Genomic DNA, 135045 nt, shown 5'->3' on the forward strand with positions numbered 1-135045 from the left:
GTCCAAGAAGACACAGAGTTGAGGATCATAAGAGTTTTGTGGTTTCTGGTCTGTTGAGGTGAAGCAAAACCAAGCAGAGCCCCATGAGCAAAGCTACTTCCTACCTGGCTGGAAGAAGGAAGTACCGGGCATCTCGTGGGAAGGACGGGTTTCCTGACGTTTCCAGCCCATTTCCAGACCAAAGAGGCTCTGAGAAGCAGCTGAATGTTTGATTTCTGCTTTGACTTGAATCTCAGAGCTTTGGGGTGATGTTTACACGTTATCAGTTGCCTGTTACCAAAGTCCTGCAGATACAAAGCCTGTGAACCTGCTGTCCCTTGGTTATCGGGCTAGGAGAGGTGGTGTTCATGGAAGATGCAGAGAGTGTTTCCCGAGCAGATTTCCTTGCTGTTGCTACCCAGAAAAGGTAGGACGATTGCTGCTATTCCTCACAGCATCCTTATATTTTCAGTCTAGTTTACACCAACCTGAGAACTTGGACATGCAACAGTTCAGCAAACGGGGATCCGACTCCTCCATTTGCTCTGCTGCAAAGAGATGAGTTGTGTAGCTGCTTTGATGACTAGCAAAAGCATACAGCCAGACCGAGGGAGGGAGCACAGTCCTGTGCCTGCCTCGAGACAGCCGGATCCAGTTCGCTCTTCAGGAAATCAGATTTTTCATGTACTGCCAAGAGTTAAGCTAATTCCAGGCGCCTCTCTCAGAGATAGGCTGCATCCAATCTTTGAACGACTCATCTAGAGAGAGAAGAATAGCCCAGTGTGGTGCGTCAGCAAGTGGCCCTGAGTCACTGGCCCTATTCATTGCCTGCTGGTGTGACACTGAGCAGCGCCCGAGCCCGCACGCTCGCGGACGGCCCGGTGGTACGGGCTCGCTCCTGCACCGCCTGCGTGTGAATCCAGTGCAAAGATCCAGTGCAAAGACGGTTCTCGAGGGGTGGCGTGCCCCTTCTGCCCGCCTCGAAGCTCTTCTGCACCGCCGGCGAGCAGAGCGATGGACCAGCGCGTTAGTGCCAGTCCAGGCTCGGGCGGTTTCTGGTGGCACCGAGCGCGGAGGTTTTTGTGATGGGTGATTTCCACAGAGCTGCGGGCGTGAGGTCAAATAGCCCAAGTTATCTTCGGGGACTAGGGGAGGCTGGCAGGGTTTTGCTGGAATAACCTGGGAGCTGTGACGAATGTCTTCACCTTCCGTAACATCAGCTGATGGGCTTCATCGCGGGAGGCAGGGAGCCTGTGCTACATCGCCGTGAATCTGAAAGCTGAGCCATTTCAAAAATGGGGTCTTTAGTGCGATTACGGAGGAGGTGTAGTTGCGTCAGCCTCACCAGCCGGGGAGCGAGGAGGCTCTGCAGGGCAGTTGTGCTGTAGCCGGAGGAGATCCGCACGTTTTCCAAGCTGCGGCTTCCCGGGAGGTGTTCACGTGAGGATAACGTGCCGGGGCGGCAGGCAGGCTGCCGGGGCGGCGGGCAGGGGGAGCGCGCGGGGTGCGGAGCCGCGCTGGCAGGCGCAGGGCTGGGATTTTACCTAGTGTGACTGGGAGGAAAGTGCTGAGTCTTCACAGACCAAGGCTTTTGGAAGGAGTTCTTTTATTTAGCGAGTCTGGGCTGCTGTCAATAAGTTCTGTGGTTTTAGGGCACCATATGCTGTATTCAACACTTTGCCAATCTCGTTAAATGAATCCAGACGAGGCTGTTCACAGAACAGGACGGAGCAGCTGGAAGCGGTGTATGTCGCAGTCCATCATTATAAGGCCATCGGATAAAAATCTTCTCTTTGGTCTGACATTACAACCTTAATAATCCTCCATCCATATTAGCTTTCTCTTCGCTATACGAGAGAAAAGTCCAGAAAGGAGACGTTAACGTTGTCTCAGTTAATACCACTGACATTATTTTTATTAAAACATGGAGTGAATGTGCCTGGGGTAAGGAGAGAAAGGGTTTCTTTGCCCTGTACGTGCAGGTACGCCTCAGCCCGAGCCCCTCCTGTGCCCAACGCAGCCCTGGGACCAGGAGCCCTTTGCAGAGCCACGCTCCTGCAGCCACCTGGGGCCTTGGAAAATGCCAGGATTTATCCTACCGGGAATTTAAAACCAAGGTGCTTTCTCCTTTTCAGTTCAATCACCTTATTTCTTCTCCCCAAAGAAGGCGCCGTGCATTGGGATTAATATGTCAAACTCAGCCTTTTCTTCAGTGGATAAACTTCTCTCTGCTCGGAGAAAAATGCCCATCGGAAAGCAGTGATTCCTCCCTGCCCTCCCTGGCAAGAGGCTTTCTCTGCCCCGAGGCGCCCGGGGAGCCGAGGCGTGATGCTTGTCCCGGGGGGGTCCGGACGCAGGAGTGGGTGCGGGCAGGGGAGCGGGCAGAGCAGACAGGGCTGCAGGAGGAAAGGTAGCCGGGTCCTGCCCGGCTGGAGCGTTAGTCCTGGGTTTTGCACTTTAATGTAACTGCCAGTTGTACAAATTAATTAAAAATAACTGAAGAAAAATCCCAAAGAAAGGCCCTGCTTCCTCTGGTGAAGATTAATCATTAGTTGAGCCTTTTTCTTATGAAAATACAGATCCATGGTAGCCCCAGGCAAAAGATTCCCAGGGAGAGCCCTCACCATTCGTGCTCTGAGTTAGGGAAATCGCTTTGAAAGCATCTGACAACTAAAGCAGAACATGTTGAGTAACTTGGCAACACTCGGAAAACATCTTGAAATGGTTTTTGTTCAACACATTTTGCTTTGCTTCAATAGGAGATGTCAGGGCAGTTCATTCACTGCCACTCAGGACTGCAGGCGATGCTGGGAGACGGTTCCTCTGCCCGCATTTAAAAAAAGAAAAAAAGAAAAAAAAAAAAAAGAAAATTCCTGATATCTGCTGCTGCCGGGGCAGGATCCTCCTCGGCGACGCGATGGAGCTTCCCATTGCCGAGCTCTGTAGGTCTCTTCTGGCCGGCGAGGTCTCCCCGCGCCGCGTTTGCCGGGGAGGTGGGTGATTTACAGCAGGGAGCGGGGCCGTTGGCGCTGCCGGTGGGACAGGGTCCCCCCCTCCCCGTCCTGCAGGGAGGGGGCACTGCCTTGTCCTCAGCCTTGGGCTTGAAGGCTCTGCCCTCAAAAAGTCATGCAGCGGCTTGTGATAAATTATGATACCTCGCTACCACCCTGGAAAGGAATGCCTATAGAAATCGGCAGAGACAAACATACTCGGATTCTGCGAAAATCCCTATTAAAATCTATGCGATGTGGCAGACAATTTTGTTTATGGACTTTTTGAGCTGCCCTGTGGCTTCCCGTCCATGGGGGTATAAATCTCTCTTAAATTCTGCTTGAAAGGTTAGGAAGGGCAGCGTCTAGGCAGGACGTTAATAACAATCTGCTTTAGCCCATCAAACAAAGTCAGTTCTTGGGCATCGCAGTGGGGTGACAGAGGTACCTCGTTACGAAACCCGGTGAGCACCCCTTCTCCCCCCAGAAGGAGCCTGTTCAGAGCTCCTGGATCACGGCAGCTCTGGGGAGGGTTGCGCAGGTCCAAGGATCATTTAATTTTATTTCAGGAGTGAAGGTTTTCAGCAGCTCTTTTTGGGTGTTCTGGGTCCATATGGCTCTTTGGGTGACTGCTTCCAGTCCTGTGCATCGCTGCAGGGAGGGGGGACAGGGAAAGCCTGCTCTGCTTGTCCTCTGAGTGCCAGCCAAGAGTCAGGACCTGACTCCTGAAAATCCCGGCCGTTTACACCATTCCCGCAGCCCCAGGCTCCATCTCAAACAACGAAGCCAGCGCCCACCATGCTCCCCACGGCTGAGCGGAGAAGAGCATCCTCCCAAAAGCGGGGCTCCCAAAAAAAGGGGCTCGCTCGCTCCACCACCCGCGGGCTGGTCCTCGGGGGGTCCCCGCACGTGGCCGCCTGCGGCGTGGCCTGTGCAGGACGTGCAGCTGCCTCCTCCCTGGACGTAGGCTGAGGGATGCTCGTCCCGCTGGGTGGGGAGCGCCGGGCGGAGGGGAAGGAGAGGTTTTACCTCTGCCCCGGGTCGTGCAGAGCTGGGCTGAGGCCCTGCAAGGCAGGTCACCGGCATCGGCCGCTCCAGGGCAGTTTCCAAAGGGACCTTCAGTTCTGCCCTTCTGGGATGAAGGGAGCGAAGGAAATGCTGTGGCCATACGCCAAGGAAAAATCATTTTCAAATAAGGATCGTAAAAAAATAAAAAAATTAAAAAATAAAAATTCCTTTTAGAAGTTGTTGGGATTTTAACAAAGCTCTCAGCCCCTGCTCGCAGGACTGGGTGTTCGCGGGCAGATGGGCTGAGTTACTAAACACCATTCCGCCAGCTTCCTTTCGTACGCTGCCTATCTAGTACTTTTGTTCGAAACAAGGTCAGGAGTGGTTTCCAGTCTCGTTAGCGTTTTCTGATGATCCTTTTTCAGCCCAGGAAGTGGACAACTTCGCTTGTCGTAAACTGAAACTCAAAGAAAAATTGCGTTTGGCTTATGAAATTTGGGGTTGGTTTTACCATTTTTAAACGTATTTGGGAACTGTACGTGCTTGAGCTGCAAAACAAAAAGACATTTCAAGCCAGACAGTTATTTTTTTATTTTGAAACTTGTCAAAACAAGCCATATTGATAATTATGACCAATTTTTTTCCAATTGAGAAATGTATCAAGAACAGCCCTTTCCCACAAAACCTCTCATTTTCAAAAAATAAAACGAAGAAAAAAATCAATCACACTTTTTCTGCTCGCACAGTTGGAACTGGTGGCAGTGGATTCGGAGAGAATAGCAATTTGTAAAGAATTCCAACCAGCTCTACTTAAAATAGCATCCAGCCAGTTTCTTGGGGGCAGTAGGCTGAGCGGCTCCGTGGTGAAAGCAAACTGGAGAGCTGCCTTTCTTACCAGGACGGTTTCAGTCCAGGATAACACACCTTGGGAACCGCCTGGGCACGTTCCCCTTGGGAATTCCCTGCTGAGGTGCTACTGCCTGGGAGGAAGCATCTCTTCTTCTCCAGGTCCTCAGCTGGTGGTGGGTGCCCCCGGCCATCCCTCTAACCAAGCTCTGTTTTCTTTTCCAAACCAAAATGAACCCAGCTTCTTCTAGCCTTCCGTACGTTCAGACATCACAGTTGCGGGATGCCTTCAAAACCAGAGATGCTCCCGTATGTTCATGGGAGTTTAAATTTGGAAGGAATTCAATGCACCGGTCCGGCAGGGATGCCACAAAGCGAGAAAAGCAAACGGCGCGGTTCAACATGAACCGTTTCAAGGGAGAGCGCTGAAGAGAGCCCCGAAGAAAGCGTCCTTGCCCTCTTGCCCTTCTCCGTTCAGAGCGCGGGAGATGCTGTTTCTGGCAGCCGAGGCGAGGTCTCTCTGCCCCTCCGCTGCCGGCGAGGGCCGGGCCGGGGGGGGTCCCGGCAGGCGCGAGGGGCGCGGGGGGACCTCGGCAGGGACCGGGATGGCTTTGCCTGGGTGTGTGACCAGGCTGCTTGTGACCGAACCCTTCTCAAGTGCTTGTGAAATGTCGGTGGTTACAGAGCTCAGACCTACAAAAAAAGGTCCTTTTACAGTACATGGTGGCGAGGTGAAAAAAAAAAAAAAAAACAAACCATACTGCTGAAGTCAAAATATTCTTTCTAATCCCCCTGCCCGGTTTCTCTTTCTTTCCAGCTTTCTTCCTCTGCCTCCCGGACCCTCCCTCTCTGTTCCCACCCCCCTTCTGTTTCTCTTTCTCCCCTCTGTCATAAGAAAGTGACTGTGTCCTCGAGGGGACAGTTTTCTTATGCCATTTTATACACTGTGCTTCATGTTTAGAACTTTTTTGCACTAGTTCCTATTACATTTATTTTCCAAAATGGTTTGACAGAAAACAAACAAAAAAAACCAACAAAAACACAAAACCATGCTATAATTCAGTTGTATTAAAAATACTATCCTACTACTCTCTGTGTTCAATAGTCTCTGTACCTGTAATGCTTTCAGTTCTGTTGTATTTTGGGGCAGAGGTTTTCTCCGCTCCTTGTTTAACCCAGTAAAGAAATAAAATGTTAAGAATTGATGATAACTTCCTCCTCCCTTTCTCTGCGCTTTAATTTGGGCCGTGTAGGTCCCGGCGTGCTGCTCGCCGTCCAGGGAGACGCGGTGGGACGGGCTGCCGGCCCCCTGCTCCCCACCAGAACCTGCCCTGCAGACTCGGTCGGTCTGTCCTACGGGTGTTTTTTTCCTGCAAAATCCAATCTCAGATGGAGGACAGAAGAGGCAGAATGGAGGGACAATAACCCTGCCTTACTGAATTTGATTTCGTAACCTTTCTTTATATTCTTTTGTTTCTTGCCTTCACATTTCTTGCCATGGGGCTCACCTCAGAACAATAGGGGCAAAGACTGTCACCAAGAGATTCATCAGAGAATAATGACTAAGCCAGGGTATCCAAATTTTGCCCAGCTGAAGTCCACACCCACATATAATCTGGAATTAATTCATCTGGACAACAGATCTCGGCATGCAACAGAGCTAGGACACTCCGCTCCAAATTGAAAGCTGCATGCCAGGCTGCAAAAGGCCATGTAATAAAACTCTGAAGTTACACTTTGGCCATTCCTACCCCGAGCTGAAAATTCTCAGTTTGGAAAGAAGACAAGGAAAAAAGAGCAAAAAAAGGAATGAAATTGGACGGAGAGAGAAATAATTGTTTGAAAAGCAGATTGGTGCGGAGGGCAGATGCGAGGGGGAGGGCGCTGGGAGGCATCGGCTCTGCTGTAAAACCAGGGCAGAGAGCAAGAAGTGGTGGGTGCAGGCGGGGAGACGTGGAGACCACAGCCAGGGAGTGGGGTGTCTGGTATGTGACTGCATGAGGGGCTGGGTGGGTAAGGAATTAGCGGGATATATCACAGCGAGAACTGGAGGCGTCATTTTCTGGCCTCTCACAAGATTCTCGTTCCCCTCTGCCCAAACCAAATGGTCTACAAGAGACAGGTTTGGGCTCAGAAAGGAAAAAAAAAAAAACCAAACATATTTACTAGAGTTCCTCAAACAGAGGAGCTGGCCCAGGAGCGGGAGGCTGTGCTGGAAGGGTTGTGCTCGGGTCTGGAGCTGGGGCTGCCGGCGCCTGGCCGGGCTGAGCGCAGGGTTCCTGCTGCTGCACCGTCCCCTTTCCTCTCCCTTCGCCTGCAGGGACACCTTTGGCTCTTCTCTCCTCTTTGCCCCAGCAAATGTGGGCAAAATTTGTGGAGCAAATATCTGTATTGAGCCCTTCAGCTGCAAAATCCAAAATATTCCAGGGCTGCCTGTCCCTGCCGGCAGCCTGCACGCCTTTTTACACGTGGACGCAGGTACACACACATCTCTTCCCTGGCCACTAATGGTAGCAGATGGATTGGTACCTGATTTTCATTTCCACAATGCTTTGCTCAGGGTATCCACTAGCTGGGTAGCAGATGGCATCACACCTCCTTGCAGAGGGAGCCATTTCATTGATACAACCGCCTGGTTGTCTCTTTGTCCACAAAACCCAGAGGCAGGAGGTTCGGGATACCGGGACGGGCAGCTGGGAGGGTCACGGTGCTACTCCCAGTTTGGGCAACTAGAGATCAACATTATCCAGCCCATTTTTAACTGAAACCATGCTGTTCACTTGTTTCTTAAGTCACATTAAGTCATCTACAACCTCTCACAAGGTCTCTGGCAGCAATAACTGTGTGAATTCCCAGCCAATTTCTCAGGTAACCTTCCTAGCTTTGGTAGGGAAGTGAGGGGACGGCGTAGGTGCCATACAGAAGCCTTGCCGTTGCCAACCAGGGAGTATGGGGTCCTTTGTTCTAAAATCTTTTTGTCCTGCTCTGTTCCAGCTTATTGTTTGGATTTTCAGAGAGTACCATGTTCTGGTGCCGCCGAAGTGTAAAAATAAGGCAAAGTCAAGATGGTTTTCAGGACAAAGCGTGAACGTGAACTTCTAATGTAGAAGCGCGATAGCCAGCAAACAGAACCGGGGGGTCTCTTATTATCGGTGTAGAGGGCATCATGCTTAGCCCCACGGACAAACAGAAAAGCATACACCAGAGGCTGTCATCTCCAGAGGAGCCCTCAGGTGTCTCAGGTTAGCATATATCCTGCTGTAGGCAATTAAATCCAACTCAGCCATTTCCTAATGCCTGCAGGCCCCCCCACTTGCTTTTAACATCCTTTCCATAGTGGTTCCTCACGGGTGTGCCCTGAACTGCCCCAATTTGAGCAGCTCTGGGCTCAGCTGGGCTCTAGAAACTACATATAAGAGTCCTGCAAAGGGCTTGAGCTGTTCACTAGTCTCAGGACACAGCCAGCATCAGGCTTCTCAGAAAATGTGTTTGGGATTGCTTTTTCCTTTGGGAGCACTGCTGGCAGGACAGGTCCCAGTAAGCCACGTGCCATCGTTCGTTCCTACCAACCTCCCGCTGCAGCGATGAGAAAGCACTGGCTGGCGTCTCGGCTGCGCTCGGCACGGGGTAGGTGGTAGCTGTTGGCTACGAAGCTTTTCAAAATGGACCTGTTGCTGGAGATTAAAAGGTTGAGTCCCTGGCCTGGGAGGGAGAGCACAGCCAAAGGGTGGGAGATGCAGCTTGAGCTGCTTGCTGAGCCTGTAGGAAATAACACCGTGGCGCGGGTCGGCTGGGCTGGGCTCAGGGTGCGGGGTGTGCTGCTGTGGCAGATGATTAGGGAAGCCCTACAAGAGCAGGGCAAGCCTACAGCAGCGCTGCTCCTGAAATAGCCATACATCAACGTGCAACTAATGGGATTTCTGAGCCAAATACAAGGCATCTCCTGGTGTCTCTTCATGTAACAGCTCTGGATTGATGTTTAACTGCTGAATTTGTGTAGCTGCATTCTTGGACCCAGCTACTCCCCTGGTATCCCCCCTCCTGTGGCAGTGACTGCTGGAGTGCCATGTTGCGTGCTTGAGAAGCTATTTGTTCTTGGCAGCTCCTTTTGATGCCCCTGTGTCTTCTCATCTGAGACACCGCATCCCTCACCCGTGTTCTCCAGGCCTCTCGTGGTTTAACAGACCCCAAGCATCTCTCCCCTCGGTTGCTGCCTTTCCAGGAACAGAGGTACCATGAGTATGCCCCGTCTCCCTGCTGCCTGGATGCCCTGAAAGAGGCATCTGTTGGGGCTTGGCCACCATATAAGAAGACCTCAAGATTTATGGGGTTGGAGAAGGGGGCAAGAAGGCACACGACTGCCCAGCCTGGGGAATAGCGATGCTGTTCCTGAGCTTGCAACGAGCATTGGGCAAAGCGTGGGGAAGGGTCTCAGTGGCCACGTGGTGCTCGAACTGACGCAGCAGCTGAAAATCCACCCAGGAACATGCCAGTTCCCAGGGATTTCATTAGCAGGGATTTGAAGTTGATGCGAGTTAAGTGGATATAAATTTTCATGCCTATAGGCCTGCGGACATCAAAGCTGGAAGGCGGCGTGGAGCGAGAGAGAAATTTCTCAGCTGTAAATTTGCCTTGTGAGTCCATAAAAACTGAAATGGGCAGCATGAAAATACTTCTGCTGGAAAGAGCACGGAAATTGCTGCACCCCTGAGAAAACAATACAAAGCGCTGCAGACCCAAATCAAACTCCGGGCTTGGAAATGCTTTGAGGTGCAAGACGGGACTCTCCAGACACTGAAATCATGGGTGGGGTCTGGATTTCTATCATCATCTCTTCTGGATGTGAACTAGTTCCCTTTTGTTTCTATATTTATATAGCTTAATAGATGGCACACAAGGTTCTGCATTCTGGTTTGTCAAAAAAGAAAAGAAGTCTCATTTTCAAGCACGTGGATCTAGAAGACATGCTAACCGTGTAATTACATTTCTGAACAATTTCAGAGCTCCTGAAGCTTCTCCGTCTTCCCTGGGCACAGGAGCACTCAGGACTCATGGAAATCAGGCAACTTGTTACTGCGGATCTAAAAACGTGCTTGAGGGCCCCGTTTTTCACACCAACATTTGAATGTGGGAAACTAAGAATCCTGAAGAGAGAGCCTGTGTTTTAGTGTCCTTCCTACTCTTTGCTGTAAGAATGCAGTATCAGGCTGTGTTTTCCACCTACCAGGAAGCTCACGGATGTTTCTAGGCCTTTCAAAGTCTGTACGTTCTGGATACATTCAAATCGGAGCGCCCCGATGTTGGCGAGGACTTCTTCATTTATTTTTGTGTGATCAAACAGGTATTTTTTGTGGGTTTATGGATTCTGTGACTGGAAAGTTAGCGTGATGCCACCTCAGAAAACTGATGACAATCTTGTAGTTAAGAGTTGAAGAAGTTATTGTGATTTTCCACGTTTTTTGCCTGAAGGACTCCTTTGTTCTCTTCTTTTTGTCTAAAATCTGCATTAAGTAAGAGCTTACAACTTATTTTTCATTGGCAACCCCCTTGCCATAGCAGAGCAGGAGTTGCCTGGATGGGCTGTAGAAGGTGGGTTTATACGGCTCTATATGTTAGATGCTATGAGCCGGACAGGTTTTACGGTGTGACTTCTTTCTCTCTTGCTCTGTTTCTCCTGGTGTCTCCTTTGCTGGATCATGGCCTTGACGCTGCGTGACGGTCTGTGTCATTGTGTTAGATCTGTTTTGGGAACTGAGGAAGATCAAGGTCATACTGATGTGTTTTCAGTGGAGGAAACGTCAGTGTCTTTATTAATTCAGCTTTAATTGTATTGAAGTGAAGCCCCTTGATGGGAAAGGGCTGGGAGGGGGTGTTTTTTCTGCTTTCACATGAAAGCAGTAGAAGTTCCTTTCTTTCATCTTATACTCATAGAGATGCATATTTCAAGGAGAAGGTCAGGCACAGAAGGAGAAGGTGTTGCTGGTGCCACGTGGGACTTAGATGCTCATCCTCTCTCATGAGCTTGCCCTGAGCCAGGAGTTTACCCAAAACCCCTGTTAATTAAACCACATCAGGTGAAACTGTAGGTCTCATTATTCTGAAAAAAAGAAAAAAAAAATTCAAAAGCCTGAGAGTGAAGCACTGGAAGCGGGATGGCCTCGGTCATTTTTGTGTTCCCCTTCCACAGAAGGGCAGATCCCCAGCTGCAGAGAGGATTTGGTGGTGGTCAGTGGGAATGTCCTGGTCCTGTCCCGGGGACTTCTCTTTAAATAGTGGCAGAGGAGACCAGGTGAGGTTAGGCTGGATGTTGTAGGCTGAGTTTGGGAAGGACTGGACACAATCCTCTTCCTGTTGCCCTAATGAGCAAATAGATCTGGAAGGTGGGATGTGCTTAGTTATGAGTTATTTCCAGTCCAACTGTATTATTCAAAAAGAAGTCCACTGTTTGGGTTTTTTTTTATTCTGTGTCAACCCCCTGCTCCTCTTGGGCCCCAAGGAGTCTTCCCTCTTGCAGCCCCGTTCCAGCCATGACCCCTCAGATCAGTGTCCTGTTTCTGTCCTCCTCCACAAACATCTAATCCCTGTTACAAAATCAGTGGTACATCAAGAAAACTCACTCCTGGTGAGAGCAATCAAGAGTCCTCAGCTGTTGAGGGTTCACAGAAGGAGATTCTGGAGGTGAATTTGGTGTTGTGTTAGAGGAGCAACACAGACATGCCACATGGCATGTCCAGGACGCCATGTGTATTCACCTAGTGCTATCCAACATGGATCCATCCCTTGCACGGCCCTTTCGGCAGCTTCCTGTAAGGAAAAGTGTGCAGGATCTGGTTTTCCTTTGAAGAGGGAAGTGTTAAGTGCAAGCAAAGATCACAGACCTGATAAAGCCAAGGGATGTCAAATTACATCAAACTTCTGCGTCTTAATGTGGAAACATCAAGACAAGCGCCCTGAACCAGGTAACAGAAATTGCTATAGCAATGCCACGTTAGGGAGAGGTTATCTTTGTATTATCCATGGCACATCACCTCATCTACACCCTGCTTTCCTTTTCCCTACCAGTCCCACTCATGCTTTTAGTACGAAATGAGTCCCATGTAGGTGATAATTAGGATTGTAGCCTCCGTCTCTCATTCAGGCTTCCTAGCTACCCTTCACATTTGATCTGCCACCTTTTCTGAGGCTTGCTCTAGCAAGTTCTTGCACTCTTCTTGCTCCAGTCTTTCTCAGCTTTTTTTCCACCACCCTCCTCTCTACCACTCAGCCTTCTTACCAGTGACTTGATCTTTGCTCCAAAACTAATCGGGGTTGCCCCACACCTTCTCTACGCAGGGATCATTCGGTCATTTCTACCCCAGCATTTGTTCCTTGCAAAAGTCAGTTAAAAGTACTCTGTCTTCCCCAAAGCTGTTTCTCCCATCGCTCGGTGCTAAGCCCAGGTTAGAACCCAGCCTACAGTAAAGCCATAGGTAAGCCTGTGACCAGCTTGGAGGAAAGTCTTGCTGTCAGAAGATCCCCTGACATGTTTGTATTCACTAGCTTGTCAACATTTGGATTTTTATTTTTTTTCCCCCCTCTTGGGGAAAATTGCTACTGTTTCTAACACCATTTCAGATCCTCGGAGCCTACTTGTGAACAAGTCTAGCATCAGTGCTAAAACACCAGATGCCGTGGAGACCCGTTCTGGGTGAGTCTACGCTAGAAACTGTCCCTGCGTTGGCAGAGTTAGGAAGCCAAAGAGAGAACCTCTTTTATGAAAAAGTTACAGTTTACATAAAAGCCTTTCTAATTTGTACCAAAGAGACTCTAGCACACCCTTGGGACTGGTAAAAATAATAATAGCTTAAGTGGGAGAAGACTGTGAATTTGAAACAGAAGGTTATGAGATTTAGAAGTATTACAAAAACGTCAACATTGTATATCAATAAATGTAATTTAGATATATAAAGGAGATAGCAAAGATTTCAACAAAGAACTATCAAGTCTTACCTCTTCAGATCTCTTTGAAGTAAAGCAGATGTCTTCATCCAATTGATCCAGAGAAACTGGGCTTCACATCCAAAAGTATGTTATTTCAAATCACAAATGAGTTACTCCTTTCAAAAATTACATGATTTGCTATTTTTCAATCACTTTTTTTATTCTGAGATGAAACACACATGTTTATATTGGCTGGTTTAGCCTAGAAACGCAGCATTCCCCAAAGCTAGCAATCCAGAGCTCGTGGAGCCACGACTGCTGGACCTGTAATGAAAGAGATGAAGGCAAATGGCGCTCATTAGAGCTGTAGCTGTTCGCTGCTTGAAATGTGCCTTTGTAATAAGCAATTTGATTTATTTTTTTTTACTATTCCATACCATAACAAATGGCTACCGCCCCTTTCCAAATCCCCTAACCAATGCTCAAATGGCGTGCTTTATCAAGCCGCGATTTGACATGGGCTCCTCAGAGGAAATTGCTGGTTTAAGGCTGTGTTACTATAGGATATTACATCTGAGCCTTGTGATCTTTCTCCTCCTTTAAATCTGCAACTGCTGGGATGCATCTAAGAACAAACACTTGGGTTTTCCTTCCCCTGGTTATTGCTGTCAGGTAATATTAAGAGTCTCGAGGTTGCAAATCGCTGAAATCCCAGGTCACCTGGAAACTAAGCTGCTTATGTGGAGGTCCCGTAGCTGGATCAGGGCCTTGGGTGTGCAGTTTCCAGTAACTTAAGAACTGAGCAGAAAAAGACAGTTGCATACGTCCTCCTTATGACCGCTCCTGCTCTGATATAAATTCCTCAGATTTACCCTTTTCAAAGCCAGGGCTTCGGTTCTTTACCCTGGACTCACTCTACCCTACCTGAGATGCTTAAAAGTTCGAGTTTAGTCCAAAACTACGTGGGAAGGCTCTGGTCCCTGGCTCCCGATAGCTCCTGACCTCTCCTCCCCACCGGCACCTTTGCAGGCACAGCTTTGGAGGGCAGAGAAAAACACTTGGCCTTGAGGAATGCCGGAGCTGGGGGGCGAGGGGGCTTCACTCCACCGTCTCCCACCCTGCGGCTTTATTTGCTGGGCAGGCTGAGGCTGCGCGAGGGCTGAGCTGGGACCGCTCCACATCTGGCACTGCGCTTGGCACTGGCCATCGAGGAGACGCTGCTGGGAGGTAGCGTATTCACGTGGACGCCTCTGTGCATCAGGCACAAGGACACACTGGTCACCGCGCTACCAAAACCCACTGCAATCTGGCTGATTTTTCATTCTTTTTTCATTTTTCTCCAATAATGTTTAAATTTTTTTTTTCCTGCTTAGCCCAGAAGAGCTGCTTACGGCAGCCTAAATCGTCTGGGCAGCGGTGACCAGAGAGACGTGGCCTGTTACTGTACCAGAACTAAAGCTGCCTGAGGAAGGAGGGCAGTGCCGAGGCCTCCTCGAGACCCTGGGCTTTTTAATGCTAATAATGAAGCACCATTAGTCTATGTACATAGTGCATCAGAGACGTGGAAGCTGCAGGCCAGATATGCCTGAGGAAGGGCAGGATGAGTGCTCCTTGCAGGGACCTGGGGCTGGCAGCTCCTGGGGTGGTTCTGGAGCGCAGATGGGCTCGTGGGACAATCCCACCGGGTGACAAAGGAGAGACGCCGCAGCCCACAACGCTTCCCTCGCAACAAGCGATGGTGCCTCCCGCGCTGCCTGCATGCGAGCCCACGGCCGTCGGTCCTGCGCGTCCCTGCTCTGTGAGAAGGGATCAGCAAGGGGGAGATGGGACATTGGTGAGTCCCACGGGGCACCCCAGAGCAAAGCTCAGTAGGAGCCATGCCACAGATGCTGTCCTGATGGGCATCTTAGGAATACCCTGAGGAACTGCAGCGGTGCAAGAAGAGTCTGTGGCTTTCTTTCGAGCTGCAGACAGCATGTAGGTTTAGTCCGGTGAGTACCAAACCTTCAGGTATGTTGGGCTGTAGGACAGGGCTGTCAGGCCCTGGGACAGCCCCAGTACAGCTGGGCTGGGAAGAGCCTTGCACGGACTGGGTCGTATTGGTGGAGAGAGATGTGAGCACAGGGCACCACTCATGTGCTTGGTGGAAATTGAGCTTGTATCATTTAGAATTAACTCTGCTGACACAGTACTGTATTTTGTGCATAGGCTTATCCCTGCAGAGCAGGTTGTAACCCTGGTTTCATGACTGTAATGTCTTCTCCAGCCAGAGGGAAATCTGATGGGAGATGTCCTGGAAACCCCCCTGCCCTAGGTTTGTGGCATGTGTGCGTATTTCAGCCTCTTTGGCTTCTGCTTCTCTTGCTTTAGAGATTCAAATTCTGTGGATAATAATTTAATCAGGATTGCTTCTCCAAAGAGGTAATTTGTGCCGCGCATTAACAGGGCCAAATATAAAGGGACCGAAATCATTTGCAGATGGAGTGGGGCCACAGCTTAAGCCCCGGTATGGGCAAAGCATGCTGCAAGACCCATCTGCTGCTGCTTCGAGGGCGGTTGCTGTGTTTGGTTTAGGTGGGAAGGGGCATGCTTTGGGGGTCTCCCACCCAGCCAGAGGGAGCATGGCTCTGTGGGACGGCTTCTTTCCCCCCTCCGACGAGCACCAAATCCAGAGCCGTGCTCCCCGGCAGACAGATCAGGCAAACGCCTGCGCCAGAAATGCTGGAGCCTGGGGAAACCCCTGCCATCCTCTGGCAACGGGCAGAGGAGAGGAGCACCCTCCTCTCGGTCCTCTAGTCAAGCTAAGCGTTAGCTGAACGGTGCAGCTCCCTTCTCCTCCTCCTCCTCCTCCCTGTTTTTGCACGGGCTGTTGGTGAGCGAGTGTTACCAATACAAGGGGCAAAGCAGGCTCTGGGCTTTCTGAAAGGGTGTCTTTCATATAAGACATATATTCCTTGAGGCAAAGACCATATCCTCTTTCATTGGCAACAGCAAATCCTGAAACCGGCACTCCAGGACAATAACTTGGAAGGCTCCTCTGCTGCCTGCTCGCCTGAGCGACCTGGGATGTGGGGAGCCGAAGGGTCGGGGGCAATGAGGCAGCGAGTACCGGGGAGGTTGTATAACGTAGTGTGGAATATCATTGTTCCAGCCAGGATGAGTAAGAGCACAGCTGACGCTGGTCACCGACTGCACTTCCATGTGTCTGAGGGAGGGGGAGGCTGAGAGACGGTTGCACAGTTGAAAATAAAGACAATAAGTCTATAAAAGTTTAAGAACTGAATAGATTCCTAACATTTGTTTTTCATTATCACCAAATAACATATAAATAAACATACAACAGAACCAAGAGCAACATCCAAGTTACCCTCTCTAGAAGAAGCTGTGTTTAGGCTTAGCTTAGCCTTCTTTGGCCAAACCTCCTCCTTGCATGCTCTGTAATGAAATGAAATAGCAAAGCTGGCTGGGCAATTAGGCCTCCATCTTCCTTTAAAACAGAAAGCAAAGGCTTGTCTATACAGAAAAGCTAGATGTCAATGTGCTGCTAATTCTTGGAAGTCAGTAGTACAGGGGGAAGAACATGTGAAAATAAGCACATAAAGAGTCAATAAACCCTTTTTTTTCCCTCTCTGTAAAAAGGACACAAGCATAAGTAACTCTTTGTTGTTATTATTATTGCTTGTTGATAATTATTAGTGCATCTCAAAGAAAAAATGTCTGTCAAGACATAGTGGTAGGTGTTGCTTTTCCTTTTTTCATGTTTAACGATGTAAAATGGACCCTCGAGTGATGCTGTGCGCACTGTGCTCTGTAAACGCTGCCTAGTGCTTGTGAGAAAAAAAATGCAGGCTTACAATGCAGTGGCTGTTCAGCTGACACTGGGATATCGAGTGTTTTCTAGTCATCCTCTGTCTTGCACATCTCGTCGAAGCCTGTTACAGTGACTGCCAGTCAAGTGGGGGGAATGGGATGATCCTGGCGCAGGAGAGTTTGAGGAGAGGGATGAGAAGCTCGGCAGGTGTCATTTTAAATGACAGTTATAAGGATTCAGGGAGTGAGATGGGAGGGACAGACAAATGATCAGAGATAGATAGTGATGGCCTGAGAGAGGGAAAATCTCAGAAGAGTCATAGAGCCAGGAAAGAGGCATCCCATGAATGCAATTGCTTAGTACACGTTGCTTTTACAACGTGAACGCATTGTTCAATCCATGCACCTATGGAAGCAGTCGGAGACAAGTAACTCCCTTTCCTGCACAGGCAGAGCTCACAGTGATTGAAAAGACAATCTTCAGTAAACCAGATTGTATGAACCATCTCGGCTCTCACTGAGGAAAAATAATTGTAACCGCAGTGATGCATGGAGGCTTTATAGAAGTCGGGATCCTTTGTCCTAAGGGCTGAGGTACCTGAGGCCGCACTGTCGGCGTGCTATGACTTCAGGTTTCAGGAGACTTTATTGCATTAATGTTGTTGCTAACATCACCGAGAGAGTAAAAGAGATGGCTTTCCTGCTAAATTGAGAGAGTAAGAGAGATGGCTTTCCTGCAATTTAGCAGAGCTTTCCTCAAAGGAAAGTCATGAATTCCAAAGCTTTTAGGTCACACACGTTCAAATCTCCTCTTGCTGCTGCAAATATTACAGCTATTGCCAAAATGTAAATGGGAAATGGGCTATAATCTTCTTTACAACATCATTCTAAGAGATACCCTTGTCTGTTAAATATGCATAGCCACTGGCACTTGGACCTGCCATAAAGTGCCCTGTGTTATGCTGAGAGAGTTTTACCCATGCCAAAGGAAAGGGAGATCTTCTAAACTGACAAGGCTGCTATCGCAGGTCCTCCTCCCACCTCTGGTTAAATCCTGCTTGGATGGGAAGGTTCCGTTGCACTGCGATGCTGGAAAAAACCAGCAAGTTTAGGAATCAAGAGAAAAAGTCCCCTGGCATTAGAGACGTTGCCTCTGTGCATTCTTCTCCTCTTCAGCCTCTGCCCACCCTCCAGAGGACTCTGCCGCACTACATGGGCTGGAGGGAACAATGCCTTTATTTTTGGAATGCTTCCTTTTTTCCTAGATTTCTCTCCATTGTTCACGGGGGGGGGGGGGGGAAGCAGGGGCAGCTGGACCCAATAAACTCTAGCAGATATAAAGAGGCAAAATTTGGGTGGGGGGACCTCTTCCTTGTGAAAGAAGTAACGTTATTTTCTGATTAAAAAGAACTGTTCTTTCTTTTCCTATTGTGGCCCCCGCCTTTGATCAGCCCATCCAAAGCATTACGAATCTGTGTCATTTCTGCAGCCGTTACGAGTGGGAGGCTTTTCTGTCCTCTGGCTCCTGCCTCTCCTGGACCGGGATTCCTTGGAGCGATGAGGCTGGGCTGCAGGAGACAACTTAAACCTTTGAGGTTCTTCATCCATATAACGAAGTTTATCAGGGATGGCATAGTGAAAGGGGACGAAACTTGGAAAAGAAAGGGCACTGGTTGCATTCAGCAGAGAAAGAGGACTCACGGTTCAGAAAGGAAACATCGGAGGCAGGGGAGGGCTCCCCACCACGCGCTCTCACCAAAGCCCGAAGCTGGCAGCAATGCTTAAAACAAGAGGAATTAAAATAAAATACTGGAGAAACAGTACGCCACCTCCATTTGTAGGCTTTGACCGGTGCCAGACGGTCAATGTGTGAGGACCTCCCTCAGGTCTGGGATGACACGTATTAATTATCTATTCGTTATATCATCAGATGGGATTTCTTTTTAATTGGTGGGACGCTGCACGATGATCTGCTCTAGGAGGCAGAAGTACCTCAATTTGAGGATTTGGCAAATGCCCCTAATGAGATCCGAGCAGAAATAGTGAACTCGCTTCTTATGACCAGTTAATATTAATAACTGCTCGAGCCAGCTACGCAGCTTGGACTTAAGACATTTGCAATACGGACCTGTCTTTAAGACCCTATGAACATACACGGTACAAAGTATTTCAGGGACTTCGGGGCTTACTTGACCTCTAAAATTCATCTTAAAAGTAACATAAATTACTCTTGAAAATGGAACTAGGCTATTGCAAGTCTGAGTAGGTCAACGTGCGATTGTTTTTAAATAATTTGGATCTCGATCTCGAAAAACAGTAACAACTCTAAACATTCAAATAATTATAAGTTGTCCTAAAATAATTACCACATTTTGTACAGAGGGTTCATTTGCTTTTATTTGCTTTTTCTCTTGAGTTCTTACGGTTGGCAGTGGTTAATGCTTCCAGTTTTTTCTTCACAAATATTAGGGAAACGTTTCTTTCTTAAATGAAAACAGAGACTCTCATATAATTTCATGAGTATTACACAGAACTTAAAGAAAAAAACCCTATTGCAGAAAAATAAAGCTAGGAAGGACTACAAAGAGGTCATCTAGTTCATCCTCCTCCCCAAAGGCAGGATAAACAGCAACTATAGTATTCTTTATAGCTGTAATCTATGAAATACTGAGCGATGAAGACCCCAGAAATTCCCAGGCAATCGGTTCCAGGACTTGGAAGGCTTTCTCCTGGCAAAGGACAGCCTCGTGTAAAACTCACCCTACCCGCGGGACGACGGAGCACGGGAACGCAGACCTGCAAGGGACCACCCAACCCTCCAGGTCCAGCCCCGACAGCCGTGCAGCAGAAGGTGCCTCCAGGAGAGTTCACCGGGCACGTCCCTGGGCACCACGGGGCACGCAAGACCTTCCTGCAGCACGTCCCAAGAGCCACGGCTCGAATGTCCCAGGGGAGCTTCGCCGGCATCGGTCACCCAGAACTCCTGAGCCTAGGGGATTTGCTAGGTGATCGTCCTGGGTGCGGCTACCCTTCCTATAGATCTGATGATAACGATAACGTTCCCTCTCAGTGCTTGCTTCCCCAGCACTGATGATCTGCTCTGCATTATCTGATCCTCTAAAACCAGCTGGAAGTGCTCCTCAGCAGTGCCACCTAGCCACTCCTGCCTCACCCTCGGCAGCCTCAGCCGCTCCTTCTTCCTTCCATTAAGACCTTTGCACTTTTTTTCCTTTTTTTTTTCTTTTATTCTTTCAAATAGTATTCTGTTTTCTTCAGGCTACCTCTCCAATTTGTTAAGATAATTTCTAACGCTGTATTTGAACTTCCTTGCAGCCTGTGGCATGTAGGCATCATACAGAATCTTATTAATCTCGCTCTCTATTTCATTATCAAGTAAAAGCACTGATTGGGAATAGAACCAGCAAAGGCTTTTGCAGAGCTCCTTTTGATATGTTGCTTCCTTGACTGTAAACTACTGATAAACTGCTCCCTGCGGTGCAAATGCTCATTTAAGGCGTCTCCCCTGCTCGGCCAGGGGTTCCTGCCTTCCTCCCGCATCTGCTCTTGCAAGCCCCAGGGGCTGGTGGGCCTTACGGTGACCCAGACGAGGGAGCCGGTCAGCAGCAGGAATGTCAAAGCATCGTGGAAATCGAGATAAAGCAGTTGCCAGCTTTGCTGTACCTGCTCCCCGAGGAGGTCAGATTGGCCTGACAAGGTCACCCTCACCAACAAATCCCCGTTAGCTGTCCTCCTTTCCGTCTCACCGTCCGGGTGCTAACAAACACCTTGATTAATTGCAATGGTTTGGCAATATTTAGCCAAGCTGTGTGGCCTCTATAATAATTTCCCAACATTTTATTCATCCTCACCCAGTCTTTTAAGCTCTCCCTGACCCCACAAATTCCCAATGACAACCCCAAATGATTTGGCTAAAACACCATCTTTGTTAGGCCCAGCTATTTGCAAAAATCCTCGTGTTTCTATCTCTACTCCACCTTCCCTCCCTAGTCTTACCTGTCCTGGTGTCAGCAGTTGCCTGACTGAAACGTGAATGTTTTTTTGTTTTTAATACAATTTCTCACTAAAATAGTCCCAACCCTTCTGTTCGCCTCCATTGCAGCTGTACGTGTTCCTCCTTGCTGAGAAGAACCACCTGGTTTTCCTCTCCTTGTTTCCTGACATACTTGTTGATGTTTCCTTACCTCCCACGCCGCTCGCTGTCTGTCCTCGCAGTCCCCCGTGGTCGGAGCCTTGCTCCTCCCAGCTCTGTCCCCACACGCTCGCGCTATTCTTTTACACTTGGTATTAGTGATTGGTCTGATTTATACTTTCTGTGCCTGATCCTTATTGTGTTTGAGATGACCAAGCTGATCTCATGCTATTCTTTCTATCTTGCTTCTGCATTGGGATGGTCTGCAGATGTGCCATTACTCTAATTCCAGTAAGGAACTGGCAACTCCCTGGATGTCTTCCCCCACCCCTTGTTTTCTGAGGGATACATACCCAAACTCATGGTTTATTCAAGCCTGCTTTCTTGAAGTTCACAGTCTTCCCTCTCAAAACCCACACTTCTTCCTGGTTAACTTTTGCCCAAGCTACTTTCCACCTTTGATTTGTTTCTAGCAGTCAGAATCAACCTTTAAGAAGCTGGAGAAGGTGTCGATAGTTGCCCCGAAACATTCAAAACCCTGCTGGGCACCCAGTGCTCAGCTGCATTCACCTTCCAAGTGGTGCCTATAGAATTAGAGTCCACCTGCTGAGCCCTGGGGTTTGGATCTCTTTTGTTATCTGCTCTCAAAAACCCTCCTCTGATTTCTCACTGCAAAGAAGCCTCCCCACATGCAGCCGCCTGGCAATGAAACTCATTTTGAGAGACTATTTGCCTAACGTGACCACACTCTCAGGTGTTCACAGTCCCAAGGGGGCTGCAGCAAACTGCCCTTCGCACGAGACGGGCTCTCGGTTTCCACCCTTGTCTAGCTGGCTTCCAACGCTCGTGATGTATAACCTGTGCTGAGCAACCGCCCAGCCCATTATTTTCAGCTTCAGTCTGTAACTCTTTGCTCTATTTGCTTAAAGAAAAGAACAAAGACGGGGCTGGAAGACCCAGGTGTGGCGGGCTAGACCAGAGGCACGGCGGGCCAGACCAGAGGTACGGCTAACCAACGGCCGGCTTGCGCAGGCTGGCAGGGGATGCCAGCGAGCGGGAGATGTGGCGTACGGCACATCAGGGGCTACGCCTGGGCGGTTCATCCCCCTCGACGGGCTCTGCTCCCGCACACACATCCCATGCCCTGCGAGCTCCCAGCAGCCACGACACCTCGGGCCTAGAAACCGCACCTTCGCCCGGCAGCGTGTAACGCGATGACAAAATAAAGGCTGCCCGGAGGAGCGGCGGCTGCAGACACGACATCCATCCATCCATCCATCCTTCCCCCCGCCGTGCTCCTCCCGCGCTGCCCACAACCGGCAGCTCCCCTGCTCGCACCGGTCCTGCCCGCACCGGGGCGGAGCTCCGCCGCGGTTTAGCCCCGCCCCGCCCCCGGCCCCGCCCTCCCCGCGCGGAGCCCCGCCCCGCTGGCGGGGCGCTGGGGCGGCCCCGGCCGCGCAGCCCCGCGGCGGCACGGCGCGCCCCGGCCGAGCATGGAGCAGTAGCGGCTCGGCGCCTCAGCCGCTCCGTACCGGCGGCCATGGGTGCGGAGCGCAGGGGGGAGGCGGCGGCGGCGGCGTCCCGCGGCGGCTGCGCCTGCGGAGGCGGCGGCGGCGGCGGCAGCTGGCGGCTCTTCCTCGGCTTCTTCGCGCTGTCGCTGGCGCTGCACGTCCTGACGCTGGGCTGCTACCTGGAGCTACGCTCCGAGCTCCGCCGCGACCGCGGCCCGCAGCCCGCCGCCCCGCCGCGTCGGGACGGTACGGCGGCAGCACCGGGCTCCCCGGCCGCCGGCCGGCCGCAGCGGCCCGCCGAGGGCGCGGAGCGGCGCCAGCAGGTGGGTGCCGGGCGGGGGGCGGGAGGGAGGGCGGGTTGGGGGGGGGGGGGGTCGCGGGTCGCGGCCGGGCGGGACCGCACTTGTCGCGGAGCCCCGTGTCCCGTCCCCCCTTCTTCCCCCGGCCTGGGGACCCCGGCGGTGGTGGCGGCTCCGTTCCTCCGCCCGCGGATGCCGTTTCGGGCCGTCCCACTCCCGTAGGCGCCTTGGAGGGGAAAAAAAAAAAAAAAAAGTCTCACTTGTGTTTATTTTAGAAGAAGAGGGGGGGAAAAGCCCCAAACTCGCGCTGGCGGGAGTTAGATTTGGAAAGAACTTGGTTTCCTTTGCCTCGGATGCAAAGTGTGAAGGGGGAGCCGGTGCTCCGGGGGTCTGCGAGGGGCTGCCGAGGGCCGCCCACGCTCCACCTGCTGCCCGCCGCTTTCCTGTCGCTCCGTCGTGACAGCCCGGCGATGTCGGCTCCGCTCCCGACAGCCTGGCCTCTGCCGGGGGAAGAGAGCGGTGCTTGTGCCGGCGGGAGGAGGCGGCTGAAGGCAGCGCCTCTGCCCCGGGGCAGCCCCGGGCGCTCGGCAGCCATCGGCGGGGGTCTCCTCCCGGGGCGGGCGATCCTGCAGCTGAAGGGCTCTGCAGAGCTCAGCTTTAAATCCCCTCCTCCTGCCCACCTCGTTTTATGGTGGAAATCCTGTTCCCTGCGCACCTCGCGCTTGCCTCTCTCCTCCTGGGGTGGTTTTGATTATTTGAACATTTTTCACCCCCCCTACCAAGATGCATCAGCCTTTTTGGTGATGGCTCGGCGTGGGTCATCCCCGTGTCCCCCCCCGCCCCCAGCAGCTTATAAGTCTGAACTGTGCAGGACAGGTTGGCTTCTGCTTCCAGTTTTCCTCGCTGGTGTATCGAGCCCCTGGGAGCGGTGGTGCCCGGAGGGGCTCGCCTGTCCCGAGAGCCTCTGGGAGAGCAGGAGCGGAGCTGGGGCCTCTGCTCGCAAACTTAGCTCATTTTTTCCAGGCACGAAACCTCGCTGCAAGCAGGATAAGCTGGAGGAAGGAGTTTCCTCCCCTTCGAGCCTCACGAGCGGATGGCCCGCTCTCGAAGGTGCCGGGTGGCTTTGCTGGGGGGTCCCGGCAGGGGTCCTGGGGGTCGAGGGGGAGCGGAGACACAAAGCCCTGCCTCAGCACCCCGGCAGCCCTTGCCTTGCTGGTTATCAATGGCGGGGGGGTGCGGGGGGGGGGGGGCAGGACAAAAATAGCTTTGATAAAGCTGCAAGTTTGGAAACTCTTCCTCCTACTTGGCAGTGGGCAGCCATTCCGCTGCGCCGGCCTCGGCTGCTCCCGGGAAAGCCGGGCTCGCGCCTTCCAGTGGGTATTTGGATTCTGCAGCTTCTGATAATAAAATCTAAGTAAGTGTTGAACCGGAGAGAAGCCGTGCTGTCTGGTTATTGCTTCTTTTTTTGCCCCTTCGGTACTGAAGGAGTGTCAATATAAAGTGAGTTGGAGCAGCTTGATGTCGTGTTGGAATTCTTAGGTTGTCTTGTAATAGCATGCGGCTGAAGTTCCTTTCGTGTTATCGTGCTGGATCTGTTTAGTCTTTAGAGCTCTTCTTTCCAGCAAATGTATAATGAAATACCAGGGTAAATAGTTGAGGCATTCATAAATTACAGCGTTAGATAATTTGTCTCTGGATGCGTACAAAGATCCGAGCGTCGCTCGCTACAGCTGACATACTCCAGATAAGGTAACGTTAATTATTTATTTCTTTATTTTACATCTGGCCTGTCGGGCGTAAGACGAAAAATTCTTTCGGACATATTGAAGCAGTTGGTTGTGAGAGAAAGTTTCCTTGTAGTAAGGGCATGCGAAACGCTGAGCTTAATGGGCAGCGTACAGCTTGCAGCCTAACTGCTGGCACCGAAAAAGCTCTGTTTGGAAACCGGTGCTGTGACAACGTGTAATTAATGTTATTTGTAGTAGTGCTGCTCTCCTCGTTCTCACTGACTTTTCTGCCTTACCATTCACTTGAGTCTATGTGCAGCTAAAAACAACCACCTTCCATGTCTTAGGGTTCTGTGATTAAAGCAATGAAATGAGGTATTTGCAGACAGGCTTATTTAAGAAGTTGTCGTCAACAGTGTTAAAAACTTTGGGGTGTGTATGGGGTTCCTAGCTGCTTTCCAACCCGTAGCAGCCAAGCTGCGCTGCTGGTAAATCCAAAGTGCAGTCCCATGCGTGTGTATCGGGGGACAGATGCTTACATAAATTAAGCAGAAGTTACTAAATAATTATTTCAGGCAATCTGATCAACCATATCTCTCTCCCAGGGACCTGCGAGGGAGCGGTCAGGGTCGGGGTGCGCTGGGGGGATGCAGCATCCCGATAAACGCGGTGCTGCGAGCCCTCAAACAGTCCTTTCGCTGTGTTTAGCTATGCGAAGTATTTTCAGTGAGGAGGCCGAGTAATGACTGCATGTATTGCGATTGTACAAGCTGATTTAAAACCAAAAAATATTCCCCTCCCTGACCCTTTTTTTTTTTTTTTTTCCCCTTGTTCTGTTTTTTCCCTTCCTGACCTGAGGCAGGAGGGAGAGGAGCGGGGGGAAGGACGGGGAGCGATGGTCAGCACCGAGATTTTGGCAGAAATCTCGCCTGGCCGTGTGCCAGAAATGACCTCATGACAGGAGTGAGATTTGGCAGCTTGATAACGTCCCGCTTCCCTATCTTACAGGGTATTCAAATATGTAACTCATTTAAGACACAAGGGCAATTTTTCATGGCAAAGGTTGAGGCATTGTAGTTCACATCTTTGTCCCAGAAGCCGCGGGGTGTTGCATCACTGGTTTGGCTGCGAGATGAAAAGTTTGTTAATGCGGCTTTAATTCATCGCCTCTTCGATTGCTGTCCCTCTGAGATGCGATAGCGGATTTGGGGAGTGGTGGTACGTTCAGCCTTGAGTGATGTTATAAAATCTAAATGATCCCTTCCGATGGATGTGCTGTGGAATACAAAAGTGATTCTGTCAGTGTGTTCGTCAGCGTTTGGCAGGCGCTTCGCTAATGGCTCCGTTTGCGCAGAACAGGCAGCAGGGTACTACGTACCGCTCATTAAAATATTTTATGCCTAAGCTAGATTGTGTTTTGTTGTCAAAAAAATCATGCCTGTAATATTTGAGCCTCGCGGAGCGTTGTTTCTGTGCTTTTTCTCCGAGCGAGTCCGTGTTGTGCCACGTTTCTGCAAAAACTTGTTTTTCGCAAGCGCCGGGCGCAGCGCGTGCCCTCGTGAGTGTCCTGAGACGGGCTCAGAAGTTGCCAAAGTCTGCCTCTTGGAAGAAGATCAAATGTCCATCAGATCTGGCAGATCGAACTCATTGTGGAGACACTTGCGGCTGGCCGGGGGGGCTGTCTGCTTGTCGTGGCCGGGGGCGGCTGCCGAGTCATCCGAAAAAATGTGCTGAGCAGGAATTGGGTTACCAGCATTTACCTTCATCGACACCAAAGGTGTCCGTTCCTAGGTCTCCTCCACCTCTCGCCTCTTTAACGAGGGACGTACCCGCTTTCAAGTAGCGCTTACATCAGCGTTCCTGACAATACCATTGCTTTCCTGCCAGTATTTTTAATTCCACCAAAGCAACATGTGTAAACCCCCTAATTGGTCGTTTACTTGGTTTTCTTCCCTTTCCCACCTGTATCCCTCCATCTCCTGCAGTAGCAGTCAGGGTCCTCCCGTTCCAGCAGTTGTTAGGCGGTACACATGGCCACGTTAATTTATATCTGCCTTCTAAAAGCCTGCTTGCTCACTTGATAAGGGAATTACAGAGGCGAAGTAGTGTTTTGCTTGTAGTCGTGGATAAAGAAATGTAGTGAGAGTGTGCAACTTAGTCTATACACACTGCTTTTTGTTATATTTAGTAAAAATGAATAGCTGGCTCTACTTGAGGGGGAGGTAGGAAAAGATTTAGGGAGTAATATATAGGTTTTTCTCGGTTTCTGGTCAGGGTGTTGTGGCAGAGTAATTCTTGGTGAATTACTTGGGTGGTTTCGCCTGGAGAAGGCTTGTGGTGCGTTGGCCTCTGTAACTGGCCGTGGGAAAGGGCCGTTGGTTGTACAGGACACACGGACGTCACGTTGTCTTTGACACTTAGTCTGTTGTCCACCCTCTGCCACCAAAGGGTCGTAACCGAAAATAGGGAACTGTGGCCAGGTACTTGCTGCCGTCTGTTCTCGAAATAATTGTACGGTGTTTCTCAAAATAATGTTGTCAGTCTGGTGTAAGTAGCTCTATACTGAAATGGAGTTCTGAAGGTTGGTCAGAACACCTAGGCAAGGCTTACCTAGTGTAAAAGCAGAAGGGTATTAGTGCTCAGCCGTGAGGGCACCTTGGTGTCTTTTCCCTCACTAATGTGAAATTGCAATTATTTTGCCCTTTCTTCTCAATTCCAGCTCCAGAGTAACAGACAGCCTTCAGGTGCGATTTGCACAACGTGCTGTCAGAGGCATTAAAGCCGCTCCAGAGACTTCTCCCTCCCCGAGCTCATCCATGCACGTTCACCCCCGCGTCTGCTTCCCACATCCCGAGCCGGGAAGCTGCGCCGGCGCGTGATGGATCAGGGATGAGCTGAAACCCGACGGCGTGCTGAAAGCTTTCAGCAGAGTGTCTTGTTGGAAACGCTTCTCGAGCGGCAGCCTCCTCTGAAAGCAGCCTCTGCGCCGTGCCCTGCGGGGCACAAACCTTTAAATACCTCTTCAGGGCTCGCGCTTCGGGGTTTCATGACTTCTCATCTCGGGTTATGGAAACCCCGGGTCTGTGCAGGCGGGCTGTGGAGCAGAAGGAAGACAGCGTTTAGGGACGCGCTTCATGGTGGGTTTTCCCCTCGAATTACGCTTGGCGATCTTGGTTGTAGCTGGGGGAAGCTCTTACAGGGCAATAAAGAGAGACCGCAGTGCGCTAGCTGGCTAATACCACGTTGGGGCTCTGGTAACCTTCATTCACGTTTTAATGGTGCCCGTCCCTTGACAGAGAGGATAACATTCCTGAGGCTGCGTGAGGCTTGGGGTCTGTGCCGGGAAGAGGGGGCTGCAGCAGGATTGCCTGATATCAAATAGAAAACATATTTCTGCTACTATGAATATTCTGTGCAAAATCTGGCATGAATCCGTCAACTCCTCCTTTTAAAAAGAAAATGGTCCAGAGCGTCAGGAGACCGGCAGTGACTGCTGGGTGTGCTGCGTTAATTGGAAAATTAAGTACAGTGTGAGCTTTGCTGCCAGGGGCTTGAGGTGCATCCATGCATGTGCCATAGGTTTAACTCCCGGCGTGTGGAGGAACCGTCTCCTTTGGCCGGGTGGGGAGTGCCCGGCTGGCGTGCTGCTGGGGGCCCTGCTGCTGCCCTGGGCACCTTCCTAAAAAAAAAAAAAAAGTTCATTTACAGAGCTTTATGAGGCTGCTTGGGTGCGTTTCGTTCTGCCTCCTTACACTGAGCGGGCGAGACGGACACCGTGTCCTATGCGGTGGGATGTCACCACTCCCGAGCTGTTCAGCTGTGAGGGCTGGAGCTTAGGAATTCCGCTTTGGAAAGGGGGAAATGGTCAGCGAGGGGAAAAAAAAAAAATTAGCTGCGGGTCTGGGGTCCCCACATGCAGGTTGGCTGCGGGCACGTCACGCCGGGGACACCCTCAAAGGGCTGGGGATGCTGGCAAGAATAGTGAAGAGGTAAAAAAAGAAAAATCTCGCAGCCAGGAGAGAAGAAGCAGTTGGAAAATATGAAATATATTTGGCAACTGCTGTCTGAAGCTTGTGTCAACATCAGGCGGATTATCTACCCAGGGAGAGTGCAGGCAGCCTTGCTCTGTGGCCGGTGGGGGACAAGTATGAAATTAATTCAGCGGTGCACAGGAAGGAGAGGAGGACAGGCTTCGGCTCACGGAGGAATGTGGGGATGCTGATATCTTGTTGGAAACAGAAAAACGCAGGAATGACGCATCAGGACAGGGTCAGCCCCAGCATCCTGCCCGCACCAGGAGGAGCGGACGCCGAGGGAAGGGCGCAGCAGCACGCACCGAGTGCGTGTGCTATAGAAATCATTAAGCGAGCGAGCGACCAAGCGTGCGGCCGAGCAGAGCACCCGTTGCTTTAGCCGCTGTCCCGAGGAGGCTGGGCGGTGGGACGGCGTGCACGTGGAGCACGGTCCTTCCTTCCTTTCCAGGCTCTTGCGAGCTCTGCCCCGTCTTCCCCTTCCGGAGCTGAGCTTGCCGGTGCGTTTTCTTTATTTTTATTTTCTGCTCCTTCCATGAAGGAGGAATACTGTGACTTTGTGCAAGGACTAGGACTTTTTATCAGCATTAATTGAATTCCTTGATGGAGAACGTTGTTGTTGCCAAAGTAAGTGTTTGACCCAACACGTGACCGAAGTTGCAGGGTTTTTCCGCAATTTTTAGATGAGTTAACTGGCAAACACTCAAACCTGTGTTTTTTAAGAACACTCGGTGGCATTCCAAAGTTTATCTTTCGCTTAACGTCAGAGTACATAGTGCTTCATCAAACCGATATTATTCTAACCTTTTAACATTATTTTTCTCACCACATAATACTATAAATCTTCTCTGCTCTTCCATACACATGTAGTATCTTGTAATGCTAATTAAACTGCACATTATCCTAATTTTGCTCTCATACTAATCCAATATATTTTTCTTGACTGGAAGCCAAACCCTGAGAGCTTCAGAGCATGCGAAGCTCTCGTTCCAGCCTTATTATATGTTAATGACTTTATATTTTAATATCTTTCAACACTTTAAGAGGATGTTATTTTTAGAGGTGTCTGGCTGCGAAAGGTAACCCGCATGTGAGAGGCTGAGGGTTTTTTGTGAATGTAAAGCACTAAGTAAAGTCTGTGCAATGAGTAAGTGGTAAGTGTGTCTCTGAAGATGTGTAATCTGTCAGAATTCGTTGTGCACAAGTACAAAATTGCAGTGAGATTTGGATGCAATTTTAAAATAGTTAACTGTCTTTATAGGAGAGGAAAGTAAAACTCTTGCCTAGCCTTCTACATGTTGCAGTTGTAAGTGCTCTCTTGTTAAACTCTTGGGGAAATGCACTGTTTTTGTATGCTAATGGTGCTGATGCCAGTTGGGCCTGAATGCTACTATAACAGAAATAATTACTCACAGATGGGTGGATATTAAAATGAGCTCTTTCCATAAGCCCAAATAAAATTCTGTTGTAAGTGCAAAGTACTAAATATGCAAGATTGTATTGATGAAATGCGAGTGCTATAATGTATTCCAAATGGCAAGTGCCAGCATCCTCCTGCTGAAGCTGCACCTCGGCTGCAGTTTGTCGTTCTCCAGTCTATCTGCACTTCCTCAGAAATGGCTCTCGCAGCAGGAGAAACAGAATAGCAACTTGAAATTATATGTAAATCTGCAAGCGATTTAGCTCTGCGCGCTGTGCCTCCTGTCTGTGCATGGAAAGGAGGAATACCGTGCAAAGCTGAACCCCTGCCTCCAGCGCTTTCTTCTTGGTTGGATTCATTCAGGAGACCTAAATGCATTGAGAAAAGTGTGGGAGGCCAGTGGCGGGCATTGCATTGCATGGCTTTGCAGCAGCGGGCATTGCATGGTGTGGGGTTGCATTGCATGGCTTTGCAGCAGCGGGCATTCCATGGCAGGGGGTTGCATTGCATGGCTTTGCAGCAGCAGGCATTCCATGGCAGGGGGTTGCATTGCATGGCTTTGCAGCAGCGGGCATTGCATGGCGTGGGGTTGCATTGCATGGCTTTGCAGCAGCGGGCATTCCATGGCGTGGGGTTGCATTGCATGGCTTTGCAGCAGCGGGCATTCCATGGCGTGGGGTTGCATTGCATGGCTTTGCAGCAGCGGGCATTGCATGGCATGGGGTTGCATTGCATGGCTTTGCAGCAGTGGGCATTGCATGGCATGGGGTAGCATTGCATGGCTTTGTAGCAGCGGGCATTGCATGGCATGGGGTTGTGTTGCATGGCTCTGCAACAGTGAGTGTGAAGTGGGGTTGTGTTGCATGGCTTTGCAACAATGAGTGTAAAGCAGCGTGGCATTGCATGGCTTTGCAGCAGTGGGTGTTAAGCAGCGTGGTGTTGCATGGCTTTGCAGCGGTGGCTGCTGCACGGCATGGCTTTGCCATGGTGGGCATTGCTCGACATGCTGTTGCAGCAGGCGTTGCGTGGCAAGGTGGTGTGTTGCATGGCTTTGCGGTCACTGCACGTTGTTGCGTTGCATGGGATTGCAGCAGCAGGGCTTGCATGGCGTGGCATTGCAGCAGGACTTCGATGCAGTGGCTGGCAAAGCAACGGCTGGTGGCTGCTGGCTGGTTCTGGGTGCGGCGAGGGAGGAGGAGAGGCCTGGGGAAGGCTCTCTCGCCTCCCTGCCCGTCCTGCCAGAGCTGCCCCTAGTTTGGCCCAGGCGTGGGCTAAATTTGGGCCAGCGCAGAGCTGCCAGCCAGCCACAGAAATGATGGCAAACACGGCTTTGCAAGATCAGGCCCTCCTCGGCTCTGCTGTTTTCACCTCCTTTACAACAGACACAATGTCCCAGTAGCAGCCCATTAGTGCCAAAGCAGGGTTAAATACCCGCTCGCCCGTGGCAGTGGGGTGCTGGCTCCGCAGCCCTGTCCCTCTGTGTGCAGCCTTTGGCCGGCTGCCTTTAATCCCTCTTTGCAATTCATTTTACCTCTGTGTTTTAAATCTCTCTTGAGGCACATAACAAGGTGGAAGGGGGAAGATAGTGAGAAAGTTTAAGCCAGCACTTGAAGTAAAATCCACCTCAGAGCAGGTAACAGCTCTGTAATTGTGAATTATCTGTGGGTGGAAGAGTTGGGGAGCTGCTGTGTCGCGGTTGTGATCTCCACCGTGGCCAAGGCTGAGCCACGTCCGTGGTGGCTCCGGCTCCATGCTGGGACCAGCACTGATGCTCCTGGCCCTGCTCCGGGATGTCTTGTGGCTTTCCTGGTTGCTCCATGATAGTTAAGCTGGGCGCTGCTGCTCCTGCACGCTGCTCCCTGGATAAACCTCGTCACGCTTCTTAATCAACTTTTCTGTTGTCTCGTTCCTTCTCTGTTTTCCATTTCTTATTTTAAAGGAGTGCAATGTTTCCTGCACCCTCCGCTCCCCCTGCCACTGCGCCGGCCCCGGCTGGGGAGCAGGAGGTGGCTGGGTGCTCCCTTAGCAAAAGACCCTCTCTCCCCCAGAATACGACTTGCACATCTCAAAGAAATGCTCTCCCTTGGCTTTTGGTTTTTCAGTTGTTTCATTCAATGTTCTCCTCTCCGTTACAGTCAGCATTTCTCTACAGGTCTGCACGTGTGGGATTTTTTTTCTGTGTGGGGGAAAAAAAAAAAATACTAAGCGCTTGCAACAGGAGAAAAGATGAGACCAATGCTCGTGATGGTAGGTCCTGTGCTCGAGCAAGAAAATAGGTATTTAGGCTGTGTTGGCTGCAGATGCTCATCTGCCCCCGCTCCTGCTCCCTCCGGGGGCAGCCCTGCTGAGGAAGGGGCTGCTTAGGGAAGAGAAAATAACGTCACGCGTCCAGATACGCAGCAAATACCTGATTAGCTTTAGTGGTGAGAAGACATAAATGCAGCGTACCTTGTCCAGCAGGAAGAAAAAAAAAAAAAAATCTTTGGCTCCTTCCTTTTATTTTCTCATCCGTGAAGCGGCAGCGGCTTTTCCCGGGTTTCGCAGGGAAGCGTGGGGCTGTGGACGCCGCGTGGGGCAGGTGCTAATGGCCTAAACAGACTTCACGTGATCCTTCCAGTCTTCTCCGCGTGCTGGGCTCGATGAAATTAATGCAGGAAATAATTTTGGAGCAATTATTTCCTTCAACCTTGCAAATAAGTTGCTGAGCTATTGCTAACCTTAACTAGCACTTTTTTAAATTTTCCCGTGGGATAGGAAAATAGGATAAATCATTTAAAGCTGATAGCTGGAAGTGCTGCTGACCTGCTGTGACACTGAGGGGACTAAACAGTTCACACTCAAAAATGAGATTTTTATTTTTCTTTTTTAGTGCAGTTGTGGGGTGCTGCCATTCTGCCCGCCGGTGCCTTTCGCCTGGATTCTCCTCAGGCGTTGAGAAACCCAGGGCTGCAGGAGCTAGGAGGGGTGGCGTTTCTGCCTGGAAAGCTCTAATTCTCATGCTTTCCTGTAAAACATACCCTGTGGCGGAAAAACCAGATCAAAATAGGAGTTGCTGGACGTGCAGCTGATGAGGTGTATCTAGAGAGCAGGATAAAAATGTGTAAAGAAAATAGTTGGTTTTTAACTGCAGCTGTTACTATCTTTTCAGTGATAATGAACTAAATTAGTATGTTGGGTGCCTCTGAGCTATGGATAGGCTTGTTGGTGCTTGCTGAGGTTGTGGTGTTAACTCTTGCTGGGAAGCCGGGTGATCCTGTCGGAGGGACCCGCTCCGCTGGGGCGAGGGGAAGCCCCGCTCGCCCGCTCCCACCAGGAGCTGAATTACTTCTGCGTCATCGGAGTAAATTCTGGGAGATTTTCTCTTTTGAAGATCCAAAGGAGACCTTTTCTATGGGGGGGGGGGAAGGTAAAGTTTAAAGATGTTAGTTGTCATTTTTAAAGGATTATTGTACCTCCTTTTTAGCAACATCTTTATTGCCAGCTTGGAGTTTTCATCTGTTTCTTCTGTTGTTGAAAGGAGTTGTTTTGACTCAGAATATGGCTCGCGCACAGATTCCCGGACTGCGTGGAACTTGGTATTATTCAGCAGGATGAGCTTACCTGGGAAGTGCAGCTGTTTTACCGGCGATGCTGTGCTTTAATTCCAGCTCCTCTGGCAGCGCGGCGGGATCGTCGCGCTGCTGGTCCTCTTCGGTGGCTGCTGACCCGTCTTCATCCCTTCCCAAAGCCCCTTTTGTTTCGCCGGTTGTGGAACTTAATTTTGAAAGCCCAAACATACAAGTAAACTGCACGCGAAAGATTCGAGCTCAGGTCTAGGGATCAGTGATTTTTGCGGCATTGCTGCAGTTTTCCAGGCTCTGGTGGTAGCAAAGAGCAGGTAAATGGGGGGAAGAGGGGTTTTCCACGCCAAGGCTCATGTGTCAGAGTTTCCGAGGCGCTTCTGCAGGAAAATGTTTCTGATGTGGCAGTGATGGGCTCTAAGGCACAGGATGCTGCTGAACCGAAATGGGCTGGATGTGCAGCATCACCCCAGTGAGGTTAAATCCTGCTGCTGCGATAACTGCTAGAAAAAAAATTGAGATACCCGAACTTTTTTAAAGCGAGGGATGAGTGTCCCGGGGCATTCCTGGGCAGGGGCTGTTGGTGAGCCACCTGCCTGAGAAGAGCATCCCCGAGGCTCGCTGTCCTGGGGCTCGCTGCCGAGCAGCCGTTAGCCCAGGCACGGGGGAAGGTGGCCTCTGTGCTTTCCCAGATGTTGTTAGAAGCAGGTTTGGAGACTTAAATTAACCATATGTGAGAGCTCTTGGCTGCTTGGTAGTCACCAGCACAGTGTAGCCAGAAGCTCCATATCTGCTGGCTGCCGCTTTAGGGGTTTTTTTGTTTTGTTTTTTCTTTTTTGTTGAAGGAGAAGAAAAACCCAGTCGGCCTGCTGCCTAAGACCGAGTAACCCCAAATCACTTTGTTCTGGTGCTGCTTTTGTTGGTGTTGAAGTATTCTTCTGGGGAAAACTCGTATCACCTGAGCACTGTCCTGGGATTGCTTGGGGTTTTGGAGGGTTTGGTGGTTGTTTTGTTTTTGCTTATCTCTGCTTTACTGTGAGCGTGGGAAATCCCAGGAGTGCTGCTAGCGAACAAGGTGTTTGGGTAGCAGAGCTCCCGGGAGCATGGAGACCTTCCCTTGTTGAAAGAAAACACGCACAAACCTCTTTCCTTCTGCATGCTTCTCTTCCAGGTTCTGTACGTTTTCACGAATGAGTTTTCTCTCGTTTTTCTTTAGCAGAAGATTCGAAAAGCCACAGCTGGGCTTTGCAGCAGGTCTTTGCTTTTCCTGATGCAGTGTTAGGATTCAAGCTCATTCTTCAGTTGTAGTGATGCTGAGGTCTTGTTCGAAGTAGAAGAAGGGAATGTGTGCAGGAAAAGTCCTTTGACTAAAGCCTTTAGCTGAGCCTGTGGAGGCTCAGCACTAATCTTGCTCAGCTGCATTTGGCCTCCGTGTCTGGCGAGACACCGGATCGATGAGAAATACCGAACCTTTTGCTTGTGGGGTGGATTTTCCTTAGGAGATGGAGAGCGCCTCTCTGCTCAGTACTCATATGGATGCTGGCATTTTTAATCCCTAGAGACCCCGTATCGAATCAAGCACCGCAAAGCTCTGGGCTCTGTCCTGCCCATCGCCTGTGCGTGCCGGCCTGGGGGCTGTTTCTCATTTCGGGCTCGGCAGCGGGGTGATGGGGGAAGCCCTGTACCACCGTGCCGTGCCGCTGATGCTCCGTGCTGGGAGCTGGGCTGGGCTCCATGGCTGCACCCTGCTACCTTGGCATCACCCCTCGCTGCAAATGTCCCAGCCGGCGGCAAAGTCACGTAGCGGGGAGCAGCAGCCGGTGCACCGCTCTGAAGAGGAAAGCAGCATGCCTCTAATAAAAGCAGGATCCGACTTCAAACAAATGTGTACTGCACAGTTGTTGTTAGCACTCTTATGTGCGGCTGCAAGGCTTGGACAATTTATAGGCGCTGCATCAAGCGCCTTAGTCGGTTCCATATGTGCTGTCTTCATGCGCTGGCTGGTATGAAATGGTAGGATGAGGTCTCGGAAGTTGAGGTCTTCAAGTGTTAAATACAAAGCGTTGCTCCTGCAGGCTCAGCTCTGCCGATCCAGGCGTCTGGCGCACATTTTTAACAACAGGCTGGATTTGCCAAAGAAAATTATGCTAGATAGAGCAAATCGCTGTCAACTCTTTCCTCACTAGTCTGCCAGTCTGCTTTTCTCTTGCTTTCCAGAATAACTGGGCTATGTGGAAGTGATATGGGAGTTAGGGTGTCTCGGTGCCTAGCGATGCTTCCCCTCGCTCAGCAAAGCCTGTCCCCTTCCCTCCATCCTCGCAGCCCGCTCCAGCCAGCAGCACCCCACGTGAGGGCCGCTGGGTCCCTCTGCAAACCCATTGCGGAGGCGAGGGCTGAGGGTCACGTCAAGCTGAGAATAACTTGAGGAGTTCTCCTCTGGTACCTAAATAGTGGACCAAAGTATTCAAGGGGGGATTTTGGCTGAAATATTAACTAGCTTGTTCCCATTTCATGAAGACTTTTGGGCTTCTGAGCCCAGTTGCATGCAGGTGGCTGCAGCTGGGCTCAGAAGAAAACCTCCAGAGACCCCTGGGCTGGTGTCCCCCCACTTTGTGGACCATGAGCTTCTCTGCTGTTGGTTCCTCCTGACTCAAAACCATTTCTTCTTCCCATGTCTGAAGATGCTGGAAAACCAATTTTATAAATGGTAATTCTGATAACGATAGTTGATGGGGGCGGTTGGGACAGTTAAACTTTTGGTCAGGTCCTGGTGAAGGTCCTGTATGGCTTCAAGCTACTTGTCTGGATCAGGTACTGAAGTAGTTAAATATTCCTGCTGCTGGTATACAAAAGCAACACCAGGTATCTTCCAGGGGATCCAAGTTTGCTATCTGAAATCTGGCAAATAGCAAAAATTTTTGTGTCGTGAACAGAAATCACACCCCAAGGCTATGGCTGACAGGGAAGGTCTCACTGACATATTTACCTAGTGATTTTGTTATCGTTAAGTACGCTTTCTCAAAAAGCCCAAACCTCAGGAACAATAGCAACATAAACCACTGCAGGTTTTGTGAGCAGATGCAGCTTCAAGATAACAAATGATATTTGCTCTTTGTTTGACTACTTGGCATTTAGTGGTTAATTAGAGTGAGGCCAAGTATAGTTAGATAGTTCATAAAACAAAGTTTTAACAACACTGAATAGAAATTTTTTGCGTTATGCTTTTTAACTTCAGTCCGTGAGGCGGTTAAAGGCAGGCAAAGCAGCAGTTTAGAAAAAGATTGAGTTTGGAAGGGGCGGGAGGGCAGAGGGGAATAGCTTGTGCAGCCCTTCCTGCGGGGACGTGTGCTGAGGGTGCTATAGAAATGGCACCCGAAAAGTCAGCTTTCATAGAATCATAGAATCATTTAGGTTGGAAAAGACCTTTAAGATCATCGAGTCCAGCCGTTAACCTAGCACTGCCGAGTCCACCACTAAACCATGTCCCTAAGTGCCACATCTACACGTCTCTTAAGTATCTCCAGGGATGGTGACTCCCCCACTTCCCTGGGCAGCCTGTTCCAGTGCTTGGCAACCCTTTTGGTGAAGAAATTTTTCCGAATATCCAATTCCACCTGCCCCACCTGGGCTTCACGGCATCGCCTTGTGCTGGGACTGGAATCGGTCTTAAATGTTGCTGGGAGGAGGTGGGCTGCCATGCCATGCGTTCCTCTGCCACCCTGTCTGTCCTGCTCCTTTCGCTTGTTTGGAGAATGAAGCAAAACTGCATTTGTAAGAAATAGGGGCACTCTGCCGTGAAAAATCAATACTAATAGTTGAGGTTATAAAGCGGTAACGTTAGTTCTGATCCAGCTGTTCCTCTTTCTTTCAATATTAATTTGCATGGTACAGAAAGGCACTGACATTGAAGTTGGTCCAAACGACGTCTAGGATGCTCTGTTAACGTTGGCACGTATAATACCGAGTCATAAAACATTGTCTGTAAGCATGGACTTAGAGGGTTATTGTACAAAGAAGGGCATAAGAAACATGACACTCAAATTGTGATTCCTGGCAGAAGTGCTTTGCAATGGGGAAATTTCAGTTTAGTTAGGGTTGCTTACATGCCTTTCTTCTAGCTGAAGGGCAAATGACACTGTTAGCATTAAATGTTAATAAATGACATCTTAACATGAAATATGCCTTACGTCTCCAAAACTGAGTTGGGGTTATTGCTGTTCCAGAAATTCTTCTTCCCTGGTCTTCATTTTCGGTCTTGCCCCAAAATGGACCCAAATTAAATGTTCATGCTAGTAAAGAGCTTGGTTGTGAAGGAAGAACACAGATCAGTTGTGCTTCGGGGAAAGGTCTGGCAAAGAGCAAGCGAATACATGGGGTGAGCTGGACAGCCCCGTGGTTCATTTTGTCAGTTCGCCTGTGGGCTCTCATGTCGGTACATGTCAAGCTGATGGGTGCCTGCAATGTAACAACAGTAACAAAACCCAGGGCAATTTAGTGGGGTTTTTTTCTGGCTTTTAGTTTTTTTAAGGCCAGTACTCTGGGTTTGAATATCTTGGACTTTTGTGGGGAAATTTTATGGTGGTTACCAGCAGTTTAGAGATTGAAGAGATTGTCTGTGTTGTAAGCGATGCCCTGTTGGTCCTGCATCCCAGGCAGCTGCTGTTGCGGTGGCTCTTAGGTTGGTTGATACAGCTGGGCTTGGTGTACTAATGGCTGTCACACCTTAAGACGAGTGATTTAGGAAGAGCTGGTGTAGGAAGCTGTATTGATGTAGGTTGACTGAAAGCTAGTGAAGATGTGTTTGACTCCTTGAGTTCCAGGAAGGATGAACGGTCTTGCGTAGCGCTCAATTTTAGCTTTAGGTACAATGAATTGTGCCGCTCGTTTCAGAGATAATGATTTGGTCGTTGGTTTGGGCTGAGTTTGGGCTCTTCATCTACAAAAGGTTTTTTCCAACACGATCTGCCAGGGTTGTTGTCGATGGGGAAGAGAGAGGTGTCAGTCTGTTTGGGAAGTGCCGATTGCTGCCTCTGCAGAAGATCAGCAGAGTTGGGCTTTGTTGGTCAGGAGGCTTCAGCGACACGTTGGACTTCACTGCATCTTCCAGCATCTTGTTGAAGAAAGTCAAGAAGTAATGAATTGAGTATTGGGTGGGAATGATGGAAGTGTTGCAGGTTGGATTGTCAGCTCCACCTCCAAGACTGGAGAGAGGTCCAGTGGTGTCATCGAGGGGAGGTTCACCCTCTGTGGTGGCCTGAGGGGGCTGCCGTAGCCCGTGCTGAGCCTTGATGCAAACGATGATTTTGAGACCCCTAGCTGGTGGCTCTTACGTCTTTGAGAGAACCGCTGAGCAAAATAAGCACTTAAAAAAGGAAAGGAAGACAAGCTGGCTTCCTGGTGGAGCTGTTAAATCTTTTGGACATTGCCCACTTTTTCAAGCCTTGCCTACTTTTGTGGGTACGCTTCTCTCTTTATCACCACTATGGTATTACCTGCTGCTCTTCTGGCCAGCCTGGGTCTGTTTTGCAGCAAGAAACTAATATTTTGAAAGTTCTTGAACTTTGGCATGCTTCAAAACTGTTTTTGTTCAGTTGGAGGCAGCGGAGCATGTAATCTGGCGGGGTGGATATTTTTTCCAGGCAGCTCTATACATTTTCAGTTGATTATATCAGTGAAGTATGTTGACAGCTCTGTGTACCATTCGGCGTTCAGGGCTTGTGTCTGGACTGCGCGGGCTGTGTCGCGCTGTTGATTCCCTACACAAAATAGCTTTCAGGCCTGTAAAGCTGTCACTCAATCGGTAATGGCTACGCCGAGCGGCGGCTGGGGAGAAACGTCTCCTGCTTTAATTGTTGGATAAAAGCAAGTGAGTGCATGTGCAAATTGTATGTCTGTGGCAGGATTTCCCTTTTGCTATTCTTCTCCTGTTGCCTGCTTTCTCCGAGACCCCGATGAAATGACTTTCAGCGGGAGTTGGTATTTACCGCAGTCAGCTTTTGGTTCACCCTCAGGCTACATCCACCCCTGAAAAATCAGGCTTTTTTCTGTTAGTTCAGCAGGGCTTTGTAGAAATTTTTCCTTTTTTTGACAGAAAATCCAAACCGATTTTGCTCTGGACCAAAGGACCTGTACCTGAGATGAAGTGCCGCCTCAGGAGATGCCATGCTGGGTCTGACCGTGTCCCGGTGCTGCCGAAGGAGAGCAGGCAGCCGAGGTTTGCAGGGCCCTGGCTTCAGCTTTTGGAGCACTTACCTGTGTTTGTAAATAGCTGCAAGGCGAATGAAACCTTTTCTTTGCAAATTTATTTAGGAGGAGGTTGGGTCACAGGTCTTTGAGGAGTGCAGAGGCAAGCCTTGGTTCAGTCTCAGGCCTCTTAAGTATTACTTTGATAATACCAAGCCTCAGATACTCTTAAAAAAATTGCTTTAGGTTAAAATTGGATTAAGTTTTAAATTTTCATGCTACCCAGTTGGAAACATGTCGCTATGTATGTTTTCCACTTTGAGGATCCCTTTGGTGAATAAAAATATTTTGCTTTTTCCCAGTCTCATGCTAAGAATGAAGATTATTCTCAGGTTTCTGCTATCATTGCACAATGCTGACATTTTCAGATTGAAAGAACTTGGGTTATTTCTTACAGGATTCTAGTTTTCTTTTTGTCCCTGTGATACCTCCATCACATAACTGTTTGCACATAAATTAAGCAGAATTCTTTGGCCGACTCTTGTGCACACCTGTGCACTCACATGTTCTGCCAATAAATCGCTGCAGTTAAGTGTTGCTTCTAAAATATTTGCTGAGGAATGATTTTGGAAATCTAAAAATTATTCTTCTAAGACTTGGACTTCTTTTATGGTCATTTGTGAATTAAGGCTACATGAAAATAGGTTATTGTTTAAGCAAATGAACTGTTCTTAGAAGTAGTCCGTTGGGTCTTTTGGAGCAACAGCCGAGTCCCGTTTCTTCAGTTCAAGGGTAAATTTGTCAGTGCCCTGGTGTCCTCAGCACCCCATCTCCCTTCTGCTGCTGCCAGGGTGGACTCCCTTCTTCTGGAGCTGCAGCCATCAGGAGGGACTCTTCGTTCATTGATGGGGATTAAAACCGTCCTGATGTTGGTGAGCATCTTCTCTTGAAGACCCCCCCAAAGATACTTCCCACCAGCACCACTGGAAGGCATCGTGCTGGTTCTGACCCTGGGCCAGGGTGGTGCGTGCTCGGCACGGGTGTCATCCTGGGTGCTCGGCACGGGTGTCATCCTGGGTGCTCGGCACGGGTGTCATCCTGGGTGCTTGCTTTCTGGTGACCCGTTCCCCTACAGCATGGCTGGTGCAGGAGAAGACCTGCCGGCAGGTCTTCTCTCGGCCCGTCGTTGCTGGCATCATGACGTGCTTGAGGACCCACCTCAACACCTTGTAGGCAAGGCGTTAACCAACAGGCCTGGAGGGAAAAATAGAATAAGGCAAACGGGGAGAAGCACAACCAAGTTTGGAGTGCTCAGTGAAGAAGCGTGTGGCTCAGGCTGGTGTTGGGGCAATGCTCTGGGGATGTGGGGCTGGTGTGATGGAGCTGGGACCGGCGAGTCTGGGGAGAGCTGCAAAGAGAATTGGCCAGTTATGAAATAATTCAGCTTTTGGTAAAGGTGCTTCTTTCCATTCGCAGCTAGGATGTCTCTTGGATGTTGAAGAATGAGCGTTTCTATCGCTTTCTAATTTTGTGCCATCTTTTACTTTGTGCCTTCTTGTTGTCCAAATGGCTGAGTGTTTCCTGTAATTATTTGAGGCTCTTGACTGTAGTGATACCTGATAGCAAAGAATTCCCTAGATTCAACTTTTAAGATAAATAAAATCCCAAGATAATTAATCTTATGGTTAATGGTTATCAGGATGGGGTTTTGGTCTTAAGTGAAAGGCTGAATGCATTGTTTTTTTTCTGTTATTCCCTGCTTTTATTTCAAGCTGTTTCAGAATTGGCAACTATCTGGACTTGGCCATAGAGGTTTGAGACTGCTAATTATTGTCCTAGTTACGAGGAGTAACCGTAAGGGTGATTTCTGGCTGGTAAGGTGACCGTACATCTGCTGTTATTAGTATTAACGTTAGCCCGTAAAGTTCCTTAGTGAGCTGGGTATGCAAGAAAGCTGCTTGTCATTATGTTATGGAATATCACAGCACCAAGCTTTTCTTTCAAGTCTCAGGGTCGCAGCCCTGCACCTTGGAATAAAACGGGGGGGGGGAGTTGTGGCTCCGTATCCATCACCTCCAGACCGAGAGGTCTCCCGTACGCCGTTGCCTTTCCCAGTGCTCCCTGTCCCGGTGTCTGACCCGCACCAGTGCGATAAAGCGATGAAGAACGCTGGGCTCGAGGGACTCTGAGGAATACGTATAGGATTATTTAATTTTTTTTTTTTTTTTAAATAGCTCTCTATTTGTAATTGGTGGCTAAGGTTAGCCGAGGTGATGGGAGGAAGATGATGGGAGGAAGATGCTGAGGATAATGCAGCGAGCCCCTGCGCACTGCAGAGGTAGGATTTACAGTAGGAGAATGCCCTCCGAAGAGCGTGTGTTTGTGCCCACAGCCATTAAGCTTAATAATCTTGCTGTCTGTATCGACTTACAAATGAAAGCTTGCAGTAATTTGGAGCAGCATTTGAATTGTGAGTGGTAGTGATGATGCTGAGCTTGTCTTTTAATGCTGAGTTTAGAGTCTTTGAGGTTTGGATTAAAAAAAACTTCAATGAAACCACAAAAAAGACATTGGAAGCATAACTGAACAGGTGGAACAAATTTGTTAAATCTGTTATTGGGAAAACAGCAACTTGCTTTTAAGAAATAAATCAATCTGCAGCTCAGTGTTTCATAATGAGGAGTGGGATAGGAAAATCTAAAAATATCTACAAATGAGAGCTAATGCTCTGAAGGAACAGATCCAAACTAGAATATAATATTGCCCATTGTGGTGACAATAAGTATTTTAAAGTTCATTGAGATCCTTGCTGTGATGCAGATGGGACTTTAAGAGCCAGCATATTTCACTTGGCTGAGTCCAGTTTTTATTTGCATAATAACTTATTATATGTATTGCCAGTAGCTCGCAGAGCCCCTGGTCAGGATTGGGAAACCACGATGAGTTCATACTCCTCTGCCTGGTGAGACAATATATTCAGCGAAGAATTGGGAGGGAGGCGTCTCTAGCAACTAATGCAAGTGATTATGGGCTTGAAACGGCAGGAAAAAAACACAGCCTTTAACCCCTGCTTTGGGGTGGGGGTGACCTTTGTGTGTCTTGGCTCTTCTCACCAACTGCTGTTTCAAGGGTCTTTGTCCTTCAGCCGCGCTTGTCCCCTGTCCCCCAGCCTGCGGCATGAACTCTTAGCGGCTCATTTTAATAAAGTAAAGGAGCTTATCCAGGTGGAAAGCGTGTCCGTCGGCACCTGGGTTGTCAGGAGACGGGTATCGCCGCTGTGGTCTGCGTTCTGCTGCTTTTCTTCATTTCCCCTTCGCTGTTTGGGCAGCAGAGCCGCCTCTGCTTCCATTTTTCTTGGAAAGCCATTCCATAGCCTCATCCCTCTCAGCAGGGTCTTCCTAGAGTTATTCCAGAGTTTTCCTTGCTCAGCTGAGCCCGAGAGCTCTTGTCACACCCGGCTAGGCGAGTCTCAGGCGTTGCCATCGGCTTTCGTGATCTGTCCTATCTTTCTTCGCTCTTTGATATTTGCCGAGGGCTTCTCTGCGCAGGGGGTTTCTCGCAAACGCCGTTTCGGAGTAGCTGCTCCGAAATAACTGAATCCACATGGACAGCTGTTGCTCAGAGGGGAGTAGGTAAGCGCATCCATAAAGCTTCGGGTTTGTGCCGGAGAGAGCGCGGCGCGGCCGGTGCAGCTGGTGCACGGCGATCGCCCTTCTGGGGAGCCCTGTGCGCTGGGGAGCTTTTCTTATGGCACTTAAAATGAAGTGAGGGGGGAAAAAAAAAAAAATCCCTCTCCAACTTCCAAATTCTGGTTGGTGGGGAGAATCGGGGAGTTCTGGAGTTGTAAATGAGCCGGGCCGTTTTTCACAGCCGGCTGTTGCCGTGCACTGGGATGGCGACGATTGCTCAGGGACAGAGACCCTTGCACGTGCCGTGAGCTGACCTGGGGATACGGCAGCGTCCCCGTAGGGGACGTGCTTTCACGGCACAGCTTCTTGGTTTTGGGGTCGGAGAAGGTTTAGCTGAAACTAGTTTTGGGGCGACCAGGGCAGGTGGCAATGGCAGTTGGGTAGCAAACTGCCGCTGTCACCTTGTGCGGCAGGTCGGGATGCCTTCGGGGTGCTGGAGCACAGGGCTGTCGCTGCCTGCGCGCTTGCCGTGCTCCATGTTAGCGTGTGGCCGGGTGCAAGCATAGCAGCCAGGGCTGCCATTTTGCTTTGCAAGAGGTGCCGAGGGCTGTCGCCGAGTCCGGGAGCACAAGGGATGCTTTTGCATGGCTGGGATTCCCTAAGCGTATTGCAACACTGCTTTCTGCCCCAAACCTCATTGCAAACTTAAAGGACTTTTTTTTTTTTTTTTTTTTTTCTCAACTAGCTGGGCTTTGGAAAGCCAACGCGTAACCGTCATCAACCTGATTATTAATGTGCTGGGCTCTGGAAGGATCCGTGGTTTTTAGAAACTCCGCCTGTTGCTTTCATGAAGAGTGGGGCTCTGCTTTCGGGGCTCGTGTGGCAATTGTGCTGACTCCTCCTTATGCTGCTGGAAGCCCTGCTCGCCTTCTGTTTCCGTGGTTTGCGAGTGCTTTTATGTGATGCTCAGGCCATGAGAGAGCATCTCCGCTCCAGCCATGAGGAGCTGCACAATGGCGATGGGCTGCGCCCGGCAGCCCGGGGCAGGGGTGGGGGGGGACCCGCTGGCCAGGAGCCACCGCCGGTTTAGAGCCACTGATAGCGGCCAAGAGGCACCCATGGGTGCTGGTAGAGGTGCGGAGGCTTTCAGGAGGTACCGGGGAGTCTCTCCGGCCACGCCATCGGCGATTTTTCAAAGCCAAGGGGTTCAAGGAGGCTTTGTGTTCCCGCTTTGAAGCTCGGGTTTGAAAGTGTTGTAATGAGATTTTATTATGTATTCTGGCAAAGTCCTGTTATTTTGTGTGTGGATTTATTGTATAATGAATTGAGTGATTTTGAAATGTTTTGTGCAACGATTTTTTGGAAAGGACATTGTATTTTGTTTATGGGATGTGTGAGTTTTTATGAAACTTTATTTAGCTTTTAGCAAGAATAATCTTTATTCAACAAATAGTGCAAATAAATCTTTAATTGAACAAATATGTGCCAACTTTCAAACACAGTAACAAACAATGGCATGAAACAAGGAAACTTTGGAACAATATACAACTTTAAACATAGTATTAAAAAAAAAAAACAACCAAAAAACCCAAAAACCCTAACAAAGCAGAATTTGGGCCGTGTAGCAGGGCAGCAGCTAAGTGCACATATATGTGGGACCTGCCAAGCTGGAGGGAGCAGAGGAGGGAGCCTGGTGCCCGTCGGCTTTCCGGGGGTGCCTGGCGGGTCGGGGGGCGGCGGGTGCCCCCCCAAGCCGGGGTTCGGAGGGGGCCGCCGCTGCCAGCTCGCGCCAGGCTGCCAGACGTGACTGGGCTGCGCGAGCGCTCGTAGCTGTGGGGCGATGTGGAAACATGGTCTCCAGCAAAGCCGGCTGTCTCCGCGGCCGCTCCAGGAAACGTTTCATATATGTCCCTGTCCTTTCTCAGCCGCCTTCCGGGGCGGCCGATGCTCCCCCCTCGCGGGGGCATCTCCAGCCCCCTGGCATCTCCGAGGAGGGGTGGCAGGGTGCACCGCAGGGTCGAGGGCTGCCTCGTCAAGGCTTTGCATCTTCCAGCCCGGCGTTATTTTCGGGCTCTTTGCAGGCAGCCGAGTGCCTTCAGTCTCTGTGCGTTGCTGCATCTCGCGTTCACGAGTCTTGTAGTAGCTGCAAACTTGTGCAGGCCATCGCTCAACCTGGGAAATGATGTTAGCATCCCCTTATTCCTCTCTATTTCATCTTTTGTCGCCCGTGCTGCCGTTAAAGTTCATCTTTCACTCCTATCTGAGCTTGCTGCCGGGAGCGAAGCTCCAGGAAGGGCTGAGGCAGCAGCATGGGGAAGGCATGGCTGCTGCAGCCTGGGTTGGAAATGGAGCTTTCCATCCCGTCACCACTCGGGCTGTGCCGCGAGAGGCAGCGAGAGCCTTTCCCGGGATGCCCTGTGCAGTTGCTGAGATAGTTGTATTGTGGGTGATGATAAAACAATCTGTATCGTGTACGTGTTTGTCTTTCCTGTAACTGTGGCTCAAGGCACTGTGCTTAGGCGGCAGCGGTCCTCCCCTCTTGCCTGTCTCAACGTGTCCCTGCTGCTGAGATCCCCATCCCTTGTCCGCTTCCATCCGTCTGTGAAACTACCATGACCTGAGTTTTGGGGCCGTTCACTTCTTTGTAAGTAAAAAGACGCCTAGATGTTGAAACGCAGGCGGCTAGAGGGATGCTGCCGTCGGGATCCCGTTTCTGCCCTGGGCGGTGGCGGGGCCATCCCGGTCCTCGGGGCAGATTTCCAAGAGCTCTGCTCCTCTCAGCCTCTTGCTGAGGTCTGCAGCTGCAGACCCGTCGCCTGCAAAACCCAGGGCTGCTGCAGCCCTGCTTCGGCCCGCCGCTGCCGGCAGCGATGGCTGGGGAGGTGGGTGCAGCCCCTTCGTACCTTTCCCGACTCCGGGGTGCCGAAGCCCAAGCCGGGATGGCACGGCGGCGCTGCTGGACCGGGGCTTGCGCGGCAGCTGCATGAAAGTTTGTGCCAACTTGGCTGGAAATTACTGCAAAACTCTCATCTCCGCCCTGAAAGGGCTGTAAATGAGTGTAGGAAGCCAAAGGGAAGTAGTTCATGTTACCTAGAAACAGGCAGGCTCATAGTATTTTGTGTGCGGTTTTCTAGAGCTTTATTAAGCCACATCCTCCAGCTCTGCTGAATTTTACTCCTCTGTGAAATCTCCTCTTACTTGTTTAAATATCTTTATCAGAAGTAAATATTTGCAATTGATTCTCGATTTCCCAGAGTTTTGCATCAACTCTGCAGAAAGAGATTACAGTATTAAATTTCTCATCTGTAAAACATACACTAGTTTCAAAAAAAACCACCTTCTTTTGCAACCTGATGAGTGACTTCTATTCCTCTTTTTACCTTCAGGGCTGTCTCAGCATTTGTTTCACTTCACTTTTTTGAATGTTAGCCTTTAGGGAAGAAGGACAGTGTCACCTTGCTGTTTATTTCTATATTAATCTGATTCTACAAGGATTTCCTTCCTTGTTCCAACACCTTAGCTGGGTTATGCTTTTCTCTTTACATGCCAATAATTATCCTAAAGTATGGAAGGAGTTTATTAATGAAGATGCTCATAACGCTATATGGCCGCTGCTTTCCCTGGGGTTTGTGGGATTCCTATATTGAAGACAAAATAACTCTGCTGTTTATGGCAGGAGGACACCAAACCCTGCTTTTAAGTGGCTTCCCTACACTTTCTAACCTCAGAAATATCAGGAATATGAAGCCTGATATTGCTTATTTCTGTGGGCAGTCTCGTGTAGCAAATCCGTTGTTACGGGGAGGAACATTTTCAGCCCTTCATTGGCCTTTTCAGCCCCTAGAAATTTTAACAAAAGAGCTTTTCTTCTAATAGTGGGCAATGGAATTGGGTGTTAATGAAAACAAATTAATTCTGAATGGAAAATTCCTTCTCGTCTGTGTTGTGCCATTCTCTTTTTATAGCGTAAACCTACCAGATCTCTCTCTAGCTGCCTGTACTTTTCCAGGAAGAATAAATGAGGCTTATGTTTCCAGAACTCTGAGCTAGAGGCATCTCGCCTCTCCACGCAGCCTTGGGTTGAACCGGCCCAACCTTCTTCAGACCTTTTCTATGGCCCCAAAAGGGCACAACGCTTTTCTGCGCACCTCGCTTTTAAACATTGCTTTTTCTTTGGGTTTGGCCTCATTTTCTTCTTCTCCCCAAGCCTCAGCTCCTTCCTCTTTCTTGCATGTTGTGATTATTTTATATACCTAGAGAATCTGGTCAAGGCTCTTCCTTTTTAGCTACAAATACAGGCTTTGCTTTCCGTTTTGAGTCCTCTTTTGGACGTGGGTGGACTTCACGCTTGCAAGAGCTCTGCAGAGCAGGAGGAGACGGCCGGGCTGGGGACAGTTTCACCCGGTTCATAAATCGAAGATGTTGGTGCAGAGGAGCCTCGCTGGCCAAAGGACGCACCGGAGGCTTGTGTCTGAGCCAAAGTTTTCAAACCGATCTCCTGAAACGCAGCCCGGCGTGCTAAGACACCATGCCACCGCCTCCAGCCAGACCCGTGCCACTTTCCTAAAGCTCTCATTAGCTGTTCTTGCATTTAAAACAGAGACAAAAGGCCAACTGTGGAGAAAAACACCTGCCTGCGTGTTTTTATTCTGAAATCCATATTAACTTAGGAGATCAATGAGTTGATGTCACTTGCACCATGCAGAAGGAATCAGGGAAAGCCACTGATGTGCCAGATGTGTGGTTGTAAAATCTGCCTTCTTCGTGGCCGTGTGAGAGCAGAGCGGTTGGTGGTGGTTTGCCCAGGATTTCTCATCTTCGGTGAGGAAAGTAGGTAGAGAGATGGCGACTGAAAAGACGGCAAGCGATGGTCTCCTCTCTGCAGTAAATCTTCCTTTCAGCCGATGCCTGAGCTGCAGCAGGCAGGAAAACGGAGATGAGGCAGCAGCATTTGCTAGCAAAGCATTGGCATTTCAGCAAAAGGTACTTTTTTAATGATGATTATAGAATTGTTCTCTAAACATCTTTTTCCTTAGGTAGGACATGGCCTGAATCCATAGAACAGCCAGTGACAGTATTAAGGATAGACTTCCTTGATTCTTTTTTTTTTTTTTTTTAACTACTTAATTTGTCGTTTAGTAACGAGGGTATAATTCCCCTTAGGACCAAACTGTAAGCATCAAAGCTATTAGTCCGTGCTGAGCTGGTGCTCCAAACCCACAGCCTTTGTACCTCCATCCAGCAGAAAGTGAGATGGTGATCTAGCTGTCCAGCCTGTTGGGAGCCATCAGTAAGGAGAAGATCCACATCCTCCTCTTCTGGACGAACCACCCCGAGCACTGTGCAGAGGAAAGGGACGTTCCTCGGGCTGAGGCTGCGTCACCCCTGGTCCCATGAGAGGTACTGTGAGGACCAGGGGGCCGACTGCATCTGGCATTGGGACTGGTGTCCTTCCGAAAGGCAGGGGAGAAGGAGCATCACCAGGATCTTGGTGCTGGTGCTTGGTCAGCCCCGGCCAGTTTGGAGATAGGTGCAGGTTAAGGATGGTGAGGTCCAGAGAATGGGGCCAGTGTCCTGCTGACCAGCAAGGTGCTTGCATTCCTATTGCTGTCTCGCTGCTTATCTGTGAGGAAGAGGTTTTCCTCTTGCTCACTGAGTGTTTTTCAGATCTCCCCATGTCTCGGACCCGGTGCATAGCTGCAGCAGTTCCTCTGCAGGTTGAGAGCTCAGATCTGCCTCTTGGGATGTGGTGGCCCTGGGTGGGAGGACATTCCTGTGTCCCTGTGGGAAGTGCGGGTGTCTGTGTGTCACAGCACAGGGCTGCCGAACAGTTTTCCCTGGGATAGACCAGGATCCCGTGCAAGCCTTGGCTGGCAGCAGCACTGCTGTATTTCAAATCACCTGCGCCTTGTTGGAAGTCATAAGTCTTTTCTGTCTCTGTGTCAACAGTATATCAGGCATGTAAGCGTGTTGGCAGGCAACCTTCGTCTTTCTCAGGGTTTTCGATCATGAGGGGAGGGAGGATCAACGAGATGTCCTCAAAATCTTGCGTATCCTGTAGCTGCCGTGCAGCCAGCCTGGAGTCCAGCAAGGAGAACTTTGCTGCTTGGCTCTGCGTCCGGGTCTGCTGCATCTCTCCCAGGTCTCATAAAGACAGAACCATTTCGGATCTCTGCTCATGCCCCGTGCCTGGGTGCCTCAGCCAGGGAACACGCGTGCCCCTGCCCGCGCACTGCAGGCTGGCACCGAGTGCTTGGTGAGGTTTTGGCAAAGCCCTTCCGTCCCGGCAGTCGCCGGCCAGGAGCTGGAGTTCAGAGCTGTCATGCACAGCCTTGCGCCTCTCTCCATCCCTCCTGCCGCTCCTCGGTCAGCGTTTCTCCCTTGGGCTGCAGGCTGAGAGCAGGTTAAGGTGAGACCTTATTGCATCCACATGGAAGACAAGAAAGGCGCTGAGCTTGTCCTGCACATACTGCGAGGAATGACAGTATTTGGCACTTCAGCTGTTTTTCCCTACAGACCTCAGAAAGGGGATCAGGGCTGCATGGCTTGGAGGATGTCAATTATTCGAATAAAGAAATGATTTATTTGCCCCAAGCTTGGCATTTAAATGGTCACAGCTAAGAAGAAATCGTGAGTAGTGCTTCGTGGTACCTGTCTAAATAGCTTAGTTGGAGTCCTAAGTCCAGACGTTGAGGTTTTCGGTTTCCGTGTCTTTGGTTTCAGACCGTCCGCTTGCTCCAGGATCTTCCTTTGGAAAGAATGTGACGTTCTGCGTCAGCACTTGCAGCCTGTAGTTGCTGCAAAGATCCTCATCCTGGTTTTAGGATGAAGATTTTGATCTTAACCTGTGAGTCAGAGCACGCACTTCAACAGCATCTTAATGAGCTTATGGTTCAAAGCTATTTATTATCTGTTATAACAGGCCTTTTATTACACTGGAAGACTAATTTGCGTTGCTTGTTGTAATTAACACTGTAAAATGTTTAAACAAAAGTACAGATAGAAATTAAATTTACAGGCATTGAATTCAATAGCATTAAAATAAACCTTTGATTTGTTTTTCTCCTTTGGCAAGAAAGTGATTAGCTCAAATTAAATTTACGGAAAGCCCTCAACTTGGAACGAGTGATTTAATGAAAAAAAGGCATCCCGAACAGCCAGAGCAGCTTGAGGAAGAGCCGAGCTTTCACTTGCAGAAGACTGTCGAAGTGAAACTTAACTGTTTCGGGTGGGAGAGGTGCATCCCCCGAAAACCTGCGTCAGCCGCTGCCGGCAGGATGCGTGCAGGCAGGACAGTGGCCCGGCTTTTCAGAGCCGTCAGTTCTGTTTTTTCCATGCTCCTAGCAACTATTTTGGAGGCATTGAGGGGTTTGTATGGAGTGGGACAGAGATAATATTTATTCCCCATTAAGATCTGCATGCGGTGGCAAGTGCTACATCACATTTCAGGGTGGGATCTTGCCCAGCGTGGTCGCTGGATGCCAGCACCGTGTTGTGTCTTTCCTCTGAGCCTCGGGGTCCTGCAGAGGTGGCACCAAGGTGGGCAGATCAAACAGAGCTGGCACGGAGCACCCTGTGCTGCGGCGTTGCTGCTTGGGTGGGTGCGTTGCTGCGGCACCCGAGCGGCACGTCGTCCGAGAGCAGCACATCTTCTGGGGTTGTGTCTCGTCTTAGCTGAACGTGGGAGTATTTTGCTCCAGTGCCTCAGGTTAACCATCATATCAGGTTAAATGGAAAAGGGCTGTGGGTTGTTTTGGGATTGTGGGTTATTTTTTTTGCGTGCCGCTTCTCCCTCTCCACTGCTGCCTGTCCTCTGGCAGGACGGCGGGCATCTTCCTCCTGCCCTGCCTGAGTGTCAGGTACGGGCAGGCTGTTCCATCGAGATGTGAAACGTGGTTTGGAAAATCAGCCTTTTTAATTGCAACTGCTCCCTGAGCAAAGGGGGTGGGAATTGCACCGCGTCCCCTCTGCTCCCAGGGTGCTGGGGGCGGCGATGCAGGGACCCCTGCGGACGCGTGCCTGCGATCAGTAAATCTCCTCCTGCTTCGGAGCACTTAAGGTGATTCTGGAAAAGTCTTTTTTGCACTAGAAGAGGCTTCGACATGTTCTTCCTCAAATGAAGTCATCAAACCCAGGCCATTTCTGCTCTGATTTATGGAGCAAGCTTTGACAAAAAATTACATTGCGAGAAAATAGTCTCTTGGTAAGGTTTGGATTCTCTTCTATTGTTTTGAATTTTTTTGTTTTATGGCTGTGATTTGCATAGTTAGAACTAATTTGTAGCGTCTGGGACCAAGGCTCTGAGTTGTCCATGTGTTGGTATTGAGCTGCTGCAGAGATTAATGGGTGAGTACGTGTCCCCCAGGGTCAGGGCTGCTGTGATTTACGGCTTATAGACCTCTCGGGGACTGCTCCAGTCTGTCTGGCACAAAGTTATGGTAGTCAAAAAAATAAAAAAGGTAGGGTGTAGCGTGTCTCTGTCTCTCCTCGGTCTTCTGTGATGCTGAGTTGCCCAGGAAGGTTGGGGTTCGGAGGGTAATTTGCAGCCTCAAGGAAATGCTCTGCAAACCTGAGGGTATTCGTTTAAAACCTTTTAGTGGGGTATTGCTGTAGAGGACATTTGGCAACAGGTTTGGGTTTGAAGAAGCTGCAAGTGGTTAAAAATGAGGTCTGTCCCAAAGGTTTGTAGGGTGAAAACTCGGGTACTGATGAAGTGGATTGGAAGTTTCAGGTCTTTGCCTGCTCCTGGGCAGTTTGGTAGCCTTAAAATGGCATTTGCTCCTCAAATCCCTCCTGTATCCATGTGAAAGCCAGTGGCAAGGACCTGTCTGTATAGAGGAGGTGAAAAACCAAGAGGAACTGAACTAAAAGCAAGTAGAAGACCACAGAAGTATGTTGGATCCTTTCTGATGAGCTGGTGGCCTCCGAGGCAAGGGGGCAGGTGCAGTCTCAGCCTCTCTAGTGACGGTTTGATGCACTTAACACTGTTAATTTCTGCTTTTTTAATGGCCGCTGTTTCCTTTTTGCCTTTGATTCAGTGCTGCTTTTAATCCTTACAAAAATCTGGTGATGAAATGTGCTGCGACCCCTCCTGCAGTCTCTCCCCCAGTGCTGTGAGGGGAGGACGGTGCCTTTGCCGGGCTGGGGCTGGGGGGGGTGGGCGCCTGAGCTGGAGCTGGCTTCGAAGGGATGCTAACTTCTTTATTTTTCACAAATCTCCTACATCCATGAAGGCGTGAGATGGCAGCAACAAGGCAAACACCAGCCATGGGGGGGGGAAAGGAGCAGTCCCAGGTTGCTTTTTTTTGTACGCTAGCTGTATAGTTAACAGACAGTGTTAGAAAAAAGTAAGTTTATGTGGTCAAAACGCAAAGAATTGGCAGAATCTTCATCAAGTAGTGAATGCGGCTAGCACAGCTGTACGGCGCTGCGTGTATCTGAGCGACAGTAACTGCCATTGCCAAGGCAGAATGGATGCAAATGTGCTCTTAAATACATATGACTGATTTGCAGTTAGTGCTAGGCACTAATCTACCAGATGTACGCGCAGTGCTGCTTCATCCCCCCTGCGCAGCTACAGCTCTGGTACCTTTAACGCCCGCTTGCGATGACTGCAGATGTGTTCCAGTTGTGCGGGATGGCGATGCATCGCTTCGCTGGCCGGGCGTTCGGAGGGACTTCGCTCCTCTCCCCCGAACCAAGGCTCCCACCGCGGGTCGGGGGCTGCGGTTTTCATTTGGGGGTGCTCTCTTCTCGGTCGCCCCTTCGTGCGCGGCGGTGGGACGGGGTGAGCGGCTGCTGGCACGTTGCTTCCCTTTGTTGGCTCCAGCAGCTGGCAGAGGAGCCTCGCTCGCTCCTGCCCTGCCTGCCCTGCCTGCCCTGCCTGCACCGTGGGCTGCGTGCAGGGACCTGGGCAGCAACTGTCGAGCAGCAAAGGTGCCAACTGCGGGCCCTGGCTCGCGTGCACCGATGTCTCAAGGAATGGTGATGGAAATCATATTTTCATGGGCAGGTCATGCACAAACTAGGTTGGCCTTTTTTTTTAAGTTTCTGTCACTCTGCAGCAGGTAGTTTTCCTTGTTGGTTTGTTCTCTCTTTTTAAGTATTTTTATTTTTAGATCAAGCTCATATTGCTCCTCCATCCAATGGTTGCTTCTCACTATTCGCAAAATAAATCTTCAAAAGTTCAAGTATCGGTGCATTATCTGTGTTAATCTGGAAAGATTGTCAGCTGATACAGAATCTCTTTCAAACCCTGCCAGAGTATTTGGTAACCTTTCTTCTTTTTTTTTTTCTTCCCAAGGCTATTTGCTTATGTAGGCACTGTGTTTATGTGCTGTTCTTTCTCCAGATTATATTGTAAAGTCTCTTAGGCAACATATGACTTCAAGCTGGCGAAATGCATTTCGAACCCATGTGCGTATTTTCGTTACAACTGTTTGAAACAATTCTTGAAATTGCATCGCTCCCTCGTCACCGCTCAAAAATGAGCGATAAGCCTGTAAATCTGCTGATGGGTGGGTGTTAGTTAAAATTGTTTAAATGCAATACGTAATTCCTTCTCACCCCCAGAATTGCTGTACTGGGTCCTGCAAGTGGAGGCTCTGATAGCAAGGCACTGCGGCGGAGGAACAGGCTCCTGTGCCCTAACCGAGGATGCCGATTCCTCAACAGAACTGTCCTGTGCTTACATTTGCATGAGCTTATTTTTTTTGTCCTCCTAATACCAATTTTTTTGAATTTTTATTTCTATGTTCATTATAATAAAATATCTCCTTGCCTCTCCATTTTATCTCTGCGTGCCCCAGCCACCCAATACACTTGAGATGAGCATTGTCCCTCTACCAGAAGAAAGACAAAGATGACCTCAAGCTATATAAAAGCTCATGATTTGTGTGTTAAGTCCTTTTTGTTTTATTTGGTTGATTTACGAGGAGAAAGCCAGCCCTTCAGACTTTGGGTAATGGAGCTTCTGAGCGTTTGCTCTACAGAAAGTAAGAATTAATTTTGCAGAAGTTGTTTGACTTAGGATAAACTGGAAAGAAGGAGCATCTTGCTAGCTGCCACAGTGTCTACTAACACAGCCCTTTTCTGTTTTAAGAGGGATTTGTCATGCGCAAAGTACCGACTGTGAAGCAGGAATAAAGCTTTTTCCCTCTCATTTTGTTTGGTTTTGCTTTTTAGTGTAATGGGCCACGTCGGGCCGTGTTCTGGGGTTTGCAGTTTAAGTCTGTTAATCAGTTGTTAAGGAAAGTTGTGAAATTAATGAAGACACAGGATTTAATGCCTAGAGTTTGATAATTGTGTTTTTGGTTTTGGTTTGTTTTTTTTTTTAAGTTAATTAGAGGGTTTTGGTGACGTGAAAAGCTGGCGGTATGCATCAGAGGCACAGGACTTTAAGTTGAAATTTGTTTTTTCTGGTAGCTTTTTTTTAAGAGCAGATTCTCTCTATATTTGCTGTCAGGCACTCTGGCTTTCTGTAGTGGCACTGTTATTTAGAAATGACAAGTTAGGAGCAACGTTGTTAGAGTTTGGGGGAGCGGTTGGGGTTGGGTTTTTTTGGCTCGGGCAACGGAGAGCGAGTTTTTGGCTGAGGAGCCCTGGTTAGCCTCGCAGCTGATGTGCCCCGTGCCAAATATGACCCAAGATAATTCGCAGCATCAGCTGAAGCCTGTGCTCAGCAGCCTCTCGTGAGCAGCTCGTGCCTCGGTGCATGCCTGGGCAGATGGCAGGAGTGAAATGGGGAGCGGAGCAGCTATTCAGGGTCTTATCCCAACATTACTCATAACCCAATCTTACCTATGAATGATAGTCCTCAAATCTGATTGCTTTTATATTGGAGGGTTTCGCGGGTGGTGCTGGTGCATGGTGTCCCTGGCCCCGTGATGGGATGGGTCCACGGGAAAGCAGAGCCCTAGGCTGGGAGCTGCCTCTGCATGGGCTGCAGGCGAGGTGACATGACCATGGAGGTCTTCTCCACAGCACTCCTGTGGGACGTCGATCTTGTGCTCTTGTCTTCTAGTGCTTGCGACCCGGGGTTTTGCTGGTACGCTTTTCTTTTCCCTGGGTCAGAGGTTTCCTGATCTGGTTACGGCGAGAGGAGTTGACTACCCTGACCATGTCGATGGAAAGACTCCAGTACCACGTAATGACGCGTCTCAAAATCTGCTTGCCAGTAAATAACTGCTCTTAAAAGATACGGTCTGACACTGGCATCAAGAAGGGATGCTGGAACATGGGCGAACCTTTAACTGCAGTGCAGCTGAGGCCCTATGAGATATGCTGGAAGCTGACTTGGAGATGCTGAAACTAGAAAAACAGTGGAAGAGCAGCTTCCACCGTTGCCTGCTCATACGTTCCCCTGCCCGAAGTTACTCAGTGCTCTGCATGCAGTAAGCAGTGATTGCTTGCTTTTTCACTTGAAGCGAAGCACTTTTGAGAGGGTCCTAATGAAAATCTGTGCATCTCCTAGATCACCAGGTAGCACAACAGCAACGACTGTTTGTTATGGTGCTTTAAACTGTTGCTAACTCTTATTGGGTGTTCTGCTTAATGCATGTGTAAGGGAATTATCTTGATAAATACCCAGTACAAGTACTGCTCCTGGCTAGAAGGATGATAGCAGCTAATCCACAGAAGCATGTGCAGCCCAACCTTTTGTTGCTTTCCATTTTGCTTAATTCTGCAGAACAGGATATGTCAGCGCTCCAGTGTCTGACAAAGAGCCACTTAAGGGGTGTGGGTGAGATGATAAAGCAGGACCGAAGGGGTAGGTGTTGGGACATGCTGCTGGATATCGTGTCTGCACAGAAACAGCTGTTTTATAAATCCCTCCTCTCTTTTGTTAATGGAAAACTGACAGCTTCCCAGAAGAAAGCGAGTTCAGGAGGTGCAGGGTGGTTTGCATGTTCAGTCGAAGTAGCAGAGTTAGCTGACTTTTGGGGGGGTTTACATTTTGTGCTTCTGGGGTGCTCTACATATTTCATCCCTTTCTGATGTTCTTTCTCCTTTTCTCTTTTTTCCTTGGCTCTAAAAGTTGAAAGAGGGCTTGGGTTTCTTCTCCTTTTGAATGTTGACCTTGCTGCATAAAGTTGTCTGACTTTCTGCTCTCCCTGCCGAGTGATATATGTGAGCATCTGGTAACGAGGGGGGGGGGGGCCCTGATCATCAGTTTTTCTGAATTTCCATAACTAAGATCACGCGTGTACTTGAGGATCTCTTCCCAGTATTGCTGTACTGGCGAAGTGTTCCCACTTTGGACCCAGCCCTGCGTGCAGAGCTATGCTGTGTAGGGCCATAGGCAGAGCCATCCTTCTGAGCAAAGCAAAGTGGTAAACGTGCCCTTTTGGGGGTCTAGCTTATTCTGGTATTGCTAAGTGTATCTGAATTAGTCCGATGTATGCATCTGTTATTTGAGCTCACCTCTGATCTGAAGCAATATGGTCTCCTTCTGCCTTCCTAGGCATGTCTTGGGTGTTTGGGGAGGCTGCTGCATGTCATCAGCATTGGTCATGACATTAGTATTAGCGTTAGGATGTTTTTAGTGTTCCCTTTTCGCTGAGCTCGAGGGGTCGCTATGGGAAGGGAGGTGGTGGGTGAAGGCTTGAGCCCCCATCATACCCATTTCAGATGTGTGTGGCAGCTCTGGCCTCGCTGGGGAGCTGCGCTGCAAAGCTGCCCCCAAAGCTGGAGACCTCACGGGGTGTTCCTGCGCTCACATCTTAAAAACTTGACCTCACCCACTCTTTGGCAGCAGTTAATGCAGGAGGGAGCATTCCCTTTCCTCCTCTGCCTCGGCTGCCTCGAGGATGCCGGCTTTCCCGCTTTGCTCTGCTCTCCTGCAGCCAGAGCTTTGCTGAGCAAACCTGCCCGACGCCTGTGTCTGGGCAGCCCACGGATGTCACCCAGTGTCACACGAGGTGTTGCAACACCCATCGGCGAGGAGCCCGTCCACCCTTCCCGACCCCTTGGGGCAGAGGCAGCTGCAGCTCTGGTGTTTCTCTTCTTGGCATCGCAGCATCTCAGCATCTTGCTCTTCTATCGATGACGGGGCTGCTGTAGCTTGTCCACAGGAGCATCCTGCCCGGAGACCAGGGGTGAGATCAGCCTGAGTTTGGCACAGCTTGTAGGCAGACCAGCTTTTTATGCCCTGCCTTCTTTTCGGATTGCTCTGACACCTGAGCGTCAAGACATTTCCTTGCCTGTTAAAGCCCCCATCTTAACTCCTCGGTGGGTTTGTTCTTCCATAGGACGCTTGTAGGTCACTCCTTCTGAGAGATGGGATTCAAATCAAATGTGGGCTGAGCTGGGCAATCAGTTGTTGACCTACCAAGTGTCAACAGAGCGCAATCAGCTGAGTTCGTGGTAAGAAGCAGGGTTACGCTTTAAAAAGGTTAACCCCAGTCTAGTTAAATATTTACCTTGCCCGGTGCTGGGGAGGAAGCTGGGAGCGAGGGACCAGACAGTGCCCCGAGCCTCATCAGTTATACAGCAGTTTTAATTTTTTAAATTAAAAAAGTCGGCCGCTGAGCTGTGGGTGAAGGTGGTGCTGGGGGAGCGACAGCAACCCTCTCGAGGGGCACGAATCCTGTGGACGGCTGCAACCAAAGTACCATCATTTAAATGATGGTGTAATTCCATAATAATCCATTTTATAAGGCTGTTTTATTGGTAGTTTCTATTCTTTGCTACTTTCTGTTTAGGAGGCATTTCTTTTTTTTGAGTAAGGACAATAAGATGTAGCACAAGAGGCTGGTTCCTCACGCTGGCTGTGTTCGCTCTGCTTTCCATCTCAACCTCGCGCTTCTCCAGTCTGCTAATAAACACCCAGACTGTTCTCTCTGTGCATGAAAAGCTAAAGAGGGCCAGAACTGAGTCTGAATGTGATCCAGACCAAGCATCTCCCTCTCCTGTTGGCTGTTGGGCATCACATCTCTGCGGTAATAAAAACCCCAAAAGTGTTTCACACCTTGGGATCTTGAGATCCTTGTGTCAGGATGTCCAGCATCCTTCTCTCCACGTGAGATCCTCCATCATTTGTTTTTTTTCTCATCGCACTATTACTAATTTCTGCTGTCCTGGATGTTATTGGTGGGCTTTTTCAGGGTAAGCGGGTAATGCTTATAAATTGAAATTTGACTGCATAACATAGTTTCTGGCTGCAGTGAATTCATTCCCTGCAGGCGTGGGGACGTATCCCGTGTGTTGGTTCTCCAGTGCAAATGATTTGTTTAAAACACCCATCTGCTTTATCTGCTGTTGTGTTTACAATTGCCCTTTGTTGTTCCCGGCAGCATTTTGTCTCCTTTGCTTTTTGTTTATTTAAGGTTATGGTAAAATATCCCTTTCATTTTGGGGTGCGTGGGAGCCTTTCCCAGTTTGGCTGATCCCGGGGGTCAGGCAAATAAAACATCCTGACACTGAGATCATGCCGAGAGCTCCGGTGTGACCCAGGCAGTGGTGGTTCCAGTTGGTCACTGGTGCCGTTGCTCCTCAGGAACGGGATTTTAGCCAGCTCCTGCCCTTGACCTGTCTTGGGCTTTTCAGGCGGCATGGCTGGCTGTATCGATGACCAGTTCTTAGCAGATTCAGTGTGTACTATGGGAAAAAGAAAAGCCTCAGGACACTTCATTTGTAGCAAAACCTGGCCAGTGGAATAATTTTTGTTTGGATATTGAATCAGTGTGATGTCCCTATTTGTCTGTCTAGGATGATTTAGAAAGCCAGTTTCAGCTTTAGGAAAAAAAATAATAATACAACAAACAAACAAAACCAAACCAAACTGTCTTGAAAAATCCAGTGAGGATATATTTGATACTTTTTCCTGGCAAAAGTTAAACAGTTTCCATCCTTCTTCAGTTTCAAGCCTTCAGAAGGGTTACGGGTCCTTCTCTAGCACATGTTGCTGCCTGTCCTTGTCCGCGCTCGCGTGCTGGCAGCGCTGCGGTGCTGCAGGGCTGCTCCGTGCACGCGTGGGGCTGCACGGACTTTGGAGTTCTGCTCAGGTTTTGTGTCCTCGTCACGGGCAAAACAGGACCTGGGGTGACATTTGGAGAAGTTGCAAAAGTCTGTCTGTAAACAGGTTTTGGTTTTTTTTTTTTTTTTTTTTCTTATGCTAGGCCCCAAGCCATGTAGCTGTTCATCTCACCCAGAAAAGTAGGAAAATACTCCCTGGCTGCGGGAGTGGGTGGTTTTCCTAATTTTCCTCTGCTGCGGCAGTGTTTCCCATTATCAGCGAGCGTGCAGAGTGCCCGGATGAGACCCCCCAGTACGCGTGCCACACCAAGGTGCATGTTTGGAGTTCTGCAGGACACGGTGGCGAATTTCCCGTCCTCTGCTGCTGGACTTGTTGCCTGTTTCCCAATCCCAAAAGTCAGGCAAAAAGCTGCCAACCAGTTCTGGTAGTCCGAGGAGTTCCTCTGGCATGGACGTGCCCGCGATGGTTTGCAGGGAGCGATGAACCTGCACCTCCGCGGATGCGATACGGCGAGTTGGCGTCAGCCGCGGCGGGTCCCCAGATGTGCTGGAGCAGGTTGTTCGCCGTGTGTGCTCCGATGTGGCCGGGGAGCCGAGCCGGCCGGCCGGAGGCAGGAGGGGTCCGGCTGCCGGAGCCTCGGAGATGCTCTCCAGGGGCCCCGCGCTTTGATTCATTCCTCGGTGTGCTTGCCCGCTCCTGTGGGATTGGCACATTCAGAGCCCGGCTTGGGTGACCAGGGTTCGGAGCTGGGGATGTCTGAGATACCTATATAGATAGGTACATATAGATATCTATGTATCTATATCTATCTTTGAAGCCTTAGTGCCAGCAGGACATGGATTGATACAGAAAGACTTGCCTCTTCCATATGTGGTACCCAGGAGTTTTTTGGGTGAAAAGAAGAGGATAATGATAAAATTAATGATTGTAAAAAAAGAGAGAGTGGCAAGATTAGATTTTTCTGGGGAAGAGTCAGCGGGGTCCACTTCAGAGGAGCAGGTCAGGAATACCCTCATGCGCTGTGTGTACAGTTACAATTGCATGTTGAACTTTAAATGATTGGGAGTAAGCTTAGGTGAGTGGTATGTCAGGAAGACTTGGGAGCCAGCTTGCAAATCTTACAAGCCAGCTTAGTCCTCATTTTAGGAATTGGGCACGGACAGAACTGTGTATGAAACTTTTTTCCTGACTCTTTTTAACCTTCAGAAAGTCACTTAATCTTTCAGTGCCTCTGTTTGCAGTGTCCATACGATGGAGAAAGCAGCCACTGCAGTGGCACAAGCAGTATCCACCAGCTTAAAATAATACTTAAATACTTCAACTCGTCTTGACAAACTAGTAGGACTATACAAAAGCATTTTGTTTTGTGCGTCAGAAAGTCAGGACCTGTAAGCGAGCCACAAGCGAGCGCTGCCCCAGCGCTGCTCTCGCACAAGAGCTAACAAAGCCTGACTTGAGGCAGCTGTGCAGCAGCTGGCCTGGCTCGCTGGATGGAAACATCTGGATGGTCTGACAACGTATGGACCCTCGCGGCATAAGACGCTGTGCTGACTGCTGCTGTGTGCAGCATCTTGCTGTCGCTGCGCTCGCCTGTTTGAAAGACACGCTCTCTAGTTCATCACATCAAAGTCTGAAGCAGAAAGGCTTGGCTTGCACAAAACTCACACCTCTCCTTTCTTGTCTAGTGCTGCTGTGTCTCTTGCCCGCAGCCGGAGACCGAGTGGCGTAATTGAGGTTCGTTTGCTGAAAAGATAAAGTAATTCCTATGCTCAGCTTCGAAATGCACTTGCTAGTCCTGTGCCAGCTGCACCTCCTGCTCGATGGACGGCTGCTCAGACGATGGGGTGGTATGGTGCAGTTTTATTTCGATTAGAAGCAGTCCTTCTGCCTCCATGTAGAGAGTAAACGGAGAATGTTTTTCTGATTATGAATCCGTCTGGTCTTTACAGCAGCAAGTGGAGCTGGGTTATTTGGCAGCCCCAAAGCTCAGCCTAGAATATGGCTGGGGATGTGCGCGTTGCCAGTAGTCGGGACCAACTGCGTGAGATAGCATCTTATGGAAAATTCAAATTCCTGAATTCCTCTCAGCATTTTCCCCCGTAGTTTCCATTTCTACAGCACATCCTGGTGTTTCTCATTCAGATCAGCCAGGCACCATTAGCTTCTTCAAAGCTCTGTTTTCTGCTGTTCCACTGCGTGTGAAATGGTGGTTTATGAAGTCCCTGGGCAGACCCAGCAATATTCACTCCGTCCGTCCCTGCGGCACATTACCGGGTGATACAGGCTGCCGGCGCGGCGATCCGGCAAGCGCAGCCTCTGCCTTTGCAGAGCCATCGGAGTTACTGAAGGGAAGGTGCTCAGCAGCAAAAGGAATGAAACGCAGTTTCTAGCGGATGGTCGTATATCCCTCCTGTTGTACTCTGAATTTTCCTGGCGTTCCTACGTGCTGCCTCTTGCTCCCTCAGCTGCCCAAGTAACACAGAGCAGGTCGGGAGGGGCGGTGAGATGGCACAGCCAGCAGACAAGGTCAGGCTGCCGTAGGCTTTCCTTCTTGAACGAGCCATACGTGAAGTGCTGTGCGTGCTTTTTTTTTTTTTTTTCTCCTCGTGCCAGTGGTTTTGGTGGGTGCTGGGGCGGTGGGACCATGCTCCGGGTGCCTCCGCTTCCAGAGGAGACAACTGCTGCCGGCTGAGCTAACGCAGCCAGGGGAAGCCAAGCCAGGAGGGGACTAAACAGCAGCGTAATTTCAATTTTTGGCAAGGACTACGTTTATCTGGAGGCAACTTGCTTCTCAGGTGCCGTGTGCTGAGCAGTACCTCGGTGCTCCCTGCTTTCTGGAGCCGGGGCTCAAGGGGACATTCCCTCCTTCCCCTGTTCCTGTGCTGTGTCCCACTTGCTTCCGACGAGTCCCGGTTTGCACCGCTTTCCTTGCGGGATACGGTGTTTTGCAATTCCCGCACGGAAGGAGCATCGCTGGCACGCTCTGGCACCGCACCCCGGCTCTGCCTTGCGGTGACTTGTTTGCATTGCCGTGCCCTGAAACAAAATGAGCACTTTCAGAGCTTTTAATCCTGTTTGTATGAGATCATAGTCTCTTCTGACACTAATTGCAGTGGATCTGATTAATTAGGCAACAAAGCATAATTTATTTGAACAGATTAATTTTATAGAATTAAACTGGCAGCCGCCGTCTCCCACCACAATATCGTGCGTTGCTGCAGGTATGGGAATCGGCATTAAAACCTTCACCGTCTAAGTAGATGTCTTTATAAAAGCAATTCAAGTCCAAGGTTGTGAACTGTCTGACGTGGCGGCCCTGTGCCGGCTCGGCAGGTCCGGACACACCGCGGTGCCGCTGCCTAACCCCTGCGATTAGGGGTGCTCTGCTTGCATGGTGGGAATCAGGACTGAAACGTGGGCAATTAGTTTATTCTTGGTTTTTCTGGCTTTTTCGTTAAGGGCTCGAGTAGGGAAACTATTTTAAACGCATGGGTAATAATTGGATTGAGATTATTTCCCAGTTGCTGTAGTGGACTTTTTATCCTTCTATCGGATGCATTATTTCATGGATGTTACATTTACAGTGGACTTGTTTTTCTTTTAATGGTAATACTATTTGATTTGGACTACTTGATTCCCTCCTCCTGTTTCCTTCCCTTCCGTTTTTCTCCTCCCAACAAAATGTCATAAAAATTAATCATAGCTGAAGGCCAATTTTAACATCCAGATTTAGAAAATAGGATTTTAAAACCCTTGTGCTGAAAAGAAAAATGCACTCTAACAGGAAGTCTTTGTTTTGTTATGGAGCAAGGAAAAATGTTTTTAAAACTTTATCTATCTGAACAGTTTATAGCAAAAAGATTTCAAATTTATGACAATTTTTGAAGATTTCCAAAAAAAGGGTAGGAGTGGATGTCTGATAGCAAGAGCAGAATTAAGTTCATCAGTTCCAATGTCTGACAAATGTTCTCCTGTAACTTTCTACTGTAGGGATCATCTCAGTGAGTGAATCCAAACCCATTCTTTGCTACAGCTACTCCCATCTCAAGCAATGGTTTCTGTAGAACTTCGAAAGATATAAGGACAAATACCAGAGAACTGAAAAATGTCATAAATTCAGGTACTGCAGCCATATGCTCAATGGAAAGCTCCAGAGCAGGGTCTGGTTGCGTCTTTTCTACTGGCTGGTCACTTCTTGCAAGAAGAGGTGGCTTTATCACCTTGAGTGTATGTCTGCTTTGGAGATGGGGTTCAAAAAGAGATGACTATTCATTCAAGAAGCTGTTCTTCTCAGCTGTCTCGGGTGTTGGGACTTCAGCGCTCCTGTCTCTTAAGAAACATCTGAAAGTGGTGCAAGTTGAAGGAAGGTGTTGGGTAGGAGAGAAGCACACTCAGTGGAGAGTGGCCCAACGGCATCTTCTGGGAATGGTCTCTCCATCACGTTATGGTTCGTGTTATATTGGTTGTGGAAGCCAGATGAGATCAGTGTTTCTGTCATGGCTAACAGAACATGCCAGGTATTCTTAAAAATGCTTTCAGACACAGTGAAAGAAAACTTTCTTCGAAGGAGGATACCCAAGGGTGGTTGAAAGCGAGCCTTTGCAGGCTGGAGAGAACCCAGTTCTTTATTGCACAGGGCAACGGAGGTGCTCCAAGTAGAGCGGCAGAGCCTGAAGCTCTTTGCTGGAGCAGCGCCTGGTTTGGGGAGCTTTTTTAAGAGGTGTTATGGCTTCAAGGAGGATTATGCTATTGACCTCATGCTGTCCTGGATGTACTGGAGAAGATCCAGGTCATGAGAAGGCATGAGCAAAGGCACAGACGGAGAAACAGGCAAAAGGAGAAAATATGGCTAATATCGAGTCACTTAAGCTTACAGGGTTTCCCCCCGAAGCAAGCATGCACAATGCTTTTTAGAAGCGCACAAATGCTAAAATAAGAAAAGAATTGCTGTTGGTATGCAGGAGAAGAAACCATGACCTCCATATGGAGGGGGTTGTAGCCCAGCTGGCTGAAAATGGGACTGAAAAAGACTATGAAGGCTAATTAAAATGTGAAAAACTGAGAATTCATGCTAATAGACAGCAGATCTCTGTCTGGCGCTGGTTCACAGCTAAATTTGATTTCCTTGGGAGACGAAAGGAACTGATTTAAGTTCCTTACCTTGCACTGACATCGATACTTTTCAGCGTTTTAACCAGTGTGTTCCCAGCAAAGTGCTCGGTTCCTGCAGGTCTGCTGTGCCGGGACGGGGAAGCCTGCAGCAGCAATCTCTTACTCTCGCTACCATTAAAAAATTTATTACAGGTGTCTTCATATATGGTGTTAAACTCGGCTTTGACCTTGTTCTACCTCACATCTGGGTTGTGTTTTTTAGCTTTCCCTTTCAGGGCTAACAGGTGTAATACATCGGAAACCTCAGCCCTTGCTCTGTGCCGTGCGTACCGTACGCGCTGCTGAGGTCGTGCCGGGCTGCCGCGCCAGCGGCATCGCGCCTCCACCCCGCGCCCTCGCGGGAGGCACCGGCTCGCCTCCAGACCAAGGCAGCTCCGCAGAAGGGTGTCTCGAGACACGCGTTTGGGCAGACAACCTTGTAAACCAAGTCGCGGTCTTCTAGGCTGGAGATGATGCTGGTTTGGTATCAAATTTAGCTATTTAGGTGCTCCTACAAAGTCAGTTCAAGTTGGGATGTACGTGTAACCGAGGGATTTGGACTGTGTACCTGCTTCCATTTTATGCTAGAAACGCATTTTATATGGAGATTTATGACAGAAGCTGCGTTTCTCAGGGTTGTATGTGTTATTCTGCCTGTGCTGAAGGAATGCCAGAACTCTTCCTTCTCTGAAGTTACACTCTTCCCTTCTACCATGAAGAGCAAATCCATCTGTCTGCTGCTTCTGCCATGTTCTTACTTGTCAGAGTTTAAGTGCATTTGCTTCGGGTTCCCTGAGTTGATAGAAAGTAAAAAGCAAGTGGTATGTTCAGTTGGAGCAGGTTTTCCCTTCCCTTACACTTTTATAGCCTATTCTTTTTTTTAAAAAAGTGCAGTTCGTAGAGTTGTTCATTGAAGTCTGTTCTCCCCGGGTTGACTTCTGTTTTAGATGTGCCAGGGTGAAATCCTTGGGTAGTCATCCGTGTGTGCAGTGAAGACCTGCAGCCATGATCAGCACTCCCTGCTTCCAGGTGGAGGTAGGGGATGTTGTACGTGGATGTTGGCACCTCTCATTCCCTTGACCCGCAGCCTAGATGTGGCTGCTAAGGGAAATTGTGAAAATAATACCACGAGGAGTTACTCTCCAGTGCGGCTCGATACCAGTGTTGGCCCAGTACTGCTTTCATCTTGCGTTTAGCCTGCAGCTCTGACTTGAGCCTCAGGTTTTGTCCCTTTGGCAGTGTCTGTGGAGCTCGTGCTTTAATTACTGTGCCTGAGGCTTTTGCGTGGGTGAAACTCTCGCTCTAGGCTAAAGTCATGTACCAGCAGATGAAAATACGGAAGAGCAGCCATAGCCTGGATAATAAACGTTGTATACCCCCGGGCCAAGACAGAGTGGTCACCAGAGAAGACTTGGACTCCCAAGTCAACAGAAAGTCCTGTTGCCTGGTAGGACCACCAAAACCAGGGGCTGGAAGAGCATACCTTGTGCCTTGCTGTCCAGCGGGCTGCCATTGCTGGGGTTCAACCTGAAGGATTTAAAGCACGTTGCTATGAAAACTTCTTTTTGTGTGTGTGTGTGGTCTGTGATTAACACAGAAATATATGGAAGGAGTAGAGCTGATGCTGATCTGATCCTTCGCAAAGAACAGTTAACAGTTGGAAAAGTAGAAATGAATCAGTGGTGGAAATATAAATACTTGGTACGTTGCATATTGAACCAAGCTGAAGTTATGGAATGCACAGAAGCTGGCTTGATCAGCTGCCCAAAGCCTCTAGACTTCACATAGTCAGAGAAACCACCATGAGACGGCATTGTATGGTTGGAAATAGGTGGTGAGGCACTTCATATTGGGACGTAACATCTTATATCATGAGCTGGACAGTTTCAGCAGTAGTTTAATCGGTATACAGCTTTAACTTGCCTTCCTGCCTGCATTGCTGGAATTTGCCACCTGTAGTAGATGTTAAGAGAGCAACCAGCTCCTGATTTTGAGGGTCTTTTGGTAGGGGAAAAAAATGCTTTGGTTTTAAAGATAGGCTTGTTTCTGGAAAATGGTGTGGCATTTGGTGGGTTAGTTTGATCTAGCCATTTTACTACTGAAGTTCAAATGAAATTTTAAAATATTTAATCTGTGTTCTGGTTTCCCTTCATTGGGACAGGTTGTCAATTCTGGCAGTAAAAGCTTGGTAGCTGTAACTGTGGGACTTTGCAGTATGCGAAAAGATGACCGCTGTCGTAGATCTAGGACTACTACTTAAAGCTCTGTAAAGCATGAAAAGGAGGAAGAGGGAGGAAAGTTTCTGGGAAGGGTTTGGTTTTGAAGGAAAGTTTAAGAGTTGCGTTATACCCTCCAAAGGCAATTAATTCACCGTGTTCGTCGCTTTGTAATGAGGCTTGAACTGATAACTGGCAATCAGATTTGATATTCTGTGCTGAAAAATACAGTGGCTTTCCTGGGTAATGAAGTTAAAATACCAATAAAAACTTAGGAAAATATGCTCCCTCCTCTTTTATTGTTCTCTAATGATTTTCTGTTACCACAGTGCCTAGAAGACGCGGGAGCATGACTCACTGGCCTTCTGAAAACTGGGATTGCGCAGTCCTCTTTGGAAAGGTTGAAAAACCCAAGGACAGAAATGCTCGGCAGATCGAAAGCATCTCAAATCCGCTTCTTAAAAGCGGTGATGGCATGTTAAGGGCCATCGATTTACCGAGACAGGCATTCCTGCCCGCTGGCAGTAACTGATGTGGTGCCACTGGTCCATGGCATTACCTGGTCCACCTCCGTCTATGAGACCAAGGTCATATCTGTTTTCTAATGGCCAAATACTTGCTTGGCTCCTTGGTTGTCACTCGTTATGAAGCTCCTCATGAGTATTGGGACGGAGGTGGCTCTGCTGTTACAGCTCCCGCCCGGAGGCATAGCTCAGTCCCTCCTTCCACCCAAACTTCCCGCCTGGCTTTGGATAAGCTCCTTAGCACCACTGGTGCTTTTATTCTCTAGATTATAGAATTGCTTTGCCTCATAGCTTTGGGTGGAAAAAGCTTTTAAAGATCACCGTTGGGTCTGAAAGCCTCAGCGAGGATCCTTGCGTGCGGGTCAGAATGAGGGGCAATTGTGGTGGGTTTCGTATCAACTCAAAGCTGATGGTTTGTGCCCCTGGGACCTCGGGCTTCAGGGTGAAAAGCTGGCGAGAGCGGGGATGTGGCTGGCATCCGGAGAGGACGAAGGATGACGGGGAGCGATGATGAAGCAATAGGGACAAGAAGAGTTATGGGCAGTCTTGAAGGAGAGGACCATACTTGAGCTTTCACGCAGAAAGCCGGTGGAGGGGTTTGCAGAGGATGGTTTGTAACCTACTCCAGACCCCTGGAAAGGATGCACGCAGCCGAGCTGGGCTGAAAACATCCGATTTGGGGGAGGAAGATGGGTTATGAGAATTACGGCTTAGAGAAAGTATAATCTCTACTCTCTCCATCGCTATCTCTGACCGCGTTCTGGCTCATGGTATATATCACGTTACAAGAGTTTTGCATTCAGGGCTGTGGCTTGTCTTGCAGACAAGACATCGCGTATAAATTTTTGTCATGTTGAAATGGGAATTGTTTACTCTTTCGCTTCTTGCATTTTTATGAGGAAAAAGTAATGATGACAAAAACAAGACTTAAAATATGTTGAATGGGTTTTTTTTTTTTTCAATAAAGCAAAGCTACTCCCCAAGCTTCTTTCTAGTCTGTTTGAAAATAAATAATCTACTTAATTCTTTTTGCACCACGTGTTACCAGAGGCGCATTTCTCATGGAGGACAATGGGGCTGATATTCAAGTAGCTGCTACTCTGAACCGCAGCCTCCGACGGCTGAACTTCATAGTGCCAGAAAAACAACAGTATTGCTTGCAAAGAATGCCTCTACAGAGCTCAGTCTTGTTATTAGTGTTCTCACACTAATGATCTCCAAAATTGCAAATGATGAGGGAATTTGACTTTAACAATACCATTAAACAATAATGCAAGAGGATGATTTCATGCTTTTTTTTCTCTGGTACTTTAAGACATTGTGCTGTAGGAGAGTGTGGGTTTTATCGATTAGATCTAAAGCTGGCTGGTCTAGCTTTCTCATGATTAATTGGAAGCCAACTTTGTAATACAGCATGCAGAGAATTCTTTGGGGGTTTTGTTAGTGATAGATACGCTCTGAAAGACTTTGCAGGAATGCCCTTTTCACTGAAAAGGGCTTGTGCACCTGAACGCTTGCGTGCTTTTCCCAGTTCTGCTGTTAATCAGAAGAAGACACTAGTTCTTCCTACCAACTTGGCTTTGCCTAAGGAAAAAAATGTGCCTTTTGTGCATAATTGCATAGGTGGGGTTATATTTTTCCACTTTGCTCATTTTCAAGCTGTTTGACCCTTGGAAATACATTCCCTTGGTGTCCAGTGGATGTTCGTTCCTATCAAGGGTTTGAGGGATGTGTGTTATTTAAGGCATTTGCAGAGGGGTGCAATTAAATATGCAAACCTTAACAGTTATTTCAGCATCCCAGCATTGTTTTTCTTACTGCATGTGGTTTGTATATCCAGCCATAACTCTGTGGTACATTTGGGTTTCACAGCCTGAAGAAAGCTTCCTATTTTATGGTACCTTTAAAAAAAATATAGGGATATATACACACAAACATCTCTCTCTATTCTTACTTCTGTAGAGTGCGGGACGTCCATCCTTACAAACCAGATGAGTTTCTGAGTGACTGCAGGCTACGTTATTTTGGGGGTTCCCACTGTGCTCCCTTGACATCCCAGAGCAGCTTTGTTCCACGTTTCCAGAGCGGGTTCTGCATGTGGCTGCAGAGAAAATCAGCGCTTTTGTATGCGTGCCTTTGTTTTTCTTTATTTTGCTGAGAGAAACCGAGGTAGAACCGATTCATTCTGGTGAGGCATGCTTTTACTATTGTTTCACAGGTTATTTTGAGGTACGGTTTCCCCTGGGATTTTTCTTCTCTTGGCTTTTTGACCTTTTCGCATCCTATAGTGATTTTCTTGATTAAAAGTGTGGAGTTGTAATGGGTTTACATGGTGTTTCTAAAATTAAAGTATTTTGAGGGCATTAGGTTGGGGGAGGAGGAAAACGATGATTGTTCCAAACCTTTCTGTCGCTGTTGCGTAGCTATACAGAGAAAATACGACGACTTTTTGGGAGCAGGTATGTGCTTGCTGGACTCCTCAAAAATACTCTCGCTCTACGAGCGCAGAGGCTGAGAGAATCAATTCTCTGTGACTTTGAGGATGAGGAGTTTCAGGGAAACGAGGGAGCAGGGCAACAATTTCTTTTAGACCTCTCCAGAAGGGATGGATGCCGCAGCCGGGGTGCTCCAGCGATGCCCTGCCCTGCTCCAGCTGCTTTGCTGGTGCAGGGGGCTCGGCCGGTGCGGATGTGTTTGTACAGCACCGCACATAATCATCCCCTGGGCTGGGACCACCCAGGCTCATGGTCCTGCTCCGCCAGCTCCAGCATCTCATCTCCCCTCCCAAACCCGGCAAAGGTCCAGGTCTTGCACCTCCAAATCACAAGCCGTGATTAGGGGGGCGAGCGTGGGGCACCCGAGCTTAGCGGGCAAGTGCCCGTTCAAGCCCTGCAAGTGTGTTTGCTCCACTTTTTCCTAAAAGGATGCAACTGATATTTGTGCAATATGTTTCTGGGTGTTTTTAAAATGCTGGGAAGCGTTCAGCCGTGGGAATGGCCATAGCGGATCGACCAAGACGCCTGCCCAGCACGCTGCTTTGCTCCCAACACAGGGAGGGAGCTCACAGAAGTTGCTCTTGCCACTCAGTGTGTTTTTCAGACGTGTGAAGTGTTGCTTTCAACGACCTCCGTGTCGTAATGCTGCGCTAGTGTCCAGCCAGCAGCACTTCACTGAAGGTTATTTCTCCTTTTGCATCTGTCTGTGTGGCTGCATCATATTTTGCTAGATGGGTGGCAAACATCTGCTCGTTCCGCTCTGCAAATCCTCTCCCTTGTTGCAGCCACACCAAATAACAGGGAGTAGATGAGTTTAATTTAAGGCACAACAACATGCACCCTTACGTCCAGACCAAAAGCTGCAGAGTCCAAGAGCTGCGAGTGAATATATTAAGCGTGTCTCAGGGGGTGCTGAATGGAAAAAGCATCCAGCTTGCTCTTCCAACCGGCGCGGCTGTGCCAGCCGCCGGTCCCCAGCCGGACAGCACGGCCCTTCACGGGCTGACCCGGCGGCCGAGCATCCCCCGACCTCCCGCAGCTGCGGCCCCTGGAACAACGGACCCCTTGAGTCATCGGAGAGAAACTTTGCCTTCATCGGCGTGGGAGCTCGCAGCCGAGTGGGGCGTTTCTGGTGTAGCTGCACCCCAGCAAGCAGCTTGGCCATCCTTTGCCCTGCCCCTGAGCCCCAGAGGGTGGTCCTGAGCAGCTCCCTCCATCCAGAGGTGGACCTCTTTGAACCCCTGTTCGTGGTTAAACGCTGTTACTTGCATAATTAAAAGTGCTGTGGAAGTAGTCCGTAGGACAAATCCTTCTCTCTTTTTGCTCACACCAGTTGTCTCCATTAGCAGGCTAAGCGTGGAGGACTGGTGTGTTGCTTCTTCAGGAAAGCTTGGTTTTGTGGGTGTTGGTCTCGAAGCAGCGTGTGCTCATAGCTGATGTGGTCACAATTGCTGTCACAAGCTATTTTTATTGGTTTTTTTCTAAGTAAAAGGTGTGTTTTAGTCATTCACCCTCACTGTCATTTCTCTTTCTGACTTGGTCTTATTAGAAAGACAAAGTTTAAGGGGTAGATTACTTTGAGCTAATATTTAGTATTTTTCTGACTGAGCAGTGATAAGTGTGATATCAGAATAAAACCTGGGTGAGAACAGAGTAGCAGAGTTGGAGTTGTTCAGGCTGGAGAAGACGAGGCTCCGGGGAGACCTTCTTGCAGCCTTTATATAAAGGGGCTTATAAGAAGGATGGAGAGAGACTTTTTACCAAGGCTTGTGGTGACACGACAAGGGGCAAGGGTTTCAAACTGAAAGAGGGTAGGGCTAGACTGGATATAAGGACGAAACTTTGTATGATGAGAGTGGTGAGATGCTGGAACAGGTCGCCTGGAGAAGCTGTGGATGCCCCATCCCTGGAAGTGTTCAAGGCCAGGTTGGACGGGGCTTTGAGCAACCTGGTCTGGTGAAAGTTGTCCCGGCCGCGGTGGGGCGAGGGGGAATGGATTAAATGGACTTTAAAGTTCCCTTCCAAGCCAAACCATTCTGTGATCCTATGAAGGTTTGAGCAATTGTCTTTAAAAAAAAAAAAAAAGTGCTCAGCAATGTTGAATGTATGTTCTCCCAGCTGAAAAAAAACAGCTTTGTACACCACGTTCATGATCTGAAGAGCCTCTTCTGAGGATGAGAAGGGGTGCAGAACATGCTGCAGGTGACATGGGTGGCACAAGCCATCGCCGCCTGTGACAATTCCGGTGACAGCGTGCGGTGCCGTGGGACCTGCCCGGTGGCAGCGCTGCAGAGGTGGCTTCTGGAAACGTCCCCTGGCTCCGGAGGGACGCAGCGGAGCCGAGCTGCTGCTTGAGGGGCTCAGGAGGAGCCCGGTGAAGGGGACAGGGCAGGGGCAGGGGGTCGGTCCCGATTTCGATGCTTTCCAGCATCGGTTTTTGTGGAAGGGGCAGCGGAGGGCTGGGACCGTGCCGACGGCTCTTGCTGCATCCGTGGTGGGAGGAGGAGGAAGGTCCGGCTGGGTGCCGTGGCTGGGTGATGTGCTTCGGTAGCTGTAATCTGAATTTGTGTTTTATTTGCCCCTTTTTTTTTTTTTTTTTAAATCTAAGGTTTCACATTACTGTTAATGCTGACCAAAGCGTGCTTAGAGCCCCATTACGCGAGTTTTGTGAATAGAAAGGTTATTTTGTTTAACTGTCCGGGGAAATAAACGTATTGTTGCAGTCTCTTGTATTTCCCCTTCTGAGACTAAGCTTAAATGGTTTTGTTCAGATTGGGAAAAGTTTTCAAGTCTCTTAAGAAATTCTGATTGTTTCACTGAAAACGACAAAACCCGTCAATCAAAATGAGAAATCAGGGTGTTTCATTCTTTCCAAATCCTTATGATTTTCCAGGTGAAACTCTTCTCTGAATTATTCCAAGCCCGCTGGTAGTTCTGTTTCTTTACAGCATGGATGGGAGGGTGGCATGTGAGGATCCAGCTTGTGCCTGGCAGGAAAAAGTATCACCCCGGTGTATTTATCACTACTCTCTGTGTCCGTGCCCAGATGCGGTGAAGGAGGTGGCATGGGGTGAGCTTAATATTATGCTGCAGCTTTTCAAAATTGTGGACATTGTGTTAAAATTGTATTTGTAATAGCAGGGAAAGGAAACCTGTTTGTTTTGACACAATTAGGGTCGTGCCATTACAAAATCTTCTCAAGATGGAAAATGTTGGTTTTAGCCTTAGCGCTGGGAGCAGCTCGCGCGTCGCTTGGCCGAAGGCAGCAGGGTGGTGTGGGGCGGGAAGCTGCACATCTTCACGGGCTGGTTCCCCACCACTTCATTTCCAGTGCTTTTATTTATTCATGTTTTGTAAAGCTCAAATAAGAGAGCCAATAAGTAGTAACGGCATTCAAAAGCAGCACTGATAATTTCATTGACGTTTTAACCTGAATTATAATGCAGTTTGTGCCTTCAATTAGTTCTACGATGTTTCAACTTGATTTAAATCAAGCGGTTTAAAAAAAAAACCTGCACTTTTTGCTCCTCCCTTGCCCTGCTTTGCTCTGTAGGGGAGGGTACCGGCAGTGTCCGCAGGAGCATCCCGCTCCCGTGCGCCGTGTCGGGGTCAGCGTGGTGGGATGCGGGAGGTAAGGGAAGATGGGCGGAGGGGAGCTGTGCCCCTTGTTCTCTCCATTTACTACGACTTGTTGTAAATGAGAGCCTTCCGAGGCAGTGACTGGTCCTTCCCTAGGTAGATAAGTGCCAGCTTTTACTTGTCGTTGCTTTTTAGGTACACTTAAAAGTCTAACTGTGCTTGCGGTGAGGCTGCAGGGAGCTGGTCCCAGGCCATCCCCCAGTGTTTCGGGGTCCTTTTGGACACGACATCATTCCAATGGCAAAACGTCAGGAATTGCGGTAAACGCAGACCTGCCTGCGCGCAGGCGGAATTAAATAGCAACAGCTTGGGAATTTGGGAGACCCTTTGGTTTCCCAAAGCCCGTTCGTGAGACTGCGTCGGGGCTTGTTGGAGTAAAGCAAGATGCAAACGTAAAATCCAGCGGCTGCTCGTTAGGAAGCAGGAATGGGATGCTCTGAGGCTGGAAGAAGAGTGTGTGCATGGGAAGTAACTCGGGAATAGGCGTTTGTGCACGGAGCAGAGGGGTGCACCCCAATGGGTGGGAGAGGGGAGGCGAGAGCCCCGGGCCACGTCAAAAGCAAAGAGACCATTAGTGGTTATTACTTTTGATAGGGACTTTTATGGCCTGTAAGCTTAACGAGCCACTCTTTTAACTAGCAATTCACGGAAGGAGTTTATTCTTCTCTGCTATCTCAAAGATGCTTTTGATGCCACAGGTTTTGTTCTCAGAACAATAACGCATTTAATAACCTTTGGTGGTGCTGCTTTTTTGAAGCCTCTTTGTTCTTTTCTTAGGCTGTGTTTGGCCTGTGTGTGTATTTATGGCTTAAATAACTGTGATTGGGTTTCTTCAGCATAAAGAAAAGCCCATCCTGGTCAGAGCAGCCCTGGTTGTTGGCAGGTGCGGTAACACGCAGAACAAGGTGTTTGGCCCCTAATTAATCTTTTGTGAAATTCCTTATTTTAAGAAGTGGAAATAGCTGGGGAAAATGCCGCTGGTGATGAGCTGCCGCGCCCTGGCGTAGCTGGGAGGACTGGTGAAGTTTCTAAACCGAAATTCCAGTTTCTGGATAGGAATGTTGATTTAATAACTGTCAAAGAGTTTTTAATGCAGCAACTATTTTTTCATGAATAAGAAGTCACTACATATAATTTTTGCCTCTTGGCAAAAATCATGTTATGAAGATGTACTTGCTCTAGGTGTAAAGTGTTAATTTATGTGGTATACTGAATTGCATTTAAAGGTCCCTGAAGACCTTTGAATCTCAGTAGCTAATGAGGCTTGCAGAAGAGGGCTTGAGAGAGGAAGAACTTACTGGCCTTGAGTAATACTGGTGAAAGAGCTCCAGGATTGAGCAAGTTTTGCAGAGAATAATTAGAATGATCACGTCGGCATTTGGGGCGTTTGATTATTTCCAGCTATAGATCTCTCCGGACGCCGCCTGCGTCCCTGTCCCTGCAGCCCCCCGTGCCCCAGGGGGATGCTCCTCCCTGCCGAAACCCTTCAGGTTGAGTTTTCCCAAGTCTTAGACTGCTTCCAAGGGGACACAGCTCCTTGCCGTTTCCCTTGGGATAAGCTGAGTATCCGTGAGCAGCCATCTCGCATCTCCCTTGGCTCTCCCCCTCGGCTCAGCAGAGCAATGCCTGATAGAAAGGATTTGGCGTTCAGGCTCCGATCTCTCTGCTCGGCTAAGCCATTTTTGCCAAAGGTGCTTAAACTTGTCCTTCTTCTTCCAGCTGGCTTTGCTGAACTTCTTTCACCCTGAAGAAAAGCTGCACGTTGGAGAAGAAGGTAGACGCGTCCGTCGAAATAAAAGGAGTAAAGGCAGCGAAGGGCCAGACGGTGAGTCCCGCTTCGTTCCTCGCTGCTGCGCTTCTCGTCTTCCCACCGACAAGCAGAAGAGTGACTTTTTTTTCAGATCATGGTTATGATCGTGGTACACAATTCTGTATGTGGGGGGAAAAAATTGGCGTCTGTGGCTTTTAATAGTTTCTGTCTGATTTTGATTGCCTTCCAGATGAGGAATTCCAGTAGTTCTGATTTCTGCAACTGTAGGTGTAGTGATTTTGTGCAAATTAATGCTGCTTAGTAATTTCGTCCTTGACTCTTCTTCTCTAATAGTGAGGCTCTGTGCTCATTTAAGGCTATAATTTGTACTTTTATACCTATATTTGTTGTTCTGTACACCTGTCTCTGCTTAAAATCATCGAGTAGCTATTCGTAGTCTAACAAACACCTTGAACATCGGCATCACAAAATGGTAACTGGGTTCTAACGGGGTTTCGCAGTGCAGCGGACGGTCTCATGCGGGTTCAAAGCCCACGCGAAGGGAAGTCAGAGTTGTACAGAGCTTGTATTAAGAGAGCATAGAGTTACAAAAAGATCACAATTGTATATCTGTGATTTGATAAGTATAAAATGAATATGTGTGATACAAACCCCAGGGGTGTCGGGCTTCCTCGGTGGCCCTGGCGCTGGGTGATAGCCCGAGACCTCCCTGGTGTGACAGTGCTGTCTGTCCTCGTGGTCCGCAGGGCGGCAGCTGCTGCTTCCCTTTGCCATCACCATCCCTCGGTGAGAGCATCGTCCTCCGTGTGTCCTGCTCCGTTATGCTCAGATGCCAAAGCCCTTCTCTTGTATCTGGTCTCTTTGTTTCACACCTTCTGGTTGGTTTTGGACTTGGTGCCTGACAACGCGCCTGCCCTACGTGGACGGTCCCCTTGATGGGATGGGCCGTACCATGATGCAGTTGTACGTGTGCTTTATGCGAGTGCTAAATATTACAACATGCTACCGTCTCATAGGGGTTTTTCTTAAAGTGTTTAAATCTTTAATCTGGGAGATGGAGGGCGTTCCTGACGGCTGCGAAGGCGCTGAGCTGGCGCGGAGGATGCGGCGGTGGGAGCAGGCGCCGGGCTGCGTGGGTCGGTTCTGGCGTCGCAGGGCAAGGGACTGCAGCGGCTACTTGTGGGTAAGGTCTGGGAGATATGGGGCAGAATTAGAGAAAGCCTTCTGCCTGAAAGACCGGGGAGAGGACAGCCTTGCAGCCCTCCCTGATGCACGAGATACAGCAGTGGGAAGCTCGGTTTTGAAGGCGCTCACGCAAGCGGGGTCCCGGCAGCCGGGAGCACTGTCTGGAAGGGACGGGCAAGCAGACGAGAAGGAGCACGTCTCTTGGGTGGCTGATGGTGTGCAACCCCTCGGACGTGGTGGCGATTCCTGGGGCCTCTCCAGGAGCTGCACTCTGCATGTCGAACGGCTGGCTCTTCGCGCGGCAGGCGTCCTCTAAAGCCCCTGGACGTCCGAAGTGTGCTTTAAAATGGAAAATGAACCCTGCCAAAATTCTGTTTCGTGCTTGAGGTCATGTAATGTCACCTTTTTTGTTCTTCTAAGAACAGCGCCAAAATCCTTAGGTAGAGCATAACTTAGGGAAAGTACTGCGACATCTTTATTGCACCAAAACCACTCTCAATGCTTGTTGAGAACTTAAGTAATAAATACCAAAATAATTAAAACTAACTCCACCTGCAGTCCCTTCCCCCAGCTTGAATCCTGCCTGATTTCAGTATGAAGAATTTTATTTCCAATGCTGTCTTTTCATGATTGTCCAGCTACACTGAGACCTGAGGACTGCCTTCCATGTCGAGCTCCTGGAAGAGCTCCCGCGCTTTCCTACTGCAGAAAAGCACAGGTCCATTTTTATACGGAGAGGAGAAGGGGACTGGATGCCAGGGAAAGCAGGGAAAGAAATAATGAAGTAGTGGTCTGTGCGTGGCTTGATGCCTGCTAAGCCTAAGTCCTGACTGCGTTATAAACCTCTCGGCTATCATTAGTTTTCCTCTCCAGCTCCTTGGCTCCGTGAGTTTCCCACCTCCCCTGAAGCCTTCGCAATTTCGCAGTGGAAAAGCGTTTCCCTGTGGCTCTGCTCCAAGAAGGAGCTTCGTGAAACTCCCCGGATTCCTCCTCCCCGAAACGCTGACAAGTATGATGCATTTGGTACAGACTCCCTGAGTGATTCCAGCTAAATGTGGTCCATCATCTTTAGAGCCAGTGTCACTCTGATGCTCAGATGGCTCAGGCAGGATCCAAGTCCTTTTACACCAACTCCTTGAAATCTATTCCAGTGTCTTCGCAAGTCGCTTGTGTAAGTAGCAAGTTTCCACTGTACGCGAGCGGTGTAAATGGAGTGCTGCAGGCAGATGTTCGGAGGAATTAGCCTAGTCCGTTAGGCAGCCTAAGTGCTGCCTTTCTATTGCCAGATGCGCAGAGAATCGCTGCGCGGTGAGAAATAGATGCTGAAAGGCGGTGGACTAACGAGGGCTTTTCTCATCGTCCCTGTGCCCGGGTGAAAATGTGTCATGCTTTTATAACTTGCGCTCCTTTCTCAGGTTTCCTTTAGGTTCCCTGAATGCATCAGAGGTGAATCACTCCAGAAACATAGTCCACTTCCACCGATTATATGTGTCTTTTTGTAAATTAGAGGGGTTGACCCCACAGCATGATGGAGATGGGGGAAATTGCCAGAGCAACAGGTCATTTTCCTAGTGGCATTAGCAAGGCGGGCTACGTTGGCAAGCAGTTGCTTCGTGTTTGGCCATCTCAGTTTTATAAGGTAGAGCAGTATTTAGCAAGTGTAAGCTGTCAGGGTAGGGATTGACCTTGTAACAACCGTAAAATCAATAAATAAACAGAATAGCTTTCTTGTGTAACTTGTGCTGTTTAGTTTAGACCTACATGAAGGAATCTTACTTTTTAGAGATCAATCATTAAAAAAAATAAATAAAATCATGTCACGGTACTGATAACACCGTTTTCTTCCTGAGTTTTGCAAAGGGAAAGTTGATCAAATCTTTGATCTCCAAAGAGCCTCCAGAAGATAAAAGTGGATGAACTATAAATTCCCAGAAGGAAGGAGATGTGCTTTCCACTTGAGGCCTCACTAATATTTGTCTGGAATTAATTTTATGAACTTTCAAGTCCTTTCACACATGCAGTGAAAGACCAAAGTGATCCAAGTGTGGAAGCCGTGGTTGGAGGGAGGCTGCTCAGTCCCTTTCCGCGGCTGTTTGAGTCCTGCTCATCTTGGTACCAACAACGGGATGGCTTTGATGATTTATAAACGTCAAAGATAACACAGTTCCTTTCCTGAAAGTTTTTTCTTTTAGGAAAATTTGCCTTCAAGTCTTCTGCTGTGAAAAAAAGGTGGTTTTGAGACAGGTCAGAGCTGGTCCCGTGGGGCCGGGGGAGCGTGATGGCCGTGGCTGTGCCCAGAGCACGGAGCCACAGGGACAGGACATGGGAGGCCACGAGCAGCGAAGCTGCTTCGGTGCCTCTCTATTGCTTGCTGAAAAACCCCAAGAAAAATTGTGTGCAATAGTGCAAAGCTGTCGGTTGGATCCTGTCACTTCCAAACATGACTCCAGTATTTCAAGGACTCCTCCTTTGAGGACTCGGCTTCAGTCCTCCTACCCACTTGTCATGTTTTATGATCGTGTTTGCTTAATTTTTGTTTGTGTCCCTCCACGCACAGTGCCATGGAACCAATTAAACAAGCCGAGGTCGTGTCCTGGGACGAGGTGCCGGCCTGGCTCCCCTCTCCGCTCGCTGTCTGTCCAGCCCTGCTCTGGCGTGGGTCACCCTGCCCCGGGCAGAGGGGATTAATGGGAGGCTGCTGCCTGTCCCAGTCCTGAGGAGCACAGATCATCTTTCAAGCCAGCTTCCTGTCCATGCCACCAAACCCAACATTTGCACGGCTTTAAAAATTGCCACTCTTTTTTTTTTTCTACTTCTCAAGGACCAGGATTATCGCCTTTACAGCTCCGTTTTACGGTGTTCTGTCTACTCTGTGTTACCGACTCCACCTGTCACTCAATTTGCTTTAGTTCACTAAAACTTGACCGTCTCCAATGTCCCTTTTTTTATTTTTCTCTTTTTCCCCTCCTTCCTTTTTGTCTTGTGTATTTATGCTGCTGTGGAACCGCTGTTGCTCCCAGATTAACAAATCATTCTGGAGCTGGTAATTAGCAACAGTTGTGCTAAAAGGAACCATCAAGAATGTTAAATTAGTCCACTTTTAAATAAACTGTGTATGAAATGTTAGATCTGTATTCCCAGAGCACCAGTAAAAATGCTGCTGGCTCTTTGCTAACAAAGCCAAAATATGGGAGTAGCATGGTTGTAACTACAGAGACAATTCCGTGCTCTTGAGGTTATAAATAATGACAGAGCATTTACAAAGCAGATGTCAATAGGACTCTTTAAAAAACATTGTTTTAAAAAAAAAAACTAGTTTCTTTTTCTCCTACTTTCATCTCTGTTCCCAGTTAGATCCCTGCCGTGCTGCTTTCCTGGTTTGTTTGGTTTTTGCTTTTTGGTTTGGGGTTTTGTTTTTTTTTTCCTTCCTAGATTTTTTCATATTGAGCTTGGTGAGAAACATAAGTGATTGTTATCCATTCTTTGATTTGGAGCATGGCAGCTGGGAAGAGGCTGAGCAGATGGCTGTCCTTAAGCTGACAACAATTTGGTTCCTACTACTTTGGCAGTCCTTACTGCCGAGGAAAGTCCTTGATGAGAACTCATGGGTTTCAGCGCTGCAAATGGCTTTTGTCGAAATGAAAATAAAATTCTGGGAGAGCAGGAGCTCTTCGCGATCCCTGCTTCTACCTGGAGCTCTGGAAGTGATGCACCAGCTACGTGGGTCCAGCGTTTCACCCCGTTGTTAGTATTTGTTGGTGGTTTTAGGATGGTTTTAGGATGGTTTAGCCGGTAGCTGATGCCAGAGCCTGGCTGGGGGTGCCTGGCTCCCTCTGTCCCCCCCAGGGCAGCCCCTGGTCCCGCAGGTGCCATGTCTCACCCCCCCCCACCCTGACCTGCCAGCACTGATGATGTAATAAGGCTTCTTTCCGCACCCCCCCCCATATCCAGATCACAATAGCGACTTTTCCTGCCGGCTTCCTCTCCTTTGGAAAGGGCAGGTTCGTCCCTCTGCCTCCAGAACAATCGGTGCCTTTGTGTCGGCCCCGTGCAATTCCCCAAAGCCCAGGCATTCCCAGAAACGCAGATGTATGAAGGGCGATAGAGCCTTATTGTGCTCCGAAACCATGGTGATGAGCACTCAGTAAATACAGAACATTTCCTGGATACTGGAGCGCAGGAGACAGTCCCAAAAGAAAGGCTCACCACAAAGTGCTTGCACTTAATGATTTCCCCCAGAATTTCTCTGTGATTTCACCCAAAATGGGAGAAGGGGGGAATTAAGATGATGTTTGAATCTTTGTGGACAATCTCCATCCCTTTCCTGTGACGTTGCTGTCAGTACTTGTTATTACTATGATAAAATTAAGACTACACCTCATTTACAGATCCTTACCTACTTGTTATACCTATGCTTATGATAATAAGGCAGGTATCTGTATAAGCTCCTATACCTCAGGTCATATACTTTTCAGCCGCGAAGATATAGTGATAAATATGTAGGTAACTTATTTGAGACCACGGTCTTGTGTCTGTGCTCATTTCTAACCAACGTTTCCACTGAGACAGATCCAGAGAAGCGTAACAACTGGCTAAAAACCCAGAATGATGATTAGGCCCTGGTTTCAGTTCTGTTACAGCAGTGGTAGATTAATACCATGTCATTTCTGGAAACAAGTGCAAGCAAAGGTGAAGAGGATGTTAAAGGGGATCTTCTTGCTCTAGGTATAACTTTTAAGAGAACACATTTTTAGACAGTGGAAACATTTTCAGCGTATCCTTGGTTCAAACTACTCTGAATTCATTTTTTTTTAATACTGAAACTACTTTGAGGTCAGATTCGCTGCAGTGTCCGTTGACTATCTTTGCTGAAGCCTGTCTTGGGCAACTGTAGGCAGTTGTTTGTCATCCAGCAGCACGATGCGGTAGATGCCCAAGCAAGACATAATTGGAGGGAAACTCCGCGCAGCCCGGGCGCCTTGGGAAGGCAGAGGTGTTAACATCTAGGCTTGAGCCAATGTGCTATTTCAGCTTCAAGATTTTGGAGTCACCTTCTGTACCTAGGAAGTGTGTGATGCTGAAAGCCTGAGCGATGACGTTCATTCCTGCAGTATGCGTTGAGGGTGATATTTTCCTGAGGATGTGCTGCATCAGCCAGCAAGAAGGAGCCAGGGTCTGAAAACTGATGGAGTCCAGAATTCTTCATTGAACTCTGGTATGTTGCTGTCCCAATTGGATGTTTAATATTAAAAGCAATTAACTTGCTGGGAGAGGTACAAGCCTAATTGTGTGGTGGCCGGGATGAGGAATTGTTCCAGGTCACAGGGTTCACGGTGTAATGGTCAATGTGTCGTGGTCCATACGCAACCTTCGTTTGCCTCCTGTCTTCTTCACCAGGCTTTCCAGTTGTGATCTGGATTGTTCCAAAAGAAACCCTACTTCATTATTCTTCACGTTTATAAAGCCGTGATTAGGTGCTGTTGATTTGTTCTATCCGTAGAGCTGCTTTGGTGTGTGTTTGTCCTTCCCTGGTACCTCCCGTCTGATTCGGATAAGGTGGTGAGATGACCGCTGGAAGATTTTGAGATGCTGAGGATATTCAGAAGGCTCGAGAAGGAATTCTCTGGTCAGAATCTGAGCTCGGTTGCATTTTCAGATACTTGCGCTGGTTCTACTTTTGGGTGGATTTCAGCGTTGTCCTGATGGATCCTCAGTGCGTAGCCTATGGTGTGTGCTTCAGCAGGCTTTGCTGAAACTTGAACTAAACTTCTAAGCTTTTTTTTTTTTTTTACAGCTGCACGTTAAGCAGGGACCAACATTATTAGAAGTGACTGGTGATTCCGTATGAATTCCACTTCTGAAAACTGGGGCTTTTCATAGCGCCTCGGGTCAAATACTGAAGTTCAGGAATCTCAGATAGTTTCTTCTGTTAGAAAACATGGCCAGGACTAATGAGAGGAGAACAGATGTTCCGGCCGGGCAGGAATGCGATTGCATCTGAACTATGTGTGCATCTGAACTATGGATGCCATGCACCAAGCATTGTAAATGCTGAACTCAACTAGTAGCTGCTGATTTCTTTCCCACAGTATGAGAGGCTCTATTGTCTGTCTTGCTGAAGTATTTGCAGCTGAGCTTTGATTTCTGTGAATAAACTGGCTCTCTGGCCACATCCACCGAGTATTTTGCAGGCAGAAACAAGTTTGCTTAGCACATGCTCCAAGCCCATCTGGTCGCAGATCAGCTCTAGCACAAAAGCTGAGGAACTGGTGCTGAGCTGGATCCCGTACACCTTTCTGACTGGCCAGGTATGGCAGTCCAGGCTCAGGGTCCTGCTGCAGCGACTACGGGGTGTCTGCCTTCTGCAGATCTTGGGCTGAATAAGCTTATTTTTCTCTCTCTGGGGGCCAGGGTGGGACTGAATAGCCAAACCCAGAGCCGCTGTGCTGGTGATGGGAATTGTGAAGTTGTCTTTAGTTGTGGCCTGTCTGGGCACTCATTAAAAATCCTCTCAGTTGTAGTAGACCAGATACATTAGCCATAAGAAAAGTACTGTTGCACAAAGCTGAAGAACACCACCGCTGGGAAACTCTTTGGGGAAAAAGTTGTGAATGAGGCATGGCAGTTGCATGTTTTCATTAGGGCTTTGTTGGCCGTGATGTATAGCAACATTGTTGGATTCGTAACTGATCTCGTTAATACAAGCAGGATTTGGTGAAGTCCGTTAATCTGTTTGAAATGCTGTGAAAGGATAACCTCAAGAGTTGGCTGAGCCCGGCAGCACTTCACTGTGTCATGACTGCTGCAGAGACTTGACTTTGGCTTCCCAAAGAGTGGTGGGGTCTCTCTTGGGTTTCCTTCAGACCCCGTTTCAGATTCGTACAAATATAAGTACATGTATGTGCACAACAAATACATCTTTGGATATAGATCCCATGCTATTCCATGTCATTAAACCATCGGTTTACAGACGGCTGTTTGACGCTACAGAGGTTTTCGATCCAATTAGACAGGGTTACGTACGGGAGGAAGAAAAACATGTGAAGTCCTGCAGGGATGAGGTAGTCGAAGAGATTTCCTCCCACCTGCCCTCGATTCCTTATGGATAGCTGTGGTGGGGAGGAGTGCATTTAAAGCATCCAGCAAACAATTTAAGAGAGCCTTTCGTACGCTTGGTTAAAACCTGGCTGCAGCACCACTTGGGAATCATTTCTACTGGAATTCATGACATATGTTAGTTGTTTATCTTAGTGGGATATGACTTAAAATGTCAGAATGTTTTGTGTTAAGCAACAACTGAATAAAACAAACAAAATAAAAACACAGCTGTAATACTACGCTTTAAATTGTTGAATTCAAATATGTGGTATTGATAAAGTAAGCAATAGGGTGCAGTGGTGTATAGAAAATAAGCTTTGTGAGTCCAGCCAGCAAGCCAAAAAAAGCCTTGAGATACTTGAATTAGAAATAGTAATGTTGTTTGTCAGCTCTGCTGTAAAGATCCAGCATTTGGAATCCAACCTAAATGCCTGAAGGAAAACAAAAGGCACATCATATTCTTCTTCCATAGCCAGTGAGAGTGTGGAAAATGAAATATGATGGCCACAGGTTCTGGTGTGAACCCCAGGAACTTGGCTGGGACTGATTATGTGGGAGCGGAGTTAAGAAGGGTGGAGATTTATGTTTGATTAGTTTTTTCTGTTTTTGAGAAGGCAGTGCAATATTATTTTGCCAGCAACAGTGGCTCTGTAGTTAATTGGGAGCAGGATTTTGTCTTTGTTCATGAACACATTTGTGCTGTGGTGTGCTTGCACCTACTCAGGGAGACTGGATTTTTTTTTTAAAAAAGCCTTCATGGTATCAGTAGGCTGTCCTGGTACCTTGTCACCGATCCCAAAGTGGATCTGGATGGGACCGAGGAGACAAATCAACTTAGTTGTTCTTTATGTCGTATAAAGTGATGGAAATCCCTGTTGCACTGAGTAAGGATACCTGCGCCTTATTTGAGAAAGCAGTGAGTAGTGATTTTCAGCAGAGCTCTGGCTGTTGGAGAAGCAGAGCTGAGGTCATGGAGTAGTAACGTAGGGTGGAGGGGACCCCGGGAGGTGACTGGATCCAGCCCTCTCCCCCAAAGCGGGACCAACACCATGACAGAGGTGATGACAGCAGAGGTGACAGACTTCTAAAGGACGGTTGCTGTTCCAGCCGGGTTGTTCTACAACGCTGCACCTATGTCGTTCCTCATGCCAAAAAGCCCTTAGGAGATACAGAGGGCTGGTGGGTCTCTACGTACTCCAGCATGGGTCCCTTCAAACAGCAGCTGATGACCTACAAGTTGCGCTGTCCTTTTTAAGGTGGAAAAACCTGGTAAATGCATGAAAGCAGTTACATTCATCCTACTCCTTCCCTCCTTTCCAGCTGGGGCAGAGGGTGGTTGCTCAACAAGGCACCTTTACCTGGACCAGTGAAGCAGGCTGTTGACTGATGGTCTCTTAGGTCTGTCTCTCTTACTCAGTTCTGATCGTCGTGAACTGCAGGAACTAAAGATTTTTTTTTTTCCCTTTAATATGATTAAAGATCAGTATAAAGTGCATCACAACCTACTGTTGCTGTTGGCCATTATCTCTGTATATTTGCATTTAACTGTCCTCCCATTCCGTAGGAGCTTGACCAAGTTATTCCCTGCTGTGAAGATCCAGTTTTTTAATTGTCAAACCAGGCAAAAATCTCTCTGAGTATTGGCAGGAGAAAAAAAACTTTTGGCAAAGACAAAAAAAAACCTGTTACGTGATGAGATCTTACGTCGTCTGAAGCTGTCTGAGGAAGAGAGATTGTGGCTCTCTGGCATCTAGTGTCACTCCAGGGACTCGAGAGATGGGGCAGGGATGAGCTGTGACTTCTCTCCGTTTGTTTTCAGACCGATAAGCTTGAACTGGGGTCTGGTGTATAGGATCAGAGGAATAGGGAGGGAGCAGGCTACTGATCCATGGAGCTCCTGGAGCAGCATCTGATCATCTGGATGACACATGGATGTAGGCTTGTCCTTTGACGGATCGCTCGGAGGAGAAGGGCAGTGAGGCAGCAGAAGGCCACTCTCCTGCCTAACTTACCACAAGAGAAATGATTCTCAGCCTTTGGTGTTGATGCACAGGCTCTTCTCAGACCCTCTGGCCCAGCAGCATAGTGTCCCAGAAGTGTCGGGGGAGACCTCAGTGCGGGATAGTTCCCCTGGAGACATACAGAGACATGTGAAAAGTCTGTAAAAAAAGATGAAGAATAGCCTCAAAAAGTGGATGTAGCCAAGGGAGTGCCTCAAAAGAATACAAGATGAGCTGCAAACTATTCTTGATCTCTTGGGCTGGAGGAGACTGGCTTTCAGCGTTAGGCAGTTTAATTCAGCACAGGGGTGGGATATCGGAAGAAGTGTCAGCTATAAATTGGCTCCGAGCCCGTCTTGGGGACTTAGCAGCCTGTAACTCCAGAATATGACCGGGCTACCACTAAGCAAATTTAGAGCTTGTGTTTCAGAGTTTGTGCACAGAGTTTTAAGTGCAGTGAAGGTAGAGCAGCAGGCTGGGATGTCCTCCAGGCGTGACTCTTGGTACTGCCGTGGAAGGACGATGCCATTAGATGAAGGACAAGGAGGGAACGCTGTTCTATGGGATACCATCATGGAGCATCTCAATTTAAGATGTAACCAGAAAAAGACAATTAAGGGTGACTGTGTTCACACATGAATTTTGAAGAGTTTAAAACAAATAGGAACAAAAGCAGAGAGAGAGGCAGCAATGGTGGTTGAGGAAAAACTGAACGGCCTTGGACTCTGCTTTAAATACTAATATATCAAGCAGCACTGTTTCATCCTTCCCCCACATTGTACAATGAGCTCCCCATTCTGTTATGTAATATATTCACTATATTCTGATTTATTGAAATTAGTACTAGCCTTGTACCGGGGACATCGCATCCCTAACTTGGATTCAGCCACCTGCCTGTAGTTGCGGGCAGTGTCTTTCCTCCACGCTTCGCAGAAGACCTCCCTTCCTCATCCCACCCCCCAAAAAAACACTCTGGCAAGGCATGCCAGAAGTTTTGAGTAGCGCACGAAGTGTTTGACTTCTGGGATATTTTCCTAGATCTACAATTTATCATATTTACTAAATATTCTGGAGTAATAATTCCAAAGCTGCTGTTCAAGATCTTGCCTTTTTCTCTTGAATTGGTGAAGAAGCGCTTTCTTTTTCAGGGAAGGGAAAAAATTCATCTTGTTTCAGTATTTGTATCACTGACTGATATTTCAGTAGGGTCCAAGAAGCTTTCATCTGGATAGACCAAATTTCCTGAAAATGTTGAAAACATATTGGTTCCAAACCTCCCCCAAAACCACATGTTCTAGATTAAGCATGTGTTTGGGAGCTAACATCCTTCTTTCCCCAACTCCACCACGGTCTGGCATTAATAACGCCGCACTTAAAAATATTTGAAAAGCCTTACGTATCTCATACCCATGTGAATGAAGTAAATATCATTACACCAGTTCTGTAAATGAAACAACTGAGTTTCGGAGGTTTGACTAAAGTGGAGTTTTTTGATCTTATTCATTGGGACAAGTTACATCAAAGGCGGCAGTAGATTCTTCATCCCTTGAAATCTCAAGTAACACTTGACCTTTTCTTTCCGCCCCCTCCACCTTTAGTATTGGTCAAATAGAGATAGAGGGATTGATGGGAGGCTTAACGGGTAGGACTTCTTTAATACTTGTTCATCATAATGGTTCCTTCTGGTCTTAATGTCTGTGGAAGTTGGCAGGACTGGTTAATTCCCAGGCATGGGTCAGGAACGGTAACATTTTAAGAGCTGCTTTGCCCCCCTTTTTTTAGAAAGCCCCAAGTGGCAGAGAACTTCTTTCCTGGAGAGGTGGAAACTTTCGCAGCTGGAGGGCACTTGGTGGTCAGAGCTTTCTGTGAGAGATGGAAACACCCTGCATTGTTGGGTTGAACGGTTAGCAGGACTTGCGTCCTGGGATACTCATCTGCTGTACTACAGAGCCTGGTTGTCACCCTAGGCTTCTGTTTCTTCTCCATTAATAATAGTATCCCAGCTATCATCCAGGAACTCATTTCAAATTCTGTTAGCTATCTATTCTCCAGAAGTTACTGGTGGATTTGGGCAGTATTCAGAGCTTTGTCTGAGATTTAGCAAGTGGTCTCTTTGTTAAACCAGATGGTTACCAGGGTTTGGAAAAATACTTTACACAAATTTCCATAGCTGTTGAGAACAGTGATCATTAAACCTAATATTCTTCTTCCAACTACAGCAAGAAGCTCATACTTCAAAGAAAAATCTGCATTTTTTTTTTTTTTTAAGTGCACAAAGGTAATATAGTTTTGAAAACGTGCATATTAGATAAGTCACGTAGAGCTCCCTGGTTCTGTTTTCGTCTTCAAAATTAGATGTTCATCTCAAAAGTCGCAGTGGACTTAATGATTTCAGGTCACCTTATGCTTTTTTATGAATGAGTGAGAAGTGATGTGGCATTTCTGAAAGACGCTAACATCTCATGAATCATCAAGATTTTGTCTCTGATTCTGTTTGTAACCTGGAATGAGGATAACTTCTCAGTACCTCCATCTTCTCATCTCTCGGAGGCAGAGCAGTGATGGTAATATGGAGATGGCTCAGTTCTATTACCTAGTCTTACATATTCCCCAAACCAGAGTCGTGCTTAGGTAAGAAGATCGATGATACACCATAGTAACTTAGTGCTAGGAAAATAGAAAAGGGATGCCTTAATAATCCTAGGGGCAAGCAGTGAATGCTGAAAATGGGTTGCCACAGCTTATAGAGGACACGGTGGTTGCTGCAGTTTACCTTTCTGAATCTGGTTGAACACCTTGAAGACATCAGTAGATGTCTTTGTTCTGAATTGAATGTGGATGTTGCTAGAATATGGTAGTGACACTCGTTGACTTTGTTCTGCTCTTGACAACTGAGAATTTGAGAAAGTTCAGCAGCCTTCCTAGGTACTCGTCCTTTGTTTGACTGATTTCTATAATGGTCAACCTTTTATAGGTTTTACATAAAATAAGAGTAATTACAAAGATCTGTTCCCATCAATAAAACCAGTTTGAACTGTTTTGCAGGAATTTAAACTATTTCTTGTTAATACACACACACAACTAATAAATGAACGCAGAGTTTTTCTAATACACTATTTATATCAGCATATGTCCGAAAGAAGTTTGTGATATTTTTGTATTTATAGTAAATCATAGCAGTGTGTAGCATGCAGAAAGAAAAATCAGGGGGGAAAAAAGTAAACTCTGTTAATATTTATAAGAGAAAACATGTCACATGTAATATCCTCGAGTTGCATCACCATCTGTTTTTTTTCTGAAGGCCTTGGAAGTGATCCAGCAGATGCTAGGGCTGCAGGAGCTGGGGCTAGAACCTGCTCCCTGAAGCACGGTTAGATGTCTTCTGCTGCTTGCTGGGCCACAGCCGTGGTTTTACACAACAAAAACTCATCTATTGCGAATATTTTCTTCAGCTTAAGTGAGAAGCTTGCATCTGAACTGGCTCATCGCTAAAACCCGTGGCCACAGTGCTTCTGCTAGAAGAAGTGACTTGGCATTGCTTGGAGCCTTCCCCTTGCAGATGCCCAGCTGGATGGCTCTGCGGGCAGGCTTCCAGGGTGGCTCTTTTGTTTGGGTTGGGGTTTTTTGTTATCAGATAGAGCTGTCTGTTCCTGCTTATACCTTTCCCTCAAAGTTTACCATTCTTGCTGGTTTTATATTCCCTCCTTTTCTGTTATCGTTCCCTTTTATTTTCCTAACAGATGTGGAAAATAAGCTTTTCGGAGAAGTCTAGGTCTCAGGCGCTGTTCAAAGCCAGGGTCTTCAAAAGCCCAGCACGCAGCGTTGCTGCTCAAACACCTTTGCTGGGGAAATCCCGTCCTGTGATGAAGAACTCAGCTGGCAGATGATAGAGCTGGCCTGAGTTATTACAGCAGGAGTCGGTGGGCTTTTCCTACAGGAAATCCAATGAAAGAGATTATAAATTTTAGAAGTAGGTCAGGTAGCTAGCTTAAATGTTTCAAGTCGGGCTAGCAGCCTGCTTCATAGCTTAGTAGCTATGGCTTTAGTAGTTAGGCAAAAAATAACCTCACCACTTTCCAAAGGGACTGATGAACTTTTGAGAGACTTTTAAGCAGTGACCCGTGACACTGGAGGGCTCGCTCTGAGCCGGAAGACCCCCTCCAAATGTGTGCTCCTCCTTCTGGAGGTTAGCAGAAGCCTTCTCATTCCCACCTTAATGGTCTTGGAGAGCAATTCGCACACGTGAGGACGTGCCAGCGCTGTTCTTTAAGCCCTAACAGGTCTTCTCCCTCCATGCCCATCACCGTAGCCTTTCCCAGTGGTGCTCTCGTCCCTTTCCTGGCGTTGATGGCCAACCAGGCTAGCTCTGCTTGACCACTTCTTGACCTTCCCAGGAGCCCTTCTGTGAAATTGTTCTCATTTAAATTCATCTTTCTGTATGTAGATGATCGGGATTGACTGCATTACTCCCAGGATTTTCACCCCCACCTACTGAGTGGCGTCAGTATTGCCCCATGTCTGCCGGAGGTTATTTCCACTGATCCGTTTCAGGATTGTGTTTCTGCCTTTCCTGGCTGTGCGACAGCAACTCAGCGCCTGCAGACGTTGTCCTCCGCAGCTCCATCTGAGGAGCTCCACCATCGAGCAGAAAAGTTTATTATTCCCTATGTATATATAATTTATAGGACTATGCATTTTGTATGACTGAATCTCATTCCGTCCTTCTTATCCTTCAAAGCCATCCAGCCTGTTCTCTCTGATATCCCGGTCCTCTTCTGTATTAACAGTTCTTGTCAACTTTCCTTCCTCTGCAAAGCAAAGCTAAAATGAGGGGTTGAATAGAGCTGACAGCTCCTTCAAGGAGGGATTAAACCATAAGCATAAATTTAATTTCAGATGAAAGACAGGAAATGTAGAAGGGGATGGACTGCCCTGGGTCTGGGGTCTGCTTTGACCTCAAACACGAGCAGACCGCACGCGGAAAAGAGGTGGGAGATAGGTGGGATTAGTAGGAAGAAGTACAGAAGTCGAGCGCAAGCACATAGGGAGAAAAATAGCTGTGCTTGGGTAGCTGTCGCGTTTAATACCAGCAGTCAAGACCACGAGCTCGATCTCTAGTACGCTCCTAACAGATACTTAAAGGAATTCTTGAGGAACAGAGGTGATGCAGAAAAGTGCAGAAAAGCAACCTCAAGGTTATTTTTATAAAGCAGGGAAAAGAGGTGCTGGGGAACAGCTGACCGGGTCACATCCCACCAGGACTGGAATAAATCCTCAAATGCACTGCGGTGAAGCCCCTGAAAGCAGAGACGAGAGCAGTAGCAGACAGCGTTGATCAGTGGAGAATTCTTCAAGTCAAACCAATTTCCTTCTACAAGAAGATGGCAGGTCTTGTGGACTCCAGAGCAGCAGTGGGTATCCTGCTGCATATAGGAACATAGTGCATATGATCTGCATCTTGGAGCGGAAAAAAAAGTGTCTTCTCATAGACCTTCCTTGGAATCAAGTCATCTAACGCCTGCATGAAACTCCATGAAATAAATGTGGGTAGTGTAAAAGGCTTTGGGACCGGGAGCCTCCCCGCAGGAGGAGTGGGATGGTGAGGTGGGATTAATGGTATAGGAGAAGACTCTGGGAAAGACTTACGCTTGCCTAACTTGTAGGTATTTAACCTGCTCCATCAGTTAACAGATAACCAGTGCGTCATATGCGTTCAACCACTGCAGCATTTAACAGGCTTTATTGCTGAAATATTGGGGTGTGCCCTCAGAAAAGCATGGCAGAAAGGATTGGATTTTTCTCCTCGGCAGTAAGTGTTGGACAACATATGCAAGTAAAGTTTTCAAGCCTTGTGCCTCAGCACCTTTCGTACTGAGGGGAATATAGATCTGATATTTCGGTAGCACTCTGCTTCTCAAACTCAGGAAAAGACTTTGTTACCGTTTTAGACTAAATTGAGAAAGAGCCGATGAGTTTACCATTTTGAGCAAAAATGAGGAAAATTCTGTCTTCTGGTGTATCGGATGAACCTTATGGCTCCCTGCTCCAATTAAATTATCCACCCCCTCCTATTGGGAGACGAACAGATGCAAACCCCAGAGACTCAGAAGCTCCCAAGGCTAATAATACTGTGTTTTTTTCATGTCAGAAGTATTTTTGTGTTTGTCGAAAGATTCACTTGCACAGCCGTAACATCTCTCTCTGCCGTGCCTGGAACAGATGCGTGTGTTGTAATATAGACTGTGAACATTGACATCGCATGTGGTTCTCATTCCTCCCATTCATCTTTGAAGCTAATTGGTTCCATCCATTTCAAATGTGTTTGGCTCGCCGCAGCTATTTGTACTTTCACTCTGGTTATAGCGCTAATGGTGTGATATATATAACATGAAATAAACTCTCGTGACTCCGAGGTCTGAAGAGACACATACGCAGCACTCGCATTTCGCTTGCTGTGTTGGGTTTTTTTTGTTTTGGTTTTGTTTTTTTTTTTTTTTTAAATTATGTCCCCCAGACAATTTTTTTTCTCTTCACTGACAATGTTATTAACTAGCTGGTGCCTAAGATGAGGGCTGGTGGAGATCGCCGGCGTGCTCGCGGCTCATTCTGCATCGCGGGAGCTCAGAAGATGCAAAAAGAGGAGCCTGTCGGTGTTTACCAAACATGAAAGATTTTGCCGTTCATCTGCTTGCGGTGGACCTGCTGGTTGGCTCCAGTGTTGCTCCCTAGCAAGATACTGGGACTGGCATTGTTAGAAACCTATGTGTCGTCCTGTCTACGTGTTTAATACTGTCAATATATGGATTAGTAAAGAAGTAGTAAATTAGCAGAAATAATAAACTGGATAATAGCATAATTTCCCCATGACCCAACAGCATCATGTAGGCAAAGTAATATTCCTGTTGAAAAGGCATCAGTAAGGTTACGGGGTGTTTCTCTGGTCCTTCTCTCATCTTTCCTCTAACTAGCCATGGGAACGTGGCACTTCTGTACTAATTGGTAATTTGTCTTTCTCTACCACTGCAGACTCGAAGCAACCTCGTTACCTTCCATTCATTGTAAGCGTATCTCAGTTAAAGGTGATTTCAGTCTTCGATGTGTGTGTAAACCCAGATTTTAGAGGGATTTCACTGATGAACAGCGAGGGAATATTTGGGGATTTTTGCAGTTCATTCCCATCCGTGATTAATTTTTGAGGAAGCAATGGAACATGTTTCACACTTCAGCTTCTGCTCAAAAAGTCATGTAGTTTCTCAGCTTCACTATAAATATTTTCACTTCTTGCTAGGGAGGCTTGTATTCCCATTGTTTAAATAAGCCAGTTCATAATAATTCTTTGCTTTTGGGTTTTTTTAGTATTTTATTATTATTTTTAAACAGCTTGGCTCGCAAGTATTTGGGTTACTGCTCTCAGCTGAGAGCTGAGTCATGCTAAATTTATTCTAACCTGTCCTCATCGGGAAGTAAAGTGTGTCAGCTTTAAATGTTAAGCTTGGCGATTTCAAGCTAAAGGAGAAAATTCGTGTATGGCTGCATAGACCACAAGTGTATCCGTTGTCGACTTGAAAAATAATCTGCTGTTTAGGGATCGTATTTTTAAATGGTTTCTGTTGTGTCTCAGGATTTCTGCTGTCTGAAAGGTTGACGTGCTGTACTTCTGTCGGCGACTTCAAGGGATACATACGGCAAATCTCTGGGTAAAATTCTGAGCAGTGTTCAGCAGAGCTGGAACTAAGCTGGTATCTTGAGAGTAAAGCTCTGGCTCAAGGTTGAAGAGCATCTGTCACCTGAGCTTTGCCGTTGGCCACAAGCAGATGGTTTAACTCATCTTTGCAATAAGGCGGAGAGGTGTGCCCACCAAAACTCACTCACTTGCGTTACACCAGCCACGGGTTGCTAGTTTGAGAGAGGGTAAAGCAAATCTGGGTCCTGGTAAAATCGTTATACCTTCACAGCAGTTATTAGTAGAAAACAGAAGACTACATCTTTGGCTTACTGGTTCTGTTGCCAGTTTTGTTCCAGCTCCGGAGAGACAGCCTCTGGGTCGGTGGGTGTTGATGGCAGTGGGGATTTTCTAAGATGTAACGATGACTGAATTTCACTAGTTTTCTTTTTTTTCTTTGTAGGTCCAAGTTCAGTTAAAAACAAGAAAAAGGGTAAGTTTGAGTTTTAATTTAATTTTCCTTTCTGTGCCTGGGTTCCGCAGCTATGAATTCTCTTTAACCAACATGAAGGAGAAACCAAGGCCAGGTTCCCTCTCCGGGAAGGGCAGGGATTACCGTGGTGCGTGGTCCCACAACACAGACCACGAGCTGCTCGCGTGTGCCCGCGTTGCCATGGCAGGACTGCATGACCCAGCGGCAGCGGGGGAGCATCGGTGCTCGTTAAAGCCTTCCTTAAAAGCTAAAGGAAGTTAATTACATTGTATAGAAGTAATTCTGAAGATGCTATAATTAAATAGTTGAGTGGAGTTGAGTCAGGTACCAGCTATCGGGAGCCGCTTGCTATTTGCCGGGCCATCTCTGCCAAAACAGCTTTAGCTTTCATCCCTGTCCTGCCGTGCATCTTGCTGCAGGTCGGGGTCTCCTTCAGACCCACCAGAGTCAACATAGATACGCTCTGCATCTCGCTTCTGGTTGTGTATTAACCTCAGAAGTGTGTCCGTTCAGAGTGTTGGTCAGCCCACAGGTATTTCGTCTGACTTTCTTATGTTCCTCAGGCTGTTTGCAATGGGTGACTGGGTATTTTGTAAAATGCGTATCGATGAGTAGTTGTGACGTGGGTTATTTGGGAGGCAGCCCTGTGTTTCCATGGGGTGTCTGATGCCCTCCTTGTTCGTGTAGGACTCCTGGGGAATGCTTACAGTCACACGCTTACTTTCTACCGGGAACTTGAGCGAGTCAAAGGATCTGAGTTGCTTTATAAACTTTTCCTCAAAAATACGCTGCAGTCTTGATTTCAGGGAAACGCAGTCAGATTACCCCTTTTTGCTCCCTGTAACCATCAAAACACTTCTGTGCACGTTTTAAAAACTGTGCTGCATGCTCACAACGGGTTGCAGGTTACGAGAAATGCCGAAACTGCGCGCAGCTCGGGGTCGCGCTGCCTCTGAAGCCCAGGGAGCTCAGTGCATCGAGGGGCTCCGGCTGGCATCGACGTGCAGCACGTGCTCACGGCCAAGCCTATGCAGCAAAGCACTGACAGGTGCAACGTCAACTCTCTACTTACTACCTATTGCACCTAATGTACATTTAATTAATAGAAAAGTTAGCTGGTCAGCACTTTGCTGTGTCCCTCAAGAGACCTTCCCGCGCATGCCGGTACGTGGCCTGGGCTCCAGCCCCTCCTCACGACCTGCGGCAGCGAAAGCGGCTGAGCTTTGCATGTCTGTGCTACTTTAATAGCACATCAAATCGCTTTTAATCCTTGGATACAAACTCAACGTCTGCGGCTGAGAGGTTGAGACAGGCCACAGTTAGAAGCTTAGTTTATATTTACCCTCAAAAGAGGCATAAAATTTTATGTTTGAGAAGTTTGTCCTAACAAAACTCTGAAACCCTAAACCCGTGTTAAATCAGCCGAGCTAATAACAAATGATGACTGTGGTATTCATAGCAATTCTGGAGTAGCAGGGGGATCTCATAGAGCTGTATTATATACAGCTGTAGCGCTGTATAAAATAGTTTAATTTTATGGTATTGTCACATTTAATTTTTTTTAGAGTTAGAGCTTATTGTTTGGCGAATGATGATTAAGGAAAACTGACTGGTTCTGCCGGCTTTGACTTTTGGAGCCTGCCTAGTGCATGTGGGTAAAGACGGAGACTTGGCACGCTGGGACTTGGGTGCTGGAGAACCCTCCCTGGAGAGCTGCTTGTGGTGGGGCTGGGGTCCCCTCGGTTGGAAGATGGATTGAGGGCTTTGTACTTACTGAGTATCTATTTTTTGCCTTGTGACTTTAATAAGCGAGGTTCCGTTAATGCAGAAAAGTAACTGAAATTACTTGAAGGAGCAGGAATGCACAGAAAATAAGTGTCCCCGTGCGGCATCAGAATTATGTGCAATTGTTTTACTGCTAAACTAGCAGCTCATTTAGTAGCAGACCAAATTTCTGAGACAGATTAGTTAAACCAGCTGTAATGTGTATCCCTCTTGGGAAGGAAAGCAAGGAGTGACAGCAGCAGGATTCCTGACTTACTGCGTATGATCCTTCATTCGGATGGCCTAGATCAGAGGGGGATGTGAATGAGAAGAATTTAGTAAGTGTGCTTTAGGGGAAATGGGTAAGGGGTTTGATGCAAGACGAAAACTTCCAAAGCATCTCATTATGCCGAGGAGGAGGAGAATTGCTGGATTAGAGGAAGGCTGGCTTGTTGCCAGCTCAGATTTGAAGACACTGCTACTAATCCGGGCAGAAATACTGCTGCGAACGATTTGTCCCCTTAAGCCTTTGCCCTGTTTTTGTAAGACACCAGTATTACTTTAATCACCCGTGCTTACTTTAACTTAGTTTTCTGCACATTGAAACTAAACCGCACGGTTGTCCTACGCTGATTTCCATGTGCCCTTGTTCATGGCTAGTGGCCATCTAGAGATTTCCACTTCTGTGCTAACTAAAATACATGGGGTTTTCCTTATAGTTTTGTCCATGACAAAGATGGATATTTAGTAGAGAAACAGGTACATAAATGTACTCAGAAACCATTCCAATAACCATTATTTCATATCCTAACTGCTGCTGTCATCTAAAAAAGTGTTTAATTCTGTTCTACAGCGGACTTTGTTTCAGCCATTGAAGCAATTTTGCTAAGTTAATAAAGCTCTTTGGCATAAAAGCTGTTACAAAGTTGCGTTTTAAAAACTACATCAAAAGAACATAATTTTTATCAGGGATCTGGAAAATCGGGAGAGCACAGGTCAGGCTTTCCCTGCAGGCCTTATTTCAGTCCACTGTGTATATGCCTGATTAGAGTCTTTACTTACATGGTTGTGCTGTTTCTCTTCCTGGGACCACGTGATGAGATGTGTTTGAGGATCGTGGCAATTCTTCAGTGCTTTCATCCTCCTGATTGGGTTAGTCCTTCCCTTACCCCTCCATCCAAAGCCCAAAACGCACGTTTGATTCTTTCGAGGCATTGTAGCATCTAAGTCCTTCGGGCACGTTAAGTGCATCCTCATCGCGCCCTAGAAATGTGCCCCTTTGTCCGCCCGAGCAGCGGCAGGGATGCCTCCTGCATCGCCCTGGGCGCTCAGCAGCTGATGGAGAGGAGCTGAAGCTCAGCTCTGAACTGCCCTCTGGAGGCACCTCTCTCCCTCAGACAGGAGATCAAGCCACGGGGATTACATGCTAATGCATACGTGTACAGCAGGTAGAAAAGAGTGCGACTGTTTTCCATCAAAAAATGGAAAACTGAGAAACTGCAGAGCGGTTCCTCTCGGCTTTTAATGCTCCAGCTTTCGCTGCGTTGTGCTGCAGCGTGCAGTTGGCCGAAGAGAGCATCCTCACCTTGCCGTAGGGCTGCGACCAGCTCTCGGGCGCGCTGCCTTTGGGGGCTGCAGGACCTCGCAGCCCCGCGCCCAGAGCAGGGTGGCCAGGCCAGGGCTGCGGCCAGAGCTCTGGGGCAGAGACCGTCTGCGCCTCCATCTCTTGGGAGGCCTCGGAGAGTCCACGTGCCTTATTTAAATGGAATTACGTATGCTGGAAGGAGCCTGCAAGGCAGCGACCTGCTTCTGCCCTGCCGGCAGCGTTGTCCTCATGGTGCAGAGCCGTGGGACCCCCACCCCACCCCAGCCGGCTGGGTGCTCCTCCTTGTCCCTGCCCTCCAGCCAGCAATGAGCCATCCCCAATCTTCTGCTTTCCTTGTTCCCAGGGCTTTCCTGTAGGTAAAAGACTATCCCACGCTCAGTGTGTGGAGAAGCTAACATTTGACCTTTTATTTTTCAGGTAAGAAGGCTGGTCCTCCAGGGCCCAACGGTCCCCAAGGGCCACCAGGTCCTCCTGGGCCCCAAGGTCCCCCTGGCATTCCTGGCATCCCAGGGATTCCCGGCACAACCGTCATGGGACCACCCGGCCCCCCTGGCCCGCCAGGCCCTCAGGGACCACCTGGACTGCAGGGCCCCTCAGGTAACTGGTTTGTCCCCTTCTCTTTGCATGCCGAGGGGATGCAGGAGATGGCACAGCGGCACCGCTGCTGTACAAATAAATAAAAAAGCTCCAGGTTTCCATCTAAGGACAGCGTAGTGTCCGAATGCGATGGTGCGGCATCCTTGCGTAGGACTCGGGTGTTCCTGGGCTCGTCCGTGCACCCACGGGGGGACAAGAGGAGCAGCAGAAGTTCTGCAGCCCCGTGGGCTGCGCGGTGGGAGCCCAGCAGCAGTGGTTTGGGGTGCGACGCCGCGGGCAAGGTGGTGCTTGTCAGAAGAGGATGCAGAGGAGGAGCAGCGAAGACCTGCGGAGCATCGGTTGCTGTTAAGCGTCCCACTGAAGTCTGCCGGTGACCGATTTCTGTGTGTGCAAACCGGCTGCAAGGTGGCTTTTCCCGGCAGTGACTCGGTGTTTGTGTTAATTCCTCTTAAGCTGATGCAAAGCCTAGCTTTGCATTGGGACCGGGAAGGCTGACGCTTAGCACAGCCACTAAGCCAGCCCAGGAACTGCATGAACTGAGGCAGCTTGCCTCCCGTGCCAGCCAGATGAAAATATGTTTCTCTCCTGCAGTTCTTGGTTTCATTTTTCTTTGTTTCTTTGTATCTGCACCATATTGTTCCTCTGTGGAGTCATGTGCCAATTATTTTGTTAAAATCCTTGAATTTAATAACTTTTTAAAATGCGGATTAGTGCAAGTTCACATCAGTGTTGTTTGTTTTTTACATATATATATATATATGAACAGTCTAGTATTAAAAAATGTATCTTCAGAGAAATTGGGACTATTACCCTATAGTTTGCATGGCTCTCAAAGGAAAACTTGGTTGACTTCTCAGTTTATATCTCAGAAATTGCCAAAGCAGAGGCCAGGAGCAGCATGAGGTCCTTAGCACTCCAGAGTGCTGCCCACAAGCATCTCCTCTTTAATAGAGATTTGGCTCTCGGAGAAAAGAGATTTCAGCATGTAGCTTGAATGCAATGAATGACCTGAGTTACTGCAGAGTGAAACTTGTCATCTTTGCAGCCAAGAGGCTTTATTGCCACTACCGATCAGGAAAAGGGTTGTGCAATTTTTCCTTCTAGTGGAAACTGGTTGAATAACGTTGGGGAATTTTGATGATGTTAGACAGAAATGTAGGAGTAAAATAGGAAAAAGTAGGATGACTCTTTTTCTTGTTTATGTACTTTTTAACATTAAGCTGCACCCTGTCCCGCTGGTACTGTCCTCCTGTTAAAAATGGGGTTTTAATGGTTATTATGGGGTAAGAGAAGTTTTATTTATAGGAGCGTTTACTGCAGCTCTTTCAAGCCTCCTCTTCAATGATGTGAAATTGCATTTTGCAGGTGCCACAGACAAGGCCGGCTCCAGAGACATCCAGGTTGGTTGATCTTCTTTCAAGGGAAAAACCCAGCTTTGGCTGGATTTTGGTAAACATTACCGGCTATGTTTGCTAATGTTGTGTTCGCTGGTATAGCTCTGAAAAAAAACCCACCCCTTCTTGCATGTGCTAAATCATAGCGACATAGAGTGACTGAGCTCACCCTTTTTACTGCTCAAAAGAAAGCCATGTTAATCTGGCTTGGGCTTCTCACCTCTTCTCCAGTACTTAAACACGTTGTTGTCAGCTGCTCTGATCTTCTCTTTTCATTTATGAAAAGCATTAATGATTTGAGGGTACTGTCATGCCTCTGTACTGGTCACCAGGGCTGTGGAGGTGCGTGGAGTGACTGTAAAATGACGCAGTGTTTCCCATTAACTTTAAATCCCTGTGATCTTGTTTGCAGCCAGCTGTGGTCCACCTTCAAGGCCAAGGCTCAGCAATCCAAGTGAAGAATGGTAAGGATCTCATGATATTGGCAGTTACTGAAAAGAGCCCATCCTGCACCCGTAGCCTTGTATCTGGGTCTACGTCCATCCTATAACGGGGCCCTGATTATCCCTGCTGTTGGCCTTCCCCCGAGATACTCTGATTCCCCTGCCCAGACCCCCTTAGAGGAGCCTTCTGTTGAGTCTCCGTCCCCATTTCCCCTGCGCTCCTATTTATCTCCCAGGTTGTCTCTGTCCTGTACATCCCAGTAATTCTGTCCCGCTGAATGTCCCTTCTCCTTGACCTCCAGATACGTGTTGTGCCTCCTCCAACCTGCTGTTGTATCATCAGTTTTCCTCAGCCCCTCGATGGCCAGCCTTCTTTCCCACTCTGTTCTATTTTAAGCCCTCAGTGTATCCTTTTCCTGTCTCAGCCCCATTAGCCTCTGTTTTTTCTCCAGTTTTCCCAGTGATTTATGGCAGGGGAAGGCACAGCTGTAGTGTGAGGACACAGAGGTGCGCGGCCACTGGCTCCTCCTGCGTTACGCTGCAAGCACGCACACACGCAGCCTCCGCGCTCCCTTGTGCATCTCTACCCCTACCAACAGCCTTTAAGCTCAAGTCCTGCCGAGCCATTTCACGTCCACAGGCAGCTCTTTGCTCTCCTCCTTCCTCCCCGCATCCCTATCCAATTTCTGCTCGAGTTCCTGCTCTTCTTGCCAACAGCTGGGTCTCATTCATTAGCTGCTGCCTCCCTGCTCGCGATGTCTGGCTGTGCTGGAGAGGAGCTGGCTGTGTTGTCCCCTGCCTAAGTCACCACGTGCAGCTCCCCGGGGAGCGCGGGCAGCAGCCCCGGTGCACGTACCCCCATCCCGGACCTGGAGGGTTGCAGTTCCCGAGGGTTGGTGCAGCAGGGACAGGGCTGCGGGACCCCCCGTCCACCAACTTCTGCCCCATGCGTGGGATGACGAGGGCTGGCCACCGCTTCTGTTGAAAGGCGATTTCTCTCTTTCAGCAGACGTGAGCTGTGGGAGCTGAAATTTCTCATGGTTAGGGAAGTATGCTTACAGCGGGGTGGGGGAAAGCTCCCCAACACAACAAGGAAACCGGCCGTTCCTAAGAACAATACAAGGGAAAAGATGCTGTTTTGCTTACGTTCAAAAAGTAATTATCCCTTCATTAATGGGAAGCCTGTATGTTTACAGAGTGTACGCTACTCTCTAAGAGTGGGAATTGCCCTGTAAGTGTACTTCCCTGCTGCTCGGGAACAATCTGATGCTGGGAGCTATTAATGCTGTCCAGCTGACAGCCAGCAGAAAACACAGCCTGGCTGGTTTGCAACTGGGGGCAGGGAGCTGGAAAAGCAGATGAAGACTGGGAGGAAAAGAGTTGTATTTGATAAAACAAGGCACCTACGGAGAACGGCTCTGTTCTGGGCTCGTAGCGAAGTCTGTCCTCTGGACCTGCTTGTTGGCCTGTCCAGAGAACAGAGGTCTGCTCATGTTGTCAGTTATTGCATTGGCTCCAATGCCAGAGGACTGGGTGGTGGATCTATGAATCCCTGACCGTGTTGAGGACCCCAGTTAGGGGTTAATGCGGTGTGACGTGATGCAATTTCGTACTTTGTTGTTACTTTGGCTTTTAAAAACCTGGGAAATGTAATGACAAAGCATTTGTTAAAATAATGCTAGTTACAAAGTCAAGAATGTTGAAGTCAAGGAATACCAGAATTAAAATCGATTGCGTAACCCTAAGTTGGCCTCCATGCACTGATGCATCCTGAGAGACGGTGTAGCCCCGTAGGTGCACACGATTTTTTCCATAATACTGTTGTCTCTTTTGCTGCAAGGACTAGTTTTCTTCTGGGGATGATCCCAAGGCTTAAAGCGAGGGTGAAGGGCTGTCTCATGACACTTCTGCTGAGAACATCTTCCAGCCCAGCAGCGCTGAGAGGGCAGCAGACAGATTGGCCACGTGTAGTCCCATTCCCATGAGGACAGGAACCACCGCTGTCGTCCTAGCCTTGCTGTGGTCCTCAAGGACGTACCTGTTGACGTGGTCTTCAGCACACCGTCTGTTGAAGCGCCGCTTTGTTTAGTGTGGAAGCTGGGTAGAGGGGTGTGGGAAGGGGAATAAATGAGATGGAAGGTAGAGGAAGAGATTTAAGGGTCTCAAGGCTGGGTGATGTCAGTTGAGGATCTTTCTTGGAGAATTGGATCCTGGTCCTGCCTCTGCTGCAGAGTTTCTTCCGTGATACCAGGGAAGTCGGCAGTAACAAAGCTTTTACAAGGGCCGTGAACGGATGCTCTTCAGGAGGCGCCTGAAGAAGTGCTGTTGTAATCACAGCTGCGATAAGCCGTTTGGGATCTGTGGCTGAACATACAAAAATAGTGTGAAAAATTGGCCCCTGGCCTCTCAGGTGAATTAAGAAAACTTACCAGATACCTTGCGGTACTGGCATCGCTTTGCATGTGCTGGAGTGTCTTTGCTCTGGAGTGGGGATGGTACTGGGAACATGTTTTCAGGCCTGTAAAATGCTCAAATATGATAATAAGCTCAACTTGGTGCGAGGAGGAGGCAAGCTAGCCTGTATCCAGCGCTGGGGATGAACGTAGTGTAGTACAAAAGGCCGTACGCCCGTTTTCAAGGATGAGGAGAACTACTCTTGAGGAGGACAAGTAGAGATGTAAATCAGTTGTGCTGTGCACTGAACGAAATGGGTCTGCACCAGCGAGTGATGGTGTGATTAGAGCTATAGAGAGGAGTCCAAACTAATGCACCGTAGTCTTTAATTCTGGGATTTTCATACCGAGTTACTTGACTTTTCAACTTGAGTCTGTGCCAGCCGTTGTGTATGAAACCTTGCAATGTCACTGTATTTCTGTGCTCCTGCGCTTTTCATTCTGACGGGTACTGAGTGACTGCCGTTTTCTCATACTGAGATCTTTCAGGTGGAGTCCTCAATGACTGGTCTCGCATCACTATGAACCCCAAGGTGTTTAAGCTGCATGCCCGCAGTGGGGAGCTGGAGGTACTGGTGGACGGCACATACTTCATCTATAGTCAGGTAGAAGTGAGTACGGTCCTAGGCCTAACTCCTATTCTTGTGTTCCAATGGAAGCCTTGCATGAACCACGAGAGGGCTCCAGACAACTAGCAAATGCCAAGAACTTGTATGTACTTTTAACCGCTTCGTGCTCTAGGAGATGTGTGTCGGAGGAAGACGTTAGAGTTTCGAAGTGCAAGGTCACACGTTTCGCCGTGACACCACCTGCAAGAGATTAGTTACCGAAACACAGGCGCAGACGCCCAGCCAGATCCCACATGCCACCAGTGTCTTTTTTGTTTGTTTGTTTTAATCCTCCGTATTGTCTGCGCAGTCATTCACCAGCCCAGCTAAACCTCCTTGCAGAACAAGGGTCCCAGCAGGATGCTAGGCTCTGTGCTTTAATAGAGATGTAAGACCAAAACCCTGACAGCTCGTGCTCATTGCAAAGCCACGTCGCTCTTTGTAAGTGTAGGACTCTCGGCCCGGGTGGCTTGGCCAAACTCCGGCCCAGGTAACTCCATTTTGCCTCCACCTTCTCCGTGTAGCTTCAGACCGACACGATGCGCCAGCAACCGCATTGTGCGGCGGGATGGCTCAGCTGCTGCTTTAGTTGGTACCGACGAGGGATGTACGGACCTGCTTCTGTAAAAAGGGCTAAACAAAGTGATAAATTATTGTATAATGATTTAGTATACGGCTAATTAAGACACCGTTTCCTCTCCCCATTCAAATAAAACGCAGGAGATGGACCATCATTTAACGCACTGCTCCCAGTGTCTTGCAAGTCTCTGAACAGAATTGCTGAGCTGCGTGGAGCATGAGCTACGAAGCTCTCCCCTTCCAGAGCATGCAGGGTGTCCACCCACCTGTGGACTGAAAAACTGTGCAGGTTCTGGGACAGATTTTAGCAAGACAAGAGGCTTTCTGTGTGTCAACCACAGTTAAGCAACTTCCACCTTGCTCCAGGCTTCTGATATTACCTCCTGCTCATGATTTGCCTCTGTTCAGCTGGCAGCCCCACTGGCACTGTACCAAGTCGGATCAAGTGGGCTGTGGATGTCAGGTTAGGTGCTCTTCCATGGAACTGGTTACGTCTCTGGTTTGGATGGGGACAGGAAAAATAACTCTACGTGGGCCAAAGTATAATTGTTTCCCCGAGTGCTTAATGCTAATTGCTGGCCACAGCGTTGTGCCTCTGAAGCCTTTGTCGTTTGTAGTCCATCAAGGAAAAAGGGGACTCAGTCTCGTGTAGCGTCTGTGGTCGCAGGGTGTAGGCTAAGAAGAACTAGCAGATGCACCTAAAATGGCTGGGTTTCTTCTGTCGGGAAGAAGCAGCTCCCTGGGACTGACCCCTCTTTGGACAGGTCTTTCTCAAGCATCTCGCAGTTCTGCAGAATCGGTGTGTGGGAGGTGGTTAAGTAACGAGCAATGGAGTCATGGGGACTTAGGCGCTAGATCTAAGAGTTCAGTCAGTGGAAACACTATAAGGTCATTTGCTTCCAAGCTGTGGAGGTTGGGAGAGTGTCTTCCCTGTAATAGCTTATGCCTTTGAAAGCACCTCAAGTCCAATTACAAAGAAGGCAACTCCCAGTACATCTTAGGGCATTTTTGATGTCAACACTAAAGGAGGCTCATGGGACCCAGAAAGCAGGACTGGCCAGGTAAGTGAAAGAGGACTTCAGTTAAAATATTTCTGTTTGTTTGTTGGATGAAAAGCTGTTTGTAGCAGATAGGGTTGTTCTACGCATTTTTGTAACTAGGCCTGTGCAGGTTTGTAATTTTTCCTGTAATAAGCAGGGTCGAAAGCCAGGATTCGTGGCTCAACCTTAGATACGTGGATTCACGGATGCTTGCATGCTTGTGTTAGTATGAAGTGGAATACAGAGTTTCCTCGAGTTTGGTTGGCTTGGGGTTCTTTCAGCCTCGAACAAGTCAACCTCCCATGAGTATAGGTGTCCCGGGGCCAAGGAAGGGATCGTTAGCGGAGGGAACATACATGTACACGCTGAAAGGAATGTGGACTTGATCCATGTGCACAAATACACTCCCTAATACCTTTCTTCTTCCTGCTTCACATCAGGTATACTACATAAACTTCACAGATTTTGCCAGCTATGAGGTGGTGGTGGATGAAAAGCCCTTTCTGCAATGCACTCGGAGTATTGAGACCGGCAAGACCAACTTCAATACCTGCTATACAGCTGGGGTCTGCCTCCTCAAAGCCAGGCAGAAGATTGCTGTGAAAATGGTCCATGCTGACATCTCCATCAACATGAGCAAGCACACAACTTTCTTTGGGGCCATACGCCTAGGAGATGCGCCAGCATCCTAGATGAACTTGGCATGTCCAAGGATACTCACAGAACTGCACAGTGCTGCTGTTCATAAGCGTATCAGTATTTCAGGGGGTTCTGTAATCCGGCCATAAAGAAAACTGATCCAGAGCTATTTATTCCTATATGTGAATGCAGGAAGCACAATTGTCTTCTGTGACTTGCATGGAGACTTGGATCAAAAAGCTAGTTGAAACAGCGTTGTGAGGAAGAAAGGCTGTTGTGTCTGCCTTGTCTCAGTATTTCAAGTATTACTGCACTGATATTCTGCTCTGTGATCTTCACACGAGGCTTGTTGAGAGTGGTGTGGGTCTCTGCTTTTATGTTGCACTAGCAAGAGCATCCCAGGCGGTAGCGGGAGAAGACAGACTAATGTCCAAGTTGTCCTATCCAGGCACTCCTGCTTCTGCACGCTAACGAAAGCAAGGAAGGGGGTTTCTGGTTTTCTGCCTTCCCAGTTCGAACTGGAACGGCCACGGGGTGCGAAGGGAGGTGAATAAGACAGGGTCAGTGGTGTTTACATTCATCCTCAGGAGTGCGAGCAAAGAAGGCGAAGCGCCTCTGCCTAGAGCTTGGAAGCAGGCTGCAAAAGCAGAAAGTGCGAGAGGAAGATGAATACTTAATAGAGCAGGCTTAGCAGATAGGAAACTGCCTCCACATTCCAGAAATCACAAAGTCCCAAAGAAAATGCCGATTACCGGTTCCAGCGCCTCTGCTCCTTTCAGCTCCTGCCATTACCCCAGAGGTATACCTTGCCCTAACGGGGGCTGCCTTAAAGTACTGCTGCTGTTACAGCAATTTGTGTTTTGCTGGGGTTTTGTTTTTTTTTTTTTGGTCTTTTTAATTAATGTTTTGCAAACCAGAACACATTTCTACAGGCTTCACCGAGCCGCGTAGAGCAGACACAAGTACTTGTGAAAACACTCTGAAGAAGTTTGTCATGTTTAAGAATAAAATACTCAAACAGGAAATTTTTTTTTTCTGTTTTAATAGCAACTGTCCTGCTTTTGGATGTGGTTTTTATCCTTCCTGCCCCCACCCCTCTCCTTTTGGCACCCTTCTACCTAAAATGCTCTAATAAGTGGTGATGGAGTCTCTAGCAAAAAAAAATTTGTATTTAAAAAGTCTGGTCCAGCATGAAGTCACCACTTTTTCTTTTCTCTGAGCCCTGCTGAGTCTAGTCATAACTTGATTTCTGGTGACTAATAGAAGAGCTGGGACGCTATTGTTTCTTTTGGCTTCTTGAGCAACTCTCGCCCGTTACCTCCCCTCAACTGGGGAGACCTAAAGCTATAAGATGTGCTCGAGCTGAGGAAGAGGCTGAAGCGCTAATTGCTCTTTTGTGTCATGCCTTGGCTTGTGCTTGGTTGTGTTGGGGTTGGGTTTTTTTTAACTGGTTTTCTTTTCAGAGCATGTTTTTTTTTCTTTAAAAACCAAAGAGGGTAGCGAAGTTTCAGCCTATGTAGGAAATGGCACAAGTCCCGAACCGATGTCTTGGTGATGACCTCCATCTCCAAGCAGAGGTGGCTCAGCCGTGGTCACCTGCAGGGACGTGGGAGCGAACGTGGCTCAGCGCCGTGCTGTAGCGACTGATGTGACCGCAGAAGGGTCCACCCTGGCTGAGGCATTCTTGGCTCTGTCGCTTTTCCCCGTCCGTAGCGAGTGATCTCACTTGCCAAGTATTGCAGTTATTGGGAGATAAATACTTCTTGGGGGCACCCAGCTTTGGCTACAGCCTCGCTATTCACAGGAGGCGTGCAGTTTGTAAAATAACTGCATGAAAAATTGCCTGCTATTTCTTTTTCAATATGTTCTCCTCCTTTCTAGCCTTAACATGTTGGACTAGCAAGAGCCTTAGGGGCACTTAACTAGTCTTTGTGGTTTATTTCCTTTAAAATGGATTAAGAAGGACATGTTCCTCTGACGAGAATGAATCAGGACAACTGTGTATAGTGAGAACATTAAGCAAATCATTAACAGAATTGCTTTAGAGTGCAGCCTGAACAGCAAGACTTAGGGGTAAGCATAAATAACGCAATGACTTGGGAGAGCGTGATGGATGGAGTTTGCATTCCTTGTCCCCCGCTGGCAGGATCTATGAGTTGCTCCTGACTGTGGCTGCGGGCAGGAGGAGGCAGAGGGAGAATCCCTTCTCTCTGTAAAAGCCTCGTGCATCGCTGTCGTATTCCCTCTCTGGCATGTGCCTGGGATGCGGGAGGAGAGCCGAAGGGAGCGGTTCCTGCCTCCCTCGTCACGAGCCGTGGAAGGTGCTAACGGGCTTTTTCTGACGCTCGCGTTACACCAAAGCGTGAGCTCGGTGTAGCCGAATTGGAGACATGGAGTTGGAGTTGGACATGGAGAGCAGAGAATACCTGACTGCAGGTGGCCTTGGTACCGAGAGCCGTGTTCATCCCTGGGATGAGCGGGCGGATCACCAGTCCTGTAGCAGCCGTGGAGAGTCTTTATACTTGAAACCTTTTGGCCTCTCTAGCAACAAGTTCTCATTAATGAAGTATTACAGTGCAGGTTACCTAGGCTGTAGCATAGCTTCTTCTGTGTGATGCTTCTCTAGATGGTGTCCCACCATCTTTGGTGCCTCTTGCCCTTAACTGGAGCCGCAAAGGCCTGGAAGCAGCCCAGAGGAGCGTGAGGAGGATGTGTAGGGGAGGTTTTAACAAACTCCAGCAGGAACAGGGCCTTGCTCCAGTCTTTCCCTCCGATGTCTTTGAATTTTGATGTATCTCGGTTCCTAGTCTGGTTGAGAAGGAAGTGCTTCGTTTATTGACAAACATCTGTGTATCCGAGATGATGAACACAAAACCAGTCACCACTGGCTTCCCGTGTGCCAGCCTTCCTCTCCGGCGATACTTGCTGGCTCTGCTCTTTCCTACGTGCCTTGGCTCTGCTGCCCAACTTTCGGCTGGACTCCAGCTGCAGAAATGTAGCAAGCAGCTAATGGGTATATAATGCATCGTCTGAAACCCGTCTCTCTCCCAAGCTCCTCTCTGTACAGAGACAATTTCTAGGGAAGCCAGCTCGGCTGTTGTGTTCAGGGCCCATTTTGAGGGAAGCATTCCCTTCAGGAAAGGCTTTAGGTCATGGCTCCCTACCCAAAACTACCTGGCCCTTGCTTCCCTCCAGCACCTTTCTCACCCAGGTAAGCGGTTGTGGTCTCCCTGCCACCCACTGTCCCCATCCGGGGACTTGGCATCGTCCTTCCACTGAACGAGCAACGTCAAGGGGCACCCGAGCCGCGTTGGGAGGGAGATGAGCAAAGCGCATTGGCTCGCCCGTGTTTCTTCCCCTCTTCCCGGTAAGAAGCGGAGCGCGTGGGGAGTCCTTCTCCCTCGCTGCAGGCTGGTGGCTCCTGTCCTGGCTCCCGTCCTGGCCCCGGGCTGTCCTGCTGCAGGCTTTGGGGAAAAGGGGAAGGGACAACTGCAGCTGCGCTTCGTGGCTGCACCCACTCACAAGCCTGAGCCCCCCTCACCCACCCACCCACCCACCCCATGTTCCTCCCTCCCAGGCTGGGAGGAAGCCTCTTGGACCCCCCCCCCCAACAAAAGCATAACGGGAGAGGAGTTGTGGGAAGAGACACGCGACTCCCCCCGTTACCTGTTAGAGCTGCACGGTGATATACTGATGCTGTTTTGTGCTTCGACATCTTTATTCAAGACACTATCTGTATATAAAATATACATAATGTATATAAATTAGGATGTAAGTTTATGTAAATTGTCAATATTTTCTTTGCAAATAAAGCTTTTTCCTGATCTCGGTGTTCCGGGTGGGACTTCCTTCCCCAGCCAAACCAGGAGTTTCTGTGGAAAGTATTTTGACTGCGCTTGTGCGATGGGACCCAGCTGAAAGGCAAAGCATCTCTCCATCCTTCGGGGAGTATTTGGTACGCAGCTGCTGCGGCCGCCGCCGCCGATGCGAGAGGCACCGGTCCCCTCGTCGGGCTCAGAGCTGCTCAGCATTTGCCTTCCGACTCCCCGCTGCTCTCTGCAGTCAGAGGAATGTGCAGAAAACAGCATTGCTGTCACTACTTACTGGGAAAGAAGTATAGATTTGATGTATTTAGATAACCAGATACCCTTCTGCATCCTTAATGCCCAGGCTGGGAGTGAGCGTCTGTCACCCCACAGTACGGCTGTGACGTTGGGCAAGTGGCTTTATCCCCTCTTCTGCCAGGCCTCTGTCCTGCTGCTCGTTCCTCCCATCCTTTGGAGGCTTCTCACGTGAAAGCCTCGGGGGAACAGAGGCATCTCTCTTTAACAGACCACTCTGGAGACCTGGGAGCCAGCCTGGAGGCCAGGAGTGGCGACAAGCAAGGAAAGCCCTGTGGTCTGCAGGAGCAAATCTCCTCCTGTTCGTGCTGTGCGGTCCGCTCTGCCTTCAGCACGGTCCGTGAAAAGCCTCTCGGTATTTGCAGGGCGCCTCGGACGGCTCTCGGTCCGCACCCGGCTCGCTCTGTCGGGCTCTCCTGCAAAGGGAGTTCACAGCCTTGGGATGCAAATGCCCAGGGATTCTCCGCAGAAGTCCCTGATCAAAATAAGGGACTTTTCAGCTGATTTCATCGGCCGTGCCTGCTGTGCAGACCCGTGCCCAGCAATTTGGGATGCAGGGAGGAGAGGGCTGGGGTTCCCCGGGCGAGGCGGCGCCGGGGCCAGGCGCGCCGGGGGCTGGAGCGCTTGCATGGCACGGTTCCTCCCCTGCGCTGCCTTCCGCTTTCGGGGCTCCGCGCTCGGCTGCTGATGGGAGACGAGGGACGCTGGAGGCGAAGGTTCATCCAGAGGTCAGTGTTTCCCTGGCCGGACCCTGCAGGATTTCACATCTGCACAGATGTGCTATCCTCACCGCGCCTCCGAAAACAACGGCGGGCTGTTTGCTCACAGCTGCCTCTGGCCCCGGCTGCTGCTGGAGCCCAGGTCCAGCGCGGTGAGCGGAGAGGGCGTCAGCCTAAAACACCGGCCCTGGCCTCCTGGCTGAGCCCAGCTGGCTGTCACCGCTGCCGTGCCTGCCCTGGCTGGCTGGTGACGTTGGTTTAGCTCAGGGCTGAACCACATCCCGGAGATGATGAAGTGCTCCCCACCACGCCAGCTGTCAGGAGGGCGAGGAGCATCAGCAGCAGAAGCCAGGCTGCTTCATCTTCCCGATGTGTATCTCTGTGTGTGTATATATACATTTATATATTTTATATATATAATTTTTTTGTTTTCTTGCCAGACACATCTAGGACTAGAGCAACAGCTCTACAGCTGAAACCACAGCAAAACACATCCTTGGGCAACCATGCAGCAGCCTGGAGGTGCTCCTTTGGCTGGGAAGGAAATTGGCCACAGTGAGCCAAAAACCCCAAAAGCGTGCATTTTGCAGAACGTCCCATGAAGCATGCGAGGAGCATGTCCCCGGGCAGCGTGTCAGCACTAGGTGGCACAGGGACACGGAGACGTCACCGCAATAAATCTCTGTGGGTGGGGGGCAGCTCTGGGTGCCCAAATACCACCTGGAGCTGCCGCAGGGAAAGCTCCCATCTGGTTCCTGGCCTGGGTGAGGAGGTGACCCAGCAGCCGTCCTCCAGGCCTGGCAGGGACACGGGGACGTGGCAGCGAGGAGCCCAGCACTTGCAGCACAGCGGACTCCTGGGGAGGAAGAGGAGGAGGAGGAGGAGGGGGATGCCAGCTCTGCACATCCTACTGGGAATGGATGGTAAACCCTAGGGAGCCGTTGTTTCCCCGAGGAGGAACAGGTGCCATGGGAGAGTCCCCTCGGCTGGGCTGCGATGGCGCAGGGAGGGAAATTTGCTCTGCCTTCGTGCGGCGAGCTCACCTGCGGCCCCGGAGGCACTGGGAGTCCCGCGGTCATCCCTGGCGGCTGCGGCCAGGAGCTCGGTCCCCGGCTCGGGATGGCTGGGGAGCCTTTGCCGGCTGCTCCTGGTGTCCTCGGCACCAGCTGTCCGGGGGGAGCTGGCACAGGGCACAGCTTGCCCCTGGCACGGCGCAGAGGAAGCTGGAGGAAGAGCAGGTCCATGCAGGGGAACTCCCCCAAAACCTCTCAGCTTTCCCAAGTACCACTTCTGCCTCCTGGCATTCGATTTCGGCGGTCGGCCCAGCCGATCACCTGAGTGCCGGTGCAGCCCTGCCTCCTCCCCGTCCCGCCGTTTCTCTTTCCCTTCCTTGTGGCTTTCTGCACTGTTTTTCCCCCTCTGCAATCTTATGTCTTTCTTTTCCCACTTCCGTAGCTACGAACACCCACATGCATTATCTCCTTCCCCCATCCCATCCTGAAGCCTATTTATACAGAGCCCGGCTCCTGCCCAGCTTGCCAGAGAGCGCTGGAGGAGCGGGACGGGGCTGGCAGCGCCCGCAGCCCAACATGTTCTTGCTTGAACACCGGCTGGCTGAAAAAGGATGCTTGCTGCTCTGGCTGCTTCCCTCCGTTCTCAGAGCCCAGTCTAGCGGGGAGGCAAGGCCCAGGTCCATGCTGTGCCAGCAGGTAAGGCTGCTTTCCGAGGAGCCCCTGGGCTGGGATGGCCCCAGCAGCATCGCTGGGTCCAAGCGGGGCTGCGAGCATCCCTCGACACGGCGCAGGATGCATCTGCTCCCCACGGCTCTCACCTCCTTCCAGTCTCCATCTCTTTAACCTTCCCAGCTTTGATCTCCTCTACGCTCTCCTGTCTCCGAGCCGGTCTCCCGCTAACCGGTCCCCGGCACCCAGCTGTTCCCGTGTCCCTGCCGTGCTGGTGGCACCTTCCAGCAATCCCTGCCAAGGGAGTGTCAGCTCGAGATGCTTGCTCAGAGGCAGGATGGAGTGCAGGGTTCCGCAGGGATTCAGACAGCTGCCATGGATGTTAGCGAGGCAGTCGGGAGCCTGGACGCGGAGCAACGGGTTCCTGTCCCCCTCCCCGCCACGAATGTGGCGGGGAGGGGGACAGGAACCCGTTGCTCCGCGTCCAGGCTCCCGACTCCAGACTGGCAGAGGAAACCAGTTTGGAGGGAGAGGGAAGGTGAAACCCACCAGGACGGTGCCCTTTCTCTGTCCAGACGGGACAGGGATCCTCTGGACCAGTCCCTGGGCTGTCCCAGTGCTCTCCAGAGGTTGGATTTGCCCCACCAGCCTGCTGCATCTTCAGTGCTTATGCTACTTTTTTGCCCATCTTGCTTACTGGGACGCCTGGGAGGACAGCCTGTGGGGCCAGAGGCTGAGCCTTCTCCTTGCACCATCAGAAACAATTCGGCAGTGTCTCGGAAAGCCCACCTTAACCCTGGGGACAAGCTGCTTGTCTCTGAACAGTGGCTTTAGGTGGTCTGGCCCCTTCCCATCCCGGGCTTGGGAAGCGGGAGCGGTGCTCGTGTCCATGTTGCTCGTGCCCATCTTAGACAGCAGATGGCTTGGCTGGAGCTGTGGTTTGTAGCCCCTCTCATGCTGACGGCTTCTCCTGTGTCTCTGTAGAGCCCCACAAAGGTGTCTTGCAAAGGAGTTGGCCTGCGCAAGTTTCCAAAGGAGCTTGGCCAAGGAGTTAAGTACCTCGAGCTCTCCAACAACTTCATCCAAAACCTGTCGGGCAGCTACATGCCAGGGTTTGGGCAGCTTGAGTACCTGGACGTGTGCTTCAACCAGCTGGAAGCCGTGTCAGACACGACCCTGGCTCAGCTGCCCCAGTTGCGGTCTCTCCTCCTGGGATCGAACCACTTGGACCGCAATTACCTCGCTAACGGGCGAGCCTTTCATCTGCTCAGGAATATAGAGGTCCTGGACCTGTCGGCAAATAACCTGGAGAGCCACATGGCAGGCTGGTACATCAGCAATCTCACCAGGCTGAGGACGCTGGATCTCTCCGGGAACAAGATGACCAGGCTGCTGGCGGGGATCTTCTGGAGCACACCACGGCTGCGCGAGCTCGACCTCAGCAACAACTACATCATGGAAATCGAGGAGGGAGTTTTTGAGGCTCTGGAAGAGCTGGAGGTGGTGAACTTGGCTTTGAATTCCCTCCACTGTATCTCTGGCTTCAGCCTCACGCAGCTGCGAGTTTTAAATCTCAGCCACAACGCCCTGGAGCTCTTCGTCTCGGAGGAGGGAGCGAAGCCCTACCTGCTTCAAGTGCTCGACTTGAGCCATAACAGACTCCTCTATTTTCCAGAGCTCCCCAAAGCCCATTATCTCACACACTTAAACCTCTCCAACAACCTTATTGCTTCCCTGCTCCCAGGCTCACTGCATCCGGGGGAGTTTGTACTTTGCTACGAGGAGATGGCGAGGTTTAATAGGACCTTGCATACCGCGGCTGGTCTGACACATGTAGCTGACTTGGATCTCAGCAATAACCGGCTGCAGCTCTTCCCATTTGCCTTCTTCCACAGCCTGGGCTCTCTGCGCAGCCTCAGCCTGGCTACGAACTGTCTCCAGGACATAGCCGGGGAGTCGCTCACCGGCGGCACGGAGCCCAGCGACCGCTCGCCCGTGCCGCCGGAGCGCGCCGCCCTCTCCGTGCGCTCGCTGGACCTCCACGGCAATGCCATCCACGTGCTGCCACGCTGGTTTTTCGATGCTCTGCCTCAGCTGGAAACGATCGATCTGGGCTCCAACAGCCTCCAGCCTTGCGAGAGCCAGGGGAGTGATGGGGGAGGGAATTTGGGAGGGGGCTCTCGCGTGCCAGCCCCGGGAGGCACTTGCACCCCCTTCTACAACGTGCCTCGCTTGAAGCACCTGAGTCTTTGCAAGAACAACATCACCAGGCTGCAGCCCTACGCCTTCAGCCAGACCTCACTGCTCTCCCTAGACCTGTCGGGGAACAAGGACTTGTCCGTGCCGAAGGAAGCCCTGGCGGGGTTGGAGTTCTCCCTGCAGAAACTCTCTCTGAGGGGCAACCAGATGGACAACAGCAAGGCAGAGCTCCCCTGCCTGGACACACTCAAAGTCTTGGACCTCTCGGGCAATAATTTGAGCCTTTTGCCCACGGGTCTTTTCTGCTCCCCGCTGGAAAGCCTGGACGTTCGCAATAACAACCTGCTGACGTTGGAAAAGCCGGCGCTCGCGAGCTGGTCCCACAGCCTGAAGGACGTGTCCATCGCTGGAAACCCCTTCAGCTGTTGCTCGCTGGCCTGGCTGGACACGCTGCGGGCGGCCGGCGTGGGCGTGCGGGACCTGGACGAAGCCCTCTGCGCCTACCGGGACGAAGGCAGGAACTTCTCCGTCAAGATAACCAGCAGTCCTCGGTGGCTTTGTCCACATTCCAGGGGCACCAGCTTGCTGGCTCTGCTCGTGGTCGTGATGAGCCTCTTCTTTCTGAGCTCCGGGGCTTGCTGCCTTCTGAAGAAAGGGCAGAAGTCGCCGGGGCGTGCAGGACTCTGCAGCAACAGGGTGGGGGTCTTCCCCCACCGTCCCAAAAGAGAGGAGCCAGCCAAGGTGAAGCCAGCAGACAGTGTCACCAAAGTGTAGCCCAGCCCTGGGGAGCAGGAACTGTAGCGATCGGTCAGAACTCTAATTATTATTAATAATATTAATAATATTATTGTATTTTAGATCTCCTCCCCTCACCAGTATCCTGTGTGTATTGCAGCCCCAATAAAGGGAGTGTGGTTGGTGCTGAGCTCTGGGCCAGGCAGAGGTGGTCTCTGGGCCATCTCTACTTGAGAAGGAAGGTGTCCCCATCTGCTCTGTTCCCTGCAAGAAATGAAATGCTCTATAAGCAATTGCGGGTGGGTTTTCTGCCCTGCCATCGTACGTTCTCATCACCCAGGACAAGAAACCAAGGCCTGGGCTGCTTGTATTGGTCTGCTGCCCACCCCCGAACCCATCACATGCTGTTTGTGGAAAGGGAATTGTCTCCGTTGGTGCGACCTGAGTGTTTCACAGCTTTCCCAGCAGTCACTATCTGCCTTTTGAGTAGGTTTAATAGCTCAGCTAAATACCTGCTCCCGCTCCCGAAAGCGTTCCCCAGCCCAGCCTTGCGAGGAGTGGGCAGTGGCAGGGAACGGTGCCTGTTGGTGGCTCCGGCGGTGGTGGGTCACAGTGCCGGGGTGGGGAGGGGGTTTCTGCAGGACCCTACACACCTCTCTTCTACCTTTTCCTGCCAAGCTGTTGTCTGAAGGATGCTGTGGCGTTGGCGGGGTTTAAAATAACCCTGCTGCAGGTGTAGGAAGGAGATCTGCCCTGTCCTCACCCATTGAGATAGCGAGAATGAGAGAAAACCAGTCTTGTGCTGTCCCTGGCTGATGCTGGGTCGCTGGCTCTTCGAGGTGGGTGCAGGACGTTCCCACCCTCAGCGTCTGGACTCCCGAGTCGGCGGTGGCAGGGGCAGCTCGATCTCCATCACAGGGGGTAAGTGCCGGCAGAGCCGTGGTCCTTGGTGCCTCCGGCACCCTCTGAGCATCTAGTCCACGCACAGCCCGTGTTTAATACGGGGGGGCCAGGACCCCAGCTAGGGAGGGGGGCAGGAGAAGGTGCTAAGGGGGACGGTGAGCTGCACCAGCCATGTGGGATGGCTGTTGTCGCGGTGTGACGGGTGTGGTGCTCCCGGTAAGCATACAACGGCTGGCCGTCTGTCCTGGGTGCGACGTGTCCAGCTTCCCAGGGCACAGTGGTGCTGCCCCCCCCGTGACAGCCCCCAGGTGCCCAATGAGTACCTGAAGGGCTGGGGCCAGCTCTGGGGAAGGATAAAAATAAGGCTGCAATGAAAGCTTTTACGTTTCCCATCTCTTTGGTTCCACCTTGAAAGTCCCCAGCTGGCCCGGGCCACCTACTTGTCCACGTACCTGTCGGGTTAGAGGCTGTGAGAGCAAAAGGGCTTGGAAGTCACTTAAAATCCCAATTACTTAACTTTCTTTTTTTTTTTTTCCTTTCAAGCTTATCGTGGTTTTACTGTGAAGCAAAGGGCATTTTTGCTGTAAAACATATGCCTTCCCCATGCTGCCCGCATTGCCGCTGGGGCCGCAGCTTCGTGGCCTTTGATGGGCATCCAGCTCCCGAGGGACCCCCAGCGCCTTTGATGGCCCCGCGTTTCCATCCCCGCCTCAGTTTCCCTTTGATCTGGTGCTCTGCGCCTTGTCACGGCGAGCAACCGGCCATGCCGGTTCCCTGGGGCTTCGCGGGGGAGCCTGCCGCTGCGTGTCACCACCCGGCAGGGACCTTTGGGACGGGCAGGCAGCCCGCGCCGCTGGTGAAAACCCAGCCTCTCGCTCGAGGGCGGCCGTTTGCTGGATCTCCTGCTTCCACACGCACCCTTCCTCTTTTCGCTCCTGCTCCTGTGTCCCTCTCGTTCGCCAAAGTCCCGGTGCGTGCCTCCCACCGCCACTGCAAGCCCTCGTCCTCTCCCATCCCAGTGCTCCCCGCTTCCGTCCCCTGCTCCAGCGCTGGCCCCAGCTAATGTCCCTAGGGAGACAGAGGCAGCTGGGCTCTGGCCGTGAAGCACGGTGTGCCAGGAGCTGCCGTGCCCGCCTTGGTCTCTTCTGCACTTCTCCTCAGCAGGGTCCCCCGTCCTCGGGTGGCACCCGAGCTCCCTGGGGCAGGGACGTGCTTTCCTGCGTGCTCACGAAGCGCCGTGCTAGCAGGTGGGTGAGCTCAGCCTGGCTTCGGCCCGTCCCTAAAGCCGTGCCAGCCTCCTTCCCCAGCCCAGGCGCTTGGTGACGATACAGGGACACTCTTCGGGGCCGCCTGGCCGGAGCCCAAAATGCTGCTGTTGCCTTCGGTGGGTGTTTCTGGTACATTTTGTGTGGCCTCTGTTCCTCATTTAAACCCCCTCCGAGGCTGTACTTTCCACGCGTGTCGCCAGAAGATGTCCTGCCCTTTGCGCTGCTTCTTCACCGGCTCCCACCGGCGTCCTCCTCGCATTAAGGCTTGCGGAGGGCTGGAGCCTTGCAGCCACGCGGAGCTGGGTGACCGATGGGGACACCACGCACCGCCGGGTGCTCGGGGACACCGTGTACCGCCGGGCGCTCGGTCGGTGCCAGGCGCTGCCCTGGGCTTCCCGAGTGCTCCCGAGCCGTGTTTATCCAGCGCTGTTGACGCAGGCTGTGTCGTGTCCCCACGGAGCAGCAGCAGCAGGAGCTGGTGGTTGACCCGTGCGGGGACGGTGACGCTTGGGGACAACGGGCTGCTGATGCCCGAAGTTTTCTCTGGGGATTAGAGCATCTGCTAAAGCGTGTACTAAAAATAGGAGAAAGGATCCTGGTACTGGTTTTACCCTGCAGGGAAGGCTCCCAAGGACACATAAAGCTTAGGGTAAGAGGGGTGGAAGAGAGATGCTGGCCTTGCTAAGGGACAGGGAGGCTGCCAGAGCTGAGGCGAGGGGGGGTAAGCTTTAAAAAAGACAAGAAAGCCTGGAGGACCCCCGAGGCCAAAGAAAGGTTGCGAAGGTACGAAAACTGAGCCAGGGAAGTGGCGTGTCCGGTTATTATCTTTATCGATGTCCGTGTGCTTTCCCGATTCAAAGAAAAACAGGATTCCAGGTTGTGGTCTCACGGGTACTACAAGAAGAACTGAATCCACGTCAGCACCGAGGGCAATGCCCCCTTCTCCCAGCAACAGGAAAAGCGACGTGCTTTCAGCTTGGCCGGGAGCAGGGCACGAGGCGAGCACCCGGGGCTCGTGCTGGCACAGGGGACGACGAGGTGTGACCGGGCTGGCCGGACCCTGCCCCTGCGAACCGCGTTCGTGCCAGCAGAAACCAGGACGAGTTACCCGCAAGGTCCAGAGAAACCCGGCTGCGTTAACAGGAGGGGTATGGCGTATGTTCTGCATTGCTCCTCAGCCTGAGCTTCCCACGGATTAGGGGAAACAGTTTCCTTATCCCAGGGATGTCCTGGCATCTCGAGCTTTTTCTTGATCCAAAATGAAGGTAAAAGATCTGTAGAATATCAGAGTTGAAACAAATAAAGCAATGATGCCAAAAATGTGGCATTTTCATGTCAAGCTGTAAGGCAGTAGGAGTATAAATTTTGGTCTGAAAAAATAGCAGTGGTGGTTAAAATATTGTGACCATTTACAAATTTTCTAGAGAACTAGTTGAGAAATCCAGCAAAACTCATTCTTTCCAGTGGAAAGCCTTCACATTTCACTGGATCTGCATTTTCAAAGAAAAATAGATTTTATCAAAAATTTCCAACTAGCTGTTCTGCTAACTCATGCGGAAATTACCTTGTCTGCAACTCACTTCAATTAGAGCACACTTTTCCCCCCCCCCTCCTTTTTCCCTTTCTCTCCATGGAGACGAGAGCCAGAGCTTCATCTCCTTCAAGAGCTGAAGGATTTCCTGGTTGCTGGCTGGCAGATATCGCTCCTCGAGCTGCCCCTGCCCGGCAGCACGGGGCGAGCGCTCCTAATCCTCTGGGTTTAGACGGAGCATAGGTTAGCCTACATCTCCCCAGCTCTATGATAAGATAACACAAGGTGACATGCTTTAGGCTGTTGCAAGGCGTGAAACCGTCGTAGCAGAGAACGCTGTTTTCCTCCCTCCGCCCAGCAGCTCCTGCCCCGGGTTTCACCCGACCGAAGAGCTCAGGTACGTCCACTTCCATGCACAGACGGCAGCAGAACGGCTGCTGAAGGTATCGTTTCTTTTCTTTTTTGCTGATATTGCCGCAATATGCGTTCTTAAATGAGGCTGATCTCATAAACCACTGTCCTCTTACCGTAGCCTGGCTCCCCGCGGCCGGGTGGCTTTTACGTGCTCCTAGCTAATGCGGCATTTGCTCTGTGGCTTTGGGACGGGGCAGGAGGCTGGTGGCAGTGTCTCGTCCCCATGTGTCACCTCCGGGCCACCAGCCCGCGTGTCCCTCCCATTCGTAGGGCTGTGCCACCGCTGCTTTCCATTATCACTCACTGCCACAGCCTCTTCTGCGTGACTCAACAAAACTCCCCTGGCAGCTATTTCTAGCCTAGTTAGTGAGGTCGGACGTGTTATTCATGACACTTTCTTCCTCTCTGGTGGGGTTCCAGCCAGGCTGGGACCTGCCACCGCCTCTCCAGCACGCAGACCTTCAGCCAGAGGAGACTCTGGCAGGGGGCAGATGGGGAATGCAGCTCCCAGCGTCTCCCCTGCCTTGCAAAGTCCTGTCCTGCCTTCTGCAGCATCGCTTGCCCGGGCTGGCCCGGGCTGCTGGGGAGGGGGTGCAGATGCCACCACATGTTCTGCAGCTGGATCCCCTCAGACCAGCTGTCCCAGGGCCCTGGGGACAGGGCGTGCTGCAGACCCTGCTCTGGGCTGCCTTGGTGTGTGCTGCCTGCGATGGGACACTGCCACGGCTGCAGGCAGCCCTGGTCAGAGCAGCACACGAACTGTCACCAGGTCCTCTGCCTCCTTACAGCTTGAACCCACAAGCAGACCCGTGGTCCCTGGTCCCAGCTTTGGGGCACTGGAAGGCCACGGGGCCTGGTGAAGCTGGAAGGCAGCATCGTGCGTAAGCGGCTCTGGAGGAGATCAGCTGGCAGGAGCAAGTCCTTGCAGGTCCCTGCCACCCCCAGCCTGCTTCTCAGTATCCGTCCTGTGGTGAGGTCACTGACTCCACTACTACATCAGAAAGAGGAAGGAGGACAGTGTCGCTAAAGGAAAGCAGCCTTCTGCAGCCGGACAGTCACCTGGCACCCAGGGTGACCCTCACCAGCATCCCCAGCCTCCGGAGGGGACGGGATGCTCCCAGGCGCCCGCCTGCAGCAGGGATCTCGTCCACAACCTGTGGGACGTGGCGGGAGCCGGCCAGGGAGCACGACCTGCCTCCTCGCCAAGACGTCAGTGCCACATGACGGCGTGCCACCGCCACCTGCGTCACCACAACCCGGCGCTGTCACAGCCTCCCAGGCAAAAGGATGTGGGTCCTCACGCGGTAGGTGAGTGTGGGGTGGGGGAGCGCCGAGGTTGCCAGGGGCTTGAGGGGACACAGGGCACTTTGATGGCAGAGGAACCCCTGGAAGGTCCTCGCATGAAGCTGCCTCTCCTGAGCCTGGAAGCCACAAGCCACTGCAAGCTGGGACGGTATATGGGGAGGGGTCCCTGTGTGCTTACGCAGGTCACAAACCATCCATGGGCATTTGCTTTGGCCCCTGTCCGAGTCCCAGGAGTGGGGGACACGAACCTTTGGCCATCCAGGACAATTATTGGACGTCCCACCACTAATTAGCTTAATCCCAGGAGCGAGCTCTGTGTGCCCGCAAGCCCCGACCCAGCAGCAGGTCTTCTCCTTGCCCTCCTGTGAGCTCCGCCTTGAGCTTTCCCCTCCTGGCTGTGTCCCCAGGGCAGCCAACACCAGGCAGGCAGGCAGGCAGGCAGGCAGGCAGTCGAGGGGTGATGTTTTCCAATGTTCCTCCCTGCTCCTCGCCTGCTCCCCTCCGGTCTCTCCCTCTGCTCAGCGCCCGCAGATGAAGCCCCAGCAGCGCGGCTGCACTTTCTCCCCACGGTGGCTCTCCGGCGCGGCAGGCTGGGGAAGGGAAGCCTTTCTCCTGGGCTGGGAATCCCCTCCTGCCCTCCTCCTTCCCCAAGAGAGAGCCTGACATGGAAGGGAAAGGGGTATTTTTAGCGCTTACCCCACAGTTGTTTCAAGGATTGAGCTAAGAAGAGGAATTGACATCAAATGAAGGATTGCTTTTTTTTTTTTTCCTACTACTCAGTCATTGCAAAACTTTTCTGTGTAGGAGGCAGCAGGATACTGGCATCAGAAATCGCTGGACGCTGTTCCCTATGCTGGCACTGGCTTCTCGTGCCCTTGCCCAGCTCCCACAGTGACCTCGCATCCCAAAGGAAGGGGACGGGGTGGTACTAAGCCCCTCTGCCCCAGCACTGGTCACAGCTCCCAGCACCTGCGAAGCTACGAGATGCCTCCACCTGCCAGACTGTCCTTGCACGTGTCCTCTCTGCATTCCTGCTCTCCAGCAGCTTTTCCTGACTGTTGCTCATGGCTTCTCCTGAAACCCCTGGGAACCCAGGTGCTCTCGCCTTCCCAGCTGCCATCCAACCCCAGTACATGCTGGCTACGGCAACCCATTTGATATCCTCCAGGTCCCAGAATAAGACGCCATCCACACCTTGAGGAGTTTGCCTGAAAGCAATATGGTTAATAGGGGAAAAAAGCGCCTTGCTGCACTGTGAGACTTGCCAGCACCAACACGGCAGGCAGGAGCATGGTGAAAGCACGTTCTCCAGGGACCCGAAGGCGAGATGGTGGCCCTTAAAAGCAAAACCACTGGCCAGAAGGTGGCAATATCCCCTCTCCTTTCTGGGCCTGACACTGCGCAGAGCAGAGAAGGGGTTAGTCCCTTGTGTCGGGGATGGGTCCATTTTAGTTTGGAAGCTCTAACGCCACTCGGACTCCCCTCTGGATTGAACAGCTCGGGCAATGGCAGGGCAACGCTCCACGTCCCACCCAAGTGGTCGGGCATCCCTGATGTCCATCTCCTGAAGCTCAGCCTGCGCCGGCCGTAGTGGGTGCTGGTGTTGTGAATGCCACAGCACCTATGGCCAGCGGGGAGGAGGGTGTTCCACAGGGGGGGTGCAAAGTCCTGCCCCGGGGAGGAACAGCCCCAGGAACCAGTACATGCTGGGGGCACCCAGCCGGAAAGCAGCTTCGCCTAGATAGCAACCCTAGACCTTCCTCCCCCTCCACCTGCACAGGGGTGGGCTCGCACTTTGCCCACCTTTGTGTCTCGCTCAGGAGAGATTAGGGGACTGCCGACCTTCCCGACCCTCTTGTCTGAAATCCTCTGTCGTGGGGTCTAGTTGTGCTGATGGTCACTTTTTCTTGGGCTGTGTGGGGCTGCTCCAGGCAGCTGATGCGATAACGTTAGAGATCAGGCCAGAAGGATTAGCGTCTCCAGCAGAGCCTTGTATTCCCACCGAAACCTCCTCACCCCTCGGCAGAGATGTGGCACTGGGACACTTTGAAGCAACAACCAGCAAAGCAGCTCTTCCCGGCAGGCTGGATGCAGGACACCTGCCTCAGAGGAGTCCAGGGCAGAGTGACTGTAACTGGGAGGGACTGGAAGCCACTGGAGCTCCTGCGTCCCTCTGGCTGGAGTCTGAAGAAGGAGGTGTCCGGTTAGACATGCCGAGCACACAGGATTGCCTTTGCTTGGCAATTCCTGCCTTGCACGTGCTTGGTGAACCGCTGCCTTCCCTCTGCCTGCTGAGCACATGATGCCCAAAAAAGCACCCAGGCACCTCCCAACACTGACAAAAGCAGCTTTTCCTGGTCAGAAAATTTCTAATCCCTCCAGAAGCTGCTCAGATTTCCCCGCAATGTCCCCCTCGGGGCCCAAGGCATTTCCCCATTCCCCAAGGCTGAAAAGGGAACTTACAGAGAATATGATTTCATAACATCAAAATCCTCGGGGTTAGAGTGAAAGGAGCGCTTGGGCTAGTACGAGGGAGAAGTGTGGACACCGCATCTGATTTCAGGTCAAGGTAAGAGAATGGATCTGCAAAAGCCATGACTGGGAAGGTGAGATGTCGAAGAAATATCAGGGACTTCCAGAGCACAGTGAGTACCAGCAGAACCGAACTGACTCAAGAAAGGTGAAAGCTGAACTCTGTCGCTGTGGTGAGACCAGTCCGACTTCGGTCTCTCACCAAAGACGATGGATAACTTCATGGCAAAGAACCCTAGCTTTACCCCAGGCGCTAAGGAGTCTCGCAGCACCAAGCTGTTGGTCATACGGCAGGGGCCCAGGCACCCCAGGGTGCTGTCACCCTGTCCCACACAGCACCAGCATCTGGCCCCAACAGCGGGCGCTGCCCCATGGGGCTTTTCTACCTCCACCCTCGGGGTCCTGTGATGTGTATAAGCAAAATCCATCATGCCAGGGACTTAACAGGGACTCTCTCTCATTGCAGAGCCCTCGGTAGAAGCAGGCCAGGTTCAGAGATCAGGTTCATCTCTGCCACGTGCCACCTGGGCTTGGAACCAGAGAGAGTTTGATCTCACGTGGGACGGCAGTACGAGGCCTCAGGTACCACGGGAGCAAAACAAACAGCAGCTTTCTTAAATAGGAGGGATGCTGGGGGAGACATTGGGCTGATGAGGGAGCAGCTGAGTTGGGTTGAAAATCCGGGGGCTTTCAGAACACTGAGAAAAAAGCGAATTGCATTGTGGAAATGGTCAGGGTGCTTGAATTGTGTCTGGGACCATAAGGAAGCCTAGAGAGTGAACGATGCTCTAGGGACTGCCCAGGTTGAAATAGCACGGCATGTCCCGATGCTCCCTCACCTCCTCCTGGCAGGCTTTCCCAGGCGAGCCCGCTCCTGCACAACATCCTTCCCGTGGAGGTCGGTGCGTTGCCAAGCAGATCACGTTGCGCCTGCGGATGGATGAATTCTGCCCAGACGCCTGTGCTCGACCTCCCTGCGGGCTCCGAGTTACCCATCCCACAGCTGGGGATCACAAACTGCTCTAGCTAGTGTCTGACTTGCCCTTACATCTTCCTCCGCGGGGCAATAATCGGGGCTGGAGAGGAGAGCAGAGGGGCAGGACCTGCCCTGATGTCCCACAGATGCTGGAGGACTCTGTTGGACCTGATGCTTGGTCTGCGGTGCTTGGGAGCAGCATGTGCTACAGGAGAGGGCATGCTCATTGCTACCTTAGCCCGTAAAAATAGGCAGACTGTTGTTATTTTAATCAGCTTAGTCCTCATTTTAGAGACAGAAACCAAAACACGGGGTTTGGTGTTTAGGGAATATAGACTTGGGTTATCCCTTTTCATCTCCAACAGGGACTCTGCTTTCTGCAGCCGGGAAAGCATTTCCCACCCTGAAACACTCAGGGACAATTTTCTAAGTCCTGGTTGCAGTGAGAAAAGGCCCCTCTTGCCTTAAACCAGGGAGTCCCAGCCCAAGAGTGCCAATGTTAAGCCAGCGGCAATGCAGCCAGCGGGATGTCCAGAGCAGGGCAGGCTTCCTGCTCAGACCACACCGAAGCAGGAACGCGTGGATGGCGCTTGCTGGCCTCCACGTGCCCTCTGCAGAGACGTCCAAGCTGCGCGCCCCGACGAGCAGCTCAGCAAATTTGCTTTTATCCTCTTTCTTTCCTACTCCCGCTGAAAAATCATTCCTCAGCTGACAAGAGCTTGCTGTAATTTGGAGCCCTTTGGTGTCAGTCCACAGGCATCAGGGAGAGGAAGGTTAATGGGATCAGAGCCAGCTGATGCCAGGGACACTGAACACAGCGTCTCTTTCTTTTCTCTCTGTCCTTTAATTAAGCCTCATGTAACTCTGCTTGGGATTTGGGAGTGACCTCAGCGCTTTCCTAGCAGGACCCTTCCTCATGGGCCACTGCTCCGGCACAATGCACCTTGACCTTTTCATCCCAAGGGAGTAGTTTGGGAGGGTCAACAATTCAAGCTGCGTGTCCTAGTTTTGGTGCGCATGATAGCAAGTCAAAGGGAGGTCATGGAGGGATACAAACCAACCACCCAGTTATGTCCTGTAAAGGGAAAGCACCTGCCAGTGAGAAGGGAAGTTGCACAGCGAGGGAGAAAGTGAAAGCCCAAAGCAGAGGTCTTCAACCTGTGACTGTTTCCAAAAGAAGCTGGTGTCAGCTGGACTTGTGTCACAAATGTCACCTCCCACTTTTGGAAAATATCAGCCTACCTGGTTCCTGAAGGTCTTCACAGCAGCAAGGTTGCACTTTTGTTTTTCTGCTTACGGAAGGGAAAGATTCAGGAAAAAAACACCTTGTGACAAGCATGTGCAAGCCATGGAAATGTCACACCAAACCAGCCCCTGTCCAAGCAGGCACCGTTTTCCTGGCTGCATCATTTCTGCCAGCTGTAATCTGGTCCCTGCAATGAAGCGGGCACTTCTGCAGCTGACACCCGTGCCCAGGGCTGGCTCACGGACGTGCACACATCAGTTTGCCCACAGCACCAGGCAAACTCCCCTCCGGGCTGCCTGTGAGACAGCCGGTGGACTTTAAGCTCATTTTCTTGGCCTGGAGAGGCAAACTGCTGTGGAAGCTTGTTATGCTGTTTTCAGGAGCCTGGAATTAGCAGTGCACATCAAAGCATTAGTCCTGATCCCAAAAGCCCAGTGACAGAGTCAAAGCAAAGTCCTTTAGCTGTCCGTCCTGCCCCGGTGCACTTTGGGGTGCTGAAGGCAAGAGAAAGCCCAATGCCAACTACGGACTGGGGTTTGCAGCGCTGACAAGCTAAAGACAGCCCCATGCTGAGTTAGATCCTGCTCTGACCGCATGTTTTCTAATGGGCGCATTCAGTTTTAGGGCTGCTTCTCAAGTTTGCATGGGCAGGGCTGTAGAGCGGAGCGCGGCGGAGGGAGCCTTTGCACTGCAGCCCTGCACCTTCCTGCAGCAGGGAGAGGTTGCTTTAACCCAATGACTTGGAAACGTGCTTGCGGGTTGCATGCTGAGAGCCCTTCCACGTGTCCCCTTCTGCTCACCCTCTTTCTCTGCAGTTATGAAACCCACTCCGCTAGCAGCTGCCGATGCCCTGACTGAGCACGGGTCAGTAAGACGGTTTGTTTGTAAGAAAAAGGGCTGGGGCTGAAGCTGTGAAGTCCGTGTCTAGGGGCAGGATTTCCCCACGTTCCATCAGCTTCAGCCCCAGCGCAGCCTTTGGCTGGGTCCTCCCCAGGCTGGTGAGACCAGTGTCCACACCCTTGATTGACACATATACATCTGGAGTGTTGGTTATTGCAGAATCCTGGCTGTCCTCGTGGGGCTCCGGAGACAGAGGAGGCAGACGGCTGAGATTTTCACTCTTTCTGGGTCAAGGAAAATGTATTTTTTAAAGCTTCTTGCGAAGAAAATAAGAAAAAAGCCAGAAATTACTATCAGCCTGTGCCAGCCCCTCCTGTCCTTTACTAATGCCCTCCCTTTCTGATCCCTGCCAGCCACTTACAGGGATGAGTTTTCACACGCTGAGCAAAGACACATGTATTTGCTTTGTGATGCGACGGCTCTCCTGAAGATGCCAAAGGTGGGGAACGCCACGGCTCCGGTGTCGGGGCCTGTCGTGCACAGCATCTCTACGCCTTTTGGGGGGCACGAAGGGCTATGCGGCAGCTGAGCACTTAGCGGGGTGACGTGCCAGACCCGATGCCCCCCCAGCTCCCCAGCGCGCAGAGCCGCCCCGTCCTGCAGCCGGTCATCTCTTCATCGCTTCCCAGGTGCTGTTTCGGGAATGGTAGCAGCTAATAACAGCCGGACTCCCCCCTCGACACCCCCCCCACGGCCCTAACCCGCTGTGAATGGCACCGAAACCGCCTTTGTTCCCCTCCCCGGGGGGGGGGGGGGGGGGAGGACCGCGCCGCCCGCGGCTATAAAAGGGGGCGGCGGCGCCGAGCGGCCCCGGTCCTGGTCCCAGCCCCGGCCCCGGTCCGGGTCCCATCCCCGGCCCCATCCCCATCCCCGGCCCCGGTCCCGGTCCCATCCCCGGCCCCATCCCCGGCCATGGGCCGCCCCACCGCCGCCGCCGCGCTGCTCTGCCAACTGGGGCTCTCCGCAGCCATCCAGTGGCTGTGAGTAGTGGCCCCAAAGAAGGGATGCACCCCCTCCCCGCTGCCCCCCTTTGGGGCTCCCCCTCTCCGGCTGGGTCCCCGGAGGGGTGCCCGTGGTTGTCGTCGTCCCCCCACCCCCACCCCACTGACACCCATCCTCTCCCCACAGCGGGCTGACGGAGAGTGGCAGCGGGGTGGCCTGGAATGAAAGCCACCACTGCCGGCTGCTCGCCGGGCTGGTGCCCGACCAGTTCCAGATGTGCCGCCGGAACCTGGAGGTCATGCACAGCATCGTCCGGGCCGCCCGCCAGACCAAGAGCGTCTGCCAGAAGACCTTCGCAGACATGAGGTGGAACTGCTCCTCCGTCCAACGTGCCCCCAGCTTCGGCCCTGACCTGCTGAAAGGTAAAGGATGCTTCATCCGCTGTGTTGGTGCTCCCCTTTCTGCCCCACGTAGCTTTCCAGGCAGGCAGCGCTTTTTAGGCAGCGCTTTAACGTGCAGCACTGCTGTTCAGCTGATGGGTGTCCATTTTGCCTTAGATACGTATTTTGGAGAAAACTTGCTGCCATTACACTGGTGTTAATCCTGTGCAAGTTAGATCTGCAGGAGACGACAGACAGTAACTTGCATTTCAAACAAAAACAGCTGCTAGAGGCTCCAGAAAAAAGGGGGAAGAGGTGGGGACACAGGCTGTATACTGACAGCATAATATAATGGGCGGCACAGGTTAAAAATACAGTGCAAGAAAAACCCTGGGCCTTGGTTTTATCCTGTTGCAAGGGAAAAAAAACCCTCATTTGCATTGTGAGATCTTTGAGAGGAGTGTTTGGCTGGGCAGGGAGGAAGGACATCTTCCCCTCTTCTTCCCAGGAACCCGGGAATCCGCCTTTGTCTACGCCCTGGCTGCCGCCGCCGTCACGCACTCCATCGCCCAAGCCTGCACCTCGGGAGAGCTCCCTCTCTGCTCCTGTGGCTCCGTCCCCTCGGAGGTCCCTGGGCCGGACTTCAGATGGGGTGGCTGCGGGGACAACCTGCGCTACGGCCTCCAGCTTGGCGCCGCTTTTGCTGACAGTCCCTTAAAATCCAGCAAGCTGGGGACACAAGCCCTGAAGGCCACGAATCTGCATAACAATGCAGTGGGCAGGCAGGTAGGTATGGTGCCCAGCCCGGATTGCTGCAGCCCAGCAGACCTTACAGCAGCCTGGGGGGCAGAGGTGCCTAATGTAAGGCGGTAGACTCCGGCCAGGCCAGTTGGGATGCTGTCCTTAAAGTCAGGAGGCAACTAAACGGTTAAAACGGAGTTACAAGTGTTTGCAGAGACATCCCCCACTGCTACCCACTCCCCAAACATCCCTGCACCCTTTCCACAACTAGCACAAGATCTTTGCCACTTCACACCAGTACTTCCAGCACTTCTTTCCGCCCCTCTCATGGGAAGCAGAGGCCCGTCCTGCTCTGCTCCAGCTGGGCTCCCCAGCCCTGCCCAGAACTGCGGGGGTTTGTGCTTTCATGCACTCGTGTTCCCCAGGTGAGGACGTGGCCATCCTGCACTCATGTTGGCTAGGGAAGCCACCAGCCCCACCGCAAGCTCCAGCAGGGAGTTCCCCAAGGGTTAGGTTCTTATCACAAGGGGAATGAAGCAGAGCTGAGTCCTTGATTGCCCCATTATATTCATTTAAAGGTGGCAGTAAGCAGCTGAGCTCTTTCATCTCTTGAAAATTCCCATGCATGCTCTTGCAAATCAATCCGTAGGGTGGGTACCAGAAGAAAGCAGAAGCAAATTCATCTGTTTTCCTGTCCTCTGCAGGTGCTGAGTGACTCCCTGGATACCAAGTGTAAATGCCATGGTGTTTCAGGCTCCTGTTCGGTGAAGACCTGTTGGAAGGGACTGCCAAACCTGGATGAAATTGCCTCTGACCTCAAGTCCAAGTACCTGGCAGCCATCAAGGTGACCCACCGGCTCATAGGGCCCAGGAAGCAGCTGATACCCAAAGAAATGGACGTCAGGCCAGTGAAAGAGACGGATCTGGTTTATCTCATCAACTCTCCCGACTACTGCACGCCGAATCTCCACCTGGGGTCTCTGGGGACACAGGATAGGTAAGAAACTGCTGCAAATATGCTCTAACTCAGCCTCCCATTTTATGAGTGTCTGTACCACTGGGTTTGAGAGCTGGTGCGGATGGGCGGATGTCCTGTTAGATGCGGACACCACAGGGACTGCTGCGAAATCTTTGCATCTTTAAGTGCCAAGGGCAGGAAGGCAGACGTTGTTCTTACAGAGCTATGCAGGTGTAAAGGCAAGGGAGAGCCACTGAGAGTCCATCAGCTCCGCTCTCCAGGACGGAGTCCATCCAGCGAGGAGTCAGAAAGGGAAACACCGCCTCTCCCTGCAAGCCTTTGGGTGCTGCCTGCCAGTAACCAGAACGGTTCAGCAGTCCTTGGAGTCTGCGGTGCTTCCCAGATGTCTCCTTTCTGGAGCGACTGCAGGGTGGTGTGGGGGAGTTTTTAGAGGGATGGGGAAGCCTCATTTGAAGGCTGAGCCGGGGCTGCCTCAGGGCTGTGACTTGCAATCCCTGTTAGATTTAGCAGGAGCAGAAGTTCCTGGTCCTAGCCATCCGCCCTTCCTTCTCCATGGGAAGATCCTGCCCCCAGCGTGATACTGAGCGAGCGTGCCCAACCTCAGCCACAGCTGCTCAAACCCTGCCACAGTAACACGAGCTGGCATCAACCCCAGTTTGCAAGCAGACCCGTGCGTCTCGCTGCCTCCTGCTACGGGCAAGTAAGCTCTGGGAGGAGACCAGGGCAGACAGCTGTGGTGGGCACCACCGCCATGGGTGGGCAGGTACGCTCCCTCAGCTCCCGCTTGTGCATCCTCCTCTTGACAGGCAGTGCAACAAGACCTCCGTGGGCAGCAACGGTTGCAACCTGATGTGCTGCGGCCGCGGGTACAACGCCTACACGGAGGAGGTGGTGGAGCGGTGTCACTGCAAGTATCACTGGTGCTGCTACGTGGTGTGCAAGAAGTGCCGGCGGAAGGTGGAGAGATACGTCTGTAAATAACGCCATACATCTGTAAATAACGCCAGAGGCGTCACGGCAGGCGGGAGGACTCGTGCGCTGGTCTCCTCCGGGACACAGCTGGAGACCGAACGCCAACCGCAAGGGATGCTCTGAGCTACGGCAAGAAGGGGGCTATGCGGGAAGCCTGGACTCTCGCATTACCATGGAAGACCTCAAACTGAGAGATGCCAGGAAGCCTAAGACCAGAAACCGACCTCTGCTCCGTCTCTCCAGAGCAAGACAAAGGGCTGCCCTCCTGCAGCTGATCGGCAGTGTCCGGCCCTCGGTCTCCAGCTGGGGACAAACCATTTATCACTCCGCATGCACAGGCCCTTTTCTCTCGGGGTGAATGGGGACCCTGGGCTGCCATTGTCTCTTTGCAGGAGGTTTCTGACAGTGGCCTGAAAGCCAGGAGTGATGGATGGGAAGGGGGGTAGAGAGTTGTCCGTTGGGAGAAGGCTGCAGGGGAAGAAAGCTGCTTCGGGTGAGGGGGTCATGGGCAGCTCCTTTGGGGACAGGTTTCTGCTGTGGGCTCACCCAACACCACTGAATGTTCCTCCTCAGGGGCAAATACTGGTCCAGTGCCCTTTGCAGCATCTGAAATGAAGACCAGGCTTGGACACAGGCAGAACCAGTTATTGCTCCGGGAGACAGAACTCATCCATCCTCCCCACGACCTGCATGGAGATTGCCGCTGCTCTCAGTGATGACTGATGATGGCAGCCAGACCTAGGGACAGGAGCGGTCCGGAGGCTGCTGAAGCAGGGCAGCATGGCAAAACTGCACCTAGCAGCCTTGTATTAAGAAGGCAGCCATGGCAGCACTGTAGCTTCTGCCCTCTGGGCTTGTGTTGGAGGTGGAAGCCCACTCAAGGCATGGCATACTCGTGGCTTGTCCTTCCTGCCCCTTCTTTTAGACCACTAAGGTCTTCAGCCCACTCCTTCCACCCCTTAATACCAGGTGTGCTGGCACTCTGGCCTGGAGAGAGGACACGACTCCAGGGCCCTAGGGAAATAAGAATGAACCTTTATTCTCTATACTTAATGTAAGTGGGATTCTGGTGTGCATTTTTTAAATAAATGTATTATATCATACCTCTCTGTGGCATGTTTCCTAGGACAACCTCCTTCCTCCATCCCCTTCTCAGCTGGCCATGGAGAAAGCGAGGCTGTAAGGAGAGCATAAAGCCCCGTGTCAGTACCCTTACACACAGCGGGGAACCAGTTCAGTTTTAACCCTTTCTGCTGCTCATTGGCCCAGGTTTGCCTTTAATTACAGAGCTCTGTCAGCCTCAGCTACCGTGCACATATAGAAAACCTGCTGGAAGGTTTCTGTCGCCCACTTCCTCAGGTCTCTGACCAGCTAGCAAGGAATCCGGCTTCCTGGGATTCAGCACTGGTGGCTGGAAACCGAGGTAGTCCGGGATTATTTTCTGATCCTTGTGAATGTGGGCTGGACTAGCCAAGCATGCGTGTGTGAACAGCAAGGAGTCAGGAGCCAGGGATGGAGGCTCTGATGGCCTTCCATTTCCCCTAGCGAGGAATCTGGCCAAGCGCTTTCATGGGATAAAAGATTCCTGTTCATGCAGTCTTTGGAGAGAACGGATGAGTCTAAACACACAGGTGCTGAGGAGAATCGACAGCGCAAGGAGGACAGGTAAACATGACGGAAATCCTAGGGCAATTTCCCGCAGCTCAGACCATGACCTAGAGACCCCGGCGGCTTTGCGTGCGCCTTGGTTTATTTGTGGTTTGCATTGAATGGAGTTGGCCACGTTCAGCCCCGAGTCCAGCTGTACGATTACTCATTTCCATATTCATTCAATCATTTTTAATAGCCTCTGCTGGGTCACGGAATCAATTCATGAGCTTTTATTGTAAACCGTCCCCTCCACTTAATGTGCTCCAGGTTTCTGTATTAACAGTGAATAAGAGCCGAGAGTCAAAGGTGGCTTGAGACAAGCCTGGGAGCTGGAAGTTGAAATGCTCAGGGGTGAAGCGTATGCTCACATAGTTAACCAAGTGAGTTAACTATCATTATCAGTTGTTAATGTGCCATTGACTTGATCTGGCTGCTGACATCTAGCCGTCCCAGAGCGACAGTAAAGCCACAGCTGCAAGGCTTCCGTCACAGCTGCCCAAGGCCAAAAAGCTATCTCGAGTTTTTCTTTTAAAATGCAATTAGGGGTTAGTCACCGGCATTCCTCAGAAAAGGGAGTCTTCAGCTGCCAGGCTGCAAAATAGCTGCAGTTTCTGTGTCCAGAGCCAGGCTGAGCCGAGAGGTGATGCAGGTACTTAATTAGGAGGATTGCTTAAATACCTTCCCTATAGCCACCTCGCTGTGCATCACCAGATCAGAGGGAGGTGAAACCGGGAGGGGCTGTGAACTCCGCAGAGCATTGCAAAACGAGCTGGTGAGAAAAAAAAAAACAGGGGAAGGATCTTGTGGAGTGAGAGATTCAGCCAGGAGGGTGGGAAATGTGATTTGCATTTGGTAACTACAAACACACATAGCCTGGGGTAGAGGAGAGAGGAGCCACAATAGCTAGGAATGCCCCGGGGAGATGTCGTGATCCCCTCCTAGAGAGATCCCATTTGAATTTCTGCCTGGGAAAAGGCAGGGTCAAGTGCTGAATATGCAGAGTCTTCTCCTCCTCTTGCTCCTTGCTTCTTGACGGCAAGCCCAACAGGGAAGAGCCGGGAAAGGACTGGAGGGCTCCATCAGCAGCGAGGAGCTTGGGCTCCGTTTGTGTCCTGCGGGAAATCGGAAAGCGCTGTCATTAGTCGAAGGGTGCAAAGGGTCAGGCTGGCAGGAAGGACGGTGGTGGGGAGGTGACAGTTGAGTGACAATGCTCTGAGTGGGAGGCGTTGTGATCTGAACTGACCAGGCTTGTGAGATCTGCTGGGCTGGAGGAGTCTCCTAGGGACCGAGAGCCAGAGCAAGGCAGTCAGCATCAGACGATGGATCCAGAGGGAATAAACCCTGCGCTTGGCCCCAAGGGTTGAGAGGATCCATCTGACTGGATGCATTTTCTCTCTCTAACCCTGCTTGGACAGAAAAGCCAGCAGGAAGATGCCAGGGGAACACGGGGCCCCTTCCCCCAGCCCGGGCTAGCACAAGCTCCCTCTGAGGTAAAAAGATGAGAAAACTTGGACCCTGATATCACCCTCCAGTGGCTTCCAGCGCCAGTCAGTGCAACACTCTGCCAGAGAAATCGGTGCAAGAAGGCTCTTCTCTAACCGTCTACACCTTTGCTTCCACCCCAAACACCTCCAGCTCTGGCAGACAGCCCTTCAGGACCTGAATAAACCTGGGCAAGGACGGTAGCAGTGTTCCTGAAACCGAGAGCATCTCTGTAACAGTTGTGGCTTTGCAGCCCTTCAGACACTTCCTCATGCGTTTCTTTTGCCCTGCTTTCACAATCGGTCCTCTCCAGACTGTGGTAGGCTGCTGTCATTACCTTCTGCTTCACGAACCCTCGCCGGGCTCGCTGCTAATGTGACGGATCTACCTCTTTGACTTTCCTGTCATTAGCCATTTTTCCCGATGTCTTGTGGCTTTTTGTTTATCTGTCTCTCTGGAAATGAGACTCCCCAGAGCTGAATTCTCCACGGCCACGGCAGAAGGCGGTCACTTTCTGGTGCTGTGAACTGACATGGGAGAGATGGCTCTGAAAATGGCTTGTGTATAGACGAAAACCATCCCTCTCCATGAAATGTGGTGAGCACCAGGCAAAGGATTTGCTCTGAAAAGCCTCCTCTCGGTTACCGCTTGACTTTTAATTTGGGTTTGAAAGGAGTAACGCTGGTACGAATGTGATCATTCCCTGCTGGTTAGACTTGTGCAGACAATGAAGTCTGGAGAAAGGCGAGCGATTTTCATGGACTATTTTGACTTTCCTGCTAAAGCATTGGTTTGGGTTTTTTTCCTTTTATGTCTTTATTCATTGAGGGATGCTGCATAACTTATTCCAGGAGGATAATCTGAGCAAGGGCAACAAGCTGTTGGTAATCAAGTAAGCATTTTGGAAGAAGAATGACTCTGTGTTCAAGAACATGGCGGGATATTTTTTCCCTACAGCCCTGGATTGCAGCTCGGACTGGACCGTGGCTCAGGACCTCCACCTGCTTTTTGCTTGTGCTCTTCACAGAGAAAGCTGAGGCAGAAGAAGGAGAAGGCACGGGATGGGGCCGCTGTCTGGGGGCTCAGCTGTTGATCAACATCTGTACTGCTGTAAATATTTGGGGGATGTTGCTTTGACCTTTGGGATGGTTGGTGTCTACACTATCATGCCGCAAGACACAAACATGAGTAAACGCTTGTATTTAAGGAAAAACCCTTGCATCTCTGTTCTCCTTTATTTCTGGGGTGTTCAGCAATATCATGATGCCCCGAGGATGACAAATAATAATAGGGATTGTCCTTATGGGGATGTTCAGCTGAGGGATGGGGACAAAACAACATAGGTGAGTAACAGCCATAAGACCAGAGGGGGAACTAGGCTGCAGGCTGAGGGCCCTTGGGCACAGCTTGCAGGACAGTTGCGGCAATGGCTGTGCGAGGTTCAGAGGGGAAGCAGACCTCCATCCCTTCTCCTAGGCTGGGCAAGCTGGCACCCCTTCCAGCTCTGAACCCTGCATTTCAGCAAGTTGCTCGATCAGAGTGGAAAAGTCCCAGATACTGCAGGTTTGTGGTATCCCCGTCACGTCCACGGGGGCCAGGAGGAGCCGGGGTGGCTGCGCTTCTGAGCACCCCGGTCTCCCTTCACCAGCCCCTAGTTCTCCCTCTCGCTTGCTTAAACTCATCCACGTTCAGTGCGGGCAGCATCCTAGAGGCTGCTCACGGTGGACTTTTCAAATCGCCCTTCTGCCAGTGCAGAGAAGGTGCCATGGCCACCTTGTTGAATCACTAAATAGTAGCACCTTCCCTTTGTGCATCCCTGGGGACACTGCCTCCAAGGTCCGTCAGAAAGCGAGTTAAAGCAGGGAGAGAGCTGCAGAACAGTCTCCTCTCCAGAGCAGAAGCTGACGTGGGCCCGTGAGCCACCCTGGGGCTGCCATCCAACTGGGCTTTTCCAGGAGCATCCTCCCACCAGCCCAGAACTGGGGCCGTACAGATTTTGAGGACTTTCTCAGCTTGCGTATATGTCAGCCGTGACCACTGTGCATGTGCTGTGTGGTGGAGTAAGGAATTTCCAGGCATGCTTCCGTCTGGCTGGAGCAGCACTCGTGTGCTGTAGGACAACATGCAGAAGCTCTAACACCTTGCAGGAAGACTGGATGTACGTGTAACGTGCTGGAGCTCCTGGGAAGCACCGGACAGGCCTTCTGGATGTGCATGGCCAGATGTTCTACACATGTGTGTTAAATGCAATACACCGTGGCAGTAGGTTTTACTGCCTGTATAGTGGAAAGCATGTGGGCACGTTTCATGTCTGGAAGTGGAAACGTAAGAACCCTCCAGAAGCTGAGGCTGATCCCTAGACATTGACTTTATGCTGAAAACTTGCCGCACGGAGACATCTGGCAGAACTGGGGAGTGGGAGAGACCGACCCCTGGCTTGCCAAATCTCCGGGAACTGCCCCTTTTCCCATGCAGTGGGACTAATCACAGCTACTATTCCTGTAGCCTCCAGCTTGAGGCTCTTTGTGGTGTGAACAGGGACTTCCTGGGTAATTATGCCTTCCAAAGAATCACTTATTTTTTCCTTGTGTTGAGAACACTAGCTCTGTAATTAGAAGGGGCAGCTCAAAAAACCATGTCCTGCCAGGCGGACCTCAGGCAGGAGGAGAACAACATGTGCGGGTACGTGCAGTTTGCTACGCCGGAGCTGAAGAGCAGACTGTGGGTGATTCTGGTCACTAACCCTTACTGATTTCATGCTCCCACGGTGTAAATTACACCTATTCTTGACCAGTTGGGGCAGCAGATTAAAAACAGGGCTGATTAACTTCTAGCAAGGAGATTCAAGAGCTTCCAACCAGCTAACTCACTTGGCTCTTAGAGGCAAAGCCTTCTCCATCTCAAAGGAAGCGGGGCCTCACACCGATTGCCTATTCTCTTGGTCTAGCTTGCCTGGCGAGCCGGGATAATG

At 50.2% G+C, this 135045-nt stretch overlaps 3 protein-coding genes across 4 annotated transcripts; all 3 read left to right on the forward strand.

The window, feature by feature from the left end:
• The first annotated feature begins 22240 nt into the window (after window positions 1–22240).
• Window positions 22241–105410, forward strand: EDA (ectodysplasin A). Of its 2 annotated transcripts, none has more exons than XM_050901770.1 (8): window positions 22241–22537; window positions 74784–74889; window positions 93245–93274; window positions 97062–97241; window positions 98607–98641; window positions 99048–99099; window positions 102012–102142; window positions 104199–105410. In XM_050901770.1, exons 1-8 carry the CDS (start codon window positions 22244–22246, stop codon window positions 104448–104450), a joined length of 1080 nt encoding a protein of 359 aa, XP_050757727.1. In that variant the 5' UTR covers window positions 22241–22243; the 3' UTR covers window positions 104451–105410. The 2 variants fall into 2 exon arrangements, with proteins under 2 accessions (XP_050757727.1, XP_050757726.1); XM_050901769.1 differs by having other exon boundaries at window positions 22244–22537; window positions 102012–102136.
• Window positions 105411–111837: 6427 nt separating this feature from the next.
• LOC127019778 (transforming growth factor beta activator LRRC32-like) lies at window positions 111838–113892 on the forward strand. Its single transcript, XM_050902007.1, is given in 1 exon segment — window positions 111838–113892. A coding segment is annotated over 1 exon segment (2055 nt).
• An 11948-nt stretch (window positions 113893–125840) lies between these two features.
• On the forward strand, window positions 125841–129372 carry LOC127019684 (protein Wnt-11b-like). The gene is made up of 5 exons (XM_050901854.1): window positions 125841–125908; window positions 126057–126292; window positions 126759–127036; window positions 127696–127988; window positions 128777–129372. Exons 1-5 carry the CDS (start codon window positions 125841–125843, stop codon window positions 128949–128951), a joined length of 1050 nt encoding a protein of 349 aa, XP_050757811.1. The 3' UTR covers window positions 128952–129372.
• Window positions 129373–135045: the final 5673 nt, after the last annotated feature.

This window comes from Gymnogyps californianus, chromosome 9 (assembly GCF_018139145.2).
Source record: "Gymnogyps californianus isolate 813 chromosome 9, ASM1813914v2, whole genome shotgun sequence".
Lineage (NCBI taxonomy): Eukaryota > Metazoa > Chordata > Aves > Accipitriformes > Cathartidae > Gymnogyps > Gymnogyps californianus.

Bases quoted from the DNA above. Each gene is read 5' to 3' on its own strand.
- EDA (XM_050901770.1), top strand. From the start codon at position 22,244: ATGGGTGCGGAGCGCAGGGGGGAGGCGGCGGCGGCGGCGTCCCGCGGC. The intron at 93,275-97,061 runs GTAAGTTTGAGT...TTTATTTTTCAG, and splicing joins AGTTAAAAACAAGAAAAAGG to GTAAGAAGGCTGGTCCTCCA. The intron at 97,242-98,606 runs GTAACTGGTTTG...TGCATTTTGCAG, and splicing joins TGGACTGCAGGGCCCCTCAG to GTGCCACAGACAAGGCCGGC.
- LOC127019684 (XM_050901854.1), top strand. From the start codon at position 125,841: ATGGGCCGCCCCACCGCCGCCGCCGCGCTGCTCTGCCAACTGGGGCTC. The intron at 127,037-127,695 runs GTAGGTATGGTG...TGTCCTCTGCAG, and splicing joins ACAATGCAGTGGGCAGGCAG to GTGCTGAGTGACTCCCTGGA. The intron at 127,989-128,776 runs GTAAGAAACTGC...TCCTCTTGACAG, and splicing joins TCTCTGGGGACACAGGATAG to GCAGTGCAACAAGACCTCCG.